This window comes from Acomys minous, assembly GCF_964271855.1.
Source record: "Acomys minous genome assembly, chromosome: 1".
Classification (NCBI taxonomy): Eukaryota; Metazoa; Chordata; class Mammalia; order Rodentia; family Muridae; genus Acomys; species Acomys minous.
The window spans coordinates 50,469,685-50,613,863 of record NC_140483.1 but is presented as its reverse complement, the minus strand read 5'-3'; the positions used below and the strand labels follow the sequence as shown (position 1 = coordinate 50,613,863).

Genomic DNA, 144,179 nt, shown 5'->3' with positions numbered 1-144,179 from the left:
GGACATTAGGAGACAAAAATGGTAGTGAGAATAGAGACTAGAAAGGAGGAAACAAAAGTGGATTTAATCAAAAGACACACTATGTACATTTATATATGCATAAAAATCCTGAAAAATGAAAAACAAAAATAATAAAAGATTAAATGTTATAATGGACATAAAATGCTCTAGTTTTCTGCTGTTTTAGAACCGTGCATAACCTTATCATTTCATTTTCTTTCTGTGGAAAGATTATGGGATATAGAAATGTTATGTTCACTTATAAATGTGGAATTTTCTGCAATGTCTAATAACTTTACTGGTTTTGTGCATCTGTTATGTAAGAGAACAGAATGCCAAGGGACTTCAAGACATTTATCTGAGGGGGAAAAAAGTCAAATAAAGAGCAGGAAAGAATTACAAAAAGAAACATTGAAAAGGTTATTTCAACCTGTTCTTCTCAAACATCAGTGTTCCTCTGAATCACGGAAAATGTTGTTAAGCCATAGCTTTCCTGACATCTGCTTTCCTAGGAAGCTCTTAGCCACTGATGTTGGCCCAGGACTACGCTGCAAAGGAACATGTTTGTACCAGCGCATAATCTCAAGAGGTGCAGTGCGTGCTCTATCTACATTAAAAACAAAACACAGGGCTGTGGAAATAGCTCAGTAGGTGAAGACACTTGCTGCCAAGCCTGGCTTCCTGAGTTCAGTCTTTGGAACCCACATAATAGAATGACAGAACCATCTCCCCAAAACTGTATTTGCAAGCCACAATCACTTGCACACACACAACAACAACAATAACAACAACACACCCACACCTTGCGATAAAGAAATAATAAATATAAAAAATACAACATGACAAAATTAATTTTAATATATTTAGTTTAACCAAGATATGCCTCAAATACTATTATTTCAAAGTACAATCAGTACAAAAATTACTGAGATAAAATGCTTCCACTTGTCTCTTCTGTGAAATCGTATGTCTATTTTACACTTTCAGCACATTCCTGCTATCCGCACTTGGTTTCAAAGCCACATATGACTAATGGCTGATGCCCCAGACGGTGCAGCTCTTCCTGTTTTTGTAGAAGTATCTAAACCCTAGAAGCATAAAGTGGGGTGATGACTGTGCATAAGATGCTTTTCCCTGTAATTTAAAATGATATTTTATTATTGTCATAACTACAAAAAAAGGCATCTCAGTGTGCCCCATGAGAGTCATTTGTAAGGTATCTTCAAATACTGCACACTCTCAGAAGCCCTGGGCAAGGCATGCTATGTTTTCACATCTCCCAGATTGCAGCATTCTTGTGGCTATCCAGCCTGAGCAGCCACAGGATTTATTGTTGCTAAGATACACTGTAACAGTCATCTCTGTACTTCTTTATTTCTTTGTAATTAAAATATTAACTCTTTAAGTTCAGTGTGTCTGTGTATATGACTTATTTATTCAGTTATGATTACATACTTTTAAAATTCTCATGTGTGTGTGGTGTGTGTGTGTTACATGCATGCTCACATGTTTGTGGGCACAATGTGTAAAGATGTGTGCACACGTGAATGCATGTGGTTACGGAGGCCTAAGTTTGCCCACCAGATTTCTACGTGGGTCCAGGGATTCGAACTCCAATCCTCCTGCTCACTTTTTAGGTCACAAGTGCTTTGACCACTGTATTGTCTCCCCAGTCCCTAATTACACACTTTGTACACTCCTACCAGTCCTGAAAAGTTCAGAGAACACATGCTGATTGTTTTGCTCTTCTGGTTAATTGGTTTCCCTGGGGAAATTGGTTTTGCCCACTCTATGGCTCACTACACTTGAACAGAGAGAGACTGATTTGCCTCTGTCAGATCTCTTGAAGTTGTGGATGGAATCTAGGGGAAACCCAGGTTACTGTGACTACCAGCTAACTTGGAAGCTACCCTGAATAGATTTCCTTTTCTTTATTCAGCTAAAAGCCTCATGGCACTGAGCACAACAGCTGCGATGCCACGGTGCCTCTGGTCTGGAGATGATTTTGAGTGGCTCCCTGCCTGGCGAGCTCCGGCACATGCTGTTCTGAGCAGGGCCTTGGTGCACACGGACATGCCTCGGCTCTTCTGCACAGCCTCACAGCACACATGCAAAACAGGGTTTGATCTCATGGGGACCTGCTTGGCAAACTCTCCCCAGAAAGAGGGCAGAAAGGCAAGTGCATACGTAATGAATTCTGAGGCTGCATTGCTTAGCAAGAAACACCAGGGAAAAGAAAACAGTGATGCTTTTAAACTCCCAAGGAAATGTAGAGGTGCCGGCATCCTTCTGAGCGCTCGAAGAGAATGTCTCATACATGGAACTGGCAGCTTAACTGAATAGAAAGCATAAAGGCACCAGAATTGTTTTTAAAAAGGGAGGGCAGGGAGGTGCATAAGGAGTCACACACCACAAAAGTGGCCGATCTTAAGCATGACCAAAACCATCTCTGTTTGGAGAGGCATGCTTTGGTAATTAAAATGTTTTGGGAGTCAATAGTAAAAGAAGGATAAAGTCAAGCAAATAACTCACTAACTCCATATCTGTAAACTCAGCATATTAATTGAAATTTTGTTTAATAATAGTATTTAAAGTGATGGCTTTTCTTTTCTTTCTTTCTTTTTCTCTTTCTTTCTTTCTTTTTGCCAGAGTTTATCTGTGTAGCCTTGGCTGTCCTGAAACTTGCTTTATAGACCAGCAGGCTGGTCTTGAACTCACAGAGATCCACCTGCCTCTGCCTTGAAAGTGCTGGGATTAAAGTGATTTTCTTTACTGAAGACCAAGCATTACTCATCATGGTGTATACTTTCATTCCTAAATGATTTATTATTGAACTGAAAATAGCAAGGCTAAATTTTCATCTTTAACTGGTGGAATGCTTACATTTAAGCTTTACATCATTATTTCTCTTAAATATCGTATCCAACTCAGTACCAACCACTCCTGTGTCCTGTGCCTGTTGTCTGCTCTTTGAGCTTCCAAAGCTCTTGACCGCTGCTTATGAGTGAGATGATGCCTTTGCTTTGTTCTGTCTTATTTTCCCACACTAGAATTTAGTATGTTCAGGAAAGGTACTAACCTTCCTTTTATAACATTTTACTGAGTCATAAGTCAGATAGGGATCTTCCATGATTTAGAGAGTGCTGAATGGCATTGGTGGAACATGAGAAGTTAATCTGCATGGAGCAGAAGTGTCTCCACATATGGCCGAGTACACTGCACAGCCACCATGTTGGTATGTGTTATTTCACTACATCAACAGCCTCTGGACAATGTATGTGAGAGTTAAAAGATTTTTATACAAAGGCTATTTGAAGTTTTCCAGATGGTTAGTGAACACCGTGAAAATATATCTTTTGAGGCTCGTGAGATGGCTCAGCGAGTAAGGTGCTTGCATGTAGGCCTGACCACCTTAGTTTGATCTTAAGGGCCCTCATGATAGAAGGACAAAACTGACTCCCATGAGCTGCCTTCTGATCTCCACAGCTGTGGGCCACACTCAAATTAATTATAAATGAGTAAGTTAACATGTAGAGAAAATGTGTATCTTTCAAGAATATTCTGTATATTTTAAAGATATACTCAATGTTTTATTTCAATTTCATTTGTGAAAAATAAAAGTGTGGGTGCTCTCAATACCCAGAAGGGACCTAAAATCCCATCAGCTTGAGCCAGGACTGTATAAAATAATTGACTGCTAAATCCTAAAAAATTAAAAAGATAGTTTCAAGGTTTTATCAAATAAGCCATGTTTTCCAAGAAGATGCTAGCCTTGGTATAAAAGGGTTAATATACCCACAAAAGATCCATTTGCCTCTGGTCCCTTTCAAAAGCACCCTATCATGTTGTTATAGAACCACTTGCAGCTGGAAGTCCCCCATCATGATTATTGCTATAGTAACCACTAAATGACAAGAAGCTAGTCCTTCATCCCTTTGCCATCATCCCCTCTCCAGAATGGCTTTGTTTCTACATGTTGCTGGAAACAGAAAAAAAAAAGAGTGAATTTAATGAGAACAGAAAATGGGAGGAAAGGGCTTTCTCTAAGCAGTCTCCATAGCAGTGAGGTGGTGTGCACTTTTCAGAGAAAAACTCCCGTGGGCCTCTAAATGAACTTTTAGATTGTTCCCCCAACCACTTGCTTACTTACTTATTTTATTTGCATTTACATCCAGAGTAGTTTAAAAATTGAATGTAAAATATCTTTACATTTTAAAACCCTCATTGAAAATTATAGAAAATTTTCCAATAATATGCCTTTGCCTAATATGGTCTCTTACTTGTCTAGTTAAATACTCTAACTTGTCAAGTTAAATACATAAGATTATCTCTCATCATAGTTCACCACAAAATACTATGTTGCTCTAATATGGTATCTATTGAAAGGCATCTTTTGGCAACCAACATTTAACAAACTTGTCTATTTTCCCCCAAGTATGCAAGGTTTAAAATTATAATACCATGTTCAGTTTTAGCAATCTTGTATTTAAAAAGTAGTATGTAAATTAAACTAAACATATGTCTACCTCATCTATCTATCTATCATCTATGTCTGTTTGTCTGTCTGTCTGTCTGTCTGTCTGTCTGTCTCTCTCTCTCTCTCTCTCTCTCTCTCTCTCTCTCTCTCGTCTATTGTATATCTATCTATCATTTACCCATCTATCTACCTATCGACCTCTATCTCATCTCTATTTCTATCTCTGTCTCTTTCTCTCTACCGTGGACTTCACCTCTTTATGTGGATCATCTTACATGTTGCCAAGTAGCAAATCTTTTATTTGTAGACATTTGCACACGTCTGACTTTGAAGAAGTTTAAAATTAATTTGAGGAGAAGATAATGGAGTGATGACAACGAACTGTAAGACACATTAGCTCAGTAAAGGTCATAGACAGTGTCCCTGTGTAAATTAAAACCTGCTGTCCTGGCACATTGATTGGGTGTGAAAACATTGTCGCAAATCAAAGGCTAGTAGGCAAATAGTTGATCCCAGGATAAAACTAAACATTGCCATTTAGCCCCCCCGCCCCCGACCGCTTACCTCAAAGATAATCATTATAGAATATCTACAGACAAATATAACCATTATCATTTTCTAAATGTTTGATTTGAGGAGGAGTAACCTAGATTACTCAAACCAGAATTAAACAGCATCTGAAATCACTGAAATGAGAAGGAGGTATTTGGAATAAACTGGGCAACTTGAGTTGCTACATTTGAATATCATTTTTCATTAATTCCATTCTTCATGAAAACCTAAGCTACATGTGATGGTTGAAGGCAGTGCTTCCTTTCTTTGGCTGCTGCCTTTGTCTGGGTCATATTTTAGATCGAGGAGCTACATGAATGGAGAAATTAATATGCTTCTGATACTTATCTTCACATGTGTCGGTTTTTGTACACCTTGGCATACTTTACTTCCTGTCTGCTTGTTTTTGCTTTGTGTAAGATAGCTTTAAGACAATTCTCTGATGGTGGTGGCAGTGCATGCCTTTCATCCCATCAAGAGGAAGAGGCAGGCAGATCTCTGTGAGTTTGAGGTCAGACTGGTGTCCAAAGCAAGTCCAGGATAGCCAAGGCTACACAGAGAAACCCTGTCTCAAAACAAAACAAAACAAAACAAAAATAAAAACAAAACTCTGAAACGGGCTTTAGTTGAACCATGTTAGCATTGTATTTACAACCAACTCTAGGGTTATTTCAAAATTACTATGAACAAATAACAGCATGCATGAGCAAGTGCTATACACAGTTTTGTGTGTGAGCAAAATTAGTTTTGTCTGTTTTGATTGCAACACCTAGGTGACATGTTTTATGTGATAACTCCAAATAACTTTAAAAAGATAGCTCCTTCTTAACTAGTCTCAAAACGTGGTTTTTCTTTACAACAAATATATCACTTAACAAATATGTGGTTTCTCTTACTATTAGCTCCTGCTGTGTCTAGTAATTCAAGAGACAATTATCTCCTGTCACATCTGGCTTGCTCTTTTGTTGGGAACAACTGAAAAATATTGGAAGCAGAATGAAGCTATTGGAAGGCACTGAGAACATCTTGGAGAGGAGGGCTGTGATATTTTTTCAGAAGTACAATATATATAATACAATTAGATTTCCCAGAACTGCTTCTCAGAACAATATTTATGCTCTAGGCACAGTGGAAGAGAACAGAGGAGCAGCCATGTTCTTGAGCAGAAAAGAATGAGATCAAAACCAGTTGGATTTTATAGGTCAGGGCAGCAGATAACAGACAATACAGTGAGACAAAGGCCCCAAAGACCATCTCTTTTACTGGCCAGCACTGAAATCCTCAATATTAAAAGACATTAATCCCAACATAATCATGAACCATTATTTAGTATCCAATAAAAATCATATGTATGTTACAAGCAGAAAAGTGTGCCTTACAGTAATGAAAATAGAGTTAATAAACAGGACTATAGTAAATAAAATCAAAGACAGAGACAACAAAATTCAAAAGTAAATATCCTCTGGCCTGAAGAAATTACTGTTTCTTTTTAAGCTTGATTTTTAAATTTCATAAACGTGTACCACCTAATACAGTCTCCCTCCCTATAATATCTCTCATGACACTCCTACTCCTCAAATTCATGGCTTCTTTTTCCTTATTGTTACATACATACATACAAAGACACTTGTGCACACACACACACACACAGACACACACACAAATACACACAACCTGCTGAGACCATTTAGCATTGCTCACAGGTATATGCTTTTAGGACTGACGACTTGGCACTGAATAACCAGTTATGGGGTTTATTCCTGGGAAAGACTGATGTCCCTCTGTCCACAGTCATTAATACATTGTATGCCAGGCAGCCCTGGCTTTGGGTCCATATTCTGCCAACTGAATCTGTAAAGTGGAAATAAGCACACAGTTTTCTAGGGATTAATATAAGGACTAAATAAGTTAGTCTGTGAAAAGAGCTTACCAAAGTCTCTATCAGAACATGGTTATTTAGAAGTGATAGCTCGTCTCTGACATGGGCGCAGTTGCCTGCTTCTCCATCACTTCCCCCTGACAGGTCTGCCTTGCCAGGCCCCAGGGGAAGAGGACAAACTCAGTTCTGATGTGACTTGATGAGCTGGGTGGGTGGGTAGGGGGGCTCTCCTTTTTTGAGGAATTGGGGAGGGGATGAGAGGGAGGGAGGGTGGGACTGGGAGAAGAGGAGGGAGGGGGTTATAACCACAATGTAAAGTGAATAAATAAATTAATTAATTAAAAAAAAAACAAGGACTTTCACTCATTGTTTGACTGGGTTATTTAATTTGTAGGGCTTATAGGATTCAAAAAAAAGTTAAGGTGAGAGGAAAACACATTTGTTAATCATGTTATGAATTTGCCCTAAATCACTCAGTGACCTCGTTGTTTTATAATCTTATTTAATAAATGATATTTTCTCACACTAGAAACAACTAGTACAAATAATATCAGCAAAGAGCCACATAAATAGTTATTACAGAAAGGAATACCTTCAAGACCCTTTGAAGTTGAAAGCAATAAAGACCACGGGCGTGGAATAGCAGGGAACTGTTTTTGCTACCCGTCATGAAGAGCAATGCCGTCTCCAGAATGAGCTCACATAAGCTTAAGGGACACAAAATTCAAAGACAGAGATTGGTCTTGGAGACACAAGGGAGTTGCCTGTTAGTGGGAGGGAAACCGAAGCATAGCTGTGCCTGTAGTTCAGTTTCCCACTAATTGACACACAGCAAGCACACCTCATGAATCTTCCTGGTCCAAATCCCAAATGCTGAATCTGCCTATTAAAACAGAAAGCTGAGAGAATGTATGGGTCTTTCATCATAACTTTTGATATTCATGTGCACGCAGTACTCTCAAGGTCTGACACTGTGCAGAAGTGGTCTCAAGCTAAACTCCAAATATTATTGGTGGAAAGAACCACGTACAGATGCTTTGAAAGGTTGTTGGTGTCAGTGTGGAGGATGCGCATCTGTGAGTTGTTGCTGTAGGGTCAAGAGCTGTCTTAATTGGTCAATGGAAAGTAGTATTTGAAGCATTTATTATTCTATGCATAGTTTTAACTTGGATTTTTACAAAATTGGAGTTTGGGAATGGCATTTGTTCTGCTGAAGTATTGTAAAGTAAATATTTCACATGGAATGGATGATTCTTGGGAATGAATTATTGACACTGAACAAGCAATGTTTTTCTCCTTCCACCTATCTCTTAATTCTTTTTGCCAAAGGAAATTTGAGGGTTTTTTCGTAATTTGCAGGGAAAAGAACCTGCAAGATAAAATTTTGCTGGAACTTTTCTCTTATGAATTCAGAGTATGTTGTCTTCCTTAAGAAAAACACTGTTCTTCCAAAGCTTACTAAAAATAATCATTTATTTTATTAAAAATATACAATTTTTACTATTTTGAACTGTTTTTCAAATGTATTTAGGTATAATTAATAAATAAATCACAAGAATATAAGGTAAATATTCTGACTCTGTATGAATTTATTATGAAATGATTATTACAATCTAGCTAATAATATGCATGTACACACATGTATATATATAACATATATATGTATGTGTGTGTGAGAGAGAGTGTGTATGTCTATGTGTATGTGAGTTTATACACTCTGTAGATCCTTCTGCATAAAAAATTTAAAATATGTACCTTGCGGTATAGACGAGTATTTACAAGAATGGGGGAACATTTGTGTATGTGGTGAGTGTGTGTTTGTGTGTGTGTTCTAACTTCTGTGTGACTGTGTACCAATGCTAAAAGGAGAGTATTATGTGTCCTCTTGTCACTCTCCACTTTATTCCTTTGAGACAGGGTCTCTCCTAGACCCTGAAGCTAAGCTGGTGCCAGCAAGCCCAGGTGTCCTTCCCAAACCAATAGTGCTACTGCTACAGTCTTTTTCTCCTTTTTTTTTTCAAGATTGGGTTCTGGGATCTGAACTCAGGTCTTTGTGCTTGCACACCAAACACTGATATACTAAACAATTTCTTCACTCTTGAATTTGAACATTTTTAATTTCAAGGAGAAAGTAAAGTTTTTCTATACAACAAATAGTGATTTTCAGAGACACTAAGAGAGTAAGGGGATGATTGAAAACAGCAAGCCATCCTTCAGACACAATAAAGCCTGATGAAAGATAAACGCTGTTAAAGAACCTAGGGAAACCTTGAAGAGTATTAGCAGTTATCCATATAGATGCTATTATTCTTGTCCCTGTTGCCTCTGTCTCTCTGTGTATTTTTATATACAATGTCATATTAGAACACTATTCTTAAAATCATGAGACATTCTATTTTTTTACCATGTAACTACACAGATCTTTTGAATCCTGAGTTTTATTATTTATTTATTTATTTATTTATTTATTTATTTATTTATGTGGTGTGTGTGTACACATTATGCAGGACAGAGGAAAACTTGGTCCCTCGGGCATCCTCCACCTAGCAATGATGACACATTGCCAGTCTTATTTTTTGACCCTTACATACAATATCTAAGTTAGTTTTGTTACCTAATGTTTTTTTTTTAATTCATAAAGGCCTTTTCTTTATGTAGTTTCGAACACAGAGTCTGTAATTTATATTAATTTCTTAAGTAATTTCAGTCTCTTTTCATATAGGATTTATTTGTAGTGTAATATATATTAGCCAATAATTATCCCTGTTGGACTTAAGTATGTAGGAGTCAAGTCTATAATTATGTTTTTTTTTAATGAAGAGGTGGCCTGTAATTTAAGGCATGAAGAGACTATAGGGTGTTATCAAAAATAAAAGAGGTCTGGGAGATGGTTCAGATTGTGAGCTGCTTCTTGTAGAGAAGTGTTAAGACAAGCCTTTTGGAGGCCCACAGAGAATGGTGAGTAGTGTCAGTGGCTCCTAAGACTCCTCAAACAGTCCTGATCCTCTGCACACAGTGTTGATCTACCAGGCACTCCTAGCACACCAGTGAAGTTTCAAAATGGATCCAACATTAGGGCTGTGACTGCTTCCCCATTCTTTACAGAAGTCTCCTAAGGTGACTTTGTCCCCACCCCCCGCACCCACCATTTCCTCACAGCTATTCCAACCTGATTGGTGGCTGTTGGTGCTTGAGGCTAGCATGGATAGTCTGGTTGGCCTTTCAACCTTTTAAAGGCTTTTATACTGGACAATAAAGTTAGATCTGCACCTTTGAATCTGGTCTCTGGTGTCTGATACCCAGGATTCTGAGTGGGCCCTGTCATCATTCACTCCTTACCCCCTACCCCTGGTTCCTGATCCCCACAGGAGAACAAGATTTCTAATACCAGAACCAACATAAAAAATCTAGGAGGGCATCCAGACTTGCTGGCCAGCAAGCCTAACCTAGTTAGAGAGTTTCAGGCCAGCAAGAGACTTTGTCACTGCAAACATGCGGGAAGGTAGAAGATGGAGCTGAGGGAGGAAATGTGGGGAGAAACAGCTAGAATTTGAGGGATGGTATGGAAACCTAGTAAAGTAGTAACCTCCTAAAATATATGAGGGTGATCTTAATCAAGTCTCCAAATAATGGAGGAGACGGAGTCCCATCTGGCCATCTCTTTCCACCAAACAAAGCTTCTGGTACAGGAACTGAGATACATCCAATTGAATTGTTGGCCAAAAGGAGTCCAATGGAGATCCTGAAAGGATGCAGGCTGTTTCCAAAACAATACGCTGCTCTTCACTAACAGGGAGTAAAGCTGAAGACATCACCTATGCAACTCACTGATCATGGAAAAGTCTAATTAGTGCCCACGTAGATCCTTCACCCTTACATTCTAGTGTCTTTGTTACAGGAAGATATGCTCGCAGGTTATCAAAAGAGAAATGTAAGCATCAAACCTGCCACAGCCTTTTGATCTAAAATGCTGTCCTGCTTGCGAACTATGCTAAGGTGATGATGGCACAAAACTTGAAGGAGTAATCAAGCAATGTCTGATTTGACTTAAGGCCCACTCCACGAGATAGATGACAGAACCCATACCGAACACTGCTTAGGTGACCAAGAATCAAACATTAGATAGACCAGAGACCTAGGGTAGAGCCAAGTATCACTGGTTCTTTTTTTTTAAAGTAACAATAAAATGATTCCTGATTTACTCATAGATCAGTGCCCTTTTCAGCTATCATCAGAGAAGTTTCCGCCAGCAGCAGACAGGATCAAATGCAGAGACCCACAGCCAAGGCATTACACAGTGAAGGGAAGGCCCTGGAAGACACAGCTTTAAAGGGATGTCTCCATCAAACCCCTCCCCTCAGAGATCAGAGATCCCTGAGGAAGAGGAGGTAGAAGGAGCATGGGAGCCAGTGGGGATGGAGGACACCAGGATAAGAAGGCTTTCTAAATCAACTGAGCAAAGTTTATACAAACTCACAGCCTGAAGCAGCAAGCATGAGGCCTGCATGGGTCTGCACCAGGTCCTCTGTGTATATATTAGAGCTTTACATTTAGTATTTTGGGGGACTCCTGAGTCTGTGAACAAGTGGGTCTCTGATTCTTGTGCCTTCTCTTGGGGTCTTTTTCTTCTGCTGGTTGTTTGCCTTTTCCAACTGCAATGTGCTCAGTTTTGTTTTATTTTGCTATATTTATTTTGTTGTGTTTATCTCTTAGAAGCTTGTTCTAATGAGAGACAGAAAGGGAGTGAATCTGGATGAGAGATCTGTCTGTCTCATCCTCTCCTATGCTGGGATTAAAGGTGTGCACTATCACCACCTACCACAAGTGAAAGACTAATATAATAAAAAATGCAAAATACTGAAGAAAAAACTTGAGGAAAATATGTGAAGATGGAAACATTCTCTATGTTCATGGATCAGTAGGATTAATAAAATACAATGAGCATCCTATCAATAGCAATGTGTAGATTCAATGCAGCACCCACCACAATTCTAACAGGGTTCTTCACAGATGTTGAAAGGACATTCTCAGCTTCTTAGGGAAAAACAAAAAACAAAACCCCTCAGGATATCTAAAATAATCTCTAGTAACAAAAGAGTTGCTGGAGGTATCACCATCACTTTAGTAATAATAATAATTTTTAAAAACCCAGCATGGTAGTCCCACAAAACAGAGATGCCAATCAACGGAATCAAACTGAAGACACAAACATAAGTCTATGTAGCTATGGGAACTTGATCGTTGATAAGGATTCCAGAAAGGCACACTAGAGAAAGACAGTATCTTCAACAAATGGTGCTGATCAAACTGGATGGCTGCATATGAAGAATCCAACTAGATCCGTATTTATTATCCCACACAAAACTTAGCCTCAAAAGGATCAAAGACCTCAACATAAAACCAGATCACTGAGAAAGATAGAAGAGAAAGTGGAGTATAGCCTTGAACTTATTAGCACAGGAACATACTTTCTGAGCAAACTACCTATAGCACAAGGACTTAGATCAACAATGAATAAATGAGACCCCCAGAAACTGAAAAGCTTCTCTATGACAAAGGACACCACCATTGAAACAAAGCAGCAAGCTACAGAATGGGAAAAGATTTTTACCAACTATACATCTGATAGAGAGCTAGCTTCTAATATGTATAAAGAACTAAAAAAACAAAACAAAACAAAACAAAAAACTGGATATCATCAACAACAACAACAACTCACCCAAAATGGGTACAGATCTAAACAGAGAGTTTCGAAGAGGAAATGCAAATGGATGAGAAGCATTTAAAGAAATGTTCAGCAACCTTATCCATCAGGGAAATGCAAATGAAACCTACTTTGTGATTTCATCTCACATATGTCAGAATGACCAAGATCAATATAACAAGTGACAGCTCATGCTGATGTGGATGTGTAGCAAGGGGACACTCATCCGTTGCTGTTGGGAGTGCGAACTTGTACAGCCACTGTGGAAATCAATATGGCAGTTCCTTAAGATGCTGGCAATTGATCTGCTTCAAGATCCATCTTCCACTCTTTGGGATATACCCATAGGACTCTACATCATACTATAGAGACAGTTACTTAACCATATTCCTTGTTGCTTTATTCGTAATAGTGAGAAATTTGAAACAGATGTCCATCAATGGATGAGTGACAAAAAAGGAAGTAAGGAAGTAAGGAAGGAGGAAGTATGTTTACATTATTGGTGCATTAGTTATAAAATAAAAACAGGAAGTTTGCAAGTAAATGGGTGGAGCTAGAAAAAATTTTTCTGAATGAGGTAACCCAGACTCAAAGAGAAAAATATGGTATGCTTTGAATTATATGTGGATGTTAGCTGTTAAGTCTTTGATTAACAGGCTACAATCCATTTAACCACAGAAGTTAGGTTTATAGTAAGGGACTAGAGGGAGGGTTTGACACTCTAGGAAGGGGAAAATAGAATACACAATAATGTATGGGTGTGTGGGGGGAGGTAGGCACTAGAATATTAAATGGGAAGGACAAGGGAAACGTGAGGGTGAGGGAGAGACTATAGAGGGACAGCAAAAATGGAACATTTGAGGGCTCATATGAAAATATACTCTAATAGAGGTCTAAAACATAGATATATGAAGGTTATAAAATGAACCACCAAATAACAGAAAAGAAAGAGCTCAACTGGGCATCTTTTGTCTCCAAACAAAGCTTCTAGTACCAGGAATGAGTTACACCTAATTGAGCTGTTGGCCAAAGAGACCTCAAGGGAACCCCCAATCTACACTATTACCAAGCTTCTGAAATTGCACTATATAAACTAACTGATGACAAGGTCCTGTTGCTGAAGTAACACCCACAAAACTCATTGAACATGGAGAAGTTGAGCTGGATCCTACCTAGATCTTTCACCTCTGTAGACAAGCGTTCCTGGCACTGGCAGGTCCTCTGCAAGCTACCCAAGAAGAAAGATAAGCACTAACTTAGCTACAAACTCTTTGATCTACAAGAGTGATCTACCTGCAAGATGTGCTAGTGCAATAGTGGCACAAAAGTTGTGAAAGTACCCAAACAATATCTGCTTGAAATTAAGGCTCACTCCATGGGGATAGAATATATTCTTGACACTGATTAAGTTGTCAAGAGTCTCAGATGAGATAGGCCAGGGACCCAGGGAAAAAATCAAATACTACTGTTTTACTATAGGATTGTGGCAACAAAATGACTCCTAGTGACATTCTGTTATACTGAAAAAGCAGTGTCTTTCTCAGCCATCCTCAAAGAAGCTTCTTCCTGCAGTAAGTAGCAACAAATACAGAAGGCCACAGCTGGACAATGTGTGGAGAATGGAAAGCCTGGGAACACTCAGTCATAAATGGGATATCTCCATCAAATCCCTCCCCAAGGGGCCTTGGAACTACAAAAGAGGAAGCAGAAAGATGGTACAAGCCAGAGAGGCTGGAGGGCACTAAGAAACCAGATCTTCTAAGCACAATAGGACAGAGGCACATATGAAATATCAAAGATTCTAGCAGTATGCACGGAGCTTGTGCTAGTTAGGGCCAGATGAGGTCCAGTGCTGTGAGGAGAAGTGGACGCAACCCCTCTGCCTAACCCTGACCCATCTCCAATGGATATTCTCTCACAAAAGAAAACTAGTTTTCCAAAGTGGCATCTCACTGGTTATACAAATCACTCTTAAGGCCAGGCTCCTAATTCAATGGGATGCTTGAAGATTCTTGGTCTCATAATGCTTTTTCACAGCATTAAAAAACTACCTTCCATGTCCTTTGTAAATATATCATGGTTTCCAAATTTCTGTTTTTAGTGGGATGTGTGCTCATGTGCATTCACTGTGTCTATATGTTACTTAAACTTTTTTGCTGGCTTTTTTCTTCTGTCAGTTTGATTGTATGTAATATTACGTCTTGTTTGTTTTATCTTATTATATTATTTTTAGATGCCTTTTTGCACTCTAGTAAGAGAGAGAAAGAATGAATATTTGTGTGCATTGAAACGAAGGGAGGATATAGGAGGAGTTGAGGGAAAACATAATCAGAATATATCATACGGAAATAAAGCATGCTCAGAATACTCGAAGTACATTGTATTAAAAATCTATTTTCAATTTTGAAGAGTAGTTCTAGTTACCAGATAAATGTTCAGTAGACGTGAGTGGTCTCAGGTGACTTCATCCGTGTGACTCCCTATCGTGTCCTTGGGGGCACTATCTGGCCTGTGGCTCTTACAAACCTTCTGTTCTCTATTCTCGATAGAGATACATATAACAACAATATTTATAGAATAAATCATAAATTGGGAAATTAAGGAGAGTGAAGTTTGGTTGGGAGTAACATAAATAATGTTCATTTACAAAGCTCACAAAAATACAAAATTATTTTATAAGACAGCATGATTTAAAACATCTAACTTGTAGTTCTGTTTTATTGTCAACTTATCTAAGACAAGACACTTTTTTTCTCAAAGTCCTAATTCCACTGTAGCTAACCTTAGGCTGATAATATCTACCTACCATCTTACTACTTTTAAATGATGATGCAAACATAAAGCCAGTGGGGATGTTATTTTAAACTCACAAATCTCTCTATAAATGATGGCACTGTTCCAGTCATTTAACATTCTACTAGTAAGAACCATAACTCTTTACTTTATGGTAAAAATTAACAGAAACAACAACACAGCAGGTCTTTTCACTGGGATACTAGATCTGTTTGTTTGGATGTGGAGTTCATCTTAGCAAACAGCTCACAGAGGGAAAGTAGGACACTGGAAACCAAGTTAATGACACACACAGTGCTCAAACTTAGTGCAGCCTCACTAAAGATGAGAAATTCAGAAAATGTTTGTGATGCCTTGAGATAGCATTTTAAATTAGTAAGAAGTTATGCAAGGCACAGTGGCGCATACCTATGATCTGAGCACCAGGAGACAAAGACAAGGCGGCTGTGGGTTCAAGACTGCCTTGGTCTACATAGCCCAGCCTTATCACAAATAGAGCCACAATAAAACATAGTCTCCTATCTCAGTTTCATTAAAGAGTTCTGTTCTGATTTTAATTGGGTATAGTTTTCTTATGTTACAAGATCTTTTTTGATTTAACCTAAAGCAGCTCTTTTGGTCCAAGGTAGTATAAATATGTATTACCTGGCCTGTGTCATGAGTCTACTTCTCTGGCTGACTTCATCCTGGGCTCTGGATTCCTTCTGCCTACCAGCCTGAGCAGAGAGAAGACCTGCACTCTTATCCACAGCACCCTCCATCTTTCACTTCTGCCCTCATCTCCCATGTTTTGGCCACATTAAAGACTTTACATTGCTGGAATTTTGCTTAATTTGGAGATTTAAGAATAAAGGACACCATAGTCGATTTTTAATCCAATTGGTTTTTTTCCACTCAAGATTGTTTTATGTATGCTTGTAGTTGTATATAACATTAGCTCAGTTATAGTCAAATCATCTGTTGTATCAGAACATGATTAGTTATCAACAAAAACCTGTTGAGGATTTTTTTCTTTTGTAAACAATACCATATTGGACATTTTTATGCTGACCAAGCCTGAATCTCCTACTCACCTCTTTCCCTCAGCTTAGCGTACAGTATGGTCCCGAGTTCACTATCCCACACAACTTATAACCTATGAACTCATGAGTCACTTTCTGTTCCTATGAAGTTCATAGGAGTGCTGACAGGTGATTGCACATAAGAATTCTGAGATCTGTGCACAGTCCATTGCCCTTTACCAAACATATTTGATTAACCACCAGATCCTGTACAATCCAACTCCCAAAGGCATTGTGGGCCTGCATAAGAGCACAGCTTGTGTTTTCTCGGGAGCTGCTGACCCTAAGAAAGCCATTTGAAAGAGAGAGTCCAGTTTGTTATTAGGATTTGACAAGCTAGAAAAGCAGACGAGGAGATCACGGTGAATATGGTCAGATGCCCAGTGGCTTCAGCAGAGCATCAGCTACAGCTCCTGTGGCACAAGTACAGGGAAACTAGAGTTAGATTTAGAAAATCCAGATACCGCAGCTACAGAGTTAGCAGAAGCAATCTCACCCATAGGAAATAGAAAATCAAGGGAAAAGGTCAATCAAAGGGCAAGAATCAGTTAATGGAAGAGACACATCCTCGTCACATGAGCGAGGCAATTGTATAAAGAAAATATAAATAAACCCAAGCATGGGTGATCATGCTTTTAATTCTACCAGGGAGAAGGCTAACCAATGGGGGAGTATGAGATCAGGATCAGGCAGGTTTACATTGTGAATTTGAAACCAGTCTGGAGTAATTAGTGAGACACTATCTCTAAAAGAATATATGAAAGTAGTGATATAACTGGATAATGCAAAATTCAGTTGAACTCTGATCATTTATAAAAAAATAAGTTAGGCTGGTAACAATGTGACAAGTACTATTCTAAATCATTCATCATTATGATTTTAATAAAGCTTCATAAGCATAATAGTGTATTGGGATGCAAGATGGCTCAGAGAGATGATCCACCTGCCGCCAAGCTTGAGGTCCTGAGTTCAGCTCCTAAGAACAACATGGTAGAAGGAAAGATTTGAATTCTTCTCATTATACTCTGGGTTCAACATACACACAGACCATGCCATGCAGGAGCCTACATACTCACACAAAATAAAAGAATTATCCTTTTAAAGAAAAGCAGTCATGTAACTACCTCTATTATCCCCATTTACTGATGAGGAAGTGGAGACTTGCAAAGGGAGCCTTCCATAGTCAAATGTCTGGGAAGTAGAAGGGTTTGGATTCAGTCTCCGCAGTTTACTTCTAAAACCCTGTGATGAAAGGTTTTGTTTTGTTACTACAGCTGTACCATTCCTTTTTTAAAAAAAGAGGTTCTCTGTGTAGACCTGGCTGTCCTGAAACTCACTCTGTAGACCATGCTGGCCCTGAACTCAGAAACCCACCTGCCTCTGCATCCCAAGTGCTGGAATTAAAAGTATATGCTACCACTGCTCAACTACAGCTTACCCATTTTTAGAACTGAGATTTCTTCCTTTGGTTCTATTATTTTTACAATCTTCAACCTTGAGACAGATTAAATTTATAGATGAATGGATATGTTTTACCTTGGCAGAGGAGAAAAAGAATCTCAGAAGAATTTGGGCACCTACTTTCTTGATGCCAAAACAGAGACCTAAGTAGCTTCCTTCTAGGTATCACATTTGTCTTCAAGTAGACAATGCTTTAGTCAGTATTATTCTAAGTACACCATATCTCAAGCGGAAATTAGCATATGAGTATGTCAAGTTATCAAAAGAGAGAAAGTAGAAGCTCCAACATTTTCAAGTGAGTTCCAAGAGAGACTGGAGCAAGTGCCAGGGATGGTGTGCAAAAAAATAAATGTCTCAGACTTTACCAAAACCCAGGAGATTCTTGAAACATCAAACTAGAGAAGTTCAAAAAGATTTGACTGTCATAGGTAAATTTAGAGAGATATATGGAAATATAGATCATAGCAATCAAAAATACATTTACTTAAAGGGGATTATTTTGCTGATTCATAAATAAAATAAATTCACTAACTTTGCATAAATAGCAATGAATTGGTCCCTAGGAAAATTATATAACAGACATCAATTTTGATTTAAATTTTTTAATTTTAAATTTAAAATTATTTACACAGTTTATGTTTTATATGTACTAAATATCATATAAAGATGTGTTTAAATATCATATAGTTATGTATCTATAACTATATATTAATTATTGTATATGCTTACTTGTCATTTTTCTCCATATATATACATGTCTATGTGTGTGTGTGTTATATATATATATATATATATATATATATATATATATATATATGAGAAAGGAGAAAAAGAGAGAGCTGTGAATAGCAACCACCTATGAGATGAAATAATGAAATCTAACTGTAAAAATGTAAAAATCCGCAGTCCAATTCTAGCATAGATGGCTGCCCATTAGAGTAAAAAAGGAATGCCTTAGAGAATTGGGCTCCAGGTATTGTAAAACAATATCTGGATTATGAAAACAGTTAATTCTTAAAGTTGATGGTCTTTGGAATTTCACCATGAGTCACCACGTAAAAATTTCCTTTGAAAGTATGAAGTATCATGATATTTTAAAGCTTACCCATAGCATATTCCGCTGGTGATGAATACATGATAAATAATCTTTAATACTTCAGCTTGAGCAATGGATTATTATCTACAGGTGGAATCTATCACAGAACTTACTGATGGGTTTTCCACTGCATCCCTCTTTTAACTTGCATGATTTTCAGTTGCACATTATGTTCATGTGAATGTTTCCCTTCTTAAAGGCAAAAGTCTGGTATCTATCTATTCCTCATACTGCACTTATACCAAGGGTATTGGTTTCAAGGGAACCAACACTTTGAATAGTTCAATTCACCAGTGTTCATGAAGGTCATATGACATTTAAATTGGCACTCCCAACTTCTGACTGTATGATCAAAGATTGCATGAAAACCACTCATGTTTAAGAAAAAGGGAGCTGCCATCAACTGTGCCATGCCACCCAGGGGATGCAGAGAGCTTGTCTCTTCTTGGTGGGTGCTGCAGACTCAAGGGCCTTTGCTAATACCCATCACCAGGATAACTGTAATGGCCTTAGCCATGAGGCTTTTAGAATTGTCTCAAGGAGGGATAATGAATCAAAAGCAGCCATGGACAAAGTCATTGATATTGACTTGGATAAAATCAAATCCTGTGTGGAAGTTATGAAGTGCAAGCAAAGGTCCTGAGGACAGCTGAAAGGTGCAGCAGGATGCCACTTCCTCAAATAACACATTATGTGCTACCAAGAATTTCTTTGATCTTGGCTATTAGGACTCTGAAACACGGGACATTCTTTTTAAAATTGCCCATGACTACAACAGTGATGTCTTAGTTGAGACTCATGGAAAACTTTGTTCTCTAAGTCATATTGGAACACTTATGTGGATGAGGATGAAAGAGACTGCAGCAATGTGCATGGCTCACACAGCTAAATTGATACAATCACATTTTAGTGTTCTAAAGACACAAGCCACTAAGGATGCTGGCCAAGTATCTGGGCTAAATTTGCTTCAAGTGATAAATGAACCCAAGGCTGCTGCTCTGGCCTGTGTCTTAGGTGAATCTGGAGACAAAGTTACTTTTGTTCATTATTTCAGTAGTAGAAGTTTTGACATGTCTACCTTGGATTTTCAGAAAGCAGTGTTTGTGGTGACATCCACCAATGGGGACACTTTTGGAGGTGAAGACTTTGACCAGGCACATTCTAAAGGAGACCCATGGAGAGATGAGTTGATCTGAGCAAAGGCAGCGTAGTATTTCAGGATGAGGGAAGCTTTTGATGAAGCCCATGAAGAGCTCTCCTCATGTGTGCAGGTAGACATCCACCTGCCATGCTCTACAGCGGAGGCTCTGGGCACAAAGGTCTGAGTGTGAAGCTGCCTCAGTCTGAAGGCCACATACATACCTGACACATCATGCTTGTCTGGACCTAGTCTCTGTGCAAACTGAACTGTACTGAGATTAAAACCATAAAGTCAACCTCAATTTCATTAGCACCCTTCGCTCTCGAATTTGCCTAGACACAGTTAGGTAAACATTTCAGTGAATTTTGAATTCAGAGAAAAGAGTCATTCATCTGGAAATTACTATGACAATGTGAAAAACCAAAAAGACTGTGATAACAGCCTCTCCCACCTTTGTGGGATAATCTCGCAAGGGTGAGGCATCAATTAAAGTTGTGAGCATTTTAAAATTTGGAATAGCATAAAGATCAAATAGAGTCTGGACTACCATTTTTTGTTTAAATAAATCTCTCAAATGCTGGGAAGATAATATTTGTAATTATCCTCACCCTTGCTGATTTTCTGCTAACAATGTCAGCCTGCACAAATCTTGACTTGGATTTTTGTGGGATTATTTGTTGCTTAGATCCAGACAAATCAAAGGTTGAAAATCTCACTTGTGGTGTCTTATGGCTGTGTTTGAGTACATCATTTGTTCCATCTTACATATATTAGTGGATTTAATAACTGCTGCTATGTAGGTTTATTGTAGAACTTAAAGATACTATTAATAATTTCACCAGCATCTACTCTAGCATTCTCTGTTTCTTCAGTCCACTAAAATTGTACAGAACATCTAGCAACCTCTCAAATCCGCAGGCGTGTTCTTGCCTCAGGACCTTTGCATTAGGTGCTTTCTACAGGAAAAAAAATTGTTATTCACTATGAATCCCATAGTTCTCTTCTCTATCTCATCCTTTGTTTTTCTCTACTGAGATTTACCACTAGCTCATAAATTCATCTTTTCCTTAGTTAGTTTTTTTCTATCTTAATAAAGAAAATATAAATCTCACAACTTTAGGGACTGAGGGTCTTTCATTCATTACCTCTCAAAACTTAGAACAGTGTTGCATGTAGAGATTTTTGTCCTCAGTAAGAATTTAACAGGTGAACCATCTAACTAGTAAGTGATTAAGTGACATTTTGATATCTAGCAACTAACCCTTCTTGAAGCTAGGGACAAGCAACCTCAGCTCCATTTCCCATAACCATGAACAAAACCCTCATGGTTCCTACAGCCTCATAGGTAAACATAAATACACCAACACAAAAATAATGAGTTCACAGTTCATAGAGAAAAACTGTGAGGAATAATGTACGTGTAGTGAGGCTTGATCTTGTGTGGCAAAGCAGTGGTATAAAAAGGGGAGTCTCTATTAAAATAATAGAGCTGACTTACTCGGAGGCTTTCTAACAGATCAGCAGTAAAAAGAATTACTCTGAACGGAGAATGAGACCTCCTGACTGCCCTTGCCCACTCACACATCAAACTTAGAAACTATAGGAGCATAAACGGCACTCACTGAAAATCACTGACAGTGAAGAAAGCAAGAACCTCTTAAGAAAAATCTGGTCTGGTCTAGATGAATGTGTGAGAAGAGAAATGAAAATGAATTCTGCATTGATGCAGGAAGCAATGGGTGGCTTCTATGAAGTAAAACTTACTGTAAACAGAGGAGAAAAATTATGTTCATATGAGGGAGCAAAGAACTCCTCTCCCACTCGCAGTTGGGAGCATCTAAACAGCATGAGTATCTAAGTTCTAAATCTTCCTGCAAATAGAGAATTGTAAAGAATAAGTGACCATAACACGGCGAATTACATCAGGCTTCTCTGATCTTTAGAGAAAATTCAATTATTTCTTAATAATAGCATTAAGGTTGGATAAATCAGACCATATCCTGTCTTCGTGGGCCCTATTTATCCTTTAGGAAACACTCTTTATGAGGACTTTATTCAAATTCAGCTACTTAATAATTGCTAGCTTCCAGAAGATTGAATGCTTCCTAGGATTCTTTTATGCCATTCGCATAATTCTAATAATGGTTTTTCTCAAATTACATTCCTGTTACATGCACTGACCATGCTTTGAATATAAATAAAAAAATAATTCACATTAATCTAGACATGACAGTTACATAGAGAGGATTCCATCTTTCTCCAAAGCTATAATAGAATAATGAAAAGGAGATACGAACTGCTATGTAATTGATGGCTGCTTTAACACAGCAAGCTGCTATCAAGGTCCAAGCAGTATTAGAATTTGCTGCCATCATTTAAGATAGCTGCGAAATAATGGGCCACACAAGGGTCTCACACCAGTAGGATTCTCGCTTGATATGTCAGAAGCAAAATGAAAAGGCCCTACTTGAATTATTAAAATATACCTCATCCTATACATAAATAAATTTTGCAAAATTCTGGAATAGATGTAAAACCCATCGAGAAAATAGATTCACTGAAGGCCCAGCTAAGGGGAATAGCTACCTACCGACTGGGAACAGGAAGTGAATGTCCCATGTAGGGGAATGCTTTAATAGGCTCCACGTTCTATATTCTTAACTGCAAGGACTTAAAGAGAATAGGGCATGGCTTTACAGAAGTAATATAATCCAGAGTCAATAATAACTTCTTTCTCTTAAACTTAAGAGAATAAATTTCAAGGTGTAAATAAAACTAATATGATGCCAGTTTCAAATAGTAAGATAGTAATCACTAACTTTTCCTGTGTGTTTGTGGTGTTCTAAGCAGGATGTATATTGTATATGGGAGCAGTGCATATCAGTTGGGAATGCAGACTCTAGAGAGAGACCCTCAGTAGAAAATCTAGAGTTCAAGGCCCGCCTTCACCACAAAATGAGTTCAGGGCCATCCTGGATCTTAGTGAGACTCTGTTCAAAATTTAAAATTTGAAAGGATGACAAAATAATTCAGTGGAGGAATACCCGCTTACTACTTATGGGATACTTAGTTCTAATCTCTAGCATCATGTAAAAAAGAAATTAATGGTAAGCTCAATTTATTGGATGCATGGTGATGCATACCTGTTATCCCAGCATGTGGGAGGCTGAGGCAGGAGGTCACAAGCATGAAGCCAGCCTGACCTACATAGGGTGCTTGGATGCACGTAGAACTGAGTCATTAGTTGAAACCTTATTGTCCCCCAAATACTGGAAACTAAAAATTCTGAGTAAAAAGGCAATATTGTTACGCCCTGACAACAAATATAGCACAGACCAAAGGCTACCTGCCGGCTTAAAAATGGAATGAAATGAAGCTTCAAATTTACTTTGTTAACTTAAAAAATATTTTGCTGCAGAGTAAATTAAGTGATAACAAATAATTGCTAAGCTTCTATCAATAAAGAAAAATAAAACAAAGAGTGTATAATTTCCTACACATGTTCCTAGTTATGATTCTCTTTTAAATAGTTACGTTTATGAGAAATTATGTATTCGAGCCCCAAAAGAATGTTCTAGGAAATTTAATAAATATTGCGTCAAAATGACCAAGTCATTGCTACAAAATACCCTTTAAGATGGCATCATTTTATGTCCCATTTCTGTCTTTCTCCTCCCACTTCCGTTTATCTAGGTAAGGTACCTCTCACTTGCTTCCTATATGTGGGTTTCATTGTAAGTTTGAAAAGAGAAGAATGCCCTTCAAAATTTCAACTCTTTAACAAATACATCTCTGAAATTTTTCTCCTCTGTGTGTTTTATGATGAGCAATTTAGTATTTGTTTGAAGTTTGATCTGGCTTTTCTGGGTGCTCCAGCTGTCTAACAAGAGTACCTGCTTGTGCCTTCACCTAATCTTTGCTGTTTGTTCAGCTGTTAACCACACCCATTAGGACCCCATGGCACTGTCACAGCCACAGAGCATGACCCAGATTACACATCACTGCGTTAATGCTATTGGTCTAGCACAAAAGCAGCTGCTCTTTACTTTGCTGTGTTGACATTCAGATGCAACAAACACGAATCACATGGCCCCTTTGACAGGCACGCACTCTTTCTGTCTTCCTTTTAACTGAGTTGAATAGCTAGTGTCCCTCATAAGCACACAGCTGGGGCCATTCTCCCTTATTCTCCACACTGCCACATACCCCACAAGACTATCCCTGGGGGAAAGTACATCACTCTTGTTTATATTTGGGGAACTTTGTGAAAATGATATCTTCATTCATAAAACAGAAACACACAACTCTATGACTATTTCTATAGTGGCAGAAAAGCGAGGTCAGTTTTAACCATTCTCTTGAGAAGCCCTGAGACTACGGCTCTGATTATAAGACCAACTATTGCAGTACAGAATTATTTAAGCGTAAAGACAAAAGCATAGCATATGGGAATAAGAGACAATGTAATGTATTAATAACATCTTGTTAAGGAAGATCAACTATAAAGTGCTGAAACTATTTCACAAGTGTGCAAGTACAGCAAAAAAAAAATCTCTTCATAGCCCTTCCCTTGCACCTCATGCTCACCACTGAGGAGATAAAGCGGCTTGGGAATCTAACAAGCTGGCCTGCAACACCGACTTAACTATCATAGCGTGCTTGCTAACACCTTCGAGAAACAAACACACCCTTTCTTGGAACTCTGTGCAAGCGACGCACTAAGCTAGGAAGGGTGGCAGAGGTTGCATGAAGGGGAAGGGCTTACTCTGAATGCAGATGAGCAGTGAGGAACTGAGGTACAGGATGAGAAGGTGGTCAGTTGTCTTGAGCTTCATGGTCTTACTTAGAGAACACCCTCTGGAGTGCTGCTGCTGCTGCTGCTCCTGTCTGGCTCCTGACTCTTGTTGGCTTCAGAGCGGAGCAGGTGCCTCAGAGACCCAGGATGCCTCCTCTGTCCTACCCCCTCCCAGGGCTCCTCCACAGACTTAGATTCAAAAAGCACTTGTGCTTTGTAGCATCTTACAGACACAAGAGGACAGGGTAATCAGACAAACCTGGGGCAGACTTTCCCAGCCTGGATTGGATTCGTGCCCAATTGGATTCGGGCTTTTGCTTACCAGTTTTCTTCTGTTAACAATGACTCCTAGAAAGGGTCTACTTTTAGGATAGAGTCTTTGCTTGCTCTTAATAGAGAAATTACTTTCTTGTGACAGTCTTGGCACATGATATTTCTGATATGGCTACTTTTAAAGAGACATATTTCTGTATTATATTCACTTTCAAAACTCAGTTTACAAAAAAGTAACTTTTTTGTTCCTAAGTCCTGCAATGACAGTTCAGTCATGCTTATGCTGTTGATAGGGTAGAAAAAGTATAAGAAAAAAAAATAAGCTATCACATAAAATGGTTAGAATTATAGAGACTTTGGGAGTAGTGTTTCTATCACAAATGTTTACACTCTGCTCATGAAATTACATCCTCTGGGATTTCTTAAATTATTTTTTGTCATCATTAATTTATGCAAATTAATAGGTGCCTAAGAAAGATTCAGTTAAAATGGAATGACAGATTCTGTGATTGGTATCTGTGCTTTTTATATAATAAAAGATTGCCATGCAGCTTAAAATGCAATTCATATAACTGCTTCTGTGTAAATCTTCATAGTTCATTTAGAGGTTTAATGGTGCAATGACATCTATTTTGAAGGTTTTCTATTTCCTGCCCATATATAAAGAGGCTATGGTATTGTTATAACTAGCTTAATAATTTTAGCAATGATATTCTCTGACTGCTCTCAGAGTATTTTATTTGCTAAAGTAACTGACCCGTTTAAAATTATTAATTTTAGTTTTGTGTTGATAGATACATCTATAGTCTAAAATACTACAGAGAGTGGGGGAGGGGGGAGGGTTGAATCACTTCAGTCCATGAGTTCAAGACTAGGTTGGGCAACAGAGCAAGATTCCATCTTTTAAAATACGTAAATAAAATAATAATTTACTTCTACAGAACCCATGGCATTCGATAGTTTGAGACTTTTCTACTAATCAGAAATAATTTAACTTAGAAAATTTAATTCAAGATAATTTCAAGTTGCGCAGGTGTTTTTGCTGTTTTGAGATGGGAGTCTCCCTGGAGTTGTCTAGACTGAGCTAGAACGCCTGATCCTTGTCTCAGCATCCTGAGTAGTGGAGATCACATCCTTAAGAGTTGTGGTATCATTAAGTGTTGGAGTTTTTATGAACCAGCCTGGAGGGGACAGTCCTCTCTCTCTCTTCTCTCTCTCTCTCTCTCTCACTCTCTCTCTCTCACTCTCTCTCTCTCTCTCTCTCTCTCTCTCTCTCTCTCTCTCACTCTCTCTCTTTCTCTCTCTCTCATAGTTTAAGAACTGGCTGTAGCTCGCTGAATGTCTGGTAGAATTCTACTCTGAATCCGTTTGGTTGTAGACTTTTTTCCTGGAAGACTTTTTATTAAGATAGTATTTTTTCAATCTCCTCACTTCTTATGGGTCTGTTTAGGTACCGGCATCTTTTGGTTTAATTATGATGTTTAGGCTGCTGCTAGAAAATCATCCATTTCTTTCAGATTTCAAGCTTAGTGGAATTCAGGGGTTTAAATATTCCCTTATACACTTCTGAATTTCTTTGGTGTCTATTGTAATGTTACTTTGTACCTTTCTGGTGCTGTAAATTTGGGTCCCCTCTTTCTTTCTTTTTGTTTGTTGGGCCAAAGACCTATCAATTGTGTTTATCTTTTTTTAAAAAAGAAAAACAGCTTGGATTTTGGATTTTTTAAAAAATCATTTTCATTTTTTTCTATTTTGTTAATTTCTGATCCAATTTCTTGACACAGACTTTTAAATTTTTTTCAACTTTTTGAGTTGTATCATTAAACTGTTTGTTTTTGTACCTTCTGATATTTTTTAATGTGAGTTTGGTAAACCCTGAAAGCAAACATACAAGAAGCATTGTAACATTATATGGACTCAACTGGTTGTATTTAGGAATATATATGCATAAGCAAATACATATGTGCATGCAGCTACAATTAGTTAAAAAGAGGCCATGATTGATGGAGAGTTAAGTGGGTTATATGGAAGGGTTCGAATGGAGGGAAAGGAAGGGAGGAATGTTGTAATTAATATACAATCTCAAAAATAAACATCATCATCATTATAGGCATAGGTACAGATAAAAATTCCTATCTACTTAGGGGAGAAAAAATAGTTAAAGTGAAGGAGCAAAGATGATTAACAAGCAGGCAAGAATTATTCTAAGATACATTCAAGTGTCTGATTCAAACTGCATTGGTCAAAATGTAGGCAGATGTATAACACTAAGGCTGCAGTTCCTTGATGACTGCAGCTGAGCACCTGGACAATGTAGATGATTGACAGGCAGATGAGTCCTAGATTCTCTCTCCAAAGTAAGCATTACGCTCCAGTAGTCGCGATGCAACGAACTATGGACTCTTCCTTATAATGAGTAATGCTCACTTCCAGTGACCATATAAGTGACTAAAACATGTTAATGCTCGGCAAGTATTTTTTTTTTGGCTAGATTCACATTTAAAACAGAGTTCTTAGATTATAAGTGACAAGTTTCTGTAAGAAAATAAAGAATTCCATTTAAGAACACCTGAGGTCCTATCCAATAGAAATATTTCAGCAGAACAGGTTTAAATAGGATGGAACAAAAGTGGTTCAGGGCCCAAACGCTAAGAATTATATACAAGTTCATAGTGATAATGCCACTGAAACAAGTTAATTAGAGTAAATTCTCCTGTAACAATGCAAGGGGATGGAGTCAGATTGGCCACCCCAGGGAAAGGGAGTGTTGCCTTGAACTGCAACTCAGAAGAACGACAAGATGAAAAGTGGCAACTCCCCAAAATGGTTTAACATGCTGCCCTCACATCAGATAGGGGTGGGGCACTACCCTACTAGAACAAATGCCTGCATACAGCTCAAGAAACATAAATCACAAGTACATCACAGGCTTGAGCATCTGTAACGGGCTTTCAAATGGAAAACAAAAAACAAACAAGGAAAGACAACCCAACAGCAAAATTATTCCATATCAAAATATAGCTTTTCTGCCCGTGAGTTCTTCAGAATTTGATAAATAACTTCTAGAAATATGAATGCTATGAATTGTCACATAAGAAAAATAATTATTTTATTAATTGGTTGATTTCTGTCCCTGTACTTTATTTAAAACTCTATTGCTGACTTTAGAAAGTCTTATGTTTTGAGATATATGCAAATATGTCTTAAATTTTTATTTGTGTGTCCATGAGTGTGTGAGAGGCTCGTGTGTGTGTGTGTGTGTGTGTGTGTGTGTGTGTGTGTGTGTGTGTGTGTGTCAGGGGGTTGTTCAGGGAGGTCAGAAGACAACCTGAAAAGTCATTCCTTAGCAGCAGTCCAGCCCTTTGGAGACAGAGTCTGTCACTAGTCCAGAACTGATGAAGGAAATGAGGCACACTTCCCAGAGAGCCCTGACATCCATCTGACTCTGTTGTGTCACCTGGCTTTACGAGAACACGACACCCTGCCTGGATTTATTTCAGTGCTGGTTCTGGGTATAGAATAAAGATACGTTTCTAGTAACTGATGTGTGGAGCTTCATTAGCAGCTCTGGTCCCAATTAATCCATGTCTCTAATCAGAAATTAACCAGCTGAAGCTTTCTTTTGCTCTCTCAATTATCATCACCACTAAGAAGTAGAAACAGCAACAAAACCTGAGAGTCACCTAGGAGAGTCAGCATGGAAAAAAGAACTGCTCTATCATAAATCATCTTGACAGCAGTGAGAGCAGAAAGTGAACAATTCCGAGTTGTTGTCAATTATGACATCAATATTAATTTATAAAACCCTTCACGGGCTAAAACCTTCAGCTTCCTCTGGCATTCCTTTCTATCTTGCTATAACGATTGCCTAGAATTTGTGTGAGCATCGTTCTTGACAAAGGAGAACAACGAGCACAGAAAGATTCCTGTCGATGACCTTTGTCCAGAAGCCAGGTTCGCTTTTGCAGGTAACTCACCTCAAGGTGCATGGAGCCAGATTTTGGGAAACTTTTTTAAGTCAACACATACATGGGTACTTTCTACGAATTACACACATATCCTTTCTGTAGAGGAGGAGGAAAGTTATAGGAATTAAAAGGCATAATTAGAGGCATAGAGTTCAGATCAATAACTTTCAGAGTCACTTTTCCCATTATCATATTTAGGACATTTGGGACTTCTGAGAACATTTCTGTACCCAAGTGCTTATCACTAGGAAAAAGAAACTCTGCTAACCTTGGATCTAGGTGATTAAGAAAAAAATGTCTCTGGGCTTATTTGTATATTGTAATAGAAATTATTAACACACTTATCTGTTGTTCTTTAAAAATCTACATTTTTTTCACCAGAGATCTTTGTGAAATTGGCAGCAGTTAGCATGGTCAAAGTGAAGAGAATAATTAACTGAGAGATGCTCGGACTTAAATAGAGCATCTGATTCACACCATCCTCTTCTCAGGGAGTGTAACAGACGAGGAGCCAGAAGGGACGAAGGAGCTTGACTTTGGTGAGACATAGGGAAAAACAGTGCCTTTTGGATATGACGAGTCTCTCTTGAACTCACAGAGTAATGATTAAGATTAGATGTGTAACCATTTCATCATGCATGGGGAAGGGCTCAGGAGATTCCACACACAAAAAGCATCCCAAAGACAATGTCAGTAATGGCATTAAGGGCTTAAGAGTGAGAAAAACATTAATATGTTCATAGAATAAGCAGATCACTGGGATTGTCTTGACTAAAAAGATTGTGAGAGGAAATGTTGAAGGCATATTTGGAATAGGATGAAAAAGCAGATTTATGACAGGAGAAATAGGTCAGAAATTTTGGAGAGTCAGCACAGTATCATAAGGATGGGAACGGTGACATCTAATCTTCTGTTTTAACATGACTTGGTAAAGGGACATCCGTATAAGTGGTGATATGTTATTTCATTTGTCTCTGTGAGGTTGCTTCTAGTTGACATTGGTCTTTGAGTGAGTAGAACTAGTTAAAGAGAATTTTTACCAATGTGAGTAAGCTGCACTGGATACATTAACAAACACACACACACGCACACAGACACACACACGTGAACCCTTGGAGCTGTACATCACTGTTTTCTAATGCCCTTGAGCATTGGTGCCCCTGGTTCTCAAGCCTTTGACTTAGACCTAATTATATCATGTTCCTTGTTCTTTCATATTCATGAATACAATTTGTAGGCTTTTTATATTCCAAATTCCATGAGCTAATTCTGAATTTCTATCACGTATCCAAGTGCACACATACAGCACTCACACACATATTTTCATACGTGGTATTTCACTCTGAAAACAGTAATACATAGTCATTTATCATAATTGATAAGTTTCATGTACAGTATGAGAGAGAAAATGAGATTACCAAAATAATAGAGACCGTAGGCATGTAAGGAAAGTTGGGGTATTTAGACTATGTATTATCCTCTTCTGATGATCAACTCTAAACAAGCACATATTTAAAAAGCTGCAGATGTTTTATATTTTTAAATATTAAAAAATTTAAATAGAGTGGTATTTTGTGGCATTTAAATTCCTGGGTTTACAAAGAAAACTTTATTGGAGAACAGTCATGTTTATTTGCACATATATTGTCTGTAACTACAGACACATGACAATGACAGAGGTGAGTATTCATACCAGACTATGTGGCCCATGAAGCCTAAACCATTGATTATCTAGAACTTTACCTAAGATGTCTGCTGATTCTTGATCTAGGATATAGATGAGCTGTGGAAAGGAAAGCCTAATATGAGTTATGATCAGAAAAGTTCTACAACAGGGACACAGCACTGCACTATAAACCAGCAATAAAGAGGCTCTCAAGCCCATCCATGTACCACTAAACTACCTACTGAGGTAATGTAACCATCTACACAGCATGCCTTTCCACAACAGTGGGTATCACGCTGCGAAGCTGGGAAGGAGCAGAGTTCCGTGAAACGAGTCTCAAGGCATTTGTGTCAGAAACACCATTTTAAATACAAGATTAAAGGAAGTTTGCAAGGATCAACTTGCAACTTCCATTGTAGAGAAAGCACCATCATCTGCAGAGAGGAAAACAGAACAACTATCAAAGCTCAAGCCTTGATGCCCACCAGCCCTGAGGGAGCATCCTGCATTTATGGCCTCATGTATTTAATCAAACCATTTGATATCATGGATTGCCTTACAATTCAATTTATGATTGCTAACAGTAGGGTTGTGTGAAAATGGTGTGCATCTGTTAGAAACCATACACTATTGGCTCTTTTTTGCTTTGTTTTGTTTTGTTTTGTTTTGTTTTGTTTGAGACACGGTTTCTCTGTGTAGCCTTGGCTGTCCTGGACTCACTTTGTAAACCAGGCTGGCCTCGAATTCACAATGATCCTCCTGCCTCTGCCTCCCAAGTGCTGGGATTAAAGGTGTGCACCACCACACCCAGCAGTATGAAACCAAACACTTTTAGATTTGCTTTTTCCTGGGGATAGCAGAATTTGGTTTGATACCTTCTCATGGTACTGGAAAATGGCAGTGAGTCAAAGCTTGCAGTCATCACACAATCAGAGAACACAATGCTTTAAGGTACTGGGTGACTAAGCTCTCATGTTCTACAAGCGCAGGTCTGAAATGCATTTTAACTTACCATATTTTCAACTTAGTGTTTACTTATTTGTACATGACATTGAGCAAACTGAACACCCCTGAACATTTATATTAAAAATATTTTATTACATTTATTTATTTAGTATGGAGTGGAAAATATAACACAGTAGTGTGTGTGTGTGTGTGTGTGTAGACAACTTGTGGAAGTTGGTTCTCTCCTTCTGCCATGTGGGTTCTGAGATTCAAACTCAGATCATCAGGCTTGCCAACAAGTGCCTTTATCTGCTGGTGAGCCCACTGACCATGTTTCTTAAACAAATACATATAAGTTTATTGTGAAAAATCAGAAAAGAAATATCATTCACCCCTTTTACAATAAAGACCAGGAATTTTTTCTACTGTGTTTGTTGTATATTCAGAATTGCTCTAAGCACTGTAGGCAACAGTTCATTTGGAGTCTCACATTTTTTGGAGGTTGGTGTGATGTATTCTGATGCTAATTGCTGCTTGCATCCTCTGTGCCCCACCTTGTACCTTGCCTAAGAGCCTAACCTCTTTGACCAATTAAAAAAAGACCATCACACCTGGGCAGGACAAATGAGATAGGTGTGGCTAAGGTTCCGGGGCTTGGGAGGAGGAGAGACTGGAGGAGACAAGAGGAGGAAGAAGGCTGCACCACGGCCACCATGGATGGATGGAGATTTGGTCCAGATGATGATAATTACCAAGTAATTTGGATTATGGATGGGAGGTAGCTCAGTAGAAATTATTAGAAGCAGATGGCATGGGCTTGGGGCAGGTATGGGCCAGTATGGGAAGTAGTTTTGGGGGATTAATATTTGCCCTGTCCGAGGTTAACTAAGGCCATTTTAACATATAACAGGTGTCTGTGTCTTGATTGATTGCTAGCCGGTTAGAAAATACCACTGTAATAATCATTATAAGCCTGATAATAAACATTATTAGAGCTTACTGGTAAATTAATCAGAACACACATTATTTTAGAAACATTAAAAGAAAGTAATACTAAGTTTCAAAGTTTGTGATTGTTGCTCTGTGCTGGAGATCAGATAGTTTGTATACAGAATTCATGTCCAAAACCACTGCACTTCACTATCTCCTCAAGCAAAATAAAAATAATAAAACATTAAAATCAGTATTATGTTTAAGTTTGGAATTTTAGAATAACTTTCAAAGTTTTTTTTTATAACTTTAATCTTGTATTTAAAACTTTTAAAGTTTTAAATAAAGTTTTTATTACTCAATAACTAACGACATTAAAGTATTCCATATTTTAATAGGAAATATTTAAAGCTTCAACATAAAGATAAATGCTACCAAATGAAAAAAATGGAAGACAAATAGAACTCAACCCAGCTGAAAGCATGAATGCAGATCAGTGGCATTCAAACCAAACTGCATTAGGAGACTCCAGGAAAAAAAAATCGTAACACATGACACACACACGCACACACACACACATATACATATACTTAGTGTCATGTGTTCCACTCTCTACTACATAAATAAACATAATAAAATTATTTCCAATGCATACAAACATGCAGGAAAACAAACAACAAAAAAAGCCCAAAACAAGCAAACAAACAAAACAAGGAAAATAAGCATGGCTCCCCTCATGCTGGTACTGGGACCTGGAATCAGTGCGTGCCAATACCCACCACTCAGTTCTGCCCCTTGAAACACTCAGTGGGGAGTGCCCCACCCCCATAGAGTGGGCTCTTCTCCAAGGAGCTGACATCAGAGTCACATGTGATGGAGGTGGGGTATAAAGGTAAATTAGACAAAAAGTTGGTCTCCAGTATGACAATAACAAACAAAATAGGGCTAAAGAGATTCTTTTCCTGTTTATGTCTGTACCTGTCATATGAGCGAGGCCGTTGACTCATATACATTGTACACGGACAGAACTCCAGTGTGCCACCTGCTTGAAGACATCAACAGAATATAAAGAAAAAAGGAGGTCATAAAGGAATCTAATTGTAGTATTTTTTTTTTAAAAACTAGTCTTCCATGTTAAAAAATTAACAAAGAAAGCAAAATGATACATACAAAAAGACTACACTAGAAAAGCAGTTTTCTAACACCTTAGAATATAAAGAAACCATGTAGTATACTTAAAAAGATCTGAGAGATCTTAGTAAAGTTAAGAGAGAGTCATGAAAAGATAAGGCCCAGAAGAATGCAAAAGAATTTCCAACAGTTTTCCCTGAGCTGGGCTTGACACATGCCTGTAATTTTAGTGTTTTAGATCGGGCCACATAGTGAGTTCCAAATGGCCTTGGGATGCGTCAGGAGACCCAGTCCTGTCTCAGTGAAGCAAAAGAAAACAAGACTTTCACTATCCAGACTATGAATCAAGGAAGAATTATTATAAATTATCTTAGTTATTTAAACAAAAATCCAAAATCAATAAATGATGTACCATAAAACATTTCATAATTCCCCAGACTTTGATACCAAAGGAAACATTATACAAATATTAATATGTATGGCCTGATTGAAAAAAACAAACAGCAGGGCTTGAGATGTAGCCCAGTTGATAAAGTACTTGCTTAACATGGAGAAGGCCCTGGTTAGAATTCCATCACTAGGGAAGTAGAGATAAAAGAATCAGAAGTTTGAAGGCCATCTTTAGCTTTATAGAGATGTTGAGTCTAGCCTGGGCTACATGAGACTGGAGGGAGAAGCAGAGGAGAGATGGGTGGAGGAGAAACAGTGATGATGAGGAAAAGGAGGGAAGGAGGAGGAGGAGCAGGGGGAGATACATTTTCTTAGAGAGGCAGGAATCTGGGGTACTTATAGAAATTAATTCCAATGCGTGGTGGGCACCCAAGGCCACTGAAGCCAGAATAGCATAACACAAATTATAAAAGGGAAAAGATCACATAGCCTGTTCCCGAAGATCAATGTCAAAATATGCTATTTCTATTGTTGACGAATTTTTCCTTTCTGGATTTGTTCCAACTAGCAACCATTGTATTATTCACCTGTATCTTTGGTCCATATATATCTGCCAAAATTCAGGTCTTGATTTCTTTCCTGTTCTTTCCTGTAACTTTAGTGTCCCCTAAGCTGATTAAATATACCACAATTCTACATTTCTTCAGCTAGAAAATGCAATGGTTTTTTTTTTTCTCTCAAACCCACAAACAAGCCCAGGTGACAAGAAATAAAATTCACAGTAGGGACATTTTTCTTGTTTAAATGCTGTGTCCATTGCTTTGAACAGTTGCGTTATATTTGCCCTATACTATCTACGCTATCTCTATCACCTCACAGCGTTTAGAACACCCGTGGTTTAGGTATGTCCACTCTGTAACCATCCATTTCCTATCCTCCACTCAGGTCCCTTGCATACATTTGAGAGATGGTATATGCATTATTCAAAGAACATCTTTCCTAACTTTAAAATTCCATGTTCTGTGTAAAAGACTATTGATGATTTCACTGAAATTATAAAAGTTTAGAAAGCAATGTGGCTTTCAAAAAGGTACAAGTTAAATGTACGGTTTGAGTATTTAATAGAATCTTACGCAGCTGCTTATAAATTACTTACTTCATTTTAGTTTTGACAAGTTCACACATTCATACAGTCATACGGTGTATTGTGGTAATAGTGGACTCCCATTACTCTGTCCTGTTCCCCTCTCACCCAGCTGAACTCTCTTCTTCCCAACTAGGCATCTCCTAACTTCATGTCTTTTTTTTTTTTTTTTTTTTTTTGGTACAGATCTGGTCCAGGTAATCACATTTGCAGTTTGCTTATGAATGCAACAGCCAAGTGATAAAAAAAAAAATGGAAGAGTTTTTTTTTTTTTGCATGTTTCCCCATCCTCTGGCTCCTGTTGTTTTTCTACCTGCTCTTCGATGATGTTCCATGAGCACTGGAGGAGGTAAGAGATATCCTGTTAGGGTAGGGATGGGCACTCAATAGTCACCACCACTTTAACTAGTTATGAGTGTTAACTATTGCTCACTGGAAAAAAAAAGTTTCTCTGACCAAGGTGATATCAGCACTAGTTATATAAAAACGTCAACATTTATGAGGCAGTTAGGCTATGTGACCCTTTAGCAGTGCATCTGTGTTAATATTCTCTCCTAAGGCTTTAAGACTGAACCCTCAGCCGCACTCAGCTGGTCTGCAAACACCCACTCAGCAAAGGAAAGACAAGGTTTCTATACTATGAAAGACTGCCAACAGTCTAACTTTAAATTCATATATCCTATCAAAAAACACAACCATGAATAACCAAAATAATAGATCTTCAGCAAAAATTTCTACCCCATAGTAATGTCCTCCAGGAAAAGTAACCATGCTTTAAAAGAAACAATAAGAGGCATGAGCAATGAAGGCCAAGAAGGTATCAGTAAATGCAGGCATCAAGTCTGAAAAACCAAACAGCAGCATGGAACAAATCTGTGTTTGTTCTTTTCACATCAGCATAACAAATATCTAAATCTATAAGAAAAGTTGGTGTATTTAGCTCATGGAAACAAAAAGCCCAAGCTTGGCAGTGTGATTGGTCCAGCTTCTCACGATGGCCGAACTACATCCAGGCAGGAACTTGTGAGGGAATAAAAGATCACACTGATGTTACAGTAGGGGTGGAGGTGGAGTCCTCATGTAACAACTCACTCTCAGGAAACATTTCTTCAGGAGATCATCATTTCAATCTAAGGGAAGCTGCCCCAGTAACCTACCATTTTAGGATTACTCTTGCTGCGATGAAATACCATGACCCAAAGCAAGTTGTGGGGGAAAGGGCTTATTTGCTTTACATTCCATATTGCTATTAATTATCGAACACAATACTCTCTCTCTTTCTCTCTCACCACCCCCTTCCCCCTCTCTCTCTCCCTCTCTCCCTCTCTCCCTCCCTCTCTCCCTCCCTCCCTCCCTCCCTCCCTCCCCCCCCCCCTCTCTCTCTCTCTGTGTGTGCTAAGTAAAGGTTCTTACCTGTCTGCTATCTTGAATGGAATGCCTAGGGACTAGATTCATGAATATTGTCCTCTAGACTCAATATGTGTGGTGCAACTTGTGTCATACATGCAAGTGCATGCACACAATAAGTATAATTTGTAAATATTTATTTTTTAAATAAATCTTCATGTGATCCCAGAGTGTGAGTTCTTTGTTCAGTTATTTTTTTAATATAAATTTTATGACAAGCTAACAATAAGTCTTTTGCACATGGGAGGCCTGACGAGGTCAGTTTGTCCTTCACAGCATCAACTCTACAGACCTGGTCATTTTTTACAATGTACTTTTGGATTAGGAGAACATATTTTATTGAAAATTGTGTCACCTGGGAAGATAGCTTTTGAATACACATTTATAATAAAAAGTATGAAAACGCTTTTCCAGAGTTAAAATGTTTTAACACTAATAATTATTTTGATATAAAAATATTTAAAATAAAAATAGTTATGAACGTGACTAGCACTTGTAATTCTTAGTTAATATCAGAGTTTCCTCTCTGAGTCTGGGTTAGTGTTGCTGAACCACCTATTCACAGTCAATTACATCAGCAAGGTGCAGATTCATGTGATAGTTGTGCTGGGGTGCCAAAGTTTAAAGTTTCCTTAACATGAAAACTCCCCCTGGGCATTTTTTATTTTGCAGTCCAAACAAGCTGATTCCAACAAGATCCCAGCCACTCTCCAGGGAGCTCCGGAAAGCAGTGGCGTGTGATACAGTTCTGCTTATTTTGATAAATTCCTCCAAGAAGAACATGTTTTGCCTGCCTAGCCTGTGGTTGATACCACCAGGGAGCAATTCCACTGTCGCTGATGAATGCTGGCTAGGTCAGACCTTGTCAGTGCAAATGAAAGTCTTGTGATTAGCATTCTGAACCTTCTTGCTAATGAACCTTCTAATCATGAAATCTGTCTCTACTGCTAATATTCTACTAACTGTTAAGTGCCCTTGAAGGTTGGGTAGGCTGGAAAAAATAGCATTGGTGTTTATAGTTACCTTTTCCTTTGCACAAGGCCTTTCACGTATATTTAGGACTTAGGACTTAGGACTTAGAATCACACTCAGTCAGCATCATGACTTTGACAATCACAGTCGTACAGTTCCAAACTGTAAACCGAAGTTACACATGTGAAAAACAGTTAGAATTAGGAAGTATGTTTCGAAATCCTTAAGTTTCTTGAGAAACATTTTGTCAATAGGAAGAAAAATATGTAAGCGTATTTATGGCAGGTTTTTAAAATTAATTAGAAAAGTAGTAGTGAGAAAGTTTATTTTTAGTCTTCTACATGTTTAATGGTTTTGCAGTTGTTGTTTTGTGTTTGAGGTTTGTTTTTTTGTTTGTTTCTCTTTTTTGTTTGTTTTTATTTTTTCTGAGACAGGGTTTCTCTGTATAGCCTTGGCTATCTTTGACTCACTTTGTAGAGAAGGCTGGCCTTGAAATCACAGAGATCTGCCTGCCTCTCCCTCCATGAGTGCTGAGATTACCTGTTCTCCTTAGTACTGGCAATGTTTAATGATTTTAATTGTAATAAGATTACATATCTTCCCCTATCTCTTTTGTTCCTCCCGGGTACCCTCCTTCAAGACCCTTTGTGTTATACCAGATGTGAAAAAGTAGCTTTGAAGTCAGTGCTTATCTATAAATTTATTTAATGTAACTTTTAGCTTATTATAAACACTATACATTTAATTACGCAAGGACTTATTTACTATTGTACCAGATCAGTTACACATTTCACTAGCTCTAAGACAACAATAATTGCAAAGCACATTATTATTTTACATATCACTACCAAAAATCCTACCATCTATTAAGACATAGCAAAATGTGGAAACTATTATAAAATTATAGAAAGATACCAATTGGAGGTCAAGATGTTAAAATGTAAAAAACTTCTTTTTTGGATATAGGAGCTAGCAATAAAAAATATGTGTAGCAGAAACAAAGGAAGCCTTCTAGAACCATCTTTCTCAGGTAATAGTTTAACTAAATAAGCAATCATCAAGATTAGCATAAAACTGAATAGAACCTACTTAAATTCATGCTTCATCTTTCTTTTAACTCTGATTGGTACTCATATGCTATAAATAACCCAAACAGTTACCAAAAATTTTTATAAAGAGATAAAAATATATTAAAAATTATCTTACATACATCAAAGGAGATTCATAAAAATATCAAGTGACTCACAGGAAGGCAAGAAAAAACATAGGGAGGAAAATATGAAAAAACCAGCAAAAAGCTAATTTCAGACTCAAGTGTACTAATAATTATAAAAATGTAAATAAGAAAATATAGCAATTTAAACATGTAGGTTTGTGAATTGTAAAATGTGAGCTAATATGATACCTATAATACATCCATATGAACTTTAAAAATAAGCAGAATAAGAGTAAATGGGCATAAAATATATGGACAGATATTAATTAAATAAAAAACGAATACTTCTTTTAATATTAGTTGTACTTTACATCAAAGAAAACTATCAAATACAAAGTCTTAAAGAGCAGGAATACATTTCATTGCAAAATTAGATATCAAAATTGCAAAATATTGCATATAAAGTGATAGAACTTAGGATACAAACAGATAGCCTCTATGTGACTGTGATTGGGAAGTTCTGTGTCTCATAGCAAACTTGATACCAAAATTAGAAGAGTAAGGAAGAAAATAGAGGAAACACACAGCGCACCAATCTATTCTAATTGAAATGTATAAAAAGACCCCATGCCCAGCAGCAACAGAATACATGTTCTTCTTAACCTTTCGAAGTCTAAGAAAGACAACAACCAGAGTCATTATACAAGCTCAGTAAATTTAAAATCATATGTAGTTTGTTATCTGACAACAGTGAAATGGAACTACAAGTTGTAATCAAAAGGTAACAAGAACGTCACCATTGTAAAAACATACTTCCAAGTAATTCAGTGGCTCAAAAGAACATCTCAAGGGAATACTGAGTAAGTGGCCAAGGAAAGGAAGCAATTCAGTAGTTCCTCCCCGCTGCAACACCTATGAACCACAGCAATTACCAGCACGGCAAGATGTGTGTAAAGGTGCAGGAGGTGGCACTCACATGTCACTGGCAGCCAACAACTGTTTACTTCAACTTATGGCTTGCTCAACACGTGGGAAATCATACCTGGTACTAGGAATCTAGCCAGCTCCCCAGGGCTAGTGAGGTCATGGATCGTAGCAAAGTCTACTGCTTCCACTTTCTAAGCCGACATAATTCCTTACTACAGTCTAAATCTCATCCTTATACCCAGTAGTAAGTGTAACTTCCACCCTTCATCAAACACACCTCTTTTGACAGCAAACTGAGGCATGCCGAGCCCTAGGGAATATACCTGCATCACAGCTCCTGCATCCTTGGCTCAGGAAACATCTTAGAAGAGGCTGTGAAAAGACTGGAAGAGCCAGAGTACTAGGAAAACTATTATGAAAGTCTATGCTACAAGTGGCTGCATAAATAAGACCAAAGCAATCACAATGCATGTTACAGTGGAAGGGGATTTTTTTTTTCAGGTCTCACCACTAGATAAAGAACTGCAGACAAATACTGACTGTTGGGGAAAGAAGAACTAGCCTCTCTCAGTGAGAGCCCGCCCCCTTTTGAATGTCCAGTGCAGAGCACTCAGCCCTGTTACATTATACACACAAACAACAAAATCAGTAGGTTCTATTTACACGTATTTGTATGTGTATGTGCAAAAGTGATCAAAGGAAAAGAAGCTATCAATTAAACAGTGTGGGGGGCAGGTGGGGAATGCGAGAGCCTTAAAGGAGCAACTGAAAGGGGCTGGAGGGAGGAGGTAAGTGATATAATTCCATTTCAATTTAAAACAATTAAAAAATAAGAATAAAAAAAAGAGTGCATTGAACAGGATAAAAGTGAAATATTCCAAATAAAGATTTGAAGATGATATTAGTGTTAAGAGTAAAATAAATAGCACTAAGTACATATTTTGGAGGATTTCCCACATCAATAATCAAAACACAATGATAGTAAGAGTAAAAATATAGTAAGAAAAATAGAAATATAAAAATAAGCAGACATCGGTAAAATTGAGAACAGAGAAATTTGATGACAAGTTCTAAATTTTTGACATAATTAGTAAATTGTTAAACCTCGTCTAAGATCTCAAGCACAAGAAAAAGACATCAAATATGAATACTAATTTGAGAAAAAAGGGGTCATGTTATGCTGGTTTCAAAACCCTTCATTTCCTAGTTACTTCTTACTCTTCTCCACAGGTCACTCTGAAACTTGGGAAGTCACGGAAATCATTTGAGATTTGGTGTTTCAAACTTCCCTTCCTGATTTGACCGGCTCAAGCCTCCACGGCACTCAGTGAGTGGTTTGGCTGGTCACTATCAATCTAGCACAATCTTGCTCATATGGCTAATACTTGGCAGCCCCTCTGCTGTCACATGGATAACTGGATCATGTGTCTATCGCCTATCAGGTTAGACGTGAACTCTATTAGATGACATCCCCAGGATTACAAAAGCTGCATGAGCAAACCGCTGTGTGGGCATCTTTCTTTTTTTTTCTAGTTTTTTAAATTAATTTATTCATATTACATCTCAATTGTTAGCCCATCCCTTGTATCCTCCCATTCCTCTCTCCCTCCTGCTTCCCCCCTACTCCCCTTCCCTATGTCTGTGACTGAGGGGGACCTCCTCCCCCTGTATATGCTCATAGGGTATCAAGTCTCTTCTTGGTGACCTGTTATCCTTCCTCTGAGTGCCACCAGACCTCCCTATTAAGGGGACGTGGTCAGAAATGGGACCCCAGAGTTTGTATGAAAGTCATACATCACTCACCACTTAATAGTGGAGAATCTTTCAAGCAACTATGGTAGCACCTTTCCATGATGGCCAAGTTTAATTATCCTTTGGGGATGCTGACTTTTCTTCTTTCTAGTTTGTCACCTAAAGATTTCAAATTGCTCAAGTGTTTGCAGTAGCTTATATTACTGAGACCTGAGTGGAAGCGTTCTCTCTTTAAACGAGGTCCTCAAAACATAACTCTCTGTACCGGAATTGTAGGGCCAGAAAGCTTAAGCTCCCCACTGGGTCCATGACAGACTAATAGTGAGGCCACTCCTTTAGCCTTTGGTTTTCATATATTTCCCTAATAGGGAGACAGTGGTAAATGTTATTATTGATTTAGAATATGCAAATGTTTTGGATGAGTGTGTAATAATTATATCTGAGCTGGCTCCTCAGATGCAGCTTCAGAAGAGTCAGAGTTTCTTATGTCAAGTCAAAACCCACTCAGGCGCATACAATAGGAAGGGACTCACCAGATTTCTAAAGCAGGTGCCTGGTTCTGTACCACAGAAGGAAGAGTTGAACACAGCTTGCCATTTTTTTCCATAGGATGTTTTAGTGCTATTCTCTGTTTTTATGAAGTTGGACAGCTAGGACCAGCAGTAGCTTGACTGGCTTTGGGAGATGAGAATCCATGTTCCAGTGACAGTAAATGACTTCCATCTCTGCCCACATGGCTTCTCCATCCTTACAAGTATGGTCCTCCTGTTAAATTGGCTGGCGACAGGAAAGGACCAAGAACTTGACAAGCCACTTTCTCTGCTCAGTGTCTCTTCAGCACAGAGACTTGAAGGAGGCCATTGAGAAGTATAACACATCATTTTTGGAATAAAAAAAAACCAAACCTATCAGCTGGAAATACCAAATATCTATTATATTGCATCATTTTATCATCAGCAAAAAAATATAGCTACTTATAGCGCAGTATCCTCAAGAAGTAACCATCAAGGGAAGCAGTCTCAGTTTGGAATCTGACAGGTCCTTTAAGGTCACTGTTATGGACTCCATATATCAGAGTATAGGTTAGACCAGTGTTCCTTGAATATCCTCATGACAATGACCTGTATTTCCTGGAAAAGGATCAGGAAGCCACAGTGCTATTTACAGGTGGATCTCCAAACATGCACATCACTGCCTCCTTTCTACTCTCCTTAGTATTAGGAGGAGACTTGGGCTTCATTTGTTGAAGAGGGCTATATCAAAGGACTTCTGGCAACTGAGGAATGCTGCAATCTGGAGAAATGGTTTTCCCCAGGGAAAAGCATCCCTGTTGCTTATCTAATAACAGGCAGTCAGCTCTGAGATTTTATAGATACAGGTAACAGAATATAGACTGATCAGGATGTATTTATGTAGTTATATATACATAGACATATATATGCACACATATCAATCAGTAATTTTAAAAAGAGTCCATGATTTTCAGAGAAGGTGTTGAAGAAAGGAATGGGAAGGAGGGAGGGCATGTAATTAATTATAATTGCAAAAAATATGAAAAGCAAATATGAGGTCATATCTTTAAACACACATGCACACCCAATTGATAAAATGAGTGGTGCAGATATCTTCAGGCTCTATGCTGGCTCTCATAGGTGGATTCATATATTTCTGTTCTACCTCTCTTCCTTATGCTGTCCACTTGGGTACCTCTGAACTGCAATATTTCCTCCAACTTGAAATGTTTGCCCCAGGAAGGGGGAGGAGGAAGCACGGGAGCCCCTGGTGGTAAGTAGGAGGAAATAAAATGGTCATGTAGCCAAGAAAAATAGAAGCCTGGAAGACCCTTGAGAGCTCCTACCAACAGTATTAAAAAAAATAAGTCAATTTTTTGCTAGGGGTGGAGACTCTGACTGGTCAATGTGCATCAAGAGAGATGTTCTAAGCTACACACAGTTTCCAGAAGTCATCATCCATGGTAGGTTTGGGCTTTCTATTTTTGGAGCTGTGGCAAGCTCAAGCCTTCCTTGCCTACAGATCTAATTCAAGAGCAGGCTGGGAAACTTAGCAGGACCCTGCTGTAGAAAAACAAATTATTCTTTTTATATTAATTAATTCAGTAAAATATTGTGGCAATAGTTATCTTTAACCAGCTAGTTCCCCGATGACTGATACAAAGAGCCTATGATTTTTTTTATTAAGCTATAAGCACTATGCTGGACAGATTCTGAGATACTCTAATCCCAGCACCTTTAAAACCCACCTAAAAGCCAACCACTTGCCAATCTGATGATTCCTGGTGGCTTCTGCTCCATCAGTCTGCCCATACAGCTATGTGCTCATCACCGCCTTGCCTCATGGTGACTCCTCTCTTGACTTCTATCCTCCTGCTACATCTTCTGTTGCTCCTCTCTCTTCTTCCTCTCACAACCACCAGCCTGTGCACCTAAAACTTTGCTTCCCTTTTTTCTACCCGGTCATAGGCTTCAGAATCTTTATTTAGCCAATCAGGGATAATTTGGGAACAGTCCTTATCATCACGTGGTTATAGGAGATAGCTCAACATTCATAAAAAAATGCCCATGTCAGGGCAGTAACTAGATCTCAAGGCACTGGAATCAGTATTTAGAAACACAGCTGGATCTTCCTTCAACACCGTGCACTAGATTAAATAGTGAAAAGGAGGCGGAAAGGAGAGGAGGGAAAGGAGAAAGAGACTGCACAACTTAACAAGACTTAAATTAAATAGCAAAAAAAAAAAAAGATAGGGGAAAGGAGAGAGGGTTGTGAGTCAGAAGGAGACTAGACAACTGAACAATACCTTGCCTTAAGAATAAATAGCAAAATGGTGGAGAAAAACGAGGAGGATAAAGAGGAGGAGGAGCTGGAGATAAAGCTGAGTGTCAGGTCACTTGCCTGACATGCACTAGGCTCCATCCCTAATGCCTTCTCCATTAGTCCAGCAGTTTCTTGTATATGATCATTTCTTGTCGCTGCTGTTGCAACCTATTGTAAAAAGTGGCTTAAAACACTCAAAAGATGTCTTGATGGACTGAAATGAAAAGTTTATTGGACGATATCCTTTCTTGAGTCTCTAGGGTAAACTTACTGACATACTTCCATTCACCCACTAGGCAGCTTGCATTCCTTGGTCCAGGGTCCCATCATTTCAACATCAGCTTGTATTGCCAAAGCTCCCTTTGACACTGTTCCTCCTGAATCCCTCTTTTAAAGACTACTGTGATTTCCCTGGGTCCACCAAATAGTCCAAAGCCCATAAAGAGGTATTTTGCCTCAAAGGCTGTATAATCTTAGGTTCTAGGGACTAGGACAAGGTCAATTTTCCAACCATTATTCACTGGGCCATTATTATCATATCTGACCTACAAAAGAGATTCTTTCCAATGTCTTTAGGCCTTTGTATAACATGTCCCCAACTGCAAACAGCAAAGTTTCACGGCCCATTGTGGGCATTCCAGTCTTCTGGTGTACCCAACACTTCACCTAGCCTTTTAGTCAGCTGGTTCATCTAAAGGTTAATTACATTGCTTCTCTCTAACTTACTCTGCATTCTCCTTGAAGCTAATGCCAATATATCAGCAGGTTCTCACTACTTCCCAGAGTCTTTTCTTGGCTGTTCAGTGTTGGTAGAATGCTTTAACATTGTACTCTGTCCAACTTTGTGATACATCTTGCTTTGCTTCCAGCTTCCTTGGAATCTAGCCCCATGCCTACTCTCCTGGCAAAGGACCAGGAGAGCACCATCTAAACGGAGTCTGGCAGCAGACAAATGACAGCTGTGCTTTTCAAATGTTAAATGTGATTCCTGAAAAGTACTGAAAGCCAAGATGGAGACAAGGTAGTACTGCTCAACATGCACTGAGCAAATGTTGCCTCATCTGATATTATGAGTATTAAGAATACTTACTGGAAATGTATTTATGTATTGCTTAAATGCTGCCATTGAGTTATACCACCAGACCCACAAATTTCAGCTTTTAAAGCTATACTTTGTGTTATCATTCAGGAAACACCACACACTGAATCCCTTGTGTTTCATACATTTATCTGTCATGATGCACTTTTGTTAGTGTGTGTACATTTTTAAAATGCTCTGTAGGGTGCGACGCCTGAGGACATGCTGAGGGTCTTTCACACACCCTCCTGTTATTTGTATTGTATTCTGCTTCTATATGAAATACTCTGGGCCACTCCCTTCCCCCTCCTTGCCTTTATAAGCTTTAACTAGAATTCTTTTCTCATTCAAGTCATCCAGTGGCAGCTGCTGCTGCTCTGGAGTTGGGCTCCCTGTGGGTCTTTGTAATTTATTCAGGCCGTGTATCTAAGGTGACATGGGATTCATTAGTTATGAGAGTCAGGCTGTTGATAAACAGGAAAACTGCACGGGGACAACGCATCTTCCTTGCCTTCATTTCATCCATACACTCTTGGCCTCCACTTTTCCTTTCTAATTGAGTGCGTTTAATGCTTCTTTGCTCTCTAAGCTCTCAGCATCTGAAGATGCTCCATTGCTGCCTCAGGCCATTTTGAAGAAGGCCCATGAAGACAGGAGCTGGGGGCAGAAGAGCCAAGAGCTGAGGAGGGGTTTTCTTTCCCTTGTTCTTGAGGGTAAGATCCCTCCAGTCTGCTGGCCTGGAAGAAGGAGTGAATTGAGAGGATGTCAGAGGTGAAAGGGCAGCCATGGACTTTTCTTTCTTTGATATGAGACTGGCACTATCAGAATTTTACTTGATTGGTGAGCATTCAGAATTGTTAAGCTTTGTGGCAAGATTTTTCATTCCTCATATACTGCAGCTGCGTCACCCTGTGCAATTGGTTCTACTCAGTGAATTTGCTCTAGACCTGAGAAATACATGGGTATTTTCAGCACAGCTGTACCTGGAAATCAAACATAATATTCATTTTGTAGTTACCAGTTCACAGAAGTTGGGGAGATCATATTTGTGTGATGCTAAATTTAAGAAATACTATTTCAGAAAAATCCTGAATCTTAGTTACTTACCTATTAGCATGGAGATGGAGTGGCTTACTTTTATCTCATGAAAGCCACTAAGAAAATTAAATACTGAAATTGATTAATTGAGCCTGTTAGACTGAAAAATATGATGTTAGTTAATTTTTCTTTAAAACTCTAGCAAGAATATTTGTGTCAAAACCCTCTCTCACATCTTGTAAAAGACCAAAACAACTATTAGCATAGTTCTAGTGAGTTTTCTGATTTAAAAATAATGAAGTAAGAATTCCATGTAGTTACTTTTATGAAAAAAAATCTATCAAATCTGCTCTTCTCTTGATACTGGAATCATATGTTTCAGTATTTATTGTCTGCTGTAGAAAGAAGAACCTATTCATAGAAGCTAATATTTACTTGGTGACAGTAGACAAGCACTGTCCCTTTCAGCATCCTCTGTTAATCTCCTAAAATAGGTTATAACGTATTTGACCTGAAGAAGAGAACATCACAGTGCCCACCCCAGTCAATCTGGATTGCCAAGACAGCATCGCAGTGCTCACCTGTGAGTCTAGATTGCTAAGACAGGACACGTTTACTTCTCATCAGCCTGGAGGCTGAACGTTCATGAGCAGTTTGCCAAAGTGGCAGGGTTCTTGATGGGGTCTCTGCTCCTGGGTATGCCCTTCAGGTGCTAACATTGTTGTTGTATGTTTGTATGTGTATTTAGATAGGGTACTCTAGGTTATAATAAACTTACTATATGTAAGAGTACAGTCGAAAGAATGGTGTATAGTGAATAGTGCCTTGGAGAAAACTGGGAGAGAGGCTGCAAGGAAAAAGGCAGAGAGCCTTTAACATCAGCTACATCTTGCTCCCTACCTTATTCTTAGACATGATTTCATGCCTCCTATTTCAAACACTTATATTCAATTTATAAGACATATTTATTCCTGTTGGGTGTCAGATCATAGCTATAGAACACAGTCTGGTCAGTGCACCCTGAATCTGAATATGGCCTTCTGCTTTGCTTTTGTGCTTTGCCAGATATAATATGCTATAAATTGCCAGGCAATTGCATTTAAAGTGGTCTATCTTGAGAAAGTTCTGGGAAAAGGCTGCTTGTGAATATTTACTATGTGCTTGCTGACACTGTTTTTATGCCTTTCTGATCATGATTTTCTGAACTCAAACAACCTTCCTTGGATTTTGTCGGTTACATTTGTGCATAAAGTACGCTGAAACGGAAGTAAGGTGTCTACAGCATCAGACTGTCTGCCCTACTCTCTCAAGTCTTCAGTTCCCAGGTCCTGCAGCTACAGGTCTGCACAGTGGAGAGAAGTTGACACCTGTGCAACCCTGTCTAGTGGGAAGTCATGGCAACCACTCTTCTTCACTTTCTGAAGTGTTTGGACTGTAGGCACTTATCACCATACTTTGCTTTTATAAGGACACTAATCTCATCATAGAGTTTCCATAGTCATGACCTTATCTAAAATTACCTTCCATAAACCTCATCTCCCAATACTATCCTATTGGGGGGAAATCTCACCATATGGATTTAGGAATGGGCAAAAAAGCAAAAACAAACAAACAAACAAAAAACCAAAACAAACAAGCAAAAAAAAACAAAAGCCAACAAGCCTGGCCTGGTGGTGCACACCTTTAATTCCAGCATTCCTGAGGCAGAGGCAGGTGGATCTCTGTGAGTCTGAGGCCAGCTAGGTCTACAAAGAGAGTTCCAGGACAGTCAAGGCTACACAGAGAAGCACTGTATTGAAAAACAAAAACAAAAATCAATCAAAAAAACAAAACCAACCAACCAAACCCAATTCATCTAAAATTGTAGTATCCTATTGACAAAAGAAGAAATATAATCTGGCCTGTATCAAAGTAGTTTTATAATTGATGCTTCATGGGAGATCACACTATACAGGTTATCATTTCTTATAGAACAACTTTTTAAATTAATTTTGAACTATAGATGCAAATACCATTTAAAGCAATCATTGTGAAAAATGAAAAAACGTATTATTTATTTTAAAACATAAAAAAGTAAAGGTATTTTATGATCTCATGACAGAATCACACCCACTGAAGAAAGAATAAGGTAGGGTGTTGTTGAAGTTAAAGTGAGAGAAAATAGGCTCTTAAGCATTACCAGGGTCTGCTGGAGGAATTAGATACAGCGGCATGTAACAGAAAACCAGAAGGAAAAGACATCCCTCAAACAAAACAAACAAAAACCCCAAATCAAAACCACAAAACCTAGTAAAAGAAAACTCTTGGCAGATAATTAAGAACGGCAGAAATCTTTTTCCATCTTGCTTTGTTATTCTGTCCTCCTGTGCCAAGAACCAAACTGGCTGTTAAGCCCCAGCTTCTGTCCATGCCCTTGTGGAGGGCAGGAACAAAGGGTGATTTGGACAAGCACTGAAGGGGCACAGACCTTATTTTAAGGAGAGTTCCTGGAACTCCCACATGACACTTACAGTGGACATTTTATTGCCTGCTTGATTATGTGGTCATGCCCAACTGAGATGGCGAAATTGCCCTTTTCCTCTTCGTGACAGGTTGCCATAATAATACTGGTGTTCTTTAAGTAGGATACATGAGCCATGAAATAGATTATAAAGCTAACAGCTTCTTATAGTTTCAGCCCCTTCACAGTTTATGTTTTGTTAACTCTGTCTTGTGGTGGGCGTGAATTCTGCTTTCTGTGTGCTGAGGTAGCAAGAGCCATCTTTGCATTTAGAAAGGAGCCAGCATATGCTATTTATTCCTTTGAGACAGTGACTGTGAGAGTTGGGGCTTTGTTTTGATCCCATTGACCACTAGTGCAAATGAAATTAGATTGATGGGAGTAGTCAGAGGACGCCTGTTTCAGAGTGGCCCATATAGGAAAAGAGATTTTAAGCGTTTGTTCTTAGCAAAAGGATATGATAACCTGAAATTTCATTCATTTTTCCTTCTGTTTAAAGCATCATCAGAGCATTCTGATGCAGTGTTGTTTCTTATGTAAATTGTATTGCTACACATAAAGTACCTTTTTCAATACTACTTTTCTATTACTGTGAGAGAATCAAAGAAAAAAAATGATGGGTTAATAATAATATGCCACAAGATGATTTCCCTAATTCAAAACTACAGATGTTTTTATCAGCTTACAACAAGCAGAAAACACACACTCTTACACACACGCAAACATACATTGTTTTGAAAGGTCATCACTGGGAGACCAATCCACAATTGAAGGTGCCTACCTTCTGTATCTAACATAAATATTAACATTACCATGTGAGTAGCCATGGTGGGCCTCGATGCTTAACACAGTTGTTAAATACTGAAGTCTGGGCCCTAGAAGTCTGCTTGCACTGAGCCATGTGTATGGACTTTGACAGTACAGTCACTTAGCACTTTTATTATTCATCTATGAAATGGAGAATATGGTACCTACTCCATGAGAGTGTGGTGAGGATTAAGTAAATAACTAGAAAGTTAAGAAGTATAGCACTGCCAATAGTCAGTGCTCAATAAATATTATCAGCAAAGTTCATAGTTTATGCATCTGATAGTCTCAATACTATATGAGGTATATAATAAAAGTAAAAAATTCAATTAGATATGTTGATTAAATTTAAGTTTATTAAATTCACATTAACTTTCAGACTGCATATTATTGATGTGACAAAGCAAAATTTATGTGTATTTTATACTGGATTGTGAAAATATCCCTAGACCACTAAAGACAGAAATAGTCAAAACCACATAGTGTAAATGTAAGATTATACCCATCATCATAAATATTTAGTATGCATTCTGTAGTATTGAAACTGAAACTTCTAAGCAGGGTATTCAAAAAAAAAAAGAATTAAAATTGCACTTATTTGCAAATCATATTGTCCTAATTAATCATAAGTATTTTGTATAATAAGGTCAAACTTCCAAGTGGTAAACTACAATTTATTTAAAGGTATGTGAAATTTGCTCTGTATTCTTTATTGTGTTTTGGAAATAGTTTCTCTGATAGTTTTCATTAAGCCTACTCATTACAAGAACTATGGAAATGTTGATATTCTGGCAAATTGCACCCTCCAGTGGAAATAATGCTTATCCATAAAAGTGCAATGTGTTTCAACACTGCAGATTTATCATATTCAATTCTTCTTCTGCCTAAATTTTACAAATTATATGATGGTTTCATAATTTGAGAAAATGTATTTCTATCTGCACTTATATATACAACCATACCTTTGGGGACCCCCCAGGAAATGTCTTTGAGTTTCAAACCCTACTGTGTTGATAAGACATTAAATGTTTAAATGGTAAAAGAGCTTTACAATTTTTTTTAAAGAAAAGTATGGGATAAATTGGGTATACCTCACATATTAAACAATTTCAAAAGAATACTCTATATTTTTTCATAGATCAAAATTGACTTATAAGGGTTTCTTTTCATCGTAAATCAAGTTATTTTAAGACTTTTATACTAATTATAAGAAATCATTTTATATATACTTCTGTATTCATTAAACTACAGTTCCCCCCAGGGAGAATGTTCTCAAACATCAATTTAATGTGTATCATGTTAGAGATATTATACCTTTATCTGTTCAAGATACCTGGCACTATTTTACTTTTCACTGATAATCTTTGAGCAAAGAGTTTGGTTGGGAGAATTTGCAGTCTAAGAAAACTTTAATGGTAAATAAATGACTGAAGCACATATTTCTCTCACAGAGTGAAGAGTAGGTGACCAAGGAAAAGAAACTGGCTCCTTCTGTGTCTATTTCTAACTTTAGGGCCAGTGCAGTGTGCTCCTATAAATGTACTCATTTCTCAGCTCCACACATTACTTTTAGAGTGTTAAAAGCAGGTTCAGGCAGGCTGTTTGATGAAAATCACGGCCCATTACTGTCACTCCTCCTGGAAAATTTTCCCACTTTTTAAAATTCGTACTTATTCCTAGTTGTGCTGCATAGTTTTATGTCAACTTGACACAAACTAAGGTCATTTGAGAGGAGGGAACCTCAATTAAGAAAATCTCTCCATAAGGTCAGGCTGTAGGCAAGCCTGTAGGGCATATTCTTAATTAGTGGATGATAGGGGAGGGCACAGGCCATTGTAGGTGATGCCATTCCTGGCCTGGTGGTTCTGGGTTCTATATTAAAGCATGCTGACCAAGCTATGGGAAGCAAGCCAGTAAGCAAACCCCACCCCCCATGGCCTCTGCCTCCAAGTTATGGTCCGGTTTGAGTTCCTGTCCTGACTTCCTTCAATGATGGACAACAATGTGAAAGTGTAATCCAGATAAATTCTTCCCTCCCTAATTTGTTTCTCATCCATGGCGTGTAGGTGGAGGTTAGAGGACATCTTTGTGAAGTTGCTTCTCTCCCTCCACCTTTTTTTGAAGATTTATTTATTTATTATGTATACAGTGCTCTGCCTGCATGTACACCTGCAGGCCAGAAGAGGAAATCAGATCACATTATAGATGGCTGTGAGCCACCGTGTGGATGCTGGGAATTGAACTCAGGACCTCTGGAAGAGCAGTCAGTGCTCTTAACCTCTGAGCCATCTCTCCAGCCCTCTCCTTCCACTAGTATGTGTGCTCCAGGGATTTAACCCGGGCCTCAGGCTTGCAGCAAGAGCCTTCCCACAATCATCCACCTCCCCAGATTAAAACTCATTCCTATTTGCCTTTCCTCTCCCTTCCACATTCCCTCCAAAGATACTTCTCATGTTTCCTTTATTTCAGGATTCACTTTACACAGCTTGCTCACCGCAGCGGGAAAAAAAAAAGGAAAAGTTGTAGTCTAGGTTGGCTAACTTATTTGCATATTTTTTAGGGGATTTAGTGACCTCTCCCTCATTAGGATGAGGGAGAACTCTTTACCTCACTCTCCCAAATCTTTTTCCATCTTTGGCAAAGCAGAACTGAATATTTTTCTCAAAAGCAAGCCAGCCTGATGATTAATATTTACCTTTGCTTCCTGGGGCTCCTACAGTGCATGGCCCAGTTCACACAGAACTCTAGTGCCCCTTCTCCTTGGCTCTTCCACAGCTCCAGCCTAGCACGGGCACTCAGCCAGCAGGGCAGAGTTCCTCTCGCACCACCACTCAATGGCTTTTTCCTAATTCAGTGTTTTCATGTCTCGGGCCCTATGTTCTATCTTTTTTTTTTTTACCTCTGCGTCTTTACCCTTTCTTCTCAGATTTATTTCACTCATACGTATGCCCAATTTACCTAGTTCTTAGTTTCTTTACCCCTGTTTTAAAAGTGTAGCCCCCATCTCCTAAACTTTTGTCTTTGGCCTATGTTCTGGCCAAATGGGAATGTCCTCCACAGGTTCATGTGTTGAGCACTTCATCCCCAGGAGGTGACACTGTTTCAGAAGGATGTGCAGTCTTTAGAAGTGGGATTTGAATGGAGGAAAAAAGCCAGCATGAAAGGGCTTCTAGAAGTTAAACCCATGTCTCCAAATCTTCTACTTCTGCTTCCTTTCAGAAGCCAGGTATCCCCTGTCACAGCCATGTTCTGCCCCACCATAACCCTAGAAGAGTCATGAAAATACAGATTCACAGCAGAGGAGCTAAAAAATATTCTGAAGTGAGTAAAAGAACAACTCATGCCGTTCTGCTGCCTAGAGAAAAACCAGTATCTATAATTTGATAGAATCCATTTGGTCTACTCAGTGGGTTGTTTTCTACACTTGTGACTACGTCACATGCCATACTGAAGCACGAGTCAGCTTCTCATAGCCGCAGGTCCAACTACAAGCTGGCCGCATCACTGGAAGGAAGAGAACACAACTTAAATAGTTACTGACAGACCCAGCCAAGGTTGATAGCTGGCAAATCAAGGCAATATCAAAAAGGAATGAAAATGGAGGACCGTGATGTGATTCCCCCTCGATGGATAAGAGGTGCTCAGTTGTTTATGCAGTTAGGCCAGGAGGATGTGGGGAAACCAGTGGACCGTTTATGTGACCATTGGTTCATCCCTTTGTACACTGGGAGAAGTACTCAATCTTGTTAAAGATTACTCCAGTCTTTGTCCAGTTCCTGCTGTCATTTCTGTAAAAGGCTTGTACCTTTGTGCTCTGTACCATGGTGCTCAGTATATTCCTCTCTTGGATTTCCCCCACTCTGTGGGTCTTCCTTAATTTTCCATAATAAACTGACTTCTGCTTTGCTTACTCTTCTGTCTATTTTCATTCTTCATTCCTCACTGATGCAAGGGAGTGAATCGGGAAGCCACGAGCTCAGGGTGACTCTAGTGACCATGGATCTTCTGGCACCTTAGTTCCCTGGGCTACGCCCATCTGAGCTTGGAGAAGCTCCACTGTTTATATACATACATATATACATACATACATACATACATACATACATACATACATACTGCACGCATACATACATATGCACACACATGTATGGGAGGGTCCAGTTAACAGATTTAAAAGTGCTTGGTGTTGTACAAAGGCTCTGGATAACCACGAGAGGTCCTTAGTCCTAGAGGTCAGTGCTGGGTTCAAGACTAATGACTCTGAGACACACAGGGGAAGTAGAGCCCCTGAGAGTAGCAGTGCAAAGGTGCTGTGTGTGACTCAGATCAGTGGTCTCCAAAGCTCCGAACAAGTGTGGCCTGAAGGGTGGGTTTTCCTTGTCTGTCTTTTTGTCTAGGGCTTTAAAAAGAGTTTCAGACAGGGAGGGTTAATATGGGGAGACAGCCGCAAATGCCAATCAGCATGCTGTCAGCTATCTGCCTCTGCGGTTTTTTTTTCTAAAAACCAGGATATTTACACCCTGTGGTGAGCAAGTGGCTGTCACACAGTAGTGGAAACATTTAGGGTCACTGGGAACCATACAGACTGCCTGGTATGGAATCTAATTAGATCCTGGCCTCAATGTATATAAGAGTACATACTCTTTCCCACTCAACACTCATTATGTTATATGAGCATTTCCTAACCCATTACAACTTCTTAAATATACTTTAATTGAAATGAACTAATACAAAGTTTATCATGTAGAAGTGTACAGTTCTGTGTGTAGCTATTACCACTGTATTGAACCATTTGATACTTATCAGAAAGGAAGCAAAATTTACAAGGCTCAGCAAGTTGATGAAACTTAGCAGGCCTACGAAGCTCAGAAAGTTATCAGACTCACAAGGACCCTTCTCAAAGATTCCAAAAGCAGATAAATGGTGTGCTGAAGATATTGTCCACTGTAGATGCCTGCATGCTGCGCAGGGAGCTCTAGAGATACAGCTTTTATGAGTCTTCACCCTGATGGGGCTGGGCTTTCCAGGGATGCAATTGCCTTTGAGGCAACAATATTTCTGTAAGCACTTGGGGTCTGAGAGGGACCACAAGGCCAGAAGAAAAGGGGAGAGCAAGCAGAAAGTGTAGCAGGAGGAGAAGAAGCTTGAGAAAATGATGTTGCCATGGGGCAGCGAGGACCATGAGCACCAGGCCAAGGGAAGTTTGCCCTGAGCACCAACTGATGGAACAGAAGCAGCCCAGGCAAAAATATTACTGGCAAGCAACTTGGGGTGTGTAGCTGGGAAATACCAAAATAGCTTAGAGGGTTGATACCTGCCCAGTCTCTGTCCTGATTAATTGGGAACTAATTGGGGTGGAGAAGCCATCAAAAATCTAATATTCTTTTCCGTGACAGTAAATGGTTTACAATTCCATATCTTCTAAACTACTAGGGATTGCAATGCATTTTGTAACCCATCCTTCATTTGGGCAGCATTAGCATACTAAATGGCAGACTACATCCATCAAGAAGGAGTACCATCCCCTAACTTCGAGAGATAGCCAGCCACCTGAGAGTCCCTGAAGGATACTCTACTCTGGAATGGCTTTGACTGATTGCCTGTCTTACTGCTCATCACAGAGAACAAGCATTCAGTGCTACAGCAAGGACACACACTATCCAATGAGCAAGTATAGCCGTGGCAGGATTGCCACTGTGGGTGCTCCAACACTGTGCAGACAGTCCTCAGCTGTGTGTCTCCCCACCCATTTCAGAGACAATGCAAACACTCCTTGTCAACTCATTTTTGGTTTTGTGAGTCCCTTTTCAGGAACCATTTGTGTTGTGCGTATGCTTTCATGGCAAAAGGAAGGAAAAGATGGGAATTCTGGTTTACCATTTCTTACAGCTGACAGGATGCGAGGGGCAGAGAGTAGAAGTTAGATCTGTTAAAGCACAGAGCGTTTAGGGGTCAGGGGTGGATCGAGAAACCTTTTAACAGTATCTGATTTGGAACATTTTGTTCTACTCTGTGAATTCCCTTTATTTTAAAATTAGTACATTTAAAAAAACCAAACATGTATTGAGTGTCTAGAGGGAGATGACTCCGTGGTTCACAGCACTTACTGTTCTTTCAGGGCACGTGGGGTTTGGTTTTCTGTATCTACATTCATAACTCTAGTTCCAGAGAACTGAAGCCCTCTTCTGGCCTCTGCAAGGAACCAGGCACGCACACAGTGCATATGCATACATGCAGGAAAAACATTTACAGACATAAAACGAATCTTCAAAAACATTTGCTTACCCATCTGGGTGTGTCCATGTATATGTACATGTGGAAATATCAGAGTACAACTTGTGAGAGTCAGTATGGATGTTTCAGGGACTGACTCAGGTATCAGACCTGGGGACGCAAGCACCCTTATTCATCAAGCCATCTTAGCAGCGACAATTCAGTTCATTTTTTATTAGCTTATATTAATTGCACAAAGTGATGTGAAAAATCTTTAAATGCCTGTAAGTCTACTTTTCTGTATTATTTTCTTTTTTAACTGTGTCTCTGTGGCCAATTCAAAACCACAATATCAAATTTACTATGGTGTATGTTTTCTCCTTAAGTTTCTTTTTAATATTTTTTATAATTCAGTTCCCTTGTATTTATTTGACTCATGCTGAGCCATTTTTGAAAACGGTCCAAGCCAAGGATCAAGTTGTACGCTTCTGAAGAGGGCTATCCAGTTTTCCCATGCCATATGTGGAAGACTGCCTTTTTCATTGAGTGGAGTTATCACCCTCAACCATCAGAGTTTTCTTGTGGGTTCCCTCTTCTATTCCACTGGCCTGTGTGACATCTGTCTGTATGCCAGAATCGTTATGCCTGCAGCTTGGTAGCATATTTGGAAACTATGAAGTGTGACTTTCCCTAGCTTGTTCACTTTACACACTAGTCTGATTATTACTGCTTTTCAAGATTTCATATGAAGATGAAAATGGACTGTACTACCTTTTCACATCTCTCAAATTCTTATAAGGGTGTTCTATACTCAATCCATCCCTTTTCTGCAGTTTTGACTTTTATCAATATAATTTAGTGTCTGTAGTGTTTTTAGTCCACAAAATGTCTAGTGTTAGATAGAATCCTGAGATGTAGGCGTCTTACACAGGCACAACTGCTAGTTGTATTTTTCAGGATGTTATTTGATAATGGCTATTAAAACTAAAATCATGCATATGCCCTTAATTTAATAATCCCTTTTAAAAACTAATTCACAGAAACATGAGTAGCATAATAAAAAAGTATGCAGTAATATTTATAACTCCATTGATTGTGGCCACAGCAGAAATATAAAGGAATGGAATGCTTGATAAGAGTGATATACTCTCATACTAGAATATCATGCAGAAAATTAAAGGCACGACACAAGCAACATAGCTAACAAATCTAACAGCTCATCCGGGTTATACATAAGGTGGCTATGCATGGGATCTTATACTGTACATAACCACAAATCCCTCTTCACCTGTATCTATTTTCAGGGGAAACATGGGAACATATGTTGGGTTTGTGAGATTAGCTGCTTGTTGTAAGAGACCCACAGGTTTGAGAATACTGGTAAAAGGAATAATGTTTTCACAAAAAAAGGAATTACTTTCACTATTCATGATTTTTTTGGCTTTTTCAAGATCCATAATATACATTATTGAATTTTTATGGATACTGTATTAAATGCATAGGCTACATCTTTCCATCATCTAATGTCTTAATGTTTTCCTTTTCATTCAGATTTTCATTTTAGAAGTCTTTCACTTCTTTGGTTAGGTTTGTTTCTAGTATCTTGCAGAGATATTGTAAAGTATTTTACTAATTTCTTTTTCTGAGAGTTCATTGATTGTATATATGAGGAATACTGTATCTAATATATATATTGATTATTTTATTCTGCAACATCACTATAAATGTTTAATGGATCTCACATTATCTAGAAGATTCTATAGGATCTTATAGTAGTCTATAGGATCTTATATATACTATTATGGCTTAACTTACAACATAGTCTCATGTTATCTCCCAATGCAAATAGGGATAACTTGACCTTTTTTCTTTCCTACTTTTATATCTCTTTGTCTAATTGCTATAAATAAAACCTCAGGTACTATGCTGAGTAAGAGAGGCGAGAACGAGTCTCCTTGTCTTATTCTGGACTTTAGAGTAAACATATCAGTTTTCCCATTTACTATGATGTTGTTTATAGGTTTGTTGTATACAGCAGTTATTATAATGTTATGGGCCTCTAGGGTTCACCAGCTATTCCTTCCATGACTGGTTGAGGCTAACAGCAACAGTGATGTAAAGGCATCACACCAATGTTTAGAAGGCACTTTGACAAATGTATCACACCCACTTAATAAAAACAGTAGCTGTGGTTTTCCCACTGGGACCTGTGTCCACCCAAACCACATTTTTTGTGTTCTGGTTTGTAGCACAAGACATGAATTGCCACTTGTGGATCAGGGATTTAGTTGAACGTACACATGATCATTGTGACATGGCAATTTAATACTGTAGCACATACAATCCATAGCTGAGCAGGACTGCTTGAGAAAAATTTCCCTTTGCAGCACCTTCCAGTACTGTGAAAGCCAGCCAATGAGGAAGGAACTCCTAGCTCAATTTCAGTTATATTTTTATATGTTCCTATAACCAAAGTATATGATGTCATCAGTAGCAGAGTCTTACCATCTCAAGCATGCAGCAACAACAGTAAAAGTAGACTTTATGGTTTGCCGGGCTTTAGGCTCCTACCCCAGGCTAACAGTTCATACCCTACCCCTTGCACTGGGGGTTTCACTTCACAACCTTAGGGCATCATTTTTCATTGGTGCAAGATGCCTCGTATAGTTAAGTTCTTTAACCTTTAATTTAATAATGCACCTTTAAAACTAACCCAATTATAATAGAGTTGTTTGGTAGGTTAAAGTATCGTTGCTCCTGGTTGTCATCAGCCCAGTTTTTCACATCACTGTGAAATGGCTACATCTTTCACCCATCAGTTAACTGTTGGTGCCCTCATAAAACACTGAATTGGGTGACACCACTGATGGAGACTAGAGCCCTTGTGTGCTTGCACAGAAGTTCTTGTAAGAGGACTGTGACGGTATCTAGACAGGTGAGGAATAGTTGTAATCCTTGCTGAAAGGCATATGCCTTATTTAATCTATTTGACAGCCTCATATGGGGCAAGCTGACTTAGGTAAGTGTGCAATCTACATCTGATGCCCTCGTTGGATAGCAGGGAACACTGCTTTTTGGCATGTCCTGCAAGAGGGTCTTAGCCTGCTCATAAACCTCTTGAGCCTTTCTACCCAAATCCCAAATCATTTCTTTCTGCTGCTATAATTAAAGAAGGGGTTAGATGCCACTTTACACTTGTTTTCCACACTAGGATTTTCTCAGATCATAGAGTAACTCTTTTCTCACAAAGCCCATGAGCTGTCCCTATTCTTGACTTATGGAGGCTGGCACTTATATGGGTTCTTGAATGACACTCACACCTTCTTCAGGTTTTAATTGCTAACATAAAACTATTCTTCTCTTGTTGTCTACAATATATGATGGCTTTATAAAATTTCTGTTGCCCTAATTCACAAACATAACATGGCTCTGTATCTTTTTGATAATAAATTAGTCTTTAGGAGGGCATCACGATGGGAATTGTAATGATTTTGGATTCTTACAAAATAAAATTTACAACTATACCAAATGTATTAGTACAGTTCCTCTAGAGGAACAGAACAGAGAGAGAGAGAGAGAGAGAGAGAGAGAGAGAGAGAGAGAGAGAGAAGGTTTTCAGTTTATGAGGCTGTTGTCTCAACTGATCTTTAGTATACATTTGAACCCCCAAGAAGTAGGCTCTAATACCAGTGAAGGATTGCCTTTGCAGCAAGGTAAAAAGCTACCAGAGTGAATGAAGGCAAGCAGGCAAAAAGCATAATCCTCTTTTTTTCATGTCCTATATTTGGGCTGTCATGGGAAGGTGTGGATGAGATTGAGGGTGTCCTTCCCAACTCAAACGATCCATCAAGAAAAATTGCTCACAGAGAAGCCCAGCAGTTTGCATTCTTAGTTAGTTCCAGATGTAGTCAAGTTGGCAACCAAGACCGGCTGGCATTCTAGATTAATACCTCAAGAGAAGCTCAGCATTATCTAGAAACAGTGTTGCTGTTATTTTTGGCTTCTTGGTGAGGTACATTTGAAAATGTCCCACTAAGTTATTTATTACAGACTTGCCAGCATCTAGGAATCCTACTAGTTATTAAAATACAGCAGTGTAAGAGATTAACACCACTTGTCCTAAACAATCTTTGTCTGCTGGGTGAGTTGGACAGGCCACCATATGTTATGGTGGGTTAGGTTCCTTTCTCGCGCTATGATAAAATGCCTGACATAAGCAACTTTAGAGGAGAGAGCATTTATTTGGCTTACACTTCCAAAGGGATAGAATCCATCACAGTTGGGAACACAAGAGTGTAGTGGAATTCTGGTAGAATCATTATATGTAGGGTAAACATTACAATAAAATAGTTGTTTTTCATCGTATCTAGGGTGGACATCAGAACAGATGGTTATTTTCTAGGAGTACCTTGACCTTGACGAAATCACTGTAGAAAACCATGCTTGTTTTCTTTGATCTACAGAGCTGTTTTTCTGAAGGACTTTAAAGCTTTTGCAGCACTTTGGTCACAAGACAGTCCCAGTACCCCTGGAATTGCTGAGTGATACAAACAGTGCACACTAAGGGTTAAAGTTGCAGAAGCATGATTTTTTTCCTTCATGAAACATATAGACTAGGGGCTTTAGTATGAGGAACTTATTTTACTCAAAAGCAACTTTTGAGTAACAATCATTAAATATGGTTCTGTGTGGCTGGTTGAGGCTCAGGTCATTGCTGCTGTTCCTCCCCGATGCCTGCAAGGCCACATTTCACCCTGGGGTGACCTGTAGCCAGTTTGCTACTTTGTAAGTTCTTTTTTCTTTTCTTTTTAAAAATTTACTTATTTATTAATTCATTCATATTACATCTCAATAGTTATCCCATCTCTGCTATCCTCCCATCCCTCCTTCCCTCCCACTTTCACCCTATTTCCCTCCCCTATGACTGTGACTGAGGGGGACCTCCTCCCCCGTATATGATCATAGGGTCTAAAGTCTCTTCTTGGTAGCCTGCTATCCTTCCCTTGAGTACCACTGGGCCTCCCCGTCAAGGGGATGTGGTCAAATATGGAGCACCAGAGTTGATGTGAAAATCAGTCCCCACTCTTCACTCATCGGTAGAGAATGACCTGTCCCTTGGATAGACCTGTGTAGGGGTTCAATGTTTACTTCACATATTGTCCTTGGTTGGTGCCACAGTTTGTGCAAAACCCCTGGGCCCAGATCTGCCTGTCATAATGTTCTCCTTGTAGGTTTCTAGAACCCTCTGGATCCTTCTATTTCCTATTCTCCCATACTTCTCTCACCTAGAGTCCCAAAAGGATGCCTCACATCTATCTCACTTTCCTGGTAGGTGAAGACTTTCATGGGACATGTTCCTTGGGCTAGTGTCTAGTTATAAGTGAGTATATACCGCTTGACTCTTTCTGCTTCTGGGTTAACTCACTCATCATTTCTAGTTCAATCCATTTGTCTACAAATTTCAGGAATTCCTTGTTTTTAATAGCTGAGTAGTATTCCATAGTGTAAATATATCACAGTTTCTTTATCCATTCTTCTACTGAGGGACACTTAGGCTGTTTCCACGTTCTGGCTAATATAAATAAGGCCACTATGAACATGGTTGAGCATATGTCCTTGTTGTGTGCTGGAGCATCTTCTGGGTATATTCCAATGAGTGGAATAGCTGGGTCTTGCAGAAGCCCTATTCCCAGTTTTATGAGATAGTGCCAGATAGATTTCCAAAGTAGTTGTACTAGTTTGTATTCCCACCAGCAATGAAGGAGTGTTCCTCTTTCTCCACATCCTCACCAGCACAGGAGACAACTTCCTGAACAGAAATCCAACAGCAAAGGCCTTAAGGTCAACAATTAATAAATAGGACCTCATGAGGCTGAGAAGCTTCTGTAAAGCAGGAGACATTGTCAACAGAACAAAGCGACAGCCTACAGACTGGGAAAAGATCATCACCAACCCTACATCTGACAAAGATCTAATATCCAAAATATATAAAGAACTCAAGAAATTAAACACCACCAAACCAAATAACCCAATTGAGAAATGGGGCTCAGAACTAAACAGAGAATTCTCAACAGAAGAATATCGAATGGCTGAGAAACACTTGAAATGCTCAATGTCTTTAGTCATCAGAGAAATGCAAATCAAAACGACTCTGAGGTTCTATCTTATACCCATCAGAATGTAAGTTCTTCTTTTTCCTATCCTTTATCCTCCAAGTTTCACCCCCTAACACTAGATAGGAAATAAACAATGATAGAGGGAAGAAAGGGATTAGGAAAATCCATGAATCTAATTTCTTTCATCTTTGAGCACAACTACTAACAAACTACAACCACCACCACCACCACAAACTGCAATCCATTCCTGCTCCCATGAATGACAATGCATCTGGCAAAACTGTCCCTCTGCTAGAGCATGAGGCAAATCATAGTCAGCTGCTGTGGACCATCCAAAACAGCCCCATATCCTTATATGTGGGATTAAAATGGAAACACTTTCTTATAATCTCTCTCTCTCTTTCTTTCTCTGTCTCTCTGTCTCTGTCTGTCTCTGTCTGTCTGTCTCTGTCTCTGTCTCTGTCTCTCTCTCTCTCTCTCTGTGTGTGTTTTAATGAAACCAAAATTCCAGAATTATCATGTAACCTTGCATCCACACTCAGAAAGCAGAGAAAGAACAGAAAGTTGACCCAAGCCCCTTTCCTAAGTGGTGCACTTCCTCCAACAAGGCTCCATACCATAAAGGCATATCTTTTTCAAAAATAGCTGTACTCCTTGTTAATTTATATTTACCCAAATAAAGAAGAAATATTATTTCATGCCATTTTGCAATCTGTTCTTTTCATGTGGCTCCAGCTCAAGAAGCAAAATGACTAGATTTCAAATGCTTATAATGTATAGTTTTGTGATTTTGGGGTTTATTTAGTTGTCTGGGAGACAGTTATGCTCTTATCTGTAGACTTTGAACTTTTACAAACCTACTTTATTTGAGGTTCATTAATGTCTATACCTCCCTTCCAATCCACCTACCCTAGATAGGAGAGAAAGGTGGTTAATGAGGACAGGAGAAGTAGACCTATTTAATCTCAGTTCCTTGGGTGGATTCCACTCTTCATCGTCAAGATCCCAGCAAACTCATTAAACAGCAAAGCAGCAATTCAGCAAAGGTGACTGCAACCATAGCAGCTGACACCCTGAGCAGTAGCCAAAACTGAAACCTTGAAGCATTCTCTGGAGCATTTCTCTCCAAGAGTGTCTTGAAGCAAAGCAATGAACAGTCAAACTGTGCAAAAACCAAAAACCCTTGTTTGGGGGCACACACACACACACACACACACACACATCTCACACGCACACACACACATGTCTCATACACATACATCACACATACACACATATACTACATTTATCACTAGCCCATTTTTTCAGTAATAATTAATATTACTTACTATATGAAAATTCAGTATTACCTATTCATCTTTTTGTACCCATGCGTTTCTTCAAGTTTGGGAATATTTAATTTTCATTTCATGATTATGGTAAATGCTCCACCCCTTATTCATGCACTGAAATTTATATCTACAGTATAGTTGTTGACATGAGAGTTTGGTCCTCATGAATGAACATGGCTTAAAAGAGTTAAGAGGAACTATTTTAGGACTTTTAAAAGAAACTTTCTGCCATTTGTCATGAGATAATCTCTTCTTCTATTAATCCTAAAGATAGGAAGAGAAAGACCACTGACCAAAATCACGATGACCAAATTATGTAAGCAAATAATTAAACAAGCTCTTAAAAAAATCAGGTACACAGGTTGCCTCTCCCTACAGCAGGGTTTGAGAGGTTAGTGTTGGACATAAAAAAGAGAAAAATTTTATAGATCAGGGAAAGAGGGTTTCGAAATGGGGAGTTTGCTGGTCAAAATAGGTGGGGTTATAGGAGCAGAACACAAGCACAACAAATTAATCATAACAACCTCTTGAAACAAAGACATGATTGCAAGGTGGTCCTAACAAAGTAGTCATAACAACAGGTAGTCATAACAATCTTTTGAAACAAAGTAGGATTGCTAGATGGTTACAAACAACTTTATGAAACAAAGACGTGGTTGTCTTTCCAGGAACAGGCAGTACAGAACCATATTAAGGTCACAGCTGGAGCCCAGCCATGAGAAACATATTTAATCTTAAAACAGGAAGGAGTCTAGTTTGTCTTTACCATAAGATGACTTTTAAGCCTAAGATGGAGGCAGGTCGATTCATTATTTCCATGTAAGGGCAGAGGGGGAAATGAGCACTTACAAGATACTGAATGTCAAAACCTCAATTTTGAGTTTCCCACACTCTAGAAATGTGAAAAATAAAATTATACTGTTTACAAATTATCAAGCTTGGAGAATTTTGTTATCCGGCATGGAGGGTCTAGGAAAGCAGTGTTGGCTTTTTTTTTTTAAAGCTATTTTATTGGGTTCTTATATCTACCACACTTCCAAGACTTATTGCACCCTAATTAATCCCTTCCAACTCCCTGCGCACCCCGCACACCCCCAACACTAGGTAGGAGAGAAATAAGGATAGAGAGGGATTGGGGAGGAGACCTCTATAGGCTCCTTCCTGCTGATTAGGAACACAGAGTTCCTGGAGGCAAATCCAATCTTCACCATCATAATATCAGGCAGCCCAGCAAAACAGCAATCCAGAAACAACAAATGCAGCAGCAGGACAAACCAGCAGCAGCGAGGGCAGCAGCAGGGGAGTATCAGCCACCTCTCCAGAGTGCCCTAGTCCCTCTTTGGGATCTGACATTTATAACCTCTCAAGAGTCCCCAGAGTTCCAAATGTAAACTATTTGCAGTTGTCCAAAATCCTGCTCGTGGATGAGGTAAATCATAACCACTTGCCGTGAAGTAGCCTCTTATCCCACACCAGGGATTTAAAAGAACCATATAACGTAACTGTTTTGTGTTGAGACAGGGTTTCTCTGTGTAGCTCTGGCTGCCCTGGATGTGCTTTGTAGACCAGGCTGGTCTCGAACTCACAGCAATCTGCCTGCCTCTTCCTCTCAGGTGTGTGCCACCCCACTTAGCTCATAACTGATTTGTTTTAAGAACCCAAAACTCTGACTACAGAGCAATCTTCAACTATTTGGTTGTTATTCTTCTCAGTGTCTGAGAGGTCAGAAAACAATGGCTGTTAAGTTTAATTTAATCAATGTCTGGCCTTTGTGACGTTTATGGTGCCAAAAGAATGTTTACATTCTATAAGCTTTTAAAGATGCAGAAAGTAAATGATTAATAACTTGCCTCAGAAAAAATTGCTAGCCTACTTGCAGAGAATTTGCATACAAGCTGAATATAATTAAGATCCATTCCTGGACATTTTATGGCTGACATGTTTTTGAAAACCATGTTTATTAAACTCTAAATGTTCCATTCAATAAGCTGTTCTATGGGCATTTAATTGGATGAAGAAAAAACTTTTTGTTTTTTAAAACGAACCCATGAAACACCTTGCAAGGGTGGTAAGACCATGGTCATATCAGCACCAGGAAGACACAAGACATGTGTATGTGTAAAGGCTGCTTGGCTGCTGCTCTGTCCTTACAGGCCCTTGCACAGTTTGTTAGAGTTTCCATGGCATGCGACTGAGGAAACTTTAAGACATTGTTTTGCTTTTTGTTTTCCAGAGAAACTCAAACCATAGGACGGAGAAGCAAGATTGACATAATTTAAGTCCAGACATTAGGTCATATCATTGTTGTTAGGTCTCAAGCTCGGGACAAACGACTGAGGTGCCTATTCAACACATCACAGCAGAAGCTGGCTGTCAGGTTCTAAGCACCTCATCATCTGTGACAAAGTCATCCTGACTGGCCTCCCCTTCTCCAGCCCCTGAGCATCCTTTCCTTGCCCAAAGCTTCTCTCCTATATAACCCAGACATTTTGGCTACAGGATCTCTTGGCTGCTTGGTGCCCTGGATGGCTCATGGCCTCATCTCCTCTCTTAGCACTCTTCTCTCCTCTCTCAGCTCATCCCTTTCTTTTTTCTTGTCTTCCCATGTCACTCCCTGTCTCCAGTAGTCCAGTTCAGTCTGGACCCTTCCAGATGCTTCTGCCTGTTCTCTCCCTCATATCTACAATAACCTCCTTAACCATACCTAGGAGCTGTCTGCCACATCTTCAGTTTTTCATTCAGTTGTGGGGACTAGCAAATCTATAACACTCACAAGAAAAGCTCAATATGCTTGAAGTTTAGGCAAGAGTTGACAATCTAGTATTCACTCTGAATTTTTCTGAGGTGAAGACACAGGTGGGGGCCTCCATTTGAAGGATCAGAGAGGAAGTAATGTCGGTCTTTACCAACTGATAGGATGGCACCTCATTTCTAGAGAGCTATCCACAAATCCGCCTGTTCATCAAATCAATAAAGCGCCTTAACTGCGGTATCTATCCGTATGAGGCAAGCAAAATTGAGGCATTCCTCCATCTCTTCTCCTGGGTATGTCCTTGCCCCATGCCGTCTAATGAGAGGGTGGCCTTTTCAGACTCCTAGTTATGTGTGACTTATGAAGCAGGTGGAGTTATGGGTGAAAGAGGGATGTCTATTTCTATTGGTCACAGCCTTTGTACCATTTTTCTTAGTAGTGTACAAATGGTATCTAGCACTTTCCTCGCCAGCCGGGTGTAGCTGTTCACAGGGCAGTCTGTCGGTGTAACATGTTAGGCTGGAGTTAAGTTCCTTTAGAGGTTTAGTTGTCCTTTTCTCATCCTCACACCCACACGCGCATTTTCTGTCCACAGTAATAAAAACAGACATGACAATTTTACGTGCGCTTACACTTTAGGTGTTCGTAGGTCGGAAAGCCACACAGTGACCAAGTGTCGCCCGCACTTGGGTGTTTGCCACAGTAGGCTGAGCAGGCTTTCAGAGGTGCATGCTTGGTGACGAACTGGGGGCGCGCCAGATGTCACTCCGCCAGTTCCTCCTAACTCATCAGAGCTATCTTTGCTTCCACTCCGGAAACTCAGTTTTTCTGTTTCAGTCAAAGAGACTCCCTAAGTCGCCACTAAAACCGGGTATAACGGACTCGAGATCTTGACTAGATACCCGAGGCGCAAAGGGGGGACTCACGGAGCATGCGCGGGACCGGAGGCGCGCGCATGCGCTCTGGCGGATGCCCGGGCTCCCGGGCCTCTCGCGGCGGCTGGGCGGCTGCGCGCGGCTGACGTGCCTGGCTGGCGGCGGCGGCGGGACTCGGCGAGGGGGGAAGGAGCGCCGCCGAGGTGCATGAGGTGGGGGGCCGGACCCGGAAGTGGGTGGGCGCGAGCGCGGCGGGGGATCGTAGCTGGGCGGCCCCGAGCCGGCGCGGGAGCCCGGGGTTCCCGGTAATGGGCCTGTGGGGCGCTTGCCCCGGACAACCTGGGAGGGAAAGGGTCACGGGCGCGCGCGGTTCTCCGGGCCTGGCCGGGCTCCGCTTCCTGCAGCCATCGCCGGTGCTGACTGACTGACTGACCCCACTGTCTGCGCCCCTCCTGGGGTCGCCGTGCCCTGTGGGTTTCGGAAGGTCTGTCTCCGAGGAGGACCCGTGCCGCGCTCGCCTGGGGAAAGCATGCTAATGGAGACTCGTTTTTTTCGTGGCCGCGCTGGCCTTATTGTCACTGTCCCAGCACCCAAACTGCGACTTGCAACCCCGGCCAGGCTGCACGGTTCGCAGCCTCTTCGGGACGCTCCTCTCTCTGTTCTGTTCTTTCCACCTTATTCGTGAATCAGGCCTGGAAGGTGTGCTGTGCCTTCACTTAACACCGTTCTTTTGTTGGTCGTCTTTTCTAAACCCTGCTCTCCTTGTTCTCCGCCCTGGAAGAAAAAAAAGAAAGAAAGAAAGAAAAAAAAATATCTTAGCTGCCCGTGCATGTAACGTTGACTTTGTCATTTAGTTACAGTTTAGGAAAGATTAGTTGGCAACACGCTTGGTTATTTGAGGTTGCTATGCTGTGGAGTTCTTACACGATTCTTACTGTTTTGCAGACCATGAGACAGTGGGGCACGCCCCTTCAGAAGCTGTTGTTCAAGACAATCCAGTTTTTCATAAATCTCCTAAGTCACTTATGAAGTTTCTTGTTCAAAAATCGCGGTACTGCAATGAAGAAAAGGAGAAAGGTTACTTCAGATCTTGACGAGAAGGTCCATCTAGGCTATCATAAAGATTCTTCAGAGGAAAATGCCGCGGTGGAGTGTGGCCAAGTGACCTATACTCAGTCTACAGAAAGACCAACCCCTGAAGCTCTTCAGTGTTACCAAGAGCTTCCTCCCTCTCCGGATCAAAGAAAGCTTCTGAGTTCTTTGCAATATAATAAGAATTTGCTCAAGTATTTGAATGATGATAGGCAGAAGCAGCCATCTTTCTGTGATTTACTTATCGTAGTGGAAGGAAAAGAGTTTAGTGCGCATAAAGTAGTGGTCGCTGTTGGTAGTAGCTATTTTCATGCGTGTCTGAGCAAAAATCCGAGCACTGATGTCGTCACCCTGGATCACGTAACACATTCCGTTTTTCAGCATCTGCTTGAGTTTCTTTACACATCAGAGTTTTTTGTGTACAAATACGAGATACCTCTTGTTTTAGAGGCCGCAAAATTTTTGGACATTATAGATGCAGTAAAGCTGCTGAATAATGAAAACGTTGCTACTTTTCAGGCCGAACTAACTGAAAAGCCCTCGCCAGAAGAAACCCTAAGTGAATTAACTGGGAGACTATCAAATGATCATCAGTGCAAATTTTGTAGTAGACATTTCTGCTATAAAAAGTCCTTAGAGAATCATTTAGCCAAAACTCACAGGTCCTTGCTATTGGGGAAAAAACATGGGCTAAAAATGCTGGAGCGAAGTTTTTCTGCACAGGGGTCAAAGAGGAATCAGAAGTGTCCCGTTAAGTTTGAGGACACTAGTGATGATGACCAGGAAAGTGGGGATGGGTCAGATAATTTGCATCAAGAAAGTTTTGATAAGGAGAAGTCAGATAGAAATGATTCAGAGGACCCGGGAAGTGAATATAACGCTGAAGACTACGAGCTGGAGGAGAAAGTGTCAGATGAGGAGTCCGACACTGAGCAGGATGCCGAGGAGGAGGAACCTGAGGCTGGTGATTCTGCAGGAAGCATTCATGAAGGGTTAGCTCCTGTAATCATTCAGAACAGTAACAAGAAAATCCTGCAGTGTCCCAAATGTGACAAAACGTTTGACCGGATAGGTAAGGCAAGCCTATTTCCTAGCTCTTAATCATTTACCCTTTGTAAATGGCATTTTTTTTTTAAAAATAGAGGTAATGATTAAAAACTAAATTTTTAAAGGAACTTTTAAGAAGAGTTCTGTAGTAGGGAAGATGCTCTGATTTTCAGTGCAAGGTTTATCTTGTTATTATAAACTTGTGAATCAGAAATGTGGTACTTTGCCTTTTATGCTTTCTTTGTTATGTTTTAACAGCCCACAAAGGTTCTGTGTTTGGGAGAAAGACTCCAGAATATCAGCAATTATTGCATATAGCTTTGGCTTATATACGCACTTAATTTTAGAAGTACTAGTTTTGAGTTACATGTACATTGATAATGATATTAAGTACATTCTGCACATAAAATGATTAAGACTTAATGTACCTTGACCTTATAAAAGAAATCATGTAGTTTGATACATGACTGTTTTGTACTGGGTTACACATATTCTTTGAATAGGGTAAAATCTGGCTTATAAGGTACTTGTAATCATTGGTTATCAGAATAGGTAAATGTATAGACTGGCTTTACAGTGGAAACTAATTTTTTTTTTGTCTTTTATAATACCCTTTGAATGTATCTCTAAGGATACTTTGCACATTCCAATTTAATGATTATTAATAATTTTACTCTTTCATACACAGAGGAAAAAAACTTCTGAATAATACTGGAAGAGCTTAGTACTCAAGAAACGTGTTAATCCTGGTAGTAAATGTCACTGTAGCTTTCTCCATATGAGGATAAGCAGAGTGCTTTTAGGGGCTGAGGTACCTAGAACTTTTTATCTTAGAGCATTTTTTCCTTTTCCTGTACGTCTTAGACTTTGAACTCCCTGCTTATGGTATTCTAAAATCTTCAATTGCCCTAATTTGACTTGGAAGTCAGTGAACTTGGGTCAGTGCACTACAGGCATTACGGGTCCAGCATGTGGGTCCCAAACTGCACCCTTGAACAGTTGTCCTTTGCTGTAGTTTGTTGAGAGAGGGCTCTGTTTGAATTCCAGAAAGTGTGGAAAACTGTAATACACAGTCTGCTTAAATGCAGTTCTGCAATAATTCCAGAAAATGGCTTTTAAAATTTTGTCTTAATCTAGCTTTTCATCAAGTTACTTTATAAACAAGATTCCTTATGAGTGCCGATTTAATGCCCTAGGAAACCAGAGTTTTATGCACAGGAACTCAGAAAACACTGCCTAAGATTGAAGCTAATGAACCAAGAGGTTTGCAAAATGCCTTTTACCAAATTAATTCCATGTATTATGAGAATCAGTAGATTACAGTGCAGGGTTATTTCCAACTTACTTTTCAGAATGAATTTTACATCACACTCTTTCTCTTCTGTTGCTTGACTACATTGGGGCTTGTTTAGTGTTCATTCATTCTTCCTTATGGCTGTTGCTTTAGCATAGCTCTGTCTCTATGTCTGTCTGTCTAGTGCTTGATTATAGCTTCATGCTGATTTTAAAGCTTGAGCTTGTAATTGTAAGGTCACACTGCTGGATTTTCAAATCTAGGCCTTTTATGAGTTGTTTAGCCTGTGTGTGTGTGTGTGTGTGTGTGTGTGTGTGTGTGTGTGTGTGTTTCCCCTTGTTAGTGAAATGAGATGATGCTGGTGTGTGTGTGTGTGTGTGTGTGTGTGTGTGTGTGTGTGTGTGTGGTTTTCCCCTTGTTAATGAAATGAGATGATGCTGGTGTGTGTGTGTGTGTGTGTGTGTGTGTGTGTGTGTGTGTGTGTGTGGTTTTCCCCTTGTTAGTGAAATGAGATGTTGCTGATGTGCTGTTCATAGTATGAGTGGTTACAAGGAGATTCAATGGGACGGTTCTGGGGAACTACTTAAATACTACATAGAACGCTAACTGCTCATTAACGTAACATTGTGTGCCTGCCAAGCACGGCTAAACCCATATGAAATGATGTATTCTCTGTCCTCAAATATCTGAGAAATGCACAAATTGTCACAGTACAATAAAGCTAACTCTATCAGAATAAAGGGAAATGATGAGTGTCTTCACAGAACTTGTAGTATTGAGCCCAAACCTTACAGACTAGGTAGAAGGGTCAGTGTGTGCAGGCACTGAGGTGTGGCATGTTCTACAAGTTACTAAGGTGTGGGTGTGTTTCCGGTAAGTGAAGAGGCAGGAAAAAAAAAAGACAAGGACTAAGAGTAGGCAAGTCAAGGAAAGCTAGCTTTGAATGCTATACAGAAGAGCTTACCTTTTTTTTATCTGATGAAACTACTGGGGATACGGAGCTTAAAAAGAGAATGACAGCCAGTATGAACTATAGCCAGATCATATTGCCTTCGGTATGAAGACGGAAATTGGGCAAGGAAATGAGGAAGCCGTGGAGGCACGCAGGGACATAGAGCAGCGAGGAGGAAGCACAATGCTGCTTGGATTTGGAAGATGAATGGCATTGGCAGTGAAAAGTGGGTTGAGGGTAGAACAGTGTTTGTGGCGAATGTCCACAGTGCTGTTGGTGACAGGTAGAATAAAAAGGGTACGTAGAAGATACACGTATTGCCTATCTAATTTCAAAACAACAGCTGTCTTCCAGTTGTTTTTCTCATAGCGTGCTCATTCGCTTTACAGGATTTTAAAAATCTTAGATTTTTGATGATCATTTTTCTAGTCTAAATTGAGGCTGAAGCTTACGTACTTTGTGCTCGTTTAGTATGCTTTGGATGTGCTAGGCCACTAACATTTGCCAATAAGCACTTGAACTTGAACTAAGTTTAAAGGATGCCATCTGGCTTTCCATTGGCTTGTGTGGACCCCATCAGGGCTTCTTTATCATCTGCGAACTCGGCTGCCCCCAACTGAGTTCATGAGAGCGAGGGATGAGCTCTGAGGCTGCTGCTCGAACCCTTAGCGGCACAATGCATAACCGAAAAATTTGATTCCAGTCCTTGGATCTTTTATTCTTTCTGGTGCTGCAAGTAGCACTTCTGATCTAGTTATGTCTTTCCCTGGGCTGCCAGCTGTCCATTCCTCATCCAATTCTCATGTCAATACGAGTCCTTTGACCTCGCTGCCCCTTAGACCAAAAACCTAGTGGGTAAAAAGCAAAATAGAGAAATGACAGATGGGGTAAGAGAGAAAATTTGGATAGTTTATATGTGTGTGTGTGTGTGTATTTTTTTTTTCCTACACAGAACTAAAATATTTTCTTTGAGTAAGTCACAATCTCTTCTAAAGCCAAAGAATGTTTTGTGTTCCCTCTCCCACTCTATTAAACATGAGTTTATTTGGTCTATTTATGTAGGGATTCTGCCTGCTTCTTAGTGAATATATCAATGATGTAATTTTCAAAAGCTAAATATTTTGTTTATGTGCTCTTTAGAGTGTGTTATATGAATAGGTGTAATTGAGAGTAGCAATATCAGGTAAGTAATATCTTATAGGCTAATTTAGTAATACATCACAAAAATTGCATATAAAAATTTAAAAGTAATAATTTTGCCTGAATCATATGAGGGAATAAGTTTTGAAACATATCAAGACAAATTTATACATACGGAAATATCTTTGATTTGTGACTCCTACTTGGAGGCAGTTCAGATTGAGATTTAGTTCGGGAAACTACTGTGTCACAGTTTTTCAATATAAGATGTTTTCTATTTTCTAAATAGAAACTGGTAAGTTTGAAGAGAATATGTTGATTTTATACATTGTTATTGGAACCTCTACCACACAAAGTGAAGAAACGATTGTAGACTGTAAATGTTAACTGTTTGTACTGAGGAGTATCCCTTCCACACACACACTTCTGCCAGTTCCTTCAAACAAGAGATTTATTGGGGGGATTACATTCTGTTTCTTTTCATAAATCTCCGGAGACCCACTTGGATCTTCTGAGTCGAGCTTTCCCTCAGGCTTGTCTATTCGTGTTCAGTTTCAAATCCGTGGAGACAATGAGCTCTGCGGGATGGATATGCATAAACCTTGAGTTTGTAACTTACGTTCTTTCTTTTCTATGATTTTTAATGTTAGAGGAGTTTTTCTTAGTCTCTAGACATTATTATATTTATTTTATTATTTTACCTGTTTTATAAATTATTTAAATTTTATTATAAAAATCTTTCAAATTAAAAAAATATTTACCGTATTTCAGAAGATTTTAAAAATCGTTAGGTTTAGGGACTTGTGGCTCTGCAAATATGAAGACCTCAGTTGAGTCCCACATAAAAAGTTGGGAATGATGTGTGTTCCTCTAAGTACAGAATTGAGAGGTTGAGACAGGTAGGTTTTGGAAGTTGGCTGGCCAGCGGATTAGCTATAGGGCAAGCTTATTGTTAAATGAGAGCCCTGTCTCAAGACAATAAGGTAGAGAGCCTTGAGGAAGCCATTCTGTGCTTTGCTCTGGTCTCTGCATGTATGCTCGTGGGTAGGCATCCTTACACGTGTGTGTGCATGCACACACATTGTTGTGTTTGTCTAATTTGAGCTATTTACGTTTAAAATTTTCTATTAATCTTTTAAAGACTATTGGTGACTAGTCAATAATTAATAGTCAATTAAATGTTTTAATTGAACTGTTCTATTTAATGGTCTTAATATTCAAAACATCTAAAATTTTCTTTAAAAATGAAAAAGTCTTGCTTTTAAATGTAATGAAAATGATATAATTAGTAGTATAAACTCCTTACAGCTGTAATATTTTTGTACAAAATGAACAACTAGGGGTTTTATATACCTTGTATTTTTTTACTTTGTATTTTTTACATATACATATATATTATTACACATAAATACAATAGATTACCTATAACAAGAAGAACCATGACACAATCAGGAATTATATAAATGTTACATTCTTAGTGTTTTGGCTATTTATATTTGACATCCTTGAAGAAAACATCTTTCCTATCTTAATATACTTTGTACTTTTAGGTTATTCTTCCATTTAGGACCAAAAATTAGATTAATGCTTTTGGAAGTAGCCAAATTACTTTTTTAGTCCTGGGCATTTGCAATCTGTACTAAGGAGGCTAATAACAATAATGGCTGGCATTTATTTCTGTTTACTAGGTACTAGAATGTTTTAAATCTCATGTAAATATTAATTCATTTATTAGACACAATCCCATAAAATATTACTAACTCAGGTATAGAAAAGCTAAATGTTTAGCTTACTTAGGAATAGCTAACTGAGGAGGTGGTTAAATACTGACTGTGTTTTCTGGATGTATAAGAGGATAAAGACCATTCTCCAGAAACTTTTATACATATAATTTTTGTTTGGATGAGGAAGAATTGAAGCAGAGAAGAATCTGTAGATCACACATTCTACTGCTTAAAGAGTCCTGGTGGAAAGATTCAACACAACCTATGCTTACTTGTGATGCTTGCCTGCCTCTGAACTTCAGACACTTATGTTCGACATAGTGATATAAAGACTGTAAATAAATTAAACCCACTGTTTGCATCTATTTGTTTTCTTTTTCACTGTGCTTGTTAGCAGCCTGTATTACAATTTCTTGTCATTTCTATTAGAAATACCTCTATTACACGTTCTGAGTAGCCGAAGATTTTAGGCTTGCATTTCACGTTTATAACTGGGTCTCTTTTTTTGCCTGTTCATCTTTTTTTTTTTAACTTGTTTAGATCTTGCCTGTGTGTGTTGGATTTAGCATTTCAGTATTAAGCACAATCATACTTAATTTATCAATGTTCCTTAAAGAATTTTTATATAAATGGGTTATAGTGTTAATTATTTGTTAACTATTCTGGGTTTGTAGCATTCTTTTACAATGCCTTTTGTGAAAAGAAAAAGAACATAAAATAAATAAACACTTTTTTTTCTTCTTTATGATATTTGAGTAAGATCTTTTAATCCTGGACACTGTGGATATGCATAGGAAAAGTAAATTGTGGATATAGTAAATACTAAATGATCAGTAGATACTTTAAAAGGTAGTTAATATTTAGAATTTGTCAACACTTTTTTGGGGAAATTTCAGACATTAAGATTTTTAAAATAAGCTGGGCTTGGTGGTGCACTCCTTTAATCCTAGCACTCGGGAGGCAGAGGCAGGCGGATTGCTGTGAGTTCAAGGCCAGCCTGGTCTACAAAGTGAGTTCTAGGACAGCCAGAGCTATACAGAGAAACCCTGTCTCAAAAAAAAAAAAAAGATTTTAAAAATATGTGAATGAGTAGTTTTTTTTTTTAAACTACTGAAGCTTTTGAGGAAAAATACACTTTAAACTCAAAGCACTGAGGTCCATTTCATCAGAAATTTAAGCAAATATTTTCTTTTTGGTTCCATATGTGATTTTGGGGCATATATATCAAATTTATTTAACCTTGTGTTTTCATTGCACTGTGTAATTTCAGTCACAGTATAGCGGATGTGTTGAATTCAATTTTCTTCTCCCTTGTAGGGAAATATGAGAGCCACACCCGTGTGCACACAGGTGAGAAGCCTTTTGAGTGTGATATTTGTCACCAGCGTTATTCGACAAAGTCTAACTTAACTGTTCACAGAAAGAAGCACAGTAACGAAGTAGAGTTTCATAAGAAGGAGCACAAGTGCCCTTACTGTAATAAACTTCACGCGAGCAAGAAGACACTGGCCAAGCACGTGAAGAGGCAAGTATCTTGCTTCCATAATGTATATCATTGTGCCTTCTAGGGGAAACATAAGTAAACTGAAAATATCTACAGTGTGCTTTATGGTTTTGTACAAAGAACAAAACAACTACAAATGTCAGTTTGTTCGTATTTTTCCCATTGTTGAGATGAAGCCTTTTGGCAGTGCAATATAATATAAAGCTTAAGATGCATTTTGATCATCTTTTATTTTAATTCAGTTTTGACAAGTATGCCTTCAAATGCATGGTTTTAAGGAGATTTATTTTTCATATTCACCTTTAGTGTGGAAAAGTTTGTGACTATATTTAACACGATGTTAAATATTAACTCTACATTTAAAATATAAGCTAACATGTAGATCTTGTTTAAAAATATATTTAAATACACTTTTCTTAATTTCTGTGTAACTTAGATATATGTATTGAAATTTAAAATGATTGGGCCTCTATTCTTACTCCATTTACCTGTGTGTATGAGAAGAACCTAAGGAGCGTGGTTTGCCTGTAATCCCAGCCCACACGAGGCTGCTGAGGCAGACAGGTTGCTGTGAGGAACGCCAACTCGGGTTATGGAGTTCTCACTCTATATTAACAATACCAAAAATAAACAAGGCATACGTTACTCTTTGTGTTTTGCAGCAGAGTTTTGGTTTGTAACTGAGGCTGGCACCACTTCTAGCTCTCCCTGTGTCAGCTTCCTGAGTGTGAGGTTACAGATGTACAGCACACGGGGCTAGCACATGATTCTTGACAGCTGATGGATTCATATCGGATATAGAGTTACTTTAGTGCATCTTCCTAATGTCTTTTCTCTTTTTGATAGATTTCATCCTGAAAATGCACAAGAATTTATTTCCATCAAGAAGACTAAGAGTGAAAGTTGGAAATGTGATGTAAGAATCTACAATTTCTATTAGAAAATCAAAGTAAATGTAGTATTGTCTGTTTCTAAACAAAGGTAATTAGGTTTTCAAGTAATGGAACTAGCCTCACTTTTAGAATCTTTTAAATAAAGTTATTTGACTTTTTTTCTTAATTTAGCCCACAGTATGTTGGTTTTCTTCTGTAGATCTCAGACATGGAGATTCTACTTTGGTTATTAGTTTTCCCTGGTATGTCCCTAGCATACAATTAGCAAACTCACTCTTCTTGATATTTAGAGCTGTGCATAACAGTCTCTGAGGGTTAAAACCGCCTCTCCATTCCTGCTTAATCTGTTGCTGTATAGGGAACCATGTTGAAGCTCTAGGGCCCTTACACTGCTATTTTACTGTGTGTTCACCTCCTTCTAGGTTAGAATCTAAACTGGGGGTGAGGTTTGCTGGGTGCTTATTTCATTCAGTGTGATGTCAATCAAAGTAACGCAGTGATAAGTTGCCGGATGATTTTGTCTGGTTTGGGGACACTTTTACAGTGACTTACTCATGGTTGGCAACTTGGTGATGGGTGATGGTTAGGGTTAGTAAAGACAGGTCAGTACATAGGAGACTCCCTTCTGCTTTATCTGGAGCTACTTGGCCTTCCTCCATACTTGTAGCATAGCGGCTAGGTTCTGAGAGAGGAAGGGACAGAGAGATAGAGAGAGAGAGGAGGAGGGAGGGAGGGAGAGAGAGAGAGACAGAGACAGAGACAGAGACACAGAGAGAGAGAGAGAGAATGCAGCAGGGACATGATAGAAAGATAGACAGAGAGGAGAGTGCCAGGAAGCACAGTCATGGCCTCATGGCCTCATGGCCTCAGACGTCCCAGAGCATACCACCACCACATGCTCACATGCTCTTGGTTAAACTAGTCAGTTCTAGAACAGAGTTGGGGGGGGGGGAGGAATTCAGCTGTATTTCTCAGTGGGAACAAATAGCAAAGAATTTGGACTTTGTTTGTTTGTTTGTTTTGTTTTGTTTTGCTTTTTTTAGTTTTTAGTTTTTGCTTTTTTGGCACACTACTAAGGATTTTTTTCATTATTTAGTTGTATTTATTTTAGTATTTAATATTGCTCATCATTTACATTGTTTTCCAAAGGCTGACTTGCATTGAAAGCACACTTTGAGACTTGTCTCTAGTTCTCTGGCTGTGTCTTCAAAAAACTGAAGTTAATTTCTTTGACTTTACACAAGATAATGTTTTCTTCACCTTATTAAGTTTTAACTGAATGATGTTGTAGAGAGTTATGTCTGCTTTGTGGTAATTGTGGCTGGTTGGTAGTGCTGTCTAGTGCTACAACAGCTTTACTTGTTTAAGTCTCTGACATGTATCACATTTTATTATTTCTGAAAATTTGATGATAAGCATTGAGGGGTTTTCTGTGATTTAATCATTTATTGATATTCCTTATTAAATATATTGACAATAATGATAAAAATTTTCTATTGACATAAATTTTGTTTTGTGAATTTAAAAATTGATATTCAGGGTGTGGATAGGTGGCTCAGCTGTTCAAAGAACACTGGCTGCTCTTGTAAAGGACCCAGATTCTGTTCCACCCACAGGGCAGACAGCTCACAGTCACTCATAAGCCAGCTCCAGGGGACTCAGCATGCTCTTCTGACTTCCGTGAGCACTAGGCATATATGTGATACATACACATATATGCATGCAAAAACACTGACACACATAAAGGAAAAACAAACCTGTTTTGAAAAGAAATTACTATCTAGAATTAAGCTGCTAAGAGTATTTTTTAGCCATGTTAAACATAGAATGAGGTGAATTTCATCGATTTAGGGTTAATTTAACATAATTCTGGACTGTAATTCTTCTAGTGTTTCTTATTTTCCCCCTCTCCTAGCACAGTTAGAAAATTGATAATACTTTGGTAAGCTTTTTGTTGGAAAATATTTCTCTTTACCAGAGCTTTCAGCTCATGAGCTTTGTATTTTAATTCAGGCTAAAATTAAAATAGTTACATTTTATATATACTTTCATTTAGATTTGTAAGAAATTTTTTACTCGAAGACCACACTTGGAGGAACACATGATTCTGCATTCACAAGATAAACCTTTCAAGTGTACCTATTGTGAGGAGCATTTCAAATCCCGATTTGCACGGTTAAAGCATCAGGAGAAGTTCCATCTGGGTAAGTCCTGTCTTGTAAAGCAGTCATCGAGTTACTGACTGACTGACTCTGGAAGAACTTACCACTGTTACATTGTACGTTTTCCTCTTAAAAATCTCTATTGTTGCTGGGTGCAGTGGCTCCTACCTGCAATCCCAGCACTTGGGAGACAGAGGCAGGTGGATTTTTTTGTGAGTTCAAGGCCAGCATGCTGTATTGAGGCCTGCCTGGTCTACAAAGCAAGCCCTAGACAGACAAGGCTACACAAAAAACCTCTGTCTCGAAAAACCAAAAACATACAAAAAACCAAACCCCCCCCCCAAAAAAAAAGAAGAAAAACAAAAACAAAACAAACCTCTGTTGTTTGGAGAAAAGAAAGGGAAGGAGGAAATGAAGTAATTATAATTTTGAAAAAAAAAACTTTCTGTTTAAAAGTAGCTCTAGGTTCACAACAAAATTTAGAAGGTGTAGATAGCTCTTGTACTGCTAGCTTCTACAAACATGGCATTATCCTTCTCATCACATCCCCACCACATGGGTACCGGCCTCTGCATGTATGTAGTATCATGCCTCATCAACATCTCCACCACATGGGGGTACATTTTGAAAAATGATGAACTTCCAAATTTTGTTGATTAATTATAAAATGGCCATAATTATGTTTGCAAGTTTTGTGGATAATAATCTAAGAACTTAAGGAAAACTTCTATTGAATTTTTAGAATACATGCAGTTTATTTAGAAATTGTCATATTGTCTTCTAAAATGGCTATACCATTTTGAATTCTCACCAGCAAGGATTAAAACTCTTGTTACTTTACCATTTAGCATTTAGTATTGCCAGAATCCTGTATTTATTAAGCCACCGTAACAGTTGCTTGCCATATCATTGCTTTCATTTGCAATATCTAGGATGTGGTATGGAACATCTTTTCAAGTGTTTGTCATTTGTCTTCAGTTTTCTGTTAAGACTTTAGCACTATTTTGTTGTTTTTCTTTTTTTTTTTAATTGTTGAGTTTTGAGAGCTCTTTTAAAAAATACTTAGGTATTTGTGTGTGCGTGTCACATGTCCTTGTGTCTAAGTGGAGGTAGTGGGACAACTTGTAGGAGTCGATATTTCCTTCTACCATATGGGTGCCAAGGATGGAAATTAGGTCGTCAGGTTTAGTGTCAAACACCTTTAACTGCTGAGCCATCTCTCTGGCCTGAAGATTCTGTTAATTAAAGATTTATTTATTTATTTTTTTGGTTTTATGAAACAGGGTTTCTCTGTGTAGTCTTGGCTGTCCTGGACTCACTTTGTAGACCAGGCTGGCCTCGAACTCACAGCGATCCACCTGCCTCTACCTCCCAAGTGCTGGGATTACAGGCGTGCGCCACCACGTTTATTTAAATTTTTTGTGTGTGTCTGAGTGTGTGTGTGTGTGTGTGTGTGTGTGTGTATGTGTATTTGCTATGTTATGTCCATGGAGATCAAAATCAGATGGAGTATCTGATATCTTGGAGTTGGAATTATAGATGGTTGTAAGTTACCCATCATGCATGTTGGGAACCCAGTGGACCCTCTGAAGGACAGTATGCACTCTTAACTGCTAAGCCAACTCTCCAGTTCCTTTAGAATGCTTTATGCACTTTGTATTAAACTACTTTATTAGTTATTTCTTCCCTGTCTGGCTTGTTATTCATTACATTTATAAGGTTCTGCCGTAGAACCAGATCAACTTTCATGAATGTCATATCTAAACATTGTCAAACCCTGCATCACCTAGATTGTTGCTTACATTATTTATATAAGTTTTATACTTTCCTGGTTTTTTATCCTTAATTTAGGTTGCTGAGCCATTTTGAGTTCATTTTTTCAAAGGACACAATTTGTAGAGGACTATGTCTAGATTTGTGAGGCCTCTCTAGTCTTTTTTATGTGTCCATGATTGTCAGATTGTTAGAGCACCATTTCTTTTTATGAAAGACCATTATGTGGCCTTCATGCCTTTGGCTGTTCTCTTCATATTTGTGTGAGTTTATTTGCTGTTCTAAGTACTGTATGTATTATTATAGCTTTATAGTAAGCTTTGAAGTTTGGTAGTGTTGGTCTTTAGCTTTGTTTTTGACTTCCATATTATGTTGCCCATCTGGACTTCTTGTCTCTACATGAACATGACTAAGTCCCAGCACTCAGGAGGCTGAGACAAGAGGATCACTATAGTTTTCAACAACTTGGGCCCCAGACTGACCCTAAGCCAACCTTGTCCACATGGAACGATTATGTCTTAACATATTCAGTTTATTGATATTCTACAAGCATTTTATCAAGAATTTAATTGGGATGACATTAATTCAATCAAGTAAGAGGTCCTAGTATACTTGTGTGCTTATAAACATGGAATATCAGACACTTTATGTAGTTGTTTATTTTCATTTGAGTTTGTTATTTTTATCATTTTTAAAAACTCATCCTTCTAGCTTTCTTAATAATGTTAGGCTTTATAAACATTTGTTGAGGAGAGATTATTAAAACGCTCTTGATTAACTTCGGGCATTGAATTATGGCCAAAGGAACTCTACTTATTTGGAGTAATACTATATGTGCTACAGTTATTGTAGATCAGCAACTATGGCCTTGTTTTGTCTGGGTAGCAAAAGGATCAGAGGATATCAACAGTTCACAGTTGATCATTGCATACATCCCACTAAGTGCTTGAAATGAGCCATTTGAGTTTTCTAAAAGCTGTTTTATTCTGAATGAATAAACTTAGTATATTGGGAATAATATTATGGGAAGAGTTCCCTCTCTAATGCTCCTGCCCAAGATGTAGACTCATATTTTAAATTTGAAAGTATGGTTTGGTAATTTTATGAAAGTTATTTCTTATAATGATTTATTGTTATCCTACATAGATGTCTTTTTTTTTTCAGCCTTATTTCTTTTATGGCAGCTTGAATAATAATTTATAGTAAGAATAATGTGGGCAAATAGCTTTGTAAATGGCATGAAGTTGACAAGAGTATACCAGGAGGGGGGGGAATGAATATATATATAAATTTTTTTAAAAGTATAGGTCATACAATAGGTCAAGACTAACAAATTTAAAATTAAGTGTAAATGCAGAGTGGTAGACTTCTAAGAATTACCTGACTTTAGTACTTGGAATATTTGGTTATAAAGTGGTCCATGATCCAAACTCCTTTTTATATGAATGACTTAATAACAAAGACATTTTTAGGCAAAGGCATGGTGTGAACAAATAATAAACTGAGAAAACCAATGTAGATTTTAAATTTCATTTATATTGTATATTTTTTAGAATTAATGTAATCTAATTTTGAATTGATGTAGAAAATTATTAATTTCTGAGTACTGTATTTAAAATGGATATTGACAAATATAAAGTGAGTAGGTTGGTTTTCATTTTCATTTTTGAGTTTTTGTGATTTTTCTAAAGTTTTTTGATTAAAAAAAAAGGTTTTAAAATTATGTCAGTGAAAAACTGTTAAAGGACCTTGAACTATTTTTCTACAATAAAAGAGTATATTTATTGTCAGATAACTTGAGCGTCAAAGAATTGTGCTTCAAGGCATATATGATTTTTGTGATTGTAATACAGAAAGCTGCTTAGAAGATACAGTATATGTATTTTTTAGCTTAACCTTTTCCAAGTGGCTTTTTACTAAGTTCAATCTTAGAAATTCTAAAAAGCCATCATAGAAACAACTATTAAATTTATTAAAAGTTCTAGTTGGAGACATCATGATTACATATTACATGTGAGAAAATTAGTTTTAGATTTTATTCCAGGAATATCTACTTTGTATATGTGTTTGTACATTTGTGACTGTGTGGTGTATGCATGTGTGTATTTGCTGGGGCAACTCATTTGTGCATGCAGAAGCCAGAGGAAGGGGCTGCATGTCCTATAGTATCTCTCTCCACCTTATTCCCAGTACACAATGCATTTCCCTAAGCCTGGAGTAGGCTGGGGACAAGCAAGCAATAGCAAATCTTGTCTTTGGCTGCCTCCTGGCACTGGGGTTCCAGATGTGCTGTCCATGCCTGGCTTTTGACCTTGGTTCTGGGGATTTGAATTTAGGTCTTTATTCTTACTCAGGAAATGTTCTTATTCATTGAGCCATTTTCCCATCCCAGTACCTGCTTGTTATTGGATAACTAGTGGCTTCTTTTCATTTTGATTCAAAAACTATAGTTAATTTTCATTGTTGTTGATTTGTTTTTTTTTGTTGTTGTTGTTTTTGTTTGTTGTTTTGTAAAAGTAACCTGGCAAAGAGAGTTTTTTAATTCTACCTCCAGTTCTGTTTCTGATTTTCTATTTCTACTTCAATTAAATGTATCATTTAAAAATCACTTTGAAAAATATCAGACAGAAATTCTAAGTTATAAATTTAGTCCAGTTTGTATTCTAAGAGCTTAAAGTTAAAATAACCTGTAATATAATATTTCCTATCAGCATGTGCTGAAAAGGCTAACTTTTAGATCTTTTGAACAGGATCTTTCTCAAAATGATTTAACTGATTTGTGGTTGTTTGTTGAAAGATTACTTATTTTTCTACCATACTTAGTCTTAATAAGGGAAACGTTACAGAGTTAGTAGGCACTGACGTTTAATTAATGTGCTTAAGCTTTAGTTATAAAGGTGACTGAGAAAGTACTCTAGGAAAAGATACTGAAAAGTAATAAACATTTTATCAAGTAGCTGCTGGCTGTGTAATGAGTTCTGCCTTGGTGTCTAGGGAAGTTATGGCTCCAGATTAAATTACAGTGCAGCACATAATAAAGCAGTCAGTAAATCACACTTCTCTGCTCATATATGTTTAGTATTATAATTTCTGTATAAAGTGACATTTACTAGGAGAAGAACTTGTAGGTATAGTCTCACATAAAGAGTAAGATTTCATAGTGAAGCAATTTTCACTCCACCTACTAGATAATCTAAAGAATTCTCATAGAATTGTAGGTTTCACATATATCAACGAAGGTTAATAAATGTTGCTCTATGGATTAAAAAAAAAGATTGTATTAGTCAGAGTTCTCTAGAGTAAGAGAACTGAGAGAAGGAATCTGGCCTCTATCTTTATCTATCTATCTATCTATCTATCTATCTATCTATCTATCTATCTATCATGTCTCATTTCTAATGTAAAAATTTCCTGTATCCATGGATCAGTTTTCCTTTAGTTTCTGAATTCATATCCAAATTCTATATCTTACTTGTGCTTTTTTATTATAATTCCTCCTTCAGATTATTCTTGCAAATTCTGCGAAATTGTCTTGCATGTAGGTGGTTTCCTTTAGCTGTATTCACTGTGATAGTTTTCATTTTCACTTGATGTTCAGTAGTTACTTATTCAGTAAAATGGTAAAATTCAAAACCATTTAAGGCCAGTGTGTCACCATGCGTCACTGTGACAAGTGTGGGTTTAGTTTTGGAAGAATGGGCAGAAATATGCCACAGTGCTTTCTGTTTTCTCAATGTCACCAACAGATGGTTATGTGTGAACAGCGGGGTTTTCTAAATCATTCACTATTCATTTTTCAAATTTTTTCCCAAACTTCCCATTGGCTCTTTATATAGCAATTGTGTATATGCTATTTCCTATTTTGTTTCACTCTTGTTTGAAATTAGAAACTGGAATTTATGAACAATTAGTTTATTCAGGACTTAAACATTTATTTGGGTGTAAAATATTGTACTTGGGCCTAATGTCTAGAAATGCTTTTCAGGAATAAAAAAAATCTAGAAGAGAAGAGAAGAATATAAACACATAATTGTAGTGTATTACAGATTTTGCCTATACTGCTGATGGTGATAGGAACAGATTTGTGGTGCCTCTATTGAATAATTTAGTATCTATCATCAAATTTCAAATGCATGCTATTTTTTTAAGGTCCCTTTCCATGTGATATATGTGGTCGTCAATTCAATGACACTGGAAATTTGAAACGCCATATTGAATGTACTCATGGTGGAAAGAGAAAATGGACTTGCTTTATTTGTGGGAAGTCAGTACGAGAAAGGTAACGTTATATACACACTTAGAAAGTTGATATACTACCTGGGCGTTGGTGACGCATGCACGCCTTTAATCTCAGCACTGTGGCAGCAGAGGCAGGCAGATCTCTATGAGTTTGAGGCCAGCCTGGTCTACAGAGAGAGTTCTAAGACAGCTCCAGCTATACAGAGAAACTCTGTCTCAAAAAACCAAACAATACCCCACAACAAAAAACAAAGTTAAAACACTTACATGTGATATAAATTATTAATAAGGGTTATAAAAAGGAGATAACTCAGGGAACAAGGTATTTGAATTATGCTTTGGTTTAAAATGTAAAAAAATTACAGAAGTCATACAGAAAAGGATTTGCCAGTTTAGGTGGCTTGCTACATCCTCTGTATTTCTTACTCCATCTACTGGCAGGTCAGGATGGCCTTGTGAACTCTGGGAAAATCTGCAGATGGATTCCATCTATAGGCCCTGGTCATAGTACCGTTTGGGCCTTAGTGATCTTATTATAGTGGCAACATTGTAAGGACTATGCTAGCAACCCAGCTTTTCAAAGGCATGTGATATGTTTTAAAATACGGTGCATGTGAGAGAAATAAAACAGAAAGGCATGTTAACTGTAAGTGGTTATTTCTGAGGAGAGAAAAAAATGAGATAAGTGAGACATTTGGCAGTATGGTAATGTTCCAGTTCCTTGAACATATGTTTAATGCTGTTCTTGAAAAGCATATGTAACTTTTGTATGTGTTTGAAGCATATGTAACTTCTCTGTGTGTCTGTAATCCCAGTGCTAGAAAGCTGAAGCAGGATGCCTGTAACTTGGTCTTCGTCTTGAGTAATATTGGGAAATACTATGATAAAATAAAAACCTTCAGTATGTTTAAGCTTCATGGCCTTAGACTTAGAATTAGAAATACTGATTTCATAATATAAATTTTGAATATGGTAAGGGAATTGGAAAATTATTATGCTACTTACTATGAAAACATTCCTACAGATTAGAAAATTATAAATTTATTATGTGAATTATAAACTTATTTTCCCTGTTTAGAACTTTATATAAAAACAAAAAGTCAAACAAGCCAAAAAAGAAAAATAGAACAAGACAAAGACAGCACTTCATTGTTTACTGCAGCTGCTTTTACATGTAAATTTAGAAACATGGATATGCTTGGATATTTCCACGGAGCTCGGCATAGTCTCCTGACTATCACTTGTCAGGTCTGGATGGCTCTTGTAGACAAGCACCGTCTGCTGTTCAGGTCACGGTCTCCCTTTTGGAATCACGTGATAGAGGACTGACAGGAAAACAAAGTCAAAGTGCTTGGGACAGCCAACAGAAGTTAGGAACACTTCCCTTTACTTCTTCTCCCTCGGTTATTTTGTCCATCCTTTTCAGCCCTTTAGGTGTATAGAAAAACTCTGAATGTTAGAACTACAGGTATTCCGGCAAAGTACTTGCTGAAGTAATAGTTGAACTGTAGCTCCCCATTCTAGTAAAGGGATCAAAATCTGTATTTAATATGTATATTGGCATTTAAAATATTAAATATAATGTGTATTTGCATCATCAAATATGAGAAAGTACTCTGGAATATATATATATATATACATATGTATATAAATATATAATAAGTGCATATATATATACATAATTAAAATTTTTTTTAAACATAGAACTACTTTGAAAGAACATTTGAGAATACATAGTGGAGAAAAGCCTCATCTCTGTAGTATCTGTGGGCAAAGTTTTCGTCATGGAAGCTCATACAGGTAAGTTAAATTACCTTCCTCTGTCTTAAATGAGATAAAATTACAGGTCTGCTTTAGTTCTATTTTATTATAAGTGCTTTGTTTTATTAAAGTCTATCTTAGATTTATGATATGCAGTTAGGAAAAAAAAACTTTACTGACTAGACTGTTCTTTCTACAACTTATATGATTTTCTTCATTCTGCATGTAAAATATTAAATGTTTCCTCATTACCAAATTTGCCAACATCTTTACTGAGCTATCAATATTTAAATATTTAATTAATATTAATAATCAGTATTCAATTAATATTTAATTATTTGTCTTTGGGTAAAAATATTATTAAAACTCAGTGTTCCAAGCTTTGTGTATTTCCTCATCCTTCATAGTAAAATAGATTTAGTATGGAAATAGGATAAGATCAGGGACTCTGGAATTCTCAATTTTAAATGGCCTTCTGTGCATTGTTACTTATTCAATTGTTTTTTATCTAATAACCATAACTGAAGGATCTGAAAATGTGGGGATTTCCCCTTAAATTGGTAGGTTTTTAGTAGGAAATATGTATAATTTTAATTTTTATTAATGAATTCTAGAATTGTAATTTTGTGGCTGTGGTCATAATTTCATTTGTTATTCCTTTAACTATGAGGAGAGTATTTTCTCTTTTCATTTGACTGGCTTTAGTTAATGTAAAATCAACACTTGTTTTAGAAACTTGACTAGAAAGCTATTCCTTTCACATTGGTATGTAAGAACATGGTGGGAGTTAAAGTGATTCAGGCTAGGTAGATATTAGTAATCTAGACCTTTTGGTGTTTGTCTTTAAATTTAAAGCATCATTTTTAGTGTGGAGGAAAGTAGTAAAAAATGCAATTTTTGTAAGTCGGGGTCTTTTAAAATACCGTGATTTATCAGCTACCAATTTATATAGGGTATCAGTTTTTCAGAGAAGTAGAATCATCAGTTATTTGGTGCTATTAGTAGCTGCCATTATCACTTAGTTGTTTGTGTACTTATCCATTGGCCTGATTCTCACTCCGGAAATATGTCCATCCTTGAGACTCAGATCAATAACATTCTCAAACACTTGGTAGAGTTGATGAGGTGGATTTAATATCCAGGTACTTAGGAAGTGTCTAGAACTACTATGGAATATGCAAATTCAAAGTGTTCTTTGAAGAGGTGAGGTGAGTAAGAACCCTGAGATCTTTGTTTGAAAGATGGAGGACTTGGAAAAACCACAGATGCAGAGCAAATGATGTATGTGGGTGGTTGCGCAGACAGCCTATTTTCATTCTTTTTCTTCTTTTATTCATTAGTAAGCATTTTCATTACATACCAGTTTGGACAATCTTCTTTCTTTTTATAGGCTACATTTACGAGTACATCATGATGATAAAAGATATGAGTGTGATGAATGCGGGAAAACATTTATTCGCCATGACCACCTTACAAAGCACAAAAAAATACATTCAGGTAAGCTGTATTTGTATTGCTGTTCTGAAGTTGTTTTTAAAAAACACTGTAAAGAACATGATCATTTTTCCTGTTTATACTAGCTTTCGTTTTAATATTTTGATATTTGTTGATCATCCCTTTATCTGGTTTTAAAATCCTTTCTGTAAAAGTATCTAGAAATAGGGAATAGCAATGACGTGTTTACTGAAAATTTAAAGTTTAGTTTTAGATAAATTCTCAAAGTTTATAATTTGCATGTAGTTTTGATGTATGTACCAATACTATTTTTGGCATTTTCCTGGAGAAAGAGCCACATTCCTCACTGTAGTTATATTTGAGAAGTTGAGAAAGCTTGGTGTTTTAAAGGAACATTGTTATAACTGGGTGTTAAAGGCTTTGTTGTATTGGATTTGAGCCCACGTTTGGAAAAAAACACTTTTATAATCTTGACTAATTTTTCAAATTTTTACATTATAATTTTATACTGTGGGATTTTCATCTCACATTGGTGTTGAGGAGTTGCTAACTCTCTGAGCCAACTCTGAGCACATTTGGACAGGTGGTTACTGTCAGTATTAAACCACTCCTTAAATATGAAGTCTAATCTTTTCCTTAGTGATTACAGCCAGGCAAATCGTAGCAATCGTTACTTCTATGCATTTTCATTTTTAGTAAGAGAATTCTAAATATGTAATTCTAGGCATATGCATTAATGGCACATTGGAATTGAGACAGTGATGTTTATTTATCAACCTTTGTATAGAAGTGCAATAATAAGTAATCAACTGGATTTTCCATTATATTTATAGTTTGGCTCATTATAACTATAAGAAATCCACATAGATGAAAAACCTTTTTAAAATATGAAATGTTCAGGTCCTTTTTCTAAGTAGCTAAATAGCTCATCTTAATTAAATATGTTTTTTTGAGGTATTTTATATCTAGATATGTATTTCTAATCAGTATCCTGGGTTTGAAATAATTTTATATATATTGTTCATTATATTGATGTCTACAACAGAAACATTCATGAAGTTAGGCATAGGCTCTTTGAGGAAGATATTTGAGTAAATGATATTAAGGAAATAAATGATGGCTTTGCATTTCTCATCAAATGGTCTTATTGTTTGGTCATTATTCTGTAGGAAAAAAAAACCCCAAAACTGAAATGCCTACTATGGTATATGTATATATATATGGCTTTGTTTTCAGGTGAGAAGGCTCATCAGTGTGAAGAATGTGGAAAGTGTTTTGGGCGTAGGGATCATCTAACTGTCCATTACAAGAGTGTGCACCTGGGAGAGAAGGTGTGGCAAAAGTGAGTGGAAGAGTAGCTTTCTTCTTCACTGCATTGGCCGAGTCACAGATGGAGAAAATTTAGACATTTTTGTTTGTTCTGCTTAATCTGGGACAGGTTATTCATGCTCTTCTTTGGTTTCCATATTCCCCTAAAGTCTTAAAATAATTCTCTCTCTCTCTCTCTCTCTCTCTCTCTCTCTCTCTCTCTCTCTCTCTCTCTCTCTCTCTCCCTCTCTCTTTCTCTCTCTCTCTCTCTCTCTCTCTCTCTCTCTCTCTCTCTCTCTCTCTCTCTCTCTCTCTCTCCTGACTCAAAGGCTAGGAAGCAATAGACATTGGCTTTCTGTTAAATGATACTCATTCCACTGATGTTATAGTTCTGAGAATTAAAAGTTGAATTTGGCATTAAGTTAATTTTTTATACATAGTATATAATTATTCATTACTTACTTATATACTTACATTATAGCCTGATCCCAGCTCCTTCCTTTTTCTCCTCCCAGCCCCACCCTCACTCTCCCCTCTCTTGTCCTCCCCTCTCCTTCTCATACAAGAGGAGGTCCCCAAGGGGTGCCAGCCCACACTGGTGCCTCAAGTCGCAGTAGGACTAAGTGTATCCTCTCCCACTGAGGCCTGACAAGGCAGCCCAGCTAGGGCAGAGGAATCCAGAGGCAGACAACAGTCAGAGACAGCCCTTACTCTCATTGTTAGGAGACCCATGCGATCTATACATATGTAGGGAGCCTAGTTCCAGTCCATACATGCTCTTTAGTTGGCGTTTCAGACTCTATGAGGCCCCAAGGGCCCAGCTTAGTTTTCTCTTCTTGTGCTGTCCTTGACTCCTCGAGCTCCCTCAAGCCTTCTTCCCACTCTTTCACAAAACTCCCCAAGCTTGGTCTATTGTTTTGCTGAGGGTCTTATAGGCATTCCACTATGATTCCAACTATGTTAAATTTTAGACAAATTCTAGCTATTATATGTGTGTGTAGTAAAACCAAAAGATTCATATTTTATTTGTTTTCATTTAGGCATAAAGTTCACTTTATTCTTAATTTCTAATGTATAATACTTGTTAGGTGAACTAGTGATAGTCATGCCAACTTGGATGAATGCAGATTTTGAAATTAGTATCTTTTAATTAGGCTCAGTATCTCTTTCTTTAATTAACTGAGTTATAGTTGACTTAAGGTAAAACTCTTTTTATTGTATATTTCTACAGTCTAGTAATCATCACCATGAGAACCTAGAAAATTCTATTATCACACAATTTTTGCCCTAATCCTTTTTCCCACTTAGCCCAGTAATGATGTAATTTTAATTGTTTTCCCTTGTATTCTTTTATTTAATTTAATAGCCGATTAAAAATTAGATTGATTTAATACAGTTTGTAGTGTTATTGATGCAGCAGTGCACACCAGCCGCCCTCCTTACTTGGGAGGCAGAGGTGGGAGGCTTGGTAAAGCTCCACTATTCAAAACTAGTGTAGGCAGCAAAATAAACCATTGTCCTCAAGAAATCCTGTGGCTGTTAGATACTACCTAATATGACACGATGGCAAAGGCACTTATTTATGTTCTTCCTCAAAGTCCATAATACTAGTCTAAGCATCAGGTAATGCCAGACAAACTGAAATTAAGGAACATTCCAGGTCTCTGTATCTTGTATCCTTGGCTGTCCTGGAACTTGTTAGGTAGTTCAGTCTGGCCTTAAGCTCACAAAGGTCCACCTACTTCTGCCTCTTGTGTGCTGAAATTGAAGGTGTGTGCTACCATACCTGCACACAATTTCTATTTTAAGAATAAAGTTCTGTTTTCAAGAAAAATAATTCTTTTATTAACTATAGCTGGAGAAAGAAGAACCCCCAGGGCTAGCTTTAGGTTTAAAAGTATACTTCTTACTCCAGACTTGTTAGCTTTATTGATGTGACATTTATCTGTATTTGTCAGATATTTTTATCATTAATTAAAATTACATAGATGAACCAATTTACTTTCTTAGATATAAAGCAACATTTCATCAATGTGATGTTTGTAAGAAGATTTTTAAAGGAAAATCAAGTCTGGAAATGCATTTTCGGACACATTCAGGTAATAATTAAGGGCATGCTATTTGTGTAGTTATTTATATATTATGTACATATGATATCTAATTTCTAGGAAAAGTAGATATCACTTTTCAGGGTGCTCACATGCCTTACAATGTCTCTATTTCCTTACCTGTGTTGTGTAAATTTTAATTTTATAGCAATTTTAATAGTACATATGGACAAGGGCTTTTAGGGTGTGTGTGGGGGCACTTGGAATTAAACACTATTTTGGTTTTATAGTAGGCAAAAGGAAATTAAATATTTTGGTTCAATAAACCTACTCTGTGTTGTTTTTTAGTGGTGATAGAATAATATTAAGCAATGATAAAATTTATTATGTACAACTTTATACAGAGAGTAGGGCTAGGCAATTGCTAATTTCCCTATTTAGGTACTATTGCCGTTCTGTATTGCAGGTGGGGAACCAGGCTTAGAGATTTGGCTTGTAAATCGGCTATCCAGGATTTAAGTGCAGCTTATTTTAATGTTTAATTCATTATCTTTATGAGTTTGATAGGCTGCTTTATTTTATGATAGCATAAAATACTACTGTTTCTACAGGTGTGCATGTGATAAATTTGCTATGTAAAATAGCCATCTTATCAAGTGGGTACATTGTACATTAACTTTGTTTTTGCTCATACAGGTGAAAAACCATACAAGTGTCAAATTTGCAATCAGTCTTTTAGAATTAAGAAAACGTTAACAAAACACCTGGTTATTCACTCTGATGCCCGGCCTTTCAATTGTCAACACTGTAATGCAACATTTAAGCGGAAAGACAAGCTGAAATACCACATTGACCATGTTCATGGGATAAAATCTCCTGAAGATTCTCTTAGTACTTCTGAGGAAAAACTCGTGTCTTTGCCAATAGAGTACTCATCTGATGATAAGATCTTTCAAGCAGAAACAAAACAGTATCTGGACCAGCCCAAAGTTTATCAGTCCGAAACCAAGACTATGCTACAGAATGTGTCTGCAGAAATGTGTGTTCCAGTAACATTGGTCCCAGTTCAAATGCCTGACACATCCAGCGATCTGGTGCCTCACACCACCACACTTCCGCCATCTTCTCATGAGATGCTGCCACCACAGCCCCAGCCAACTGATTATCCACGTGCAGCAGATTTAGCTTTTCTGGAAAAATATACTATTACTCCTCAGCCTGCAAATATAGTTCATCCAGTACAACCTGAACAGATACTAGATCCCAGAGAACCGTCTTATCTTGGAACATTACTGGGCCTTGATAGCACAACTGCTGTTCAGAATATGACCAGTAGTGAGCATCGCTCATGAGTAAACATTCCATAGACCTTTGGATGCTTGTAAGCTGACAGCCAGAAGCTACTGGCTTTTGAGTTAGTAGGGCTGCTATTTTTCCCCCCATTTTTTCTAATTTCTCAAGTCTTCAAATCAAGGAAAGTTTATTTCTATTGACTGAATACTTGGACACATTTTGACATAATATTTGAAGTATGATTTTTTTAAAAAAGATTATTTAGTACTAATTTTGAATGGACTTTTAAATTTCAGATTATTAGCTGCTGACAATGCTGGAGGATTTTTTTTTCTTAATCATTTGTAGAATTTTCCATTTCTTTCCCTTTTTTTGAGACAGGGTCTTAGTCTGTAGCCCACTGTGGCCTCAATGTGTGGCAATCTTTCTGCCTTAGCCAACCAAGTGCTAGGATTACAGGGGTGAGCCCCCAAGCCAAGTCTTTACTTTTAATCATCATTTTTCTCCCTTTCCTATATTGCTATTAAGTTTTAAGAGCCGTATGGCCTATAGGAAGGAATGTAAGCATATGTGAATAATTGCAAACATTTAATACTAATTATCATTTCAGATTTTCAAAACTGGGATTAGAAATTTATTGAAATTTCTTAACATATTTAGGAAAGATAGTCTTGATACTTTGATGCTGTCATCTACCATTATTTCTCATTATATTTGGGTTTATCACAAAAGCTAAGAAAGACAAGATTAGCATGCTAAATGAAATGTAAGATTGTTATTTTAATCCAGATAATTGGACCTGTACTCAACCATGATGAGTAATAAACACAAACTTAGATCTAGGCATTAAATTATTTAATTGAATATATTTTAATGAAAAATACGACAAAGAAAAATATGATAATTTTACCTAGATATCATCAAGATGCGAGTATGTTTTGTATTTGGCCACTTATTCCACATTCCCAGCCATGTTTCAGCAGCTATGGATGAATAAAGGGACAGGTGTAACTAGATTGGTGGCATTTTAATTAAGTAACATATTTAGTATTTCATTTACCAAATTTGGCTGACTGAAACAGGGAAATAGAACCTACATATTTTATTTATAGTTGTCAGAAAAGGTGCCAAACCCATTCTGAAATTTTCCCTAACTTAAATGCTTTTCAGCTGAGTTCACGACTGTTCGTGTATAGGTTGGCACGTTGCTTTTGCTTCTGCATGAGATTTGTCTCATTCTTCATTCTTGTTTTTGCACGAGACAATGGTTGAAGGCTTGGTGAAAGGAAATAGCAATTACAGCAACACCTCACTGATCTGACTTAAATGAAGAAACAAATCTGCCATAATTATGAAATACTTTTAAAGATGTGCACTTTGCATTTTTTTTCAAATCAATTTCAGCATAATGTAGGATGAAGTTTTACTTGTGGGGATGCTGGAGGGTTAGACTAGGCAGGGTTGATTTACCGTTAACATGCAGTTTGTATGTAAACTACTGGAAAAATAGCAGTTTAAAAAATTTTTCTATTTCAATTTGTTTACACTCCTAATTGCTTTTAGCACTTTTTTTGTGTGTAAACTGTAAGGTCTTGCCTGGCCCTTGTTGGTTTTGAAAACATATCACAAATAAAATAATGAGCTCTTAGTGAATAGGATGTAATCAATAGGGAGGAAACTGTTTAAGCACTTAAGAAATGAAGGTACTTTATAGGAACGGTTGCCATATTAATGTTCAAACAAAGAGCATGTTGCAAACTGAGGCATTAACCAAAGTAGCTGATCTAAGTAATAACGGTAACCTTAGTTTTGCCTCACTTATCAAAGGCTGGTTGTAGTAATTGTCTTCGGACGAGTGCACTTAATGTTGTGTTATTTTTTATTGTTAAAACATTCTTCTTGACTTAGTGTGGAGATGTCCAGTGGGGACTAATGATGGAGGTAGGCTCTGAGGCACTTTGAGTCCTAGACTTAAAAATCAAGTGTCAAGAAACAGATTTATGATTTTTATCCTAAAGACACAAGATTTTAACTAAGTATCTTAATGAAATTAAAGCATCATACCTATAAGTATACGTTGCCTTGGAGATAAGCTAATGTAGAAAAGTTTGGGTTTGTCAAAAAAGGCAAATGGTATTTATGTGTGTATGTGCATGATATATTGTATATTTTGGCAGAAAAGGAGGATACAATGTTTTCATGGTGAAAACATTACCTTGGGTTTTGAAAGTTTTTAAAGTTCTTTCAGTAATGATGCTCTAACACTTTAAATAGATTACTTAATTTTAGGAATCAGTTTACATAGGAGTTTTCAAGACTCTAGCTCTTATGTAACATGACACACACATTGTGTAGTTGTGCTCAGTTATTATTGCAGAAAAGCTGGGGTACTGTCTTATCTAAAATGTTCTCATATGCTATCTCATTTAAACCATGTTATCAGCTCTGAAGTAGACAGGAAGTGATTTATTAAGGAGACATATGGAGTTAATGAATGCATTCTGTGTGCCAGGGACTGCATTCTCCTGTTCCTAACACAGTCTGCAGGTAGATAGCATAATGCTTGGGAAGAAGAGTAAAACTACAACAATGGGAAATTTACATACCTCTAGTTTCCAAAATTGTAAGAACATGGATTTGGGTAAACTGAATGTACATTAGCATTCAAAGTTGGCACAAAAATTGTAAATGAACCCCACTCTTCTTAGTTGGTCTTTCTATGACTCTAAAATCATTATTTGTAACCATGCTTAAAATTTTGAATCTCACCACTAAGTGTAGCCTCATTGTGAATATTTTATTTTCTGAGTTTAATTTATTGTTTTAAATTAATTTTGATAGATACAGTTAGCACTTAATCTGTAAATTGAATAAGTTATTGAGTGCAGAAATTTATTAACTTACTGTCTCTGACTTAATGCACCAAAGATTTTTGAGTAGGTATTGAATAGTTTAAAAGAATTTAAATTCTTTGTTGTTTGACTATATATTTGTCCAAAGAAGCACAGCTGAAGTCCTTGGATAATGGATTAAAAATGTTAGTTTGAATACTGAGATTAAGTATTAAATGTTTGTGTTTATATGTATAAAATAAGTAGAGGAAATACTCTGGGAACAGTCATCCTGACCAACCAGTTACAAGGTACAATACTTATTTCTCTCAGTTTAGTTGGATGCAGTTTTTTAATGAACACTATTGAATAATAAGCTTATATTTTACACTACATTATAAAAATAAGTTCTGCCTTAGATTTTTTTTTCTTTTTTTAGATCAAGTCGAATTTATTTTTATAAGAAAACCCTTTGATTTGGGGAGCCTAAACCACTTAACCATAGGGTTTGTTCCTCATGCCAGCAAGATACCTTCAAGCAACTACAAAAGCAGTAACATTTGCAGACTTTTAATTTAGAACTTTACTGCTGGGGAAAAGAGGAATAAAAATACCATTTTACACTGGTGCTTTAATAAACTGATTGCCTTTTAAGTGATGGTAACATAAAAGAAGTACACTAATTTCTCTCAACTTTAAAAAGTGTCAAAACACCTTTATGATGTGACTATAAAGTGTTAAGGGCTAATCAATACCATCCATTGCTTTTCACTGAATCACAAGCTAATTAAACACAATTAACCTGGTGTATCTGTGAGCTTGAATGTTTTTCCTACCATATCATTCTAATTTATTACTGACAGGAGAGGTTTTGAGCATTAGTTCTTTTAAGAGTGTCCTTTTAGATCATCTTTTCTGGATTGAATACTTTGTACTTTTTCAGAGATGTGTAGTTATGTGGCATTGTCTGCTGCCTAGATTGTACTGGTAAATAAATGACTTGTTTGTTTTGTTTTATTTTTTTGGTTCTGAGTCTTATATTTGTGTTGCCTGCTGGCTGGGCAATAGCCTCTTATGTTTTGTGTTAACTTAGAAAAATTGGCATTAAGTGATAGTATGAACATTGGTCTTTATAATTTACATGTCATTTTTTAGTTTTTACTGTGGTTTTAGTAGCTACAAGAGTCACTCCTCAGCCTGAATCTGACAAAAGGAGGGATAGTATGTCTGCACCTCTTGTTCTCTCTCTCTCTCTCTCTCTCTCTCTCTCTCTCTCTCTCTCTCTCTCTCTCTCTCTCTCTCTCTCTCCCCTCCCTTCCTCTCTCTCTCTCCCATTGCTCTCATCTTAAATAACTTGTACCCTTGAGCACCCAGCTCTGCACTGAGGGCTGGATTCACTTTCCCTGAGCTGACCATGACTGAAGGTGTGAGAACAGCTGTTCTCAGGGAGCAGCAGCATCCCTGTCAACACAGAACTTGAGTTGATGACTCAGGAAAAAGCAAGACTTTCAACATTCATGTTCGGACATTTTAAGATTTAGTGCCAAATTAAAAAAACTGAAATGCGTTATTTAATAAGGAATAAGTAGTGTTTTAAAATTTTTAAGTAGAATTATGTTAAATGTTACCTGCTATTATTATGAATAATGGATGAGAATAATTTTCTACACAGCATATAAGAACAAGACAATTCTACAATTCTATCTTATTATTCTGCCCTACTTGTTTCTTTTGCATATTTTCCTTTTAGTAATCTCTTTGTGTTCTTTTTTGGTGTCCTCCCATGTATCTTGTAAAATTTTTAACTACAGTACTTTCCCCTATGGTACCAGCATGTGTTTTGTGCTTCCTCTTTGGAAGTAGATCACTACTTCCAATAGGATTAGATTGTGTGGAAGATGAGAGGAGGGATGATTTGCTAGTGAGGGTGTGTTTATGTTTTGCTTGATTCCTGTTTAACTTGCTGTATATTGATCTTAAGTCTGTGACCTTTGAAAGATTCTCCCCAACCAGTTAGTCTCTGCAGCCATTTATTTAGAGAGAATTTAAGGATGTTATTTGGAGAACAGATGTTACTTAAAGATGAAAACATCTACAAAAACATTTTGGATTCTCAAGTAAAGCTAATTAATTTCACTATGCATCATTGTTGGAGATTTGAAACAGTCTCTTGAATGAAGAACATGTGCACATCTCACTGTCACCATGCCTCTCTGTCTGATATTCCTGCTTGCATAAAGTTGAATAATGTGCTGTGGTATAATTATCAAACTTCCTTTATTCTTTTAACAGTCAGACTGTTTTTGTAAGTAAAACTATATTATAGTTGATGAGTGTGATTGCCAAAACATACAAGCTGGGTGGTTAGCTGTTCCATGTTATGTCAAAACTGTTCTAGTTAAGAGAGAAATGGTGTATATTAAAATAGAAGTGCTTTTGTTTTCTGTCTCAACTCAGAATCTTTGCTTTTAATTAAGGACAGTTTTAAAAACAATTGCAAGGGAAAATCTAAAATAGCAAAATTTATTACTTTCCATTGTATGTAAAACATCCTCAGTTTATTAGGACTTGTTTGTCTTCTGTTTCATAAGTATAAATGTCTTTATAGAAGAAACTCAGCTCTTTGTGAGGAGTAGTGTCGTCTTGCATATTGAATTAGTTCTTTGTGTTATTTTGATATTTAAAATAAACAGAGTTCTTTGGTCCCAGCAAAGCATATCCAGGTTCTTTCGAAATTACATTTTCAGAGTATGGGAACACAATGTTCTGCATTGGTCTATAAAATATGCAAAACATGAACAAATGCAAAAACATGTATCTTGGGGACATTTTTGAAACACAATTCTAATAAATTACATATTTAAATATATATAAATATATAATATATTAATTGTAAAAAGTAATGAACTTTAATTTTTAAGTGTTTTAAGTAAAATTCAAATGTTAGAGCTGACTTTGAACAGTCATCTTACTTTTGAAGAATTCTCAAGTGTAGCAAAATTCTCTTAGTGAAATAAGATATCCTATATAATACTATAAATGGGCACTCTTATATGTCTCCTGCTCATTTCTGCAACTATTCATTTTGGTTTTATTTTATATTTTGAGTGGGAAGAGAAATGCTTGCTGCAAAATGTTAATGGCTACAGGAAACTATCCCAGCCTAACAAGCTGTTTTTTTTTTTACAGCCCTCAATGTACCATCATTATTTGATTATTTTAGAGCAAGATACTGTCTAAAAAGCAAAACCAATCTAACAACATATTAACAGTTTTATTTACATCTCTGTTCAGCCCATGAAACTTACAGAGTAAAACTAATTAATTCTGGACAGCCATATAAAATAAGTAGGCATGGTTTATATAAAATTTCTTGGCTTATATAAGAGTTGTGTCTGGTTATGTGTGACAATAATGTCAAATTTTCTGACATAGTGGCACAATGCTTGTAAGCCACACGAAGTGTACTGGGTTGTTCGTTGACACAAAATCAAAACCCTCAACCCAACAGGATCTCCCTCCTCTGGCCACATTTTATAAGAATGTATATTCAGAAGTCAAATATGTATGATCATGGCCGGGACATAGATTTAGGTTATCCCAAGTTTCATGTTCCAATGTGGTAACAATTTGATGACGTTTTTACAGTACTTTTCAAATACATAGGTGGAAACATTAAATGGGTGTGTTGAGGCAAGAAGGAAACCTGGTATAGCCTCAGATTCTGGCAGCACTCCTATTTTTGATTGGAAACCAGTGCTCTGTGTATTAATTAGTTTACACAATGGTCACAAAGCTGTTAGGTCGCTTACAAAGGATGGCAAGACATAGCTATTAAGGGGCTAACCATGTTTCCCAATAATTGTTTTAGTAGGCTTGTTGGCCAACATTCTAATCTCTCCACCATCACTGAGGTTCTAATCAGTTACTCAGCCTTGCCAAGTACCAGTTGAAGGTGCGTTTCTTCCGGAGAACTTTTGTTCACAAATTGCACTCAACTATTCTGGGCCGTATGCCGCCGTGGGTTGGATACAGTGATGATATCCTTTCCTTCATCGTAACATGTGTAAAATATCAAGGGCAATTTCAGGTCTCAGCCACGGGCTTGCTGGGTCAAGGAATTTTGCTGCCTTTTTTCATTTCTTCCCCAGGCAGCCCTGACAACACCCCTCCCCCCCCCCCCCCCGCTCTCGTTTAAACAAGGCACCGCTGCCTCATTGGCTAGGAGCTCTCGCTCACTCGTTGGCTTTTTAGTGACGTAGGAGGCTTATCTACTCACTGATTGGTGCGCTGGCGAGCTGATTTCCGGGAGCTGCCCATTGGTGGAGGCGAGATATTTGAACTGAGCAAAAGCGGCTAGGCTGCTTCCCTTGGAGTTAGGGAGTCGTTGGGCACCCTGATATTTTTCCTGATCTTTGGCTTCTGGGAAGGCGGCGGGACCCAGGCAGCGGGTACCCGACGCCCCGGAGCGTGCGGCTGCCATGGCCACGCGGCAAGCCGCTTACAGCCCCGAGGAGAGCGGGCGGCGCGCGCGCCGGGATCCCGCGGCCGGTGACGGGTCTCCGCCGGTGCTGTTGCTCAGCCACTTCTGCGCGGCTCCCTTCCTCTGCTTCGGGGACGTTCGCGTGGGCACGTCGCGGACACGGTCTCTGGTCTTGCACAACCCTCACGAGGAGCCTCTGCAGGTGGAGCTGTCGCTGGTGCGCGCCATAGGCCAGGGCTTCAGCGTCTTTCCGAACCGCTGCGAGCTGAAGGTGGGTGTGTGCGCGGGGCGTGTTCCGGTGGCCTATGGCGAAAAACTGGGAGACCTGTTTCAGCTCTCAGTCTTGACAGCGGGGGGCTCGGAGGTGAAGGGACCCCGACAGCAAGTCAGCTTTGTGTTTTGATCCTGGGACGCTCGCTTTGTACTGTAGAGCTGGGATAGAACAGGACCCCTGCACCTTCTGAGTTCTACCCGAGGTGAAGGTAGGGTGGGAGAGGGAAGGTGGGAGGGGCTCCCTCTGCAAAGGTGAGACTGAGAAAGAGCAAGACCCCACACCAGATCAGCTCTCTGTCTTCACCCCCGGGGACGACTCCTGAAGAGGTGGGGCTGGGAGTGAGCAAGACAACACCAAGTCAACTCCCTGTCTTTGGTGCTGTATGTTTTATGTGAATATATGGCAACTGTGAGCAATAACTTTATGGGGATGCTGAATCTAAGCGCGTGCACCTGTCAATCACAGAAACATTTCAGAAAGTTTCTGCTGAGAAGAAAGCATTTTTAAATAGGCCTTTGGCAGGCGAGGTTCCAAAGCTGGTACTCTTTGACGTTCTGTTCTGAGATTGGGAAGAGTACGTATATTGATGAAAGTTTTCCAGTTGCTTCCTTTTGGCCTTTTTTTTTGACTATGCATTTTACTTTTCATATGTGTGTTTAGACTCAGTGGAACTACATTTCTGTTGCAGTAATGGACTGTTTTGCTTAAACATCCACAGCCAAACCCTAAAAGCATCCTCAGGATTGTACTCAGGATGTAGACATGATGTGTAGGCACACCTTTGTATTTTACCTTTTCCTTTGCTGCTGTTGTTTTGTTCTGACTGTGATTTCTGTGTCCTTTTCATTGAGTAGAACCTCTAAAGCTGTGAAAACAATTAGCTGAGAGGTCCCGCATGAATTGCCTACTAACTTGTAACAAAGGACTTCGGGAGAGGCTCGTCTGAGGTTGGCTGGCTGCATCACCAGGAGCCCTCACACTCCTCTGAGTGTGTCTATACCTGAGTTTATGTCTATAAAGATATCTTCTTGAGGATATCTGGCTTGTAGAGGAAAAAAATCAGCTGTTTTATTTTATTTATTTTTTATTTTTTGAAGGATGTGATTTATTTTTTGTTTTTTTTTTAATTTGTATTTATTGTTTATGGGGTTTTTTGCTTATTTTTTATTTTTAATATTTTATTAATTTATTCATAATGCATCTCAATGGTTATCCCATCCCTTGTATCTTCCCATTCCTCCCTCCCTCCCTCCCATTTTCCATTTACTCCCCTCCCCTATGACTTCCTCCCCCTGTATATGCTCATAGGGTATCAAGTCTCTTCTTGATAGCCTGCTATCCTTCCTCTGAGTGCCATCAAGTCTCCCCATCCAGGGGACGTGGTCAAATATAGGGCGCCAGAGTTCGTGTAAAAGTCAGACCCCACTCTCCACTCAATTGTGGAGAATGTCAAAATTAGGAAAACCACACCCTTCACGTTAGCCACAAGTGATTTATTTTTTGAAAGACAGTGAAAGGGGGTAGATATGGGAGGAGCTGGAGGTGTGAATATGATCAAAACACATTGTGCAAAGTTCTCAAAGATCTAATAATTTCTTAACCATTCTCAACAACCATATACACGTGAGGACATCTACAGAAGACCTAAGGAATTCAGGTAGACATTGTATCGTCGGGCGATGCACCAGACCGCCAACACCACCACCAAGTCCATCCCAGTGAAACTCAGCACAAAGCCCACATTCAGGAATTGGAAGACTTTGTATTGATAAAATGACCATACTACTAAAAGTGATCCACAGACTCCGATGTAATTCCCAATAAAAATGTCAACGGCATTCTTCATAGAACTAGAAACACAATCTTAAAACTCATTTCCATGTACATCAGATTCTAAATAGCTTGCTTGAGGCTTCACAATATCTAATTTCAAGACATACTATAAATATAACAACATATATATTCATTGACAAAACAGAACACAGTGCCCAGAACTAAAACCACACATGTGCAATTGAAAATCAGCTGTTTTAAAACCTGATTTCTACTTTTCAAGAAAAGCTTATGTTTTTCACTTAGTCAACATGTCATCACAGCTGGCATCTTAATCTTATCAAAGCACACACTTTATCCCTGAGCCAGGTCTCTGGGCCCCACAACTACATTTGAAAAAAACCACTCAATTAAAATGACTTGCAGATTTCCTTTTGCTTTTGTGGCAGTTAGATTTTATTATAATTTGTAGTTTTAATTATATTTATAATTTTATTTGTTGTGGACTTTTATTGCTAGTGGCTTTTTTTTTCTTACAATGAACTAGTATAGGAATAATAGAATAGGAAAATGGTATTTAACCTTACTAGGGTCTGGTAAATAATTCATCAGTCTGTTCTTAGTTATATAAGTACATTTGATTATCATATAATTATATTGTCATAGTAATTTAAAGTATATCCTTCTGATTACAGCCTAAAGAAAAAATTACTGTTTCTGTTACCTGGACACCACTGAAAGAAGGGCGAGTAAGGGAGATTGTGACATTTCTTGTGAATGATTTTCTGAAGCACCAGGCTATCTTACTAGGAAATGCAGAAGAACATAGAAAGAAAAAGGTAATGTTTTAATTATTCTGTGACTTACTGGAAGGGAATATTTGTTATATAAAAATGATTTGATGGGAGGCATGACAGGACATGAATAGCATCACTTATTTAAAAGGAATAGAGAACAGCTTGCAATATCTTTCCTGTATTTCATTTATTTTTAACAGCGAAGTCTTTGGAATACCAATAAGAAGATTCCAGCCTCCTCGAAGCATACTAAAAGGACTTCCAAAAGCCAAAATTTTAATGAATCATTTACTATTTCACAAAGAGTTGACAGAGTTAGGAACCCACTGCAGGCTTGTGAAAATCTGGCTATGAGTGACTGGTGTTCTCAAACAGAAAACAATTCTTTATCCCTCGAAGAGAACAAAATACCCACCTCTTCTATTAGCCCTATTAAGGAGTGCCAGAGTGAAGCTTGCTTGCCACAGTTTTTCTCCGGGTCTGGTGCCTATTCATCTCTTCATGCACTTGAAAATGTACAACATTTAAAAGTACAAGATCCCAGTGTTTCAAAAGATTTTAGTTTTAACAAGGAAGTCATAAATGAAACTTTTCTTAATCCCATCAGTGTTAGTGACCAAAGTGAAGGGACTAGCAAATTCACTCTTGCCCCAAACTGTTCTTCACCTTTGAATGTTACACAGACCCAAATACATTTTCTAAGTCCAGATTCTTTTGTAAATAACAACTACGCATCTGATAGTGGCCTAGGATTAATGAGAAATGTCTTATCAGATACATTTAGCAACACTCATTCAGAGTCCCTGTGTGTGGAACCCCAAGCTGTACATAAAGTTTGCCAAACAATCTTAAGCCCAGATTCTTTTTTAAATGATAATTATGGACTTAGAAAAGGTCTAAAGTCTGAATCAGTCGATCCCATTGTATCTCCAACAGAATTTGTAAAGGATAACATGGTACATGTAGGTCAGCAAACATGTAAGTTATCAGCATTATCAAGTACAACTCATCAGGATTGGAGAATAAATGGTTTGGCACATAACCCCAAGTGTCAACATTCAGAAACTCCCAAAGTTATTTTTGAAAAACAAAACCCTGTGGAAATGAGGTCACATAACTACGGATTTACAAATCAAGATTCTAATATTCCTGAGATTCAAGATGCTTCTCTTTGTGACCAGAGTAAACAGCTGAAGAGACGCCCAATCCTTTCTGCCACTGTTACCAAAAGGAAGCCCACTAGTGCCAGAGAAAAGCTACCTGAGATTGGTAAACCAAATGCAAAAAGGTGTCTCAAAGGTATAGTAGGTGAGTTTGGAAAAGAAATGGATAACCCAGAAGAGAAAGGCTTTCATTCTTATCTTCCAGTTGTAAAGTCAGTAGTAAGTAAACATCAGAGTTATAAGGATGAAGTGGCACCTTCAGCCACAGTTTCCGTTGCTCGTAAAAGAAGGAGTAGCGGAACAGTGGAAGACACAAATGGAAAGCTACCTTTTACAGAGCGTGGGGACGTGTGTGAAATTAAGCGAATCCATTTTTCTCCTCTCAAATCTACACCATCAACCACTGCAAGAACCAGAAGGAAAGGAGCACACGCCTCAAGGCGTATCAGCTCCTCGAACCCTAACCTGAGCCTGAAGAAAACTGGTGAGTTGGCTCCACATCTCCAGTGGAGGTGGAGTTTATCCTTTTACTTCAGGGAGTTTTCAGAATTGGTAAATCTGCTCATGATGACGGGCTTGTGTGGTTTTTGTTTTGTTTTGTTTTTTTGGTTTTTCGAGACAGGGTTTCTCTGTGTAGCCTTGGCTGTCCTAGATTCACTTTGTAGACCAGGCTGGCCACAAGCTCACAGAGATCCACCTGCCTATACCTCCCGATTGCTGGGATTAAAGGCATGCGCCATCATGCCTGGCTTTTTTTCTTTTTTTCCCTCGAATCATCTGTTAGCAAGCTGTTTATAACTTTGAACCTCTACCTTCCTGGTGTGTGTGTGTGTGTGTGTGTGTGTGTGTGTGTGTGTGTGTGTCTTTTTTTTCCCCCTACTGTTACTAGTTGGCTTGTCATCCTATAATCCTGGCTGTCCTCCTTTGGTGATTTCTTCTGTAAGTTTTTTATTGCCCCTATTCTTTGGATTATAAGAATATTTTTCATATTCATTTTACAGTCTCATCACTTGTCACAGTTGTGGATGCCAGCTGTGCATGTACATCTTTCTGTGCATAGCTGTCAGGATGGACCCTGATGTGGACACCTATAGTCAGTACTGTATTTCTGCGTGACTCCAGTGGTGTCCCTCACTGGCTTAACACAAAGCCAAGTACTTATCTTCTCTGTTCAGAACTCAGCAGCACAATCATGTTGCTCAGTTTCTTACCGCTTGGGACAAACACCTTGGAATTGTCCTTAACTGTGGTTCTCTCTCATCCTTTCTATGTAAATTCTAAAACAAGTCTGATTCTAAATGTTTTTGTTTGAAAATGTTACGAGAAGGAAATTCATTAGCTAGTGGAATTAACAAAAGTTGAGCTTTTAAAACTTGGTATGAGAGCAAGAATTGCCAAGGAAACAACAAACACAGATGTTAGTTAGTAAGATACACTGAGTAAGAAGACTATACTATCATGACAAATCTGCAGAATCAAAGGCCATCAGGCCGCGTAAACAGAACATATATGGTGGACATCCTTGAATGATGCCATGAGGAACAGCAGGAAACCACTTAGTTATCCTGCATAGGGAGTGAAGGTGCCGTTTATTACAAGTTACATGGGCATATTAAAACTTGGAGACCAATGTATCCTTCTAGTACATTTTCAAATATAAATAAGTTGTACATGCCTGCTAGTGATAGCTCACTGCTTCACTATTTTATATACATATACTCTAAAACAAATAAATTCTTTGAGGCAATAAGTGATAAAGAGTATCAATAAATTCATGAATAAATAAATAAATGAACACAGAAGGTTTGTTGCTCAAACCTACTGTTTATTTGAAGCAGCAACCTAGTAAGGCCTCTCTGCTAGATTTAGAGAGAATTACACACGTTAGGCTTTTGATATATAAGCTTGTGTAACTTTGACTATAAAATTGCTCTAAGCCTCAGTATGATAATATATGTCATGAATATTTAGAATACCCTGATTCATTGTGATAATTGTGTGCATAAGACTTTGAATTTAATATTTCATAGTTCCTAACAATATATTTAAATATTAGTCACCACTGTTAATATTGTAGAACTCTCCTCTCTTTGTCATTCCTCACATGTAATCCTGGCTTCATCCTTTTTGCCTTTTTGTCAGTGGGCTATATTCTTTAGATGGATCTTGTTGGATTCCTCTTTCGAATGGCTTTCTAAAGCTCTTTGATACTGCTAAAGGCTGACAGCTGCCTGGTGACTAGAGTCGTGTCGTCTGAGTCTGCATTTCCCTGCGTGCAGTACAATCTAGAAGTATGCACGCAGGCAGGATGGCAGCCTCTGTAGGACAAAAAGTGGTTTGAGGTCTATAACTTGCAGGTGTGGTTCTTTAACGAGTACGGGTGTTTTGGCTGCTGAGTGTGTCTGTGGATGATGTGCGTGCCTAGTGCCTATAGAGGCCAGAGAGGGCAATGGATCCCCTGGAGCCGGAGTTGCAAGTGGCTGTGAGCCATTTTGCAGGATCTGAGAATTGAACTTAGGTCTTCTGGAAGAACAGCAAGAGCTCTTAACCACTGCATCATCTGTCTTGCCCCCACGTGTAGGTTCATTTGATTACTGAAGTTCATAACATTAGCACCTAGAACATGGTCATTATTAAGTATCTCTTAAATGAATATTATTATGAAGAACCCAATTTTAATTTTGAAATTTGTTCCCTATTTGGAAAATATATTTGATTTCTTATTGCTACTGTGATGTCTATTTTATTTTAGATTCATCAGTATTAAAAACGCCTCTTTCTAAAACAAAGAAAAGGACACGGTCCATTGTTGGTGTAGCACAGTCTCATCTCACCTTTATAAAACCAATAAAAGCAGGCAAGTGTTCATTGTATTTATCAAACTGCTTTCACTATATATCACACTTCAGAAGTTTATAACTCCAGCAATTAGAGAAAGCAAATATTGTTCAGTGTTTTAAAGATGATTTTGCTAGCACAAAACTCTTCTTGGTCTATTTTGAAAAGTAATATAAAGGAAAATTTCTTACACATTAATTAATTATATGCTTAGCTATTCCTAGACACCCAATGCCATTTGCTGCAAAGAACATGTTCTATGACGAACGCTGGAAGGAGAAGCAGGAACAGGGCTTTACTTGGTGGCTAAATTACATATTAACGCCTGACGACTTCACTGTAAAAACCAATGTTTCTGAAGGTAAACTTTCTTGCATTATACACACTGCATTATGTTGTACTTAATCATGTGTTACTAGCTCATCGTCCTAATTAAGGAGTGTGCAGGGAGTTATAACGAGGAACCTAAAAATATTCCAGTACTTACTTTGCAGGAAAAAAATGTGTGTGGGCAGGGTGGAAGGAGCTGGAGCAGGAGGAAGAGGAGGAAGAGGAGGAGGAGAAGAAGGAGGAGGGGGAAGAAGAAGATGAGGAGGAGGAGCGATGTTGCCCTGACATAGAAAGGATAGGGTCAGTCTCAGACTGACAAATTAAGCTACTGCAGGCTTCCTCGTGCAGTGGTGACTGCCTCCCTGTGGCCACACACATGTACCACTTTGCATTTCTTGGAGAGACATGGAATTTCTGCATGAAAGGAGTCTTTGAATTGTATGATTTATACTATTATGCTTCTATTTCTTCAAAAGGAAGTATAGCCAAATTTTCAGTGTTTTTTTCTTGTTAAGATAAAATATGTTTTGTAAAAAAAAAAAATCCAGATATAGGTGGAGAGACACCTCAGTTGGCAAAGCATTTGCCATGAAGTCATTAGGACATGAATTTGGTTCCTGGAAGCCACACAAAAGCAGCCAGGAACATCACTGGAGCCTTGTAGACAGGCAGGTCCTTGGGGCTCACTTGCCCACTAGCTTAGCCTACTTGGTCAGTTCCAGGCCAGCGTGAGGCCACATTAAAAACATTAAGAAGGTAGAGTGCGCCCAAGGAGTGACACCGGAGATTGTCTTCTTGTGTCCAACCTATGTACACACATGTGAACACATGCACACACATACATATAAGCACACATACACAGTTCAAGATATTTTTCATAATTAAGTGGAATTAGAAGCTTAATTCTTATTTGTAAAAATTTGAAAACAGAGAAACTTGTTGGGAGGCCATCTTTCTATTCGGAGTCAGAAGTGCTAGTGTTTGAAGCTCTGTGTGGATGGATGAGGAGAAGCTGCCGTGGTGGGCAGCTGACCAAAGGCTCCGAGTCAGTAGTGAAAGCTGTAAGCTCTAAGGCAGCGTTCGGAGGGTGCGATGCATAGTCCTTGTTAAGCATCTCATGGTGCACCCAGTGGCTGGGTTTACAAGGATGTAGAGATGATGCGTAATCATCTACATTGTCTTCTTGTTTTTATCCAGTGAACGCTGCCACCCTTGTCTTGGGAGTAGAGAGCCAACATAAAATAAGCATCCCGAAAGCCCCGACAAAAGATGAAGTGTCTCTCAGAGCTTACACAGCCAGCCGCAGGCTGAACAGATTACGTCGTACAGCTTGCTCCTTGTTTACTTCTGAAAAGATGGTGAAAGCTATTAAAAAGCTTGAAATTGAAATCGAAGTTGGGCGGCTAATTGTTCGAAAAGATAGACACCTCTGGAAAGATATTGGTAAGATTGTAGAAATCTCAAGATTTATTCTTTAGAGATACTGTAAAGGTTTTGTGTTACTTTTTCATCGGTTATTTAAGGGCAATTGGCAAAAGTGTACATATTTAAATATGATGTAGTTACATCTTGTGTAGTGAATAATGATCACAATATAGCTAAGTAACATCCGCAGTGACCTTCCTATGTGAATGTCTGGGGTCTGTCTGTGTTGTTTATTTTTTTATTTTTTGATTAATTTTTTAAAAAAAATTTTTTCTCCTTTATTAATTTATTCTTGTTACATCTCAATGGTTATCCCATCCCTTGTATCCTCCTATTCTTCTTTCCCTCCCATTTTCCCCTTATTCCCCTCCCCTATGACTGTTCCTGAGGGGGATTACCTCCCCCTGTATATGTTCATAGGGTATCAAGTCTCTTCTTGGTAACCTGCTGTCCTTCCTCTGAGTGCCACCAGGTCTCCCCCTCCAGGGGACATGGTCAAAGGTGAGGCACCAGAGTACGTGAGAAAGTAATATCCCACTCTCCACTCAACTGTGGAGAATGTTCTGTCCATTGGCTAGATCTGGGTAGGGGTTTAAGGTTTACCGCCTGTATTGTCCTTGGCTGGTGCCTTAGTTTGAGTGGGACCCCTGAGCCCAAATCTTCCTATCATAATGTTCTACTTGTAGGCTTCTAGGACCCTCTGGATCCTTCTACTTTGCCATTCTCCCATGCTTCTCTCATCTAGAGTCCCACCAGAATGTCCTCCCCTCTGTCTCAGTTTCCTGGTAAGTAAAGGCTTTCGTGGGACATGCCCCTTGTATCCTCCCATTCTTCCCTCCCTCCCATTTTCCCCTTGTTCCCCTCCCCTATGACTGTTCCTGAGGGGGATTACCTCCCCCTGTATATGTTCATAGGGTATCAAGTCTCTTCTTGGTAACCTGCTGTCCTTCCTCTGAGTGCCACAAGGTCTCCCCCTCCAGGGGCTAATATGCAGATATAAGTGAGTATATACCATTTGAGTCTTTCTGCTTCTGGGTTAACTCACTCATTATGATCATTTCTAGCTCAATCCATTTATCCACAAATTTCGGGAAGTCCTTGTTTTTATTAATAGCTGAATAGTATTCCATAGTGTATATGTACCACAGTTTCTTTATCCATTCTTCTATTGAGGGACACTGAGGCTGTTTCCATGTTCTGGCTATTATGAATAAGGCTGCTATGAACATGGTTGAGCAAATTTTCTTGTTGTGTGCTGGAGCATCTTCTGGGTAAATTCCAAGGAGTGGAATAGCTGGGTCTTGAGGAAGCCCTATTCCCAGTTTTCTGAGATAGCACCAGATAGATTTCCAAAGTGGTTGTACTAGTTTGCATTCCCACCAGCAATGAAGGGAATTCCTCTCTCCCCACATCCTCGCCAGCATGTGGTGTCGCTTGAATTTTTGATCTTAGCCATTCTGATGGGTGTAAGATGGAATCTCAGAGTTGTTTTGATTTGCGTTTCCCTGATGATTATGGAGGTTGAGCATTTCTTTAAGTGTTTCTCAGCCATTTGATATTCCTCTGTTGAAAATTCTCTGTTTAGTTCCAAGCCCCATTTCTCAATTGGGTTATTTGGTTTGGTAATGTTTAATTTCTTGAGTTCTTTGTATATTTTGGATATTAGACCTTTGTCAGATGTAGGGTTGGTGAAGATCTTTTCCCAGTTTGTAGGCTGTCGCTTTGTTCTCTTGACAGTGTCTCCTGCCTTACAGAAGCTTCTCAGCCTCAAGGGGGTCCATTTATTAATTGTTGACATTAATGTCTGGGCTGTTGGTGTTCTGTTCAGGAAGTTGTCTCCTGTGCCAATATGTTCCAGGCTTTTCCCCACTTTTTCTTCTGAGTGACTTAGTGTCTCTGGTTTTATGTTGAGGTCTTTAATCCACTTGGATTTGAGTTTTGTACAAGGTGACAAATAGGGGTCTAATTGCGTTTTTCTACATGTAGACATCCAGTTAGACCAGCACCATTTGTTGAAGATGCTATCCCTTTTCCATCGAATGGATTTGGCTTCTTTGTCGAAAATCAAGTGACCATATGTGTGTGGATTCATATCTGGGTCTTCAATTCGATTCCACTGATCAACCAGCCTGTTGCTGTGCCAGTACCATGCTGTTTTAATTACTATTGCTTTATAGTACAGTTTGAGATCAGGTCGAAGTTCTAGCCAGAGCAATAAGACAACAAAAGGAGATCAAGGGTATTCAAATGGGAAAGGAGGAAGTCAAATTATCCCTATTTGCAGATGATATAATAGTCTACATAAGTGACCCTCAAAATTCCACCAGAGAACTCCTACAGCTGAGAAACACCTTCAGCAAATTGGCTGGATACAAAATTAACTCAAAAAAGTCTGTAGCCTTCCTATACACAAATGACAAGCTTGCAGAGGAAGAAATTAGGAAAACTACACCCTTCACATTAGCTACAAGCAATATAAAGTACTTAGGAGTTACTCTAACTAAGCAAGTGAAGGACTTGTTTGAAAAAAATTTCAAAACTCTAAAGAAAGAGATTGAAGATGACATGAGAAGATGGAATGATCTTCCTTGCTCATGGATCGGGAGAATTAACATAATAAAAATGGCCATCCTACCAAAAGCAATCTACAGATTCAATGCAATCCCTATCAAAATACCTACACAGTGTTTTAAAGACATTGAAAGTTCAATTCTGAACTTCATATGGAAAAATAAAAAACCCAGAATAGCTAAAACAATCTTGTACAATAAAAGGTGCTCCGGAGGAGTCTCCATACTTGATTAATTTTTTTATTTTTGATTTAATTAATTTATTCAGATTACAACTAAATTGTTATCCCATCACTTGTATCCTTCCATTCCTCCCTCCCTCCTGCTTTCACCCTATTCCCCTCCTCTAAACAGTGTTTGTTTCTCAGTTTCTCTCTTAACCCTCTAAGTTAACCTGGTTTCCTCCCAGCATAGGTCCCAGAGATGCTTGCACTTTGTAGCTTTGCTTGCTCCAGCTCCTCTCTTGATGTCTCTTGGACCTCTCCCTTGGCTCAGTCCCCTACTTCCTCCTCTAATTGTTCCTCCTGTGGCTGGCAGGAAGTCCAGCCCTATTCTCCCCTGCTCAGTGATTGGCTGTAAGATGCTTTATTGGCATATCAGGGGACAATTGGGGAGCACTGCTTATACATCATTGAGACAGGAGATTCTTAGAACAAGGCTTGCAATCAGATATGGGAGATACAGAAATCAGCATTTGAATTATACAATAACCTTATGCCTACAAATCTGTGGGTCTGCTGTGTGTGTGTAAAGGGCATATAATATCCACTCTGTAACTTTCAGCTCTGCAGTATAATCTTCCTGCCCCTGTCAACCACCATTCTCTGCTTCTGTGGTCATGATAATTTAAGATGACAGGTACAAGTGAGATTGTAGAGAATTTGTCTATTTCCCTGGCTTATTTTACTTGATGTCCTTCACATCATTAGAAAATGGCAAGATTTACCTTTGTGTGTGTGTGTGTGTGTGTGTGTGTGTGTGTGTGTGTGTGTATCTGTCTGTCTGTCTGTCTGTCTGTCTGTGTCTGTGTGTGTCTGGCTGGCTGGCTGGCTGTGTCTGCACATGGATGAAGCAAGTACTTGCTTTATCCATTCATCTGAGATTGGTTGCATATGTTGCCTGTCAGGAATGTTGATGTAGCAATCATGTAATTACCTCATTTAGATGATGACTCTAGTTCTTTCCTGTACATCCCCAGGAGATGCTGCATTTACTTGATGCCTAAAATCTTCCAGTTATAATTTTGATCATATGTTTAGGAAACATAACTCATTGTTATTAATAATGTTATTAGTTGTAATCGATAATTATAAATACTCTCTGTAGAGGTTTAGTTACTGCTTCTGTTTAGTGGTCCACACTTTATTTTCTTTTCAGGACAGCGCCAAAAAGTCCTGAATTGGCTCTTGTCATATAATCCTTTGTGGCTTCGAATTGGCCTGGAGGTAAGTTTTCAGATTTTGAAACACTTCATTTTTAAAACTATGCTTTCAGTAGAACATACTATTATAAAATGTGGCTTTTACTTGGTGTAGTTAAGTCACTTGGTTGACTTTACTCATCTTCCTGCATAAAATATAAGGCCAGCTAATAAGTACTACTGGGTGAATAGATCATGCTCTTTATAACTTATTACTGTAGTATTTCAACATAATTTGCTTATGAATCATTTTATTTGAAGTTTTTCATCTACTTTATTATTGTCCTCATCATCATTTTTAGTTTTTTTTTTTCGCTCTTTTATTGAAAAATTCTTTTCCCCTGCAGTATATCCTCCCTGTGCTCCCCGTTGCCCCCTTCCCCTCCTCCCACCTGGATCCACTCACTTTCTGTCTCTCATTAGAAAATAACAGGCTTCCAACAGTTAACAACAAAACATATCCAAATAAAATATGATAAACAAAACAACAACAAAAAATCGCACTGAAGTTGGACAAGGCAAACCAACAGAAGGAAAAGAGCCCAAGAGCAGGCAGAAGAGCCAGAGACCCACTCAGCAATCCTATAGCGTGAAAACAGACTGGCAGTCCGGTGTAGTGGTTCATGCCAGTAATCCCTGCCTTGCGGAGGTGGAGACAGAAGGGTCTGTGCAAGTTTGAAATGAGTTTCAGCTACATAGTAAATTCCAGGGTAGCCTGGGCTACACATATTGAGACCTTAGCTCCAAAATTGAATAAAAAAAAATTTAAAACGGACTGCCTTGGCAGCTGCTCCTATGAAAGTGTGCTTTAAAGCACAGGCTGGAGCTTCCTTGGGATCTCCTTTTAGCCATTTACCAGGATGCTTTTTGTGTTTTCCTAGAACCAGTGTAAACTTTCTTGTTATTTCAGTTTAAACATTTTCAAGCAGAGGAGTCTGGAGAGCTGAAAGCAGTACCTTGTGTGCTAGTAGCTAGGCTCAGCAAGAACTAATTATAACAACACTTGTAGCATTCTTGCATGACAGAGTCACTACATGACATCATTGCTAAGATGTTACCCTCTCAGTAGTAAAGAAATCGCATGCCAGCTGGCTCTGCTTCTTATGTTAAATAATAGTAGTTCGGGAGTCTCAATTGAAATAGACACTGTCCCTTCTCCTTGACTTTGGAACCTACTTTGTGTGTGTGTTTGTGTGTGTGTGTGTGTGTGTGTGTGTGTGTGTTAACGGACATAAACAAAATTACTAGGCAGAGATATGTAATGCCTTTGTGATGAAATTGTCATTTTAAAACTAACCTCATTCGTAAATTTATTTTTTTAAATATATTTATTTTATTATATAAATGCTTGGTTTTCATGCACACTAGAAGAGGAAATCAGATTCCATTACAGATGGTTGTGAGTTACCATGGAATTACCATGAAATTTATCATGCACACTGAACGTGTGCACAGGTTGTACACACAGTCGAAGCCATGTCACTTCTGTGCTGCTTTATACTCCTCAGAAGACAGCAGCCTGCTCTCCCCCCACAGCTCCCTCTTCCTTCTCAGGCCTAGTGTAAGCCTGGCCTTGCCTTGCCTTCTTCTCTTTGCAGACAGTTTATGGAGAACTGATCCCTCTGGCAGACAACAGTGATGTCCCAGGGCTGGCGACCTTCATTCTGAATCGCTTGCTTTGGAACCCTGATATAGCAGCTGAATACAGACACCCCACGGTCCCCCTCCTGTTTCGAGATGGTGAGAGTCTCTGTACATTATGCAAAATGGCTTCTCATCGTCCCTGTCCCTGTTAACTTGGATTTTACTTTCTTAAGTCAATTTAAATAGGTCTCTGTTTTGACTAGTTCTCTTGCGCTCACTCTTCCCCCTTCCTCCCATCACTACTTATTCTTGTGGTCTCCATCCGCTGACTCGCCCCAATGGGCTCTGAGTCCTCTGGGGACAGTATTTGTTTATTGCTGCTACCTACGCAGCGACTAGAATGAGGCTTGCTTAAAGTAGTAGGTGTTCATTAACTATCTGCTGAATGAGACGAGCTAAATGTCACTGCTGTCACTGTGTTGTCCCTTTCACGGATTGGACATGTCAAATGGTACTCGTCCAGTTGACTTAGTCATTAGACTAATAATACCTGTAAATTACTAAGAAAAGGTACAAGGTGATTTAGGTGTACTTGTTACTAGATTTGCTAACTTATGATTCCCATTGCCTTTTCATAGATTAACTTACTGTTTTTTGTTTGTTTATTTGTTTTGTTCTGTTTGTACTTTAAGGTCATGAAGCAGCTTTATCTAAGTATACATTGAAAAAATTACTGTTGTTGGTCTGTTTCCTTGACCATGCTAAAATTTCCAGACTTATTGATCACGATCCTTGTCTGTTTTGTAAAGATGCTGAATTCAAGGTATCATTTCCATTTTGTCTTATATTTTCCTTTCAAAATGTTTTCTTGCTTTGGTGGCGTGTTTCCTGTCATAAACCCGTTCATGTTCCCGTGAACAGATTCTGAAGTGCAGTAGCACTGAGTGTGTGTGTGGTGGCTCCTTCTTTAGGCCTTTTCTGTGTGTAGGACTCAATTTGTCCATGTATATATATAATTTTTGTCTTATAATGTACTTGTAGACCTCATACCGTCTGACTTAAAGTGCCTGGTTTGAGTTGAATGACAAGTTTCCCATTCATGTTTACAATTAATTTTGACTTGAGAATGAACTAGGCTATGCTACTCCAGAATTAGTTTTGAGGGGAAATTTTTTTCCCTATTTTAGGCCATGTGTTACCAAATTAACTTCTTCATTTAATTGTGAACAATTTTTTCACAAGGTCTTAAGTTGGAAATACGAATTTGCATTTGCCTTGGGCGTAGGAAATCTCTTTATACTCCTCATATTCTTTCTGTAAGCACAGAATGGTTTGAAGGATTTGTTGTTACTGAAAATAAAGATTATGATATTGAAATGTTGTACTTGCTCCCTGTTTGTAGGCTAGCAAAGAACTACTTCTAGCCTTTTCAAGAGACTTCCTAAGTGGTGAAGGTGACCTTTCTCGTCACCTTAGCTTATTGGGATTACCTGTGGGACATGTTCAGACCCCACTTGACGAATTTGATTTTGCTGTTACGAATCTTGCTGTGGACTTGCAGTGTGGAGTGCGTCTTGTGTAAGTATATGCTAAAGACTTACGTAATGGGATAGGCTAAAACATTTTTTAAAAACATGTCATTTTCTGTATTAATATTTAAGTGTCTTATGATACTATAAATATATAATTTAAAACATGCTTAGTTTTCTCTTTGTGAAAAGTGATATATGAGTTATGCTACATACTTTTATGTTCTCTGCTGTTATGGGAATAGGGTCTGTGGTGGGGATTGCCAGTGTCTCAGAATAGGAGTCACAAAAAACATTAAACCAATTTAAATACTGAATATTTCACAACACCACAGTGGCTTCATGAACTCCTTATCTCTATTGGCTGGTTTTAATTGCGTCCATCTCATTTGTGTATGATAAAATGTGAATAATAAAGATGCTATTAGAAGTTGGGTTTCACATTCTGATGTATCCCTTATAAGTGGGTACTCAGATATTTTCATACTGAGCTGCTATGGCCTGGAAACTGATAAGACTTTATTTGAGCCTTCACGTTCTGTCATTACTTGCTAGCTCTGTGGCTAAGTTTGCTTAACTTCTCTAAGTCTTGGTTCCTTCTGTTAAAAAAAAATAATAATAAAAAAATAAATAAATAAAAGGAGCAGTTAATGTCTAATTATGGGATTTGCTTGATGACTAAGAGAAACAAGAACTTACTTATTGTATAGAATATGCCATATCTTAATAGCTGCCAACATTTTCCTCCCAAAGTCCTCCGCTCTTCTGTCTTTCTGTTTGATCTCTATTATTTTGTTTATATTTACATGTGTCTTGTTTTTTCCTTTCTTATGTATTTTATAGATCTCAAACCTCCAGACTTAAAAGTAATTCTGTTTGTTAACTAAAACAATGAAACTTGAAATAGTTTCTGGGAGTCATTTTGCCCTTAATATGTTTATAGTCTTGTGACATATAGGCAGTAACTTTATTTAATGAACTTTTTCTTGGAAACTTTTATGTAGATGTTTCATTGAAAATGTCTTTACTGCTAGGCGAACCATGGAACTTCTTACGCAGAACTGGAATCTGTCAGAGAAACTCAGGGTCCCTGCAATAAGCCGAGTTCAGAAGATGCACAACGTTGATGTTGTTCTTCAGGTTCTGAAATCGCGAGGAGTCCCACTGACTGACGAGCATGGTAGGCGTAGAGTAGGGCCAGCACTGAGTGTCCTGGCCGAGCCTACTGTGTGCATAGATTGTGCTAACGGACTGCCTTGCACTTGTAGGAAACACTATCTCGTCTAAGGATATTGTGGACAGGCACAGAGAGAAAACGCTAGGGCTGCTTTGGAAAATAGCATTTGCTTTTCAGGTATTGTATGTTTAGCATACTTTTTTAAAAATAAAATTTGAATTACGGATTACTAAAATCAATTTTAATCAAATGAATACTAGTGATAGTCACTCCCACTTCTGGGGCTTTAGTCTGTCCTAGGAGCTGTGGTGATCTCTCTACATTTCCTAATTTTCCTTATAATGCTGAGAAGGTAGATATACCTTCCTCCCTTAGAAACAAACTGAAGCTAAAGTTTTCTTTTCGAAGAAATAAAGGCAAATGTAGAACACAGGCTTAATTCAGACCCACATTCTATAACTACTAAACATTTTTTATCATTTATATGTAGCCACTATTTGCCATTAAAAAGTATAGTTTTTGATAAAATATATATTTTATGTAGTTTTGTTGGATTATAAAAAAAAACCTGTGTGTGTGTGTGTGTGTGTGTGTGTGTGTGTATTATATTTTTATAAGTGTAAAGAGGCAAGAAGTCAATGATGGGAGTTTTTATTAGTTGTCCACTTTATTTTTTGAGTTAAGGTCGTTTATTGAATTTACCGCTGAGTGATTTGGCGAGACAGGCTGGCTAGCAAGTCCCCCGGGCTCCTGTCCTCTGAGAATTGGGGTTAAAGCTATATACTGCCAAATGTGGCTTATACATGTGTGCCAGTGATCTATGCTTAGGTTTCCTCAGCTGTACAATAGGCCCTTTACCTCCTAAGCAAGCCCCCTGCCCCTTTTGTTAACATTTCTGATTAGGGTTTATTTTCCCCCCCTATCTTATGAAGTTTCTTTTTGTAGCGACAGTTACTTTAATTTTTGTGGGCTAAAACTGAAGTATGAAAAATATATTAAACCTTTTTGTGCTTTGCAGGTGGATATTTCTCTTAATTTAGATCAATTAAAGGAAGAAATTGAGTTTCTAAAACACACACGTAATATAAAGACAGCAATATCTGCACTAACATCCCATTCTCAAACTGTTACTAATAAGCCAAAAGAGAGAAGAAATAGTGAATCCTTTGAACACTGTGGTGACAGTGTAAAACTGTTGATGGATTGGGTAAATGCTGTTTGTGCCTTCTATAATCAAAAGGTTAGTCTGTTTGTCGTTGTTTTAACATATTTTAAGCCTTAGCTAAAGTAGAAATATATATATAATATACATATACATATGTCTTCCTTAAATATTTAGGATACTCTGTACATTCTTTTTTAGCAAATTGTTTCTTAACAGAATGATTATTATCTCATAGTCTGTTTAACCTGTTATACAGCCTTTCATCAATTGAACAGTGCACTGTAATTTTTTTTTTACCACCAAGAAAGATAATGATCTTGAGAAAAGACAAATGTTGTACGTCTTTTCTCCTATGGTAAATGTAGATTTAAATATGCGTATATTACAATATGTTTATATACATACATATGCATATACACATTTGACATGAAATCAGAAGTGGGCTGTGGAGAGGGAGTGACAACTGATAGCAGGGAAGAAGGAATGACTGACTAGGCTACAGTGATACATATTTGTGATATTTTGTCTACAACATTAAAGAAAAATCTCCATGGCAGATGCTATGTAGAACTGGGCATGCAAATCCTGACCTTACTATGTAGTAATATCCAAAGAACCATTATGTAAAAAGGAATAACAGGCCATGGTTGAGTCTTTATAATAATCTGTTAGGTTGAAGCTTTCTGTATGAGATGTACTTTTGTGTATAAATATCTAAAAACTTTCCTACATCCATATAAAGTCCTTGATAACGAATATTAAGCGTGTTACTAGGGATATAGTGAATTTTTGCACCTCAAAGGCGTTGTTAGAGGAAACATTGTTAGCTGCATTGGTGGCCCTCTGTGTTTTCATCAAATCCTCCAGTGTCAATGATGTGACTGATCATTACTTGTGAACTCAGCAAGTAGCTGAAACTTGTTTCTCTTTCTGAAATCAGTAGTGGCAGTCTGTCTGGTTGCTCACTGCAGCTGAGCCCGTTCTCTGCTGAGGTTGACCAGCCCATAGTGTCATTAAAGTCCATTTTCCTCTGACTTTCTTTTCCATTCTGATTCGAGGCAGAAATTGTGTTGCTTCTTTACTTGAAGCTGCGTTCGTCCAGTCTTTACCTTTGCCATCTCATAGTACTCTGTGTTTCTATCTGTGTCTCTCTCTGTTTTTTTTAAGTAAAATCATATTCTGAGGTTCTGGGAAGGGTAATGCTGTTCTGAGAGGTGCTATCCAACCATGGAGAATAATACTGTACCCAAACCCTACTTTTGTATTTAAGAACTAAGAATTTGATTATGACTATGGTATTAATGCTGTCTGCATTAGCAATTTGTATATTGTTAGCTTTTATAAGGAAATAAAAGACTAAAATAGTATCTAAGGAGATCTGTTTACATCTCTGATGCTTACACTCAGGTGGAGAATTTTACAGTGTCTTTCTCAGATGGCCGTGTGCTGTGTTATCTGATCCACCATTACCACCCGTGCTATGTGCCTTTCGATGCCATATGCCAGCGCACCACTCAGTCTGTGGCCTGCACACAGACCGGCTCAGTGGTCTTGAATTCTTCATCTGAATCGGAAGGAAGTTGCCTGAACCTGTCTCTCGAAGCACTAGATCATGGTGAGTGCCTTTGGTTCGCTGAAGTCTTCAGCTTCTCTGCCATGTGTGACTTTGGGCTACAGTCATCTCTCTGTCACTTGTGTATGTAACAGAAAACACTCCCGAAGTATACAAAGAGCTTCTAGAAAACGAAAAGAAAAATTTTCACTTGGTGAGATCGGCAGCAAGAGATCTTGGGGGAGTCCCTGCTATGATTCACCACTCAGACATGTCAAATACAATTCCAGATGAAAAGGTCAGTCACCGGTTTCTTCATAATCGCTCTTGTTTTCTTTTGTTTTTCTAGACAAGGTCTGTGTAGCCCTGGCTGTCCTGGAATTTGTTCTGTAGACCAGGATGGCCTACTCAGAGAACCAGGCTGCCTCCGCCTCCTGAAGGCTGGAACTAAAGGCCTCGCCACCGCCATCACACTCAGCTGCTGTGGCTCAGGGTGATAATGAGCCATGACTCCCTCCTGACGCTCTGCTTTCCTCCTTTGATTCTCCTTAGGTGGTTATTACCTACTTGTCATTTCTTTGTGCAAGGCTTTTGGATCTCCGTAAAGAAATAAGAGCCGCCCGACTTATACAGACAACATGGAGAAAATATAAACTAAAAAGAGACCTGAAACACCATCAGGTAATTGTTTAAAATGAAAACAGGATTTCACAGGATTCACTGAATTTTTACAAATACATATAGTTGAGATAAAATTATTAATTATGTAGTTTAGGAATGCAGAGATATCAAGATAGTACACTGATGTATCTTCCATCCTCCATCTGCCCTCCACATAATCTGCTGTAGGCCATAGGTAGCTTTTTGTAAACTTGTAAAGAATAAACAAGGCGTGCTTGCTGCACTTCTCTTTCCACTGCAGTCTACCCTGTCTGCAGAGATTGGACACAGGAGCGCATTGAGTAGCTGTGTTGTAGTGCTGCTTGGCCTCACATGTCAGATCTTGCTGTAATCCTTAGATCCAGTCATGTTGACAACCAAGACAAGCCATCCCAAAGGGCTAATCAGTACAGTTCTGGTTACATTTTACTGGTTAATCTGATCACTACTTGCTCGCTTCCGCTTGCTGCACTCCCACTTTTACACGGTGATGACAGCATCCATCTGTATCTTTCTGTTAGGACAATTACGTAGCATCCTCTCCAGCTCCTCATAGCTTTTAGATTTTGCTTTTATGCTATTGTTATAATTAATATGAACCTTCCATCAATAACAGTCACTCAAGCTCTGTGACAACAAACTGGGAGATGGAAAACATTTCCTGGGTCCCCTGAGATAAATTCAGCCTTATCCATAAGTAGACACACTCTAAATTAAATTAAATCACAGCATTTGGTCCATTTTCACGGCAGATGCTGCGTAAAATTGGGCTTGGAAACTCTGACCTTACTATGCAGTAATATCCAAAGAAACATCACATAGAAAGGAGTAACAGGCCATGGTTGAGTTTTCATAATAATCTGTTAGGTTGATACTTTCAGGTTATTTGACAAAGATTGAAGTCTTAAAGTGATTGTTAACTCAATTTTTGTTTGTTTTTGTTTCTTCTCATTAAAGGAAAGAGATAAAGCTGCTAGGATCATTCAGTCAGTTGTTCTCAATTTTCTAACTAGAAGAAGATTGCAAAAAAGAGTCAGTGCAGCTCTAGTCATTCAGAAATGTTGGCGGAGAGCCTCAGCACAGAGGAAATTGCTGATGCTGAAAAATGAAAAGCTGGCAAAACTTCAAAGTAAATCAGCATCACTTATTCAGGTATGATATTCTGGAGTGATTTTTAAACTTAAAATTTTATGGTATTTTTTAGCAAAGAAGGAAATCTGTGATGGAATTTTTAGTGGCCATATCTCAAGATTCTTTTCCAGTACTGTTGTCCCTCAGTATGTCAGGAGGGGATTGTCCCTGGGACCCCGTGCAGAGACCCAGATCTGGAGGCATTTTCATTTAAGTTCTATATATCCTCCCACACACTCACAAAATCCTCCAAAGCTTCTTTATAGGTCCTGGTACTATGTCAGTGCTGTGTGGCTCGTAGTCACGTTGTGTTGCTTAGGGAGCAGTGATGAGGAAAGTGTTTGCACGTTCAGTCCAGATACTTGCTCTTTTCCTCAGGTATCATCCGTCTGCCGTTAGTTTGAATTCAAGGATGTGATATGGGGCCTCACTGCCTAAGTAACTAAGCGCCTGACACATGCAGCATAAGGCTGCCACACAGTTGGAGCGCTCCATTTCTTGTGATCTTTGTTTTACATGACAGCTTTGTAATCTTTGACCCCTTGGGAGGTGCTGCCGTGGCAGGCTCTTCTCCTTTGCTTTAAATCCTGGGAACTTCTCTTTTCTGAGATAAGTGCACATTTCCCTCTCCATCTCCTTTGGTTTGTCACAGAAACAGTGCTCATCACTGCCTAATAGATTGCCTACGTTACTTTTCTTTTAAAGACAAAAATGTTCCACACATAGATAGCAGTTAATTTTCATAATGAATTTTAACAGCATTAAATTCCTTCCTCATGAATGTCATTGAAGCTCTACTATATAAATACATCTTTTTTAGAAATTTAAAAGCTTTGATTCTGTCTACCCAAATACTAGTTAAGTTTTAAAAATTGTCTTATCTGGAATCTTAATATGAAATATTACACATGGAAAATTGCATGCAACCACATCATAGAGCCTGGTGGTTTCTCACAAAGTGAGTACCCATCTAAGGTCCTCCTTTACCAAGAGATAGAATGTGGCCGGCCTCTTGGTAAGCTACTTCATAGTTCACTGTTCTATCCGAGCCCCAGGTGACCATTGGCTGATTTTTAGTAATCACACCTTTTAAATACATATCTTTTTAAAGCCATATAAATTAGTTTTGTCATTTTTTGAACCTAGATTTATATAAACTCTTTCATTTACTACTATTGCATTCATAAGATGTTTGTTGAGTTTGCTGTGGCTTGATTTTCATTTTGTTGTAGAGGGACATTTGATAGTCCAGGTCTGAACTGTTGTAATTTAAAGGCTCTTTGAATGTGTCTTTTAGTGGGAATATGTCTTCATCCTGCTCAGTGTTTACCTGGAAGTACAACTCTAGGGGCTGTTCTGCACAAGACCCAAGACCAAGTTCTCAGCACAAAGGAGATTTATTTGCCCTAGAAGGGCCAAGGGCAAAGAGACAAAGACAGGGGATAGAGGACCAGAGGGAAGGGGGAGGGAACCAGGGAGAGGGGCAGGGATGTTTGTTTGGGGGGGGGGGGGATGCAGAAGATAGCCTCTGGCTAGAGAAGAGACAGAAGTGGCCGATAGGTAAAAGACAATTTATAGTAGTAAAAGGGGAAAGCCCATGTTAGGATGAGGTGTTTGATTTTAATTGGACATGGTAATTGGGTGAGCCAAATGGGGGCATTTGATTGCTGGGACTTCAGTACTTGACAGCTGGGTTTTGGTAGTCAGCCTCAGGAGGAGGGAGTGGCCAAGTCCTGGAACAGACCTTGGTGGCTAGCTTCAGGGACGTAATCTAGGAGATTTTTATCAAGACAGAGGATAGGGAGGGGCAAGCCTGCCAGAGCCGTGCTTGTCATGCTGACTACACCCCCTTCACACCTGTGGAGTTCTTTTTGAGGGCATAGTGGTCTGTGGTGGTTACATTTTATTTTTAGGAGATATTACCAAAGACTTGGAACTGTGCAATGAAGCTTATCACAGGATGTCATTTTACACTAATGTAAACACTTGGAAAGTCCCTTAGTAACTTTGATAGGTAGTAACATCCAGAGCAGTTTCAATTTGCATTTTATTGATATATGAGAAACACCTTCTATTTTGGAAATCGACTTTTGTATGGTGTTATTTCTACTGTCTTAATTTTTCTGTTTGTCTTGTTGTAGACTCAGTAGAGGTGTTTATACAGTTGAACTGTTAAAACATTTGCGAGCAGTATGTACTGTGTCTTCTTGACCAGGAGTTCATTTCCCCCTGATGAAAGGCTTTTTATTTTCATTTATAATTTGAATTTTTATTTTGTAAACTGTTTAAAGAATGTGGCCCTGTGGGTTCCTATCTAGTGCTCTACTTTTCCTTTTGCATGAAACCTGAAATTCTGGAGGCTCACTACACAATGTGAGGGCAGCTCAGCAAGATAAATCTCCTTGCCCTAGAGTATATTGCCTATGTAGCCTTAGGGAGCAAGCAGCCTTGTGAATCTTGAATTTTCAGGAGCTTCCTGAGACGTGGGAGTTTTGCTTATTTTCTGACTCTTAATCAGCCTCCCTTCAGGAGGGGTTGTTTTGGTTTAGAAGAAAAAGCTACACAGCACCCATTCATCAACTGGTAGTCAGTCCCCACGAGTTTGTACACATTCTGCAGTTTCTCTTGCTATTGGTCTCTTGCTCTGTTGTTCAGTTGTGAGATAGAGTATGAGAAGTTATTTCAGGTGTACTGTATTCGTGTCCTAGTTTATGATGCATTTTCAGGAAAATTCCAGGAACTGTTCAGGAAATGTTTAGAATGTTCAGTACCTATCTGGCATGTCCATTTTATGTATAATTATCACAATGACTCGTGTGTCCATAAGAGTGTGGTATGGAAGCCATCCATATTACTATGTTTGCTATTAATTTATACTTTTATATCTAGTAGGGTTTGTTTAAAGAAATTAGGTTACAACTGTGTTTGCTATATAAGTTTAGAATTATAATAGCGGCCTTGCCAGAGAACAGAGGGACACCTGCTTGTTTCTTGCTTTCCTTAGAATTGCTCTGCTCGCCCTTTCACGCTAAGATTATATGAGTCTTTAGTGCCAGGGTGCATTTTTTAGAGGCAGCAAGGAAAGAACTCCAGTCTCCTCCTAGTCTTCAGTTTTTGGTCAAGGAATTAAGAGCATTAACATTCATTGTTATTGAAAGGTCTGTCCTAATTGCACCAAGTTAGACACTGCGTGGTGCGTGGCGTATCCCTCTCCCTCATTTGCGGATCTTCTGTTCTAGCATGGCTTATTCTATCCCTCAGCTTCCTGGAAGAGCTTGGCCTTCTCTTCAGTCTGAAGAATTCCTGTAGGAACCTTACATAGTGGTGATTTAGTCATAATTTCTCTCAGCTTCGTTTTTTTTTTCATGCAAAATTGTTATTTCTCCTTTAATTATGAGTTTTGCTGAATGTAGTAATTTCTGTAGGCAGTTGATTTTAGCACATGAACTATACTTCTGTTGTGTCTTCCTACATTGTCCCCTGAGCATTCTAACGTTAGCACACTTATCTAAAGCTTTCCGTTTTCCTCATGCTTGAGGATGTATTTATTGGCCATTTGCTTTCTTTTGAGAACCAACTATTTAGTTAATTTGCTTGTGCACTTCCTGATTGGACAACTTGGAGTTTGAGTGTTTCCACGTTTGGGTTTGAGTTGTTCTAGATATTACTTCCTGCTAGGCGTCTAACGGACAAACTATGTCCAGTTTGCAGTTGTTCCTTCTGCTTGTGTCCTTTGCTGTGAAGCAGCTTTTTAAGCCGATATGATCCCATCTGGCAGTTCTCACGCCCCAGCCCGGGCCTTCCGGAAGCCCCCACCCCACCCCCACCCCCGTGCCCGCATCTGAAGTGCTTGTGAAAAGTGCCTCGCACAGTGTCAGATTCAGATCTCACATCAAGGGCTTTGTTCATTTGAATTGTATAATGTGAGGTGAGAGATAAAGGTCGAGATTCGTTCTTCTTCTTCTTCTTTTTTTTTTCCGAGACAGGGTTTCTCTGTGTAGCCCTGGCTATCCTGGACTCCCTTTGTAGACCGCTCTTCTATATGTACATTTCCAGTTTTCCCAGCACCATTTGTTGAAGTGGGCCTCTTTTTTTCAGTGTATGTTTTGACACTATGGTTGAAAAATCTGGTGACAGTAGGTAGGTACACAGGTCCCTGGTTCCTCTGCTTTGCTCTTTGATCTATATGTCTGCTGTTGTGCTGGTATCCTGTTGGTTTGGGTCCTAGATGCTATTTATTCTTAGTTGATATACACAACATTGATAAAATCTCTAACAGCGGAACTGTTAGGACAGGAGATTAACTTATCTTCTTTAATGTAAAAAATAATTAACATTTTAGTGATGTACTTGTGATGTGTTACTGAAGGAGCCACAAAGCTCTGTATGTACTCTTACTCAATCTCTTTAGTTTGGGGACTTTGCCAACAAATATCTGTAAGTGCAGTAGATACAAAACTTAATGTTTGTAACTCTGAACAGAATGTTTGCTTTGCTTTGCCTTTATTTTAGTAACATGATAATTTCTAAGTAGCTAATAGCTTTCATAATCATTTTGTACAAATAAGCTAAAGTGTATTTGGATAGATATTATAATAATATATCCTGTTATGAAGAGAAACAATATGGTGCACATACCATTTTGTCTTGAGGCGCAAAGCCCATGTGATAAAAGATGACAAATCTTTCAACAAAGGAGTCAGCAGAATGCAAGTTTTCCTTAACTTTCCTTTGGATGAATGTGCTTAGGCCGAGCCCGGGGTTTTTTCAGAGGACCATGCTCTAGGAGTGTGATGTCCCAGCCTCCACACTGGTTTTTTAATATGTGTGAATAAAGAAGATATAGTAGGGAACACAAAAATATTGATAAATGAAAGTCTTAACAGTGTTAGTGTTTTAGGAAAAGTCACTACCAGAATATTCAGGTTGACTTGGGGACATGTGCCTACACTGTGATTATGAGTGGCGTCAGCTTGCAGAGCTTACAGAGCATTTACAGGGCCAGTATTGTTGTAACCGTTTACTTCTTCGGTTTGTATGCAGTCATCTGTGTACCTCATACACAGAGAGCTTGTTCCAGGTCCCTGACAGATCCCAGAGTTCTGTGTATGAGCAGAGCTGCTATAAAATGACATGCTGTTTGCATTTTCACAGCATCCAGTGTCCTTGGCATCTCTGGCTACCTGAAGGGCCTCCTATAGTGCCTGCTCTTCAGGAGCCATTAGTGTTAATGTTTAGGGCATCATCGAACTGCTCAGTGCATTTCCTGTTAATTCGGGTCCTCTGGTACCTTTGCGTGGTTATTTTAAAGCAAGGTGCTAGAAAAGTTTTTAAGCATTTTCAAGTGTTAAGTTCAGAAAGCTCTGTCTACTTAACTTTTCCCTTCTTACCATTTTCAGGCTTGCTGGAGAAGATACTCCGCCAGAAAACAGTTTCTGAAGTTGAAATACTACTCAGTCATCCTTCAGTCTAGGATAAGAATGAAAATTGCTCTGACATCTTACAAACGATATCTCTGGGCCACAGTTACAGTTCAGAGACGCTGGCGTGCCTGTTTAAGAAGAAAACAGGATCAACAAAGATTTAAAATGCTGAAATCTTCGTCCCTTGTAATCCAGTTTATGTTCAGAAGGTGGAAGCTACGCAAGTTGCAGTTGCAAACCAAAGCCGCAGTAACATTGCAGCGAGCTTTTAGAGATTGGCATCTCAGAAAACAAACACGAGAAAGATCCGCTGTTGTGATACAATCGTGGTATAGAATGCATAGGGAATTGCAGAAATATAATTATATTAGATCATGTATTATAGTCATCCAGAGAAGATTCCGGTGCTTTCAAGCCCAAAAGTTATATAAGAGAAGGAAAGACGCCGTCCTGACTCTCCAGCAACAGTACAGGGCATATCAGAGGCGGAAGCTAGCACGCACTGAGTATTTGCAGAAGCGAGCTGCTGCCATTCGACTGCAGGCTGCATTCAGAGGTATGAAGGCTCGAAATTCATACAGTTTGCAAATCCGAGCTGCCTGTGTTCTGCAGTCCTATTGGAGAATGAGACAGCAAAGAATTCGATTTTTAAGCACTAAAAGGATTATCATCAAGTTGCAAGCACACATAAGAAAACATCAACAACTACAGCGATATAAGAAGATAAAGAAAGCCACTGTCATAATTCAGACTCATTTCCGCGCTTCCATTTCAGCCCGGAAGGCTCTAGCATCTTATCAGAAAACACGCTCTTCAGTCATTGTCCTACAGTCTGCATATAGAAGGATGCAAGCCAGGAAAATGTTTTGTCACACTTTAGCATCTGTTATAAAGATTCAGTCGTATTATCGGGCCTATATATCCAGAAAGAAATTTCAGAGCTTGAGAAATGCAACCATAAAGCTCCAGTCAGTTGTCAAAATGAAACAAACACGTAAGCAGTATTTACAAGTAAGAGCGGCTGCCCTAATTATCCAGCAGTGGTACCGTTCCCAAAAAATGGCTGCTCAAAAGAGAAAAGAATTCACACAGGTGCGGGAATCCTGTATCAAACTGCAAGCATATTTTAGAGGATGCCTGGTCAGAAAGCAGATGAGGTTGCAGAGCAAAGCTGCCATTTCTCTCCAGTCTTACTTCAGAATGAGGAAAGTGAGGCAGCGGTACCTGAAGATGTGCAAGGCGGCTGTAGTCATTCAGGATTTCTACCGTGCCTACAAAGCACAAGTCAGTCAAAGGAAGAACTTCCTGCAGGTCAGAGGAGCAACGGTTTGTTTGCAGGCAGCTTACAGAGGCTACAAAGTACGCCAGCTGATCAAGCTGTGGTCTTCAGCTGCTGTTACCATTCAGAGGGTTTTTAGAGGCTATAGTCAAAGGATGAAATACCAAGCTGTGCTTTGGTCTGTTGTGAACATTCAGAAATGGTACAGGGCACACAAGATTGCCTATGACACGAGAACACAATTTCTAAGGACAAGAATGGCAGTGGTTTCTCTGCAGTCTGCCTTCCGCGGCTGGAGAGTTCGGCGGCAACTCAGGAGGGAACATCAGGCTGCAGTGACGATCCAGGCAACTTTTAGAATGCTCATGGCCCAGAAGCAGTTTAGATTACTAAGAAGAGCTGCAGTGGTCATCCAGCAGCATGCCAAGGCATGGGCTGCAGGAAAGAGGCAGCGCTTGGAGTACACCGAACTCCGTCATGCCACTCTGGTGGTTCAGGCAGCTTGGAAAGGAAGGATGCTGAGAAGACAGATTGCCTGGCAGCACAAATGTGCGGTCCTCATACAGTCGTATTACAGAATGCATATTCAACGCAGGAAGTGGACAGTCATGAGAACAGCTGCTCTTCACATTCAGGTGCATTACAGGGCTTACAAAATTGGAAAAGAACAGCGCTGTTTCTATTTAAAAACAAAAGCAGCTACAGTAATTTTACAGTCAGCTTACCGTGGTATGAAAGTGAGAAAACAAATAAAAGAATGCCACAAAGCAGCAGTCACTATACAGTCTAAATTCCGGGCTTACAACAGCCAAAAGAAGTACACCAGCTATAGAGCTTCGGCTGTCACTATTCAGAGATGGTATCGGAACATTAAAATTACAACCCAGCAGCACCAGGATTATCTTACCTTAAAGAAAACAGCAATTAAAGTTCAAGCTGCTTATAGAGGCATTAGAGGAAGAAGACATGTTCAACGCATGCACGCGGCAGCCACGCTTATTAAAGCCATGTTTAAGATGCATCAGTCGAGAGTAAGATACCGCAGGATGAGAAGAGCAGCTGTTGTCATTCAGGTGCAATACAGAGCCTATTATGTAGGGAAAGCTCAGCGGGACAAGTACCTGAGGACTTTGAATGCTATTAAAACTCTTCAGGCCGGCGTCAGAGGAGCGAGAGTTAGACAGACTGTAAGAAAGATGCACATTGCAGCAACACTCATTCAGTCGTGCTTTAGAAGATACAGACAGCAAACATATTTTCATCAGCTGAGGAAGGTGACAAAAATGATGCAGCAAAGGTACCGAGCAGTGAAAGAAAGAAACATTGCGTTTCAGAGGTACAGTAGACTGAGGCATTCTGTCATCCTCATTCAGGCTGCCTTTAGGGGTCTGAAAACGAGGAGGCATCTACAAGCTATGCATTTGGCTGCTACTCTTATTCAGAGGAGATTCAGAACTCTACTGATGAGAAGAAAGTTCCTCACTCTCAGGAAAACTGTTATTTGGACTCAGAGAAAATACCGTGCAAGTTTTCGCGCAAAGTATTGCCGACAACAGTTACTGTTGGAAAAGGCCGTTACTAAGATCCAGGCGTCCTACAGAGGATGGGTGGTGAGGAGAAGGGTGCAGAGGATGCACAGGGCTGCCGCTGTGGTTCAGGCCACCTTCCGCATGCACAGAGCCTGGGTGAGGTACCAGGGTTTGAAGCGGGCCTCAGTTGTGATCCAAAAGCAATACCACGCGCACAGAGCTGCCAAACTGCAGCGGCAGCTCTTCATCAGACAAAGACGCGCTGCCCTGATCCTTCAGGCTGCCTTTAGGGGGCTGAGAACCAGAAGTCATCTGAAGACTATGCATTCTTCTGCAACCCTTATTCAGAGTAAATTTAGAGCTCTGGTAGTAAGGAGGAGATTCCTTGCTCTCAGAAAGGCAGCTATATTTGTTCAGAGGAAATACCGAGCCACCATTTACACCAAGCAAAAATCGCACCAATTCTTGCAGTTACGAAAGGCAGCCATTACAATACAGGCATCTTATCGAAGACTGATGGTAAAAAGGAAGTTACAAGCAATGCACAGGGCTGCAGTTCTCATCCAGGCTACTTTTAGAATGCACAGAACATATGTTAGATTTCACACTTGGAAACGTGCCTCGATTGTAATTCAGCAGCATTATCGAACATATAGAACTATAAAACTACACAGAGAAAAACTTACCAGACAGTGGGATCGTGCTGGGCTCATTCAGGAAGCATGCGAAGGAATCAAAGCTAGCGAGCTTTTAAAGGAACGACACAGTGCTGCCGTCACAATACAAAGCACATACAGGATGCATAGGCAGCATCGTTACTACCTGCAGCTTCGGTGGGCAGCAAAAGTAATACAAGGAAAATACAGAGAAAAGAAAAAGAGACAGCAAGCTCTTTTGCCCAATTCGTGTAAGGAAGAAACAGCTCTTCTTCAGATGCATTTTCAGGATTTGAACAGCAGGATGCAGCAGCAGCATGAAGCTGCCATAACTATACAGAAGCATTTTAGAGCTTTTAATGCAAGGAGGCACATGGAGCCTGACAGAGGCTTCCAGGTACGTAACGCGCCACAGATGCACCCGCTGCCACACTAGAGCCACTGCCAAACGGGTGAGCAAAGAAATATATTTTTGTTGTCGTGGTGGTATAGCATTATTATAGATAGATTTAGAAAGGAAATAAAAAGTTAGCAGTTCAGCAGACACGCCCTCCATGGCCATAGGGAGCAGTTGCATGGGCATTGAGATGGTAATGCCCTCAGTGTGGGGCACCAGACTGTAGTGTCTCCCAGGTGTCCAGCAGATGTCCCTAAGGCAGCTCACACTGCAGGTCAGAAGACCAGTGAGGACTTTACAGTTGTTCGTTTTATCACGTTCTGATAACTGAACCTGTGGAAGGAACACGGGGCCCAAGGCTTGGATTTGGAGATCATAAGAATTCAAGAACCCATGAGCAAGATGTACATGACCCTAAGAAAGAAAACTAAGAAACTTGGCATCAACAAGCCAAGGCCTGGGGGAGAACAGGAAGTCTGCTCACGTTCTGGAGGCTACGACTCAGAGGTGCCCTAGGTTTTAGGATCGCATCAGCTACGTGACAGAAAAACCACACTAATCTCAGGAAAAGTCAATTGAATTATATTTTATGCAAGTAGGGGTTTTAGGAAGCATTTTATTTCACAAGATCTTTATAAACATTAACTGTGATAGTCCTTGTACCATTTGAACTGTATAGCAAGAGTTATTTAATTTCTGTGGTACATAGTTTTTGCATTTTGTTACTATGAGGAACAATCTTTTTTTTTTTTAATTAAATAAGTTATAGATGTCACTATCATAGACTTGCCAAAATGAAAAAAATCTGGCTGTCCTTTCAAAATCCTTCTTCAGGCAGATGAGATAGTGACAAATGAGTGAGGGGAAGGAGCGAGCTGTTGCTCTTTCTGTCCCGAAAGTAGGATTTCCCTTTGTTCTGTTCTGGGTGTACCAAGGACAGTGCGGGTTTCTCTGGCTTCCAACAAATCATTCAGAGCTTACAGTTTTGAACTTCCGGTTGTCAGCCTTGCAGTGTGTGTGGACATGTGTATATTATACATCCACTGCTACAATAACCACTGTTATCAGACACTTTCTGTGTGTCAGTCTGGTGGAGCAGAAACCAACTTGATTTCTGCAATTGATGTTTTGTTTCCATTAGTTGCATACTAACTTTTTATATATGTATTTAATGTAATAATATTTACATAGGGTCTTTCTAGTTTACAGTCTTAGACCATTATTATATACTTATTATATTTATATGCTTGATATAGGCTGCAACCAAAGCAGAAGCTGCCTGCAGGATTCAAGCTTGGTATAGGTGTTGGAGAGCACGCAAGGGGTACATAGCTTTATTAAAAGCTGTTAAAATTACTCAAGGTTACTTCTGTGCCAAGCTGGAGAGAAGGAGGTAATGTATTACAATCCTGTAGAAGGTAGTGGGTAAAGTAACACTGCTTACTTTCTTTTAAATAAGTGTTATGTTCAGTTTATATGGTTTAAAAAGTGTGTATGTGTGTCCGTGTATTCGTTCTCCATTAATGACACAAGATATTATCTCTTGGGCTTAGGTTTTTTTTTTTTTATGGAATGTATAACTTTGATAATATAATTTAGTAAGAAGTATTTATGATTCAAATCTAAAGTAATGAATGTAAGGGCAAAAGGCTGGAAAGTAAAGAACTGGTCTAGTATTGATTTCCACTTTAGCTACTGGTGACAACTGTTAATTTTTTTTTCCACGTGAGTTTGTAGTATTTATTTTCAGTCAACAAATGAATTCGACTTCGTCTTCAGTTTAACTTAATAAATTTATCAAAATACCTTTTGCATGCTAATATCAGGTAATTAATTACCCATGGTGCTATTCTTCAGAAGAGGAAAATCAAGGTCCTTTACCAATATGAGTTGAGTAACAGTGGTTCTCAACCTGTGAAGCTTAATTTTTTGTGGATAGTCTATGTGTGAGTGACAGTGAGAGGCAGAGGTTATCTTTGGGGACAGGGTCTTTCACTGAACTTCCCAGTTAGCTAGAATGACTACCCAGTGAGCTCTGGGCCTGTCTGTCTGGGCCTCTGCTTTCGCTGGCTTTTCCATGGGCACCCAGGATCTGAACTGAGGTCCTCATGTTTGCACAGCAAACCCTTGGCTGACTGAGGAGTCTGTTTTGTTTTTGTTGTACTGTGTGTCATTTTCCGTCTGCTCTGTCCTTAATGATGAAGAGCCTGGTCATCAACCTGTCCTCACAGAATCCACCTTCCTATTCCTATTTAGTTTCCTTTTCAAAAATACTCATAAAATTTTACTAGCTATCCTTTTTCTCTTTTTAATGCCATACTGTAAGAATTTTTCTTTAATTAGTATTAATGAGCTACCGAATCAGTAACTGCCTCAAATTCACTAAAGGGGACTACAGAGGCGGAGGAGCTCCTTGAATCCATGTGTAGGCATGGCTTCCCATCAGTGGAGGCATATGCCTGTACCAAAATGGTGAGCTTTTCTCCTTGATGCTCAGCCTTACGTGCTAGGAATCATGGTGCTAGGGACAAGCTGGTCATTATTCAATATGAAGTTCGTGTCGTAGAACAGGTCTTTTTCTTCTGGTGTGCATTCCTTTCTCCTTTGGTGGTTTTATTTTAGTCACCACCTACGTCATCCAGGATTCTTCCTCTTCTTAATAAAACATTTAAAGACTCTTGTTCAAAATTCTTTGTCCCACTAGATCTCAAAGCATATATTTTATGCAACAGAAGATTGGTAATTGCAAGACTGGCTTTCGCTGTGTGTGTGTGTGTGTGTGTGTGTGTGTGTGTGTGTGTGTGTGAGAGAGAGAGAGAGAGAGAGAGAGAGAGAGAGAGAGAGAATCTGACTGCTCAAACTGTAGTACAAAGTATACTTTCTCATTTTACATCAACACCTTTCTAATATCTTCTTTCTCCTCCATATTGTGAGACAACACTGACTAGATTAAACGATTTAAACTTACTTTCTAATCCACTTATCAGGTTCTTGAAGATGAGGGCGTCAGCAACTATAATTCAAAGGAGATGGAGAGCTATACTCTCTGCAAGAGTAGTTCATGAGACTTTGATTTTAAAAGTAAGTGTAAGTAAAAGTCAATTCATTTACACAGACCCACATCAGGAAATAATACATAAAGAATGTTAAAGATTGAACTGTGCATTTGTTTTACACACATCTGGCTTAGTCCATTGAAATTACATTCACTCACAAAAATATGATTTTGTTAGTATGTTGTTTATAAGGGATTCTCTGTGTGTGTGTGTTTGCTAAATAAAATAGTCTCAAGCTCAAATTTTCATGATCGCTGTGAAAATGTGTGTTTGTAGAAAGTAAAGAAATATTTTTGTCAAAGCTAAATATTTCATAACATGCTTTCTGAGTCATTCACATAATATCAGAGTAACTATAATGCCCATGGCCTGTTATTAAATATAGCTGATAAATAATTGCTATGTATCACAATTAGAATTTTTCATATGTGAATTATGTTCATATAATATTCATTCTAGCTACCTAAGCACAGTTGTTTTTACTCTGAGTACTGGCACTTAATATATGCCAGGTAGGCACTGGATAATAAACTTAACATGGGAGTTGCTATTGCTGGAGTTGTGGAAGGTTGGAAGCCACCACGTCAGTGCTAGGAACTGAACCCAGATCCTCTGTAGGGGCAGCAAGTGCTCTTAACTACTCAGCCATTTCCCACCTTGTAGCTTAAAGCTACAAACAGCTTTTGCTATGGTTAATGTCTAAAGGGTACTGTGCATTTCACACTGTAGCTTGTGCTTTGATCCCATGTGTCTGTCCTGTAATAGTGTTGTTATTTCCCTCCAGCCACACAGGTGGGAAGAATCAGTACGAAAAGGAGAGCACCCGAAAGCTGCTGACCCCTGTGACCCTAGCTTGCACCCTCCTTTTCTGCTATAGATCTGTATGGTTTTAGAAGCAATGCTTTATCACTTTCCCATGTCTGTGAAACTGGACATTCTCAAACTATAAGGAGTATTATTGAGTACAGCATCTCCCGTGACAGTGAGAAATCCAAGAACTTCTCAGAGGTTGAAGGCTTATTCCTACCTATTAATGTTACTTGCACCTTCTTCCTTATAGAGACATCAAGCTGCTTGTTTGATACAAGCCCGTTTCAGAGGCTATAAGGGAAGGCAGACCTTTCTACAGCAGAGAGCCGCTGTTTTAATCATACAGAGATGGGTGCGAGCCGTGGTGGCTGGGAAGCGTGAAAGGATAAAATATATCAAATATAAAAAGTCTACAGTTGTTTTACAAGCATTGGTGCGTGGCTGGTTAGTAAGGAAAAGAGTAAGTATTTTAGAGTACCGTTAAAGTATTGGATGTTAAGTGGTGACGATTTTGAATCTTGGCGAATGCTATCAAAATAAGTAGAATCGTTAACTATTGGAGTCATCTTAACAAGATCTTGGTTGTTGTTGTTATTCTATGATGCAGTTTCTTCCCACAGATAGTCACCCTGGAGATACAAAATGATTTTTGATTTTTGTTTGTTTGTTTGTTTGATTTTTAGTGCAGTAACACTTAGCAAAAGAAGTGGCAAGAGTGTGGAGGCTTGGTGTGTGGAAGAGGCCAGTTGTCACACTAGCAGCCTTTCGCTGCTCTCCAGCAACTCTAGGAACTACTATTCCTGTGGTCGCCACGTCCTCACCAAGAAAGGATTTTTTTGTTTGTTTGTTTTTAGAAAGGCCATGACTGTGGGGCTAAGAATATGTGAACTGGCATAGGCAAAAGTAATTAGATTTGGGATTTAAAAGTAGAGGTCTTGTCATCACTAAATCTCAGTTGGAAAGCTAAAGCCCCGAGGTCACCACGAAGAGCTTTCACTCCCGCTCAACTTGTGCTGCAGTTTTGATGCTGGAGAAATGAAATTTGTCAGCTTTCATATTCTGCATCATAACTTCTCTGCTTAGAATTCTGTAATCTTTACAAACCTTCTACTGCCTCTCCCGAGAACTATGGATATGCCTTAAAAGCTGTCTTTGGATACACTTCTTAACCTAAGTGCTGTTTCTTTTTAGCAAAGTACCCAAAATTCTGCTTTTGTATCTTGTTATATATAAGTTATTTTATTAGGATTATTATAAGGAATTATAATTACATTGAATTAAAATGCCAATAACTATTAATTAACATTTAATATTCCCTTTAATATAATTTTATATGCCTTTACAAAAAAAATAATTTTTATCTGTTTATTTTCTACTTTAAAAAGTTCTTTTTTTTTTTTTTCCTGTTCTCCTAACTGGGCTGCCTTATCTGGCTTCAGTGGGAGAGGATGTGACTAGTCCTACAGCGACTAGATGTGCTAGGGTGGATTGGTACCCATGGGGGACCTCCCCCTTCTCTGTGGAGGAGAGTGTTGGCGGGGGGGGGGGGGGGGGGAGACTAGGAAGAGAGGAAGGGTGCTGCGATCAGGATGTAAAGTGAATAAATACATAAATTAATTTTTAAAAGTTCATTTTATTTATTTCTGCCTATTTTTTTTTTCCTATGGAAATTTTTTCTTTATGTGTGCTTTAGGTTTCAGAACAGAAAGCCAAAATTCGACTTCTCCACTTCACAGCAGCTGCATACTGTCACATGTGTGCTCTTAGAATCCAGCGCGCATACAGGCTCCACATGGCAATGAAGAACGCTAATATGCATGTTGATTCAGTCATCTCTGTTCAGGTTAGCTTGTCCTCTGCCTTCAGACAAAAGATTTTTTTTAATGTTAGGGGTGTGGTGGCGCACACCTGTAATCCCAGTGCTATGGAGGCAGAAGCAGGCAGATTCCTGTGAGTTCAAGGCTAGCCTAGTCTACAGAGCGAGTTCCTGGATAGCCAAAGCTACACAGAGAAACCCTCTCTCAGAAAAAAAAAAAAAACAAGACTATTTTTTATGTTACTCATTTTTAGATGTACTTATATAAGGTCACAGACTGTGTAGACTGTAGATGCTCGCTCATAGGATGAGTTAGTTAGGTCAGGAATTGGTCAATGTTTTGTGTGTTATAAATATGAGTGCTTATCCACTGATGTAATTGTACTCTTCCACATCCCCACCCTGTAGCTACCTGTTTCTCTATATCCTTGTCCAACAGTGGCCATGACACACATTCTGATTTTGCCACTCCAATGAGTGGGAATGGAATTATATCTTTGTTTAGGATTTACTTGTTTGCTGTCATTTCTAGTTTTTCCCGTATTTATTAGTCATTTCAATTCTTACCTGTGTATTATTTACTATTTAAAGTGTTTTTATGTACTTAGCTAATTTTTTATTTGATATCTATACTGTAATTTATAGTAGTTATGCAGGGGAAATTTTTCCTTTTGTATACACTAACACATAAAATACTATGGTAGAAAACAACTTGCAAAATTCTGTATAGTTGGATAGGATTCATATACATCATCAACTGCGCCCACATATATCCAACAAGAACTTGGAAGGATTTGCTCCAAGTGGAATAGGAAAATGATGCCACAGAATAGGGTAGAGGGTCAAAAGACATATCATATCAATATTTTTTAATATTCCCATGTAAATGGGTATACACAAATGTATGTTTATAAATATATAAACATATGCACATCTATATATATTTATTAACTCTTCTTCTGAAGTAAAAGTGAAAACCCTTCATGTTTTGAATAGCGGTGGTTTCGAAGAAGATTACAACAAAAGAGGCTTATTGAACAGCATCAGAAAACCATAAAAGCTGAACGTGAAATTCAAGACTGTGAGCTCCGCCAGAACAGGGCCGCATCTGTGATACAGAAGGCAGTGCGCCACTTTCTTCTTTGCAGAAGACAGAAAAAAATCAACAGCAGTGCCACTAGAATTCAGGTAAATTAAGTATAATCTGAGTCGAAGTTCAGTTGAAATATGGGTTCAAAACCTTTCTGGCTGTCATTTTTAAATGACTCTGTTATACCTGTTTATTAAGGCACTATGGAGAAGCTATTCTTGGAGGAAGAAAAATGACCGCACTGAAATTAAAGCTGTCCGACTGAACCTTCAAGCTGTCAGTAGGAACGTTGAGGAGGAAAACAAGCTCTACCGAAGAACTGCGCGTGCGCTTCATCACCTGCTGACGTACAAGCACCTGTCTGCCATTCTGGATGCTTTGAAGCACCTGGGTTCGTTTCCTGGCGCAATGCCATCCATGTTCAAGAGTAGGAGTATAGTTCCCCTCTGAATATGGAAAGATTGTGAACTAGTACAGGCAGCGTCTCCTAAAATTTTGTTTTCTTACTGAAAATGCCTTTGTGTATTCATTTGTTTCTTAGAGGTTGTTACTAGGTTATCTCCACTCTGCTGTGAGAACATGGCTGAAAGCGGAGCAATTTCTACAATCTTTGTTGTCATCCGAACCTGTAACCGCAGTGTTCCGTGTATGGAAGTTGTTGGATATGCTGTTCAAGTACTGCTGAACGTAGCAAAGGTAGCTTTCTGTTTTAATAACAAAATATTCATTGTTAAGAATTATGACCCACGCTGGGCATGGTGGCACACGCCTTTCATCCCAGCTCTTAGGGAGGCAGAGTCAGGTGGATCACTGAGTTCGAGGCCAGCCTGGTCTACAAAGGGAGTCCAGGACAGCCAAAGCTACACAGAAAAATCCTGAAAAAAAAAATATGACCCTGCAAATTAAATTTCATGCATGCTCAATATTAAATCAGGATTCTGTCTTAAATTTTATTTATGTTCAACAATCTTTCTGGAAGTAAAAATGTTTAATGTATTAATGTAGCTGTATATGGAAATACTAGTTTTCATATGATTTGATTTGTTTTACTCATAAGATACTATCATTTACTGTCTACATGATTTTTGAGTTATTTAGTTTTTTTCATAATCCTCTATGGCAGTTCCTGTTACATTTTCAGAGAAGATAATAGTAATAGTACTTATTAAAATTAGAGACAGTTGAGGCATTACGAGGAAAGATTTCCTACCTGAGCCATCCCCTGAACCACCTTCCTGTGTTGATGAGAGGCAGAAGATGAGCGCAGACTCCGATGCGGAACTCAGGCTTCTGGCCTCAGAGCTGTCTGATGATGCAGCTCCTTTCGGTGCTCTGCTTCCTGTTTTCCATCTGTAAAATGAATGCCATTACAGGACCAACCTCGGCGTCACTGAGAAGACTGAGTGGTTACACCAGAGGTGCTTCTCCAAGGACACCATGGCACTAGCTAGTGATGTTTGTTATTTTAATATTGTTATCACACACATTTTAATGTGAATCTAATGACATGATTGGACAAATAAGACATTGAAAATGTATCCTAGACTCAGTATTGAAAGTATCATCTTATTTTTACTGTTATCTTGCCCTATGGTAGTCTCAGAAAGTCTTACTGCAAGGCTATTTCAAAGTTCCTTTTTATCTACTTCAAGATTCTCTCTCTCTCTCTCTCTCTCTCTCTCTCCCTCCCTCCCTCCCTCCCTCTCCTCTCCCTTCCTCCCTTGGGCTTTTGACTCTGGTTGACTTTAAAATTCTAAAAGTGGGTGGGAAAAATGATTAAGATGGGGGTGTGTGCATAAGATGGCTTCGGAAATAACAAAACACCATCCTTAAAGTCTCTTGATGCAGATGCTCCAAAAATGTGGCTCTAACCTTATTTTGTTGTTGGACTTTAAAAAAGATGTCTTCCTTGTAAGTTTTAATTCTCTTCTGGTCTCTTTTAAGTATGATAAAACAATCTCAGCCGTTTATGATGCTGAAAACTGTGTGGACACGCTGCTGGAGCTTTTGCATATGTACCGAGAGAAGCCTGGTGACAGAGTGGCTGGGAAGAGTGCCAGCATTTTCACAAGAACTTGCTGTTTATTAGCCGTGCTGTTGAAGACAGAGCATTGCACTTCTGTGAGTAGATCAGCCCCTTTTCCTACACCTTTAATGTATTCAACGTGTATGTTTTCGCCTTAGTTATCACACTAATGTAGAGCTTTATATGTATTCAAACCTTCGTTAGTCAGTGATAGAAATGAATTCACGCAGATGTTTTTCTAACCCTGAAGAACCTGTCTCATGAGTTGTTCGAAGAGCATGTGCTTCTCATCCACATAGCTCTGAACTAGAAAAAGCTAAAATCTGAAGGTAGAATTTATTACATCCATATAAGCAACTCATGAAGAAGAATAACACATCCCAGCATGCTAAGAACAGGTCCAAGTAGCTATGCTGTCCCTAGCCCTACACAGCTGCTGTTACCATGCTTAGACGTCAAGCTTTTCAGTGCTCAGACCATTGAGTCTCTAGTTACAATGGCTGACCTAGAGGAACCATATACTCTGGTCCCTATACTCTGCCTTAGAGTTTATGCCAGAGAACATTTTCAGTGTGAGTTTTGTTTTGTATGTTTGTTGTTGCTGTTTTGGTTTTGGTGTATGTTTTGTTTTCTTCTGTTTTCTTCTGTACTATGGAACCCTGGCGGGTCTAGAACTGATGGTGTAGAGAGGCTTGTGTCACCATGTTCAGCTCTGCCATGCAGCTTTTAATGTCATTCTGACTACTGATAGAAAATGAATCTGGGAGAGCATGTGTGCATAAGGGAGACTATAGGAAGGAAGCAAGTGCAGATGTGCCATGGCATCTCCAAGGAATGGCTTATTACTTGGGCCTGTGTCACTGACAGGAAGACGGTGTCTTTGGAAAAACTCATGAGACTTGCTCTCTGGACATGCTGAGTGGGTTGGCTGAAGTCCTTCCTATCTGTTCCATGTGCAACTTCTTGAGTATATTTTTTCTTAATAACTAACTTGCACATTAAATTAGTTAGTAATTTAAATTAATCTACCTGCTGAATTTAGAGAGCATTGCTCCTGATTCTTAGAAGCTAAAAAGCATGGTATTGATGATTCATGATATGGTTCATCTAGGAGGGAGAAAAATGTTTAATTTTTTAAAAAATGTAATTTTCTCTTCCTTCATTTCTTTCTTTCTTCCTTCCTGCCTTTCTTTCTTTCTTTCTTTTTTAGGATACACAAAGTAGATCAAAAGTCATTGATCGTATTTATCGTCTCTACAAGTTTATAGTTCCTAAGCATAAAGTGAACGCAGACGGGTTATTTGACAGGCTGAAGCAGAATCCCTGCATAGGCTTTTCTTGTAAACCAGAAAGAGCTGTAAAGACCAGAATAGTTTCCAGGTAAGGAGTCAAGCAAATCCATGTTCAGTAGATTCATTTAGTAAGTATTTACCAGGACTGACCAAAATGCTGTTAACATTTGAACAGGAGGAGAACATGGGTGAGTGGAGGAAATCTAAGGACATAATGAAGCATCCTTGCTGTAGCTTTGGGTATTGCCTAGCTACTCAAAAATTCCACGTTAGATTGTGTTAAAAGCATGCTAGGAAGCTGTTATAATTATATGACTTGCCTTCTATATTAAGGTTAAAATACAGCGTTAACAACTGTCAAAATCTCTCTTTGCCAAAATGTCAGCCTCCACTCTCCCCTAATTCTAATGTATTCTTCTAGGCAAGTGCTTTCTAAGGCTTTGTGTTAGGTTTTGTGGACAGCTGTTACAGATTACCAGAAGCTTATTGGATTAAGCACTCAGTTCCTGAAGAATGAAAACTAAAGAAAAAGATATGACAGAATGGCAGGCATTCAAATCGGAGGATTTGTTTTTGGGAAAGCTTGGTAACCTTTGACATGGAAGCAAAACACCAGTAAGCTTTAGAAAGCCAGCTCTGTGGTTGGGCAGGAGAGCCACGGTAGCAGAAGGAATCAGAGTATCACTGGTTTCAGGATCTCTATAGCGCTAAGGCAAGATGCAGGTGACCGTGCTCAGAACCAGTTTCCTGTGTGATGGAGATTCCTTCAGTACCTGTGTGTGCCACATTTGGGCTTATTATCTGTGTCAGATTCTCTAATTATCAAACAGAAAAGAGCAGTCAGATAGGAGTGCACATAGAGATTTCTGTGAGAGGATGCGTGACCCTTCCTCGCCCATTTTCTCAGTCATCAATGATGTGTCTGTGGTTATAAACTCAAACTCAGAGGCACCTGAGGGCGCAGAGACATCTGATAAGCAGGGAATAAAGTTTTCCTCATTATGGAGAGAAAGAAGCAGTATGCTAGGCAATTTCAAATGCTCCTTTAAAACCTGGGCCCAAGGTGCAAGCCAGATTCTGTGACTTTTAATTACCGGTATTCATCTGTGCAGGAATGGGAAAAAACAAATATTTGTATGCAGTCTTGGAACATAGTTGGATTTTCCAGATGAGTGTTACAGGAGGAGAAATCGAGTTCACTGCATCTTCAAAGAGAATTGCTACCATATTTTTGCTAATTAGGAAAGAGTTCAGGCACTGTATCCTGATGAACTCTATATAGTGTATGCTTAAGGTTTGATGAATTGAAGACCTTGGTGAGGTAGAAAGTATGGTTTAGAGGCATGTGACATGATGGAATCAGAAATGGAGTGTGCAGAATAGACATTTGAGGACGACACTAAGGCTCAGTGGGCATGCTGTTTCTGCCTGTGAGAAAGGACGTTGAATGGTTAAGGAAGTAGAGGAAGAAAGTGTACAAAGGGTAGCCGAAGAGAATGTCTAGGCTGTTAGCTCTTTGGTCACATATGGATGCTGATATTACTAAGAACTAAGAATGGTGGCAAGATATAAGAAAAGATTTAACCAGTTTCACCAAGGATATTAGCTTGAGAGCTTGGTGGATGAACAGAAAAGGCAGTGGTGGAGGCAAACAGCATAAGCTGCACAGAGGCCAGCACTATTTTTTAGAAATAATATATGTTATAGGTAGTAATTAGCTATGATATGAAGCTCATCCACATTTTAATAACTCTTTTTAACAGAAACAGTTCATTAATTCTTTTTTTTTTTTAACAGACTTAAGCCACAGTGGATTTTGAGGCGTGATAATATGGAAGAAATCACAAATTCAGTGCAAGCTATTCAGCTGTTGATGGATACTCTTGGCATTCCTTATTAGTAAATGGAAACATTTTCAGTGTGGGACTATAAAAAAATTACACCAATCATGGATACATGGAGCAGCTTTTACTGTCAGTGTAAACTGTATATGACTTTGTATAAAAATAAAAATGTATATATTACTAGTTACTAAATTGTTTAATATAGTCTTTAATTTTACTATTATTTAAAAAATTTTTGTGATTATAATTTCATTACATTTTCCCTTTTATTTTTTCCCTCCATATCCTTCCATATACCGCTAACTTCTCTTTTTCAAATTTATTGTCTCTCTTTACTAATTACTATGCATGCATATGTGTATTTTTATATGCATGTATATTTCTAAATATAGCATAATAAGTCCCTATAATGTCACTTGCATGTGTGTTTTCAGAGCTGACTGGTTGGCAATATTTCTATGCATGTGAAAGCCTGGTTTGTCATAAGATGACTACAATATTTTTGTCAACTTAAAGTATTTATGTCTTTGACTGTAATCCTGTTTCTAAAGGAAAAATATATTTTTGATTTATACATAAGTTGAGGCACATTTTTAAATCAAATACTGGATGTGTGTGTGTGTGTGTGTGTATACACATATATATATATAAATTTATTCAGATTACGTCCAGATTGTTATCCTCTAGCTTGTATTATCCCACCCTCCTTCCCTCTTCTGCCCTATTCCCCTACTAGGCCTCTGATGGAAGGGGCCCTCCTCCCCCACCATATGACCACAGCCTATCAGGTCTTATCTGGATAGCCTGCACCCCCTTTCTCTGTGTTCCTGCAGGGTCTCCCCACCAAGAGGAAATAATCAAATTGAGAGCACCAGAATTCATTTCAAAGGCAGTCCCTACTTCCCCTACAACCATGGAGAGTGAGCTAATCACTGGCTGTATCTGAACAGGGGGTCTATGTTCCCTGCATGTATTGTCATTGGTGGTGCAACAGTTTGTGCAGCCCCCTGGGTCCAGATCTGTTGGCTTGATGGTTTCCTTGTAGGGCTCCTGTACTTTCTGGGACATTCTATCCCCCAACTCTTCCATACCACTCTCCTAACTCTGCCCAGAGCCCGGCTGTGAGTCCCAGCATCTGTCTGAAAGATGCTCCAGCACACAACAAGGACATTTGCTCATGTGTGTTCATAACAGCCTTAGTCATAATAGCCAGAATCTGGAAACAACCTAGATGTCCCTCAACCAAAGAAGGATAAAGAAACTAGTACATTTACACAATGGAATACTACTCAGCTATTAAAAGCAAGGAAATCTTGAAATTTACAGGCAAATGGATGGACTAGAAAGGATTATCCTCAGGTAACCCAGACCCAGAAAGACATGCATGGTATATATTCATTTATAAGTAG

At 38.6% G+C, this 144,179-nt stretch overlaps 3 protein-coding genes and 1 long non-coding RNA gene across 7 annotated transcripts in view; 2 read left to right on the top strand and 2 right to left on the bottom strand.

Moving 5' to 3' along the window:
* Nucleotides 1-25,110, bottom strand: part of CRB1 (crumbs cell polarity complex component 1) — a 166,372-nt gene extending 141,262 nt beyond the window's left edge. For all 3 annotated transcript variants that reach the window (XM_084788399.1, XM_084788401.1, XM_084788400.1), the window contains exon 1: nucleotides 24,930-25,110. In XM_084788399.1, the coding sequence (XP_084644525.1) occupies nucleotides 24,930-24,999 (70 nt within the window). In that variant the 5' untranslated portion in view covers nucleotides 25,000-25,110. The remainder of the gene's footprint in view (nucleotides 1-24,929) is intronic.
* A 42,368-nt stretch (nucleotides 25,111-67,478) lies between these two features.
* On the bottom strand, nucleotides 67,479-100,101 carry LOC311601085. The gene is made up of 3 exons (XR_014780456.1): nucleotides 99,961-100,101; nucleotides 68,090-68,219; nucleotides 67,479-67,939 (listed from the first exon to the last, which is right to left on the bottom strand). It is a non-coding gene; the product is annotated as an uncharacterized lncRNA (long non-coding RNA).
* Nucleotides 68,218-98,394, top strand: ZBTB41 (zinc finger and BTB domain containing 41). The gene is made up of 10 exons (XM_084788428.1): nucleotides 68,218-69,329; nucleotides 75,732-75,939; nucleotides 76,765-76,834; nucleotides 78,868-79,015; nucleotides 84,896-85,025; nucleotides 86,690-86,785; nucleotides 88,137-88,243; nucleotides 89,438-89,543; nucleotides 91,520-91,608; nucleotides 92,254-98,394. Exons 1-10 carry the CDS (start codon nucleotides 68,225-68,227, stop codon nucleotides 92,907-92,909), a joined length of 2,715 nt encoding a protein of 904 aa, XP_084644554.1. The 5' UTR covers nucleotides 68,218-68,224; the 3' UTR covers nucleotides 92,910-98,394.
* A 52-nt stretch (nucleotides 100,102-100,153) lies between the features above and the next one.
* ASPM (assembly factor for spindle microtubules) lies at nucleotides 100,154-142,962 on the top strand. 2 transcript variants are annotated; one of them, XM_084788384.1, is made up of 28 exons: nucleotides 100,154-100,435; nucleotides 102,907-103,050; nucleotides 103,209-104,655; nucleotides 106,924-107,028; nucleotides 107,224-107,370; nucleotides 108,537-108,782; nucleotides 112,712-112,779; nucleotides 114,353-114,494; nucleotides 115,031-115,161; nucleotides 115,741-115,916; nucleotides 116,902-117,047; nucleotides 117,136-117,221; nucleotides 118,063-118,284; nucleotides 119,617-119,824; nucleotides 119,917-120,059; nucleotides 120,314-120,442; nucleotides 121,379-121,573; nucleotides 126,952-130,836; nucleotides 132,093-132,229; nucleotides 133,824-133,917; nucleotides 134,953-135,162; nucleotides 136,396-136,545; nucleotides 137,515-137,706; nucleotides 137,807-137,999; nucleotides 138,150-138,304; nucleotides 139,553-139,729; nucleotides 140,845-141,014; nucleotides 142,724-142,962. In XM_084788384.1, exons 1-28 carry the CDS (start codon nucleotides 100,163-100,165, stop codon nucleotides 142,824-142,826), a joined length of 9,474 nt encoding a protein of 3,157 aa, XP_084644510.1. In that variant the 5' UTR covers nucleotides 100,154-100,162; the 3' UTR covers nucleotides 142,827-142,962. The 2 variants fall into 2 exon arrangements, with proteins under 2 accessions (XP_084644510.1, XP_084644509.1); XM_084788383.1 differs by having other exon boundaries at nucleotides 133,824-133,923.
* Nucleotides 142,963-144,179: the final 1,217 nt, after the last annotated feature.

What these genes read in the sequence shown, in the direction of transcription:
- ZBTB41 (XM_084788428.1), top strand. Translation starts at nt 68,225, where the DNA reads ATGAAGAAAAGGAGAAAGGTTACTTCAGATCTTGACGAGAAGGTCCAT. An exon ending in CAAAACGTTTGACCGGATAG is followed by an intron (nt 69,330 to 75,731) that starts GTAAGGCAAGCC and finishes TCTCCCTTGTAG; the next exon opens with GGAAATATGAGAGCCACACC. An exon ending in TCAGGAGAAGTTCCATCTGG is followed by an intron (nt 79,016 to 84,895) that starts GTAAGTCCTGTC and finishes TATTTTTTTAAG; the next exon opens with GTCCCTTTCCATGTGATATA.
- ASPM (XM_084788383.1), top strand. Translation starts at nt 100,163, where the DNA reads ATGGCCACGCGGCAAGCCGCTTACAGCCCCGAGGAGAGCGGGCGGCGC. An exon ending in TATAAAACCAATAAAAGCAG is followed by an intron (nt 107,029 to 107,223) that starts GCAAGTGTTCAT and finishes TTATATGCTTAG; the next exon opens with CTATTCCTAGACACCCAATG. An exon ending in AGCCTGACAGAGGCTTCCAG is followed by an intron (nt 130,837 to 132,092) that starts GTACGTAACGCG and finishes TGCTTGATATAG; the next exon opens with GCTGCAACCAAAGCAGAAGC.